The 137,231-nt window shown below is 46.3% G+C and overlaps 11 protein-coding genes, 1 long non-coding RNA gene and 1 pseudogene across 15 annotated transcripts; 2 read left to right on the forward strand and 11 right to left on the reverse strand.

The window, feature by feature from the left end:
• Positions 1-10,274: 10,274 nt before the first annotated feature.
• LOC9635500 (glutathione S-transferase U19) lies at positions 10,275-11,117 on the reverse strand. The gene is made up of 2 exons (XM_002979743.2): positions 10,782-11,117; positions 10,275-10,718 (listed from the first exon to the last, which is right to left on the reverse strand). The coding sequence occupies exons 1-2, from the start codon at positions 11,091-11,093 to the stop codon at positions 10,365-10,367; spliced, it is 666 nt and encodes a 221-aa protein (XP_002979789.2). The 5' UTR covers positions 11,094-11,117; the 3' UTR covers positions 10,275-10,364.
• A 43-nt stretch (positions 11,118-11,160) lies between these two features.
• LOC9635877 (glutathione S-transferase U19) lies at positions 11,161-11,941 on the reverse strand. The gene is made up of 2 exons (XM_002979744.2): positions 11,645-11,941; positions 11,161-11,589 (listed from the first exon to the last, which is right to left on the reverse strand). The coding sequence occupies exons 1-2, from the start codon at positions 11,909-11,911 to the stop codon at positions 11,233-11,235; spliced, it is 624 nt and encodes a 207-aa protein (XP_002979790.2). The 5' UTR covers positions 11,912-11,941; the 3' UTR covers positions 11,161-11,232.
• A 1,107-nt stretch (positions 11,942-13,048) lies between these two features.
• On the reverse strand, positions 13,049-14,734 carry LOC9635879 (linamarin synthase 2). The gene is made up of 3 exons (XM_002979746.2): positions 14,635-14,734; positions 14,094-14,573; positions 13,049-14,040 (listed from the first exon to the last, which is right to left on the reverse strand). Exons 1-3 carry the CDS (start codon positions 14,723-14,725, stop codon positions 13,127-13,129), a joined length of 1,485 nt encoding a protein of 494 aa, XP_002979792.2. The 5' UTR covers positions 14,726-14,734; the 3' UTR covers positions 13,049-13,126.
• A 37,624-nt stretch (positions 14,735-52,358) lies between these two features.
• Positions 52,359-52,642, forward strand: LOC9635880. Its single transcript, XR_002993513.1, has 3 exons — positions 52,359-52,378; positions 52,436-52,505; positions 52,601-52,642. It is a non-coding gene; the product is annotated as an uncharacterized LOC9635880 (long non-coding RNA).
• Positions 52,643-58,335: 5,693 nt separating this feature from the next.
• LOC9635881 (glutathione S-transferase U19) lies at positions 58,336-66,334 on the reverse strand. Its single transcript, XM_024684681.1, has 3 exons — positions 66,296-66,334; positions 64,378-64,614; positions 58,336-58,617 (listed from the first exon to the last, which is right to left on the reverse strand). The coding sequence occupies exons 1-3, from the start codon at positions 66,332-66,334 to the stop codon at positions 58,336-58,338; spliced, it is 558 nt and encodes a 185-aa protein (XP_024540449.1).
• A 22,036-nt stretch (positions 66,335-88,370) lies between these two features.
• Positions 88,371-90,206, reverse strand: LOC9635502 (probable glutathione S-transferase). Of its 2 annotated transcripts, none has more exons than XM_002979749.2 (2): positions 89,716-90,206; positions 88,371-88,849 (listed from the first exon to the last, which is right to left on the reverse strand). In XM_002979749.2, the coding sequence occupies exons 1-2, from the start codon at positions 90,037-90,039 to the stop codon at positions 88,493-88,495; spliced, it is 681 nt and encodes a 226-aa protein (XP_002979795.1). In that variant the 5' UTR covers positions 90,040-90,206; the 3' UTR covers positions 88,371-88,492. The 2 variants fall into 2 exon arrangements, with proteins under 2 accessions (XP_002979795.1, XP_024540416.1); XM_024684648.1 differs by lacking the exon at positions 88,371-88,849 and adding an exon at positions 89,239-89,660 and having other exon boundaries at positions 89,716-90,185.
• On the reverse strand, positions 89,222-109,824 carry LOC9635886 (probable glutathione S-transferase). 2 transcript variants are annotated; one of them, XM_024684647.1, is made up of 3 exons: positions 108,870-109,824; positions 108,447-108,814; positions 89,222-89,324 (listed from the first exon to the last, which is right to left on the reverse strand). In XM_024684647.1, exons 1-2 carry the CDS (start codon positions 109,191-109,193, stop codon positions 108,482-108,484), a joined length of 657 nt encoding a protein of 218 aa, XP_024540415.1. In that variant the 5' UTR covers positions 109,194-109,824; the 3' UTR covers positions 89,222-89,324; positions 108,447-108,481. The 2 variants fall into 2 exon arrangements, with proteins under 2 accessions (XP_024540415.1, XP_002979799.1); XM_002979753.2 differs by lacking the exon at positions 89,222-89,324 and having other exon boundaries at positions 108,372-108,814.
• Positions 90,320-94,291, reverse strand: LOC9635883 (7-deoxyloganetin glucosyltransferase). The gene is made up of 5 exons (XM_002979750.2): positions 93,838-94,291; positions 92,573-93,775; positions 91,893-92,515; positions 91,352-91,831; positions 90,320-91,298 (listed from the first exon to the last, which is right to left on the reverse strand). The coding sequence occupies exons 3-5, from the start codon at positions 91,981-91,983 to the stop codon at positions 90,373-90,375; spliced, it is 1,497 nt and encodes a 498-aa protein (XP_002979796.2). The 5' UTR covers positions 91,984-92,515; positions 92,573-93,775; positions 93,838-94,291; the 3' UTR covers positions 90,320-90,372.
• On the reverse strand, positions 94,401-95,315 carry LOC9635885 (glutathione S-transferase U19). The gene is made up of 2 exons (XM_002979752.1): positions 94,901-95,315; positions 94,401-94,846 (listed from the first exon to the last, which is right to left on the reverse strand). Exons 1-2 carry the CDS (start codon positions 95,222-95,224, stop codon positions 94,496-94,498), a joined length of 675 nt encoding a protein of 224 aa, XP_002979798.1. The 5' UTR covers positions 95,225-95,315; the 3' UTR covers positions 94,401-94,495.
• On the reverse strand, positions 94,401-116,324 carry LOC9635888 (glutathione transferase GST 23). 2 transcript variants are annotated; one of them, XM_024684646.1, is made up of 3 exons: positions 115,969-116,324; positions 115,531-115,914; positions 94,401-94,472 (listed from the first exon to the last, which is right to left on the reverse strand). In XM_024684646.1, the coding sequence occupies exons 1-2, from the start codon at positions 116,290-116,292 to the stop codon at positions 115,564-115,566; spliced, it is 675 nt and encodes a 224-aa protein (XP_024540414.1). In that variant the 5' UTR covers positions 116,293-116,324; the 3' UTR covers positions 94,401-94,472; positions 115,531-115,563. The 2 variants fall into 2 exon arrangements, with proteins under 2 accessions (XP_024540414.1, XP_002979801.1); XM_002979755.2 differs by lacking the exon at positions 94,401-94,472 and having other exon boundaries at positions 115,458-115,914.
• On the forward strand, positions 95,431-97,082 carry LOC112349730 (annotated as a pseudogene).
• LOC9635887 (linamarin synthase 2) lies at positions 109,476-111,257 on the reverse strand. Its single transcript, XM_002979754.2, has 3 exons — positions 111,086-111,257; positions 110,545-111,024; positions 109,476-110,491 (listed from the first exon to the last, which is right to left on the reverse strand). The coding sequence occupies exons 1-3, from the start codon at positions 111,174-111,176 to the stop codon at positions 109,566-109,568; spliced, it is 1,497 nt and encodes a 498-aa protein (XP_002979800.2). The 5' UTR covers positions 111,177-111,257; the 3' UTR covers positions 109,476-109,565.
• LOC112349731 lies at positions 111,622-113,464 on the reverse strand. The gene is made up of 5 exons (XM_024684682.1): positions 113,423-113,464; positions 113,205-113,302; positions 112,526-112,949; positions 111,891-112,439; positions 111,622-111,844 (listed from the first exon to the last, which is right to left on the reverse strand). The coding sequence occupies exons 1-5, from the start codon at positions 113,462-113,464 to the stop codon at positions 111,725-111,727; spliced, it is 1,233 nt and encodes a 410-aa protein (XP_024540450.1). The 3' UTR covers positions 111,622-111,724.
• Positions 116,325-137,231: the final 20,907 nt, after the last annotated feature.

Below are 137,231 nucleotides of genomic sequence, written 5' to 3' on the forward strand. Positions count from 1 at the left end.
TTTTGGTGGTCATGGACTCTCAGTGTGGAGATTGGTTTGGGCACACCGCTGAGCGAGGGATGCCTCGGAGTCATGATGCACGGTTAGATTGCTTAGAGTGAAAGCTCAGCATATCTAACTTGAACACTTTGGTGCAAAAGGCACCAAGGACGTGGTGAATGAGATGGGGACACCCAGTCTCAGTTGCTATGGATCCTTGGCCAGAAGGGCTAGCTTGGGTGCACCGCCAAGTGTGGGGGATGCCCCCGGGGTCATAGTCAACAACTTAGTAAAGTCTGGAAGACTTAATTCCTATTGGTAGACCTATTAAAGGCTCAAGATGAGATCACTAGGTGATCTTATAGCTAAACAAGGACAAGGTCTTTGTTTGGGTTAAGGAATATGATTCCTAATTCAAAATGTTGATTTGAACTATTGATAAAGGTGTGGCTTGGTCAAGGTGACTAAGTGGGAAGGACACCTAAGGGAAATGAACTACTACAATACAATGGTATTATGAGTTCAAGAAAATAGTCTCCAGAGACAGGCCCATGGGTGGGTCACAAGGTTGGGCTAGGAAGAGAGCCTAGAACAGTTGGGGAGACTTACTAGGGGTGAACACCCTAGTCTGGGCAAAGCAGATCCTTTGCTATGGAACCAAAAGAATACCTCAAGGAGAGAGGTAATGATCCTATGTTGCTTGGTGCAACAATCCAAGGATAGGAGCAAAAGACGAGTGCCCATGATAGGGCCGTGAAATCCATTGGAAAGAATCCAAGTGGCAAAGTTAGCCAAGGGACACTCATGTGTTTGATGCTAACGGATTGCGGAAAAAGAAGTAGATTTCCAAGGATGGATTCCCAAGTGCTCCAATTTGGCAAAGGAAAGGCTCCAAGTGAGGGAGCAATTAAGTAGCCAAAAGATAGGGCTATGGACAGCCCTAGCACTAATAATGATAAATGGAACGTAATGCCAATGGTGGCACAAAAATAGAAAACAGGATGAGGGTGCCCTCGAGTAGAGAACTTCCTAGGAGGGGAAGTGGAGTTGCACAAAATGTGCAAGGCAAGGTGTTGGAGACACCTAGGAAATTGACTTCAAGAAGTCAAAAGTAAACGTCCCAAAATGCAAAAGTAGATCGATGGAATCTGTGACTACTCAAGAATGAGTAGTGGAATTAAGTTAGAGAGGGTGTCTCTAACGGGTTTAGCGAGAACTGAACCAATAAAAAGGAGCAAACCACCCCAGGTGGTCAAGTGAGTCTCTAAGTTGGAGAGACTATCCTCCTTAGAGGATGGGCAAGGCATGGTGAGCCTTTGGTGTCAAACCATTGACGAACATGGAGAAGGCATGGTGAGCCTTCAATGTCAAACCATTGACAAATATTGGCTAGGTGCCAAGGATGGAAATGGTAACACATGCTGGTGTTACTTTATAAAATGGTTTACCGTTCGATGAGGACATCGAACTTCGTCTATGGGTGGTGGAGTTGTGAGACACAAAATCCCTAGGCCCCAAAGTGGAGCCGGAAAGGGTGCCACATGGTAGTGGCCGAAACGAAAGCCCAAACGAGTGTAACACGTTTGGACTAAAAGCTCTGACTTGGAAGGTCGAGAGCGGGAGTGGAACTCCCAACAAAGTGCTCAAGGAGCGAGCACGAAGCGAGCAATAAGCAACGCTCCAAAAAGGGACCCAAAAAGGACCAACACATGACACGTGGAAGTGTCTGAGATGGAGTCTGAGATGGAGTCCGAGGTGGACCGAGATGGAGTCCGAGATGGACCGAGATGGAGTCCGAGATGGAGTCCGAGATGGACCGAGACGGAGCCCGAGATGGAGTCCGAGATGGAGTCCGAGAAGGACCCAAGATGGAGTCCAAGGTCGAGACAGAGACCGGGACCAAGACCGAGACCGAGACCGAGACCGGGACCGGGACCGAGACCGAGACCGGGACCGAGACCGAGACCGAGACCGGGACCGAGGCCAAGGCTGAGACCGAGCCCGAGCCCGAGTCCGAGTCCGAGTCCGAGTCCGAGTCCTAGTTCGAGTCCGAGTTTGAGTCTGAGAGGGTGAAAGCCCAAAGCGTTCGTCTCCCAGACCCTGGGGGGTTTGGTGAGCTCCAAAAGTATAGTGAGGGGGAGGACTGTAGTGGAGCCAGTTTGGCCAGAAAAGGCCAGTTTGGCCCAGGAAGGCCAGACCCAGTGTTGGGTGATGAGCTGACCACTGGGAAGTCCAAGACTAGAGTGAACATAGACTGACAAGCGGGGTAGCTTGGTGAAGTGTTCAAGAGCCGGCTCTAGTTCCCCCGGGAGATCGACTGGCCGATGCTCCCAGTCCAAGTGTGGGTGGCACTACCTACTTGGATACCAGGTGTGGCTCAACGGAACCTCGCTCTAAGCCCATGGCTAGAGCACATAAAGGCGAAAGGCGGGGAGAGTACCCAGGTGGCTCGCATAAGGCCACGGTGTTCCGAAATGTTGTCCCAAAGGCCCAGACTGTGAAAAGGAAGAGGAGCAGTCCTCTGGGGTAGTGACCAAGGACACAGTCGTGTGGTGAGGAAGTCCCAGAGGACCGTGAGACCTAATGGTCGGGCCGGTGGGCAACTCGATTCAGTGGTAGTGTTGGTGAACACAGCCGTGGGCAGAAAGGGACTTGGTGGGGATCAGAAAAGGGATATTGGGGAAGGCTATTCCCCTTGTCGGTGGGCATCCTAAGGATGCTAAGGAGTGGATCTGGGACGACCACTCATGGATGGTTGGCCCAGTCTTGGAGAGACAAGACTATGTTGCAAGTGGTATTGGACTACCAATGCAGCAAAGGTGATTGGGCATGGCCTTAGCGTAACAGGCTGCTATGTCAGTGGTACCTTTGAGTGTCGGTCATGGGATTGGACACGTGGAGCACTTGGACCAGGTGCAAGGGTTGAGTGGCATGGATGCCATTCTTGGGGCTAGCAAGTCCCAAGTCCTGAATTGGACTTATGGAGGTTGTGAATGAGACTCCTCCAAGTGGTCGGAGGTGTGGTTAAGTGACTAAAATAGAATAGAAAAATTAGTCGCTTACACTTGGGTGATGCCGAAGGGGCCACCCCAAGAAGTGCTCAAGAGCAACTCCTGCTCCCAGAAGGGAAATCGACTACGGTGCTCCTAGCTCTTGTGGAGTGGTGCCCCACTTGAGTACCTTATGGCTCATTAGTCCTTGCCCTTCCTAGGGGCTTGGGCCTTCCCTTTGGGATGGAAGTGGGGGAGTAGGAGTACCTACACCAGGCCGTTAGGCCATGGTGTTTGCCCCTGGTATCCCGAAGCACGTGCTTCACCCAAGGCTTGGGATTTAGAGGGTCCCATGAACAAGTCTTGTTGTACCAAGGGATGCAAGGAACTTAGAGGCTTGGTGTGCTTGGTTGCTTATGTCTGTGAAGAGTGTAGCCGAACCTTAAGTCCAATCTAACTCAGGGAGGGGGATTGGGAGAGATTGGGAATTTGTGGATGGATGGCTAACGCTCCGTTGCTTGTGCAGTGAATAGCTAAAGCCAAGTAGGACCAAGTAGGAATTGGTACAATAGGCGGCAACCTTGGCGAGGGAACTTAGCTAAGCCCAAAGCAGTGTCGGTTGGTTAGACGAGGTAAGTTGGCAAATTGGAAAAGAAAAATTTATGGCTTACATTATACCATATTGCAAGCTTGTAAGCTATGGTTTCTATGTACATACCATTATTTGCGGGGCAACTCATTATATTGTAGCTTGCGAGCTAGCTACCTCCAAAGAATCCCATGCAATATTCAACACATATGCACAGGCTATTCATCAATTTGGAAGGCCTAAGCGCATCCAGAGCAACAATGCTCCAGAGCATAATGAGGTTGAGAGGGATATGATCTGCTGTTGGGGTCCTGCAGCTAGGAGCTTCATACGTGGGACATCAATACATAACCAGGTACTCACAACGTTAGAGTTTTTCCAAATAAGGACTCATAGGACTAAATCAAATTTGTTTTGCAGTGCATAGAGCATTTGTGGAGAGAGCTCTTTGAGTGCGTGGTGTGGTTTTATAAGCACCTTTTTGAGTCCATGGAAGATATAGGAATTCTCGATGCATCTAATCCATGGCACAACCAAAGTCTATGTTGTGTCTTTGCTCCATACCTCAAGAAGGATATTTCAGACTGGTTGCAACCTGAAACCTCCATGAGGTCCATCAGTATCGATGTGGTGATTACTTCAAACCATCTCATGTTCCTACAAACTTATTTCAACTAATGGAACAAGAGCTTGGGTAAGAATTTTGGTAATGTTACAGAATTCTTGATAAATTGTGCTTTTGTAGGATTATACCAGCTGTTGGTGGAAAAGATATTGAAGACTTTCCTGGACCATTTCTCTCCAATGTCGAAGGTGCAACTTTATCAGAGGTAATCTTTAGAGCAAGAATAGAATAATTTCTTTAAATCTATTTTGTTATGCTTGGCTACCTTACAGACTCTTAGCACTATTCGAAACTAGGCATTTTTTATGCATCGGGAGGGACTCAACTTAGATGAGCAATATCTACTTCATTTGGATCTAATAATGGAATGTGCAATGGTTGATGTTGTGGTTGTAGATCTACCACTTTACATCGAGAGTGCCTTGCCTACAGCAACACCAATGAAGCGACGAGCTTTGAAAAAATTATACTTGGCCATACTCAAAGAAAATTGAGTGTTCTTTAGTGTACATTTCAAATTTAAATTCAATTCTTGATTTGTTCAATTTTAGGGTTCCTATGTTCGGGATTAGGGTTTACACCAAGTCCCACCAATATTAATTGTGCCTTGGATACAGGGCAATTTCATTTTATGACATGATTTTGTCGATGGTTCGTTTGTTCTTTCAATCAATTCGCGTCATCTAACTGGAGGCAAGGCTTTTAGTGCACACTCCCCCGATCGCAGGACCACCGCCAAGCAAGAGCACCACAGCTGTGATGGTGGGTAGCTTCTCCTCAATCAGGTTTGCATAACCAATCCCTTGTGGTTTCTAGGCTTGAAGAAAGAATGCTGCACACCTCAACAGCAGTAAACACTATGTAGGAAACACCTCGCGAGCATGCAGCCAAGCACTTGATGTTCCACAATCGGTACAGCCAACAATCCCGTGAGACACACGCCAGCCACTTGATTTTCCAAGCTCCGCAGCAGGGACATCAACTCCAACAACATCCCATCCACAGCTCCCAACTGCATTTGAGCAAGCAGAGCACCGCCTAATATTGCATACATTGCAACATATGCAGAACCTCCAACATGTTTCGTTCTCCTCGCCTTCCTTGGAAAGTAGCAGCCCGAGCGTTTGAAATGAGCAAGTCCAGACACCTTATGCCCATGGTGTTGTCCTATCTGAAATGCTGCCACCAACACCAACTACAGGATGTGCTCACAGAACCCCATATAGTGCCACTGCTACCAGCCCTGCAACTCCACCAGCTGTTACAACTCTCGCAACTCCATCTATCGGTACAAGTGCTAGTACTTGGCCATCTACCTCCCGAAGTAACAAGCAGTCTAGCTCAGTAAGTTTTTCATTTGTACCCATTTTTTTTTTCCATGTGTTTTTTTGCGTAGGGTGAGTTGACAATGCTGCCACACCAACGAGCTTATAGTTCCCTATCAGTATTCCACAACTACTCCCAAGGATTGATATTATCATCTAGTGGAGCTTCGACATCCATATATGTTCAAGCTAACCCTCAAGGCAGACTGCCATGTGAGCCACAGGTATAACATAACCCCATGCACTCTTCATTTTTTTCTTCTTTGGATTTGTTTAACTCATTTTTGTTTCATTGTGCTAGATTCTCTCACCTCTTGTGGCTGCAGTGCACACCTATGCCAATAACAATCGGCAATCTTATCTTGTTGTCGTGGCAGTCGATCCAATGTCATTGGTGGGATGTCATCTACAACACCCTTGGAGCACTTGAGGAAAAAGATGTTCGTGAATGTAAGTCAATTTTTTTTTTAAGTTCCCTCCTCACAAATATATTTTGTGGTCTTTGCAGTTGTAGTTGTTACAAATACCTTAATTGCAAATGATGATCCCTTGGTGATAGAGCCATTTCTCCCAAAGCTAGCCACGCAGGAACCAAACCAAAACAAGAATAATGAAGATGAAGACTCTACGGATGAAGAGGACATTCTTCCATTACTGGAAGAAACTCTCCCCACACAAGACAACATGGACATTACCAAAGTCGAAGAATAAAGTGATGGTGGGGATGAATTGCACCAAGGATCTCCAAAGACATCTTTATTACCAAAGATAGTGGCTCCAGGCCATGCGGCCGGTAAGAAGCATTAATATAAATAAATATTTTCTTTATTTTCTAATTTCTGAGTGTAGATAGGCCAATGGTAGTGTATGATAGTGATGGCGGAGGCCTTGAGACCATGGTGTGCCTCCACCCCCCTTTCTAGAGGGAAGTAGCTCTACTCCTCTTACTCTTATGGAGTTGCTTGACAACTTTTCTACAGTAGAGTAAGATAATTGAAAATTGTGCCATTCAAAATTGAACTAACGTTTGCATGTAGATTGTTGGAGCGTCAATAAAGATGGATTGATACCACCAATGCATTTAATGAAGTTGTTCAGTTAACCACTCAGGATAGTGCCAACTTTATCATGCTGCAACATGAGGAGGTTTCTACCTTATAGGATGCCACCACAGCCCTTGAGGTGAGGGCACAGGGGGATGCTGAAGTTCTCTCACAGATGCAGTGGCTGAAACACAAGCTTCTTAGTTGCTTTGGCGTGGAAGCACAAGTGACGAGGAGATACTAGACATTGTTGTTAGACACCCTGAGTTCCATTGGGCTGGCGGTGAAATATTTCTTCGGCACGTGTTTTTCAGCCAAGCCATGCCTCATTGGCAAGATTGGGAGAGTATTTTCCTTAAGCTTGGCCTTTCAAAAGCACAGTGACAACACAATCTAACAACTCCTTACTGAAGTAAGTATCAATGTGCCTCCTTCAATTGTTGAGTCCACAATAGCATGGTTCATTGAGAAGAGGTACATATATCTATTTCTTAGCACTTAGTACCATCTTATGGTTTTGTGCAGGGACCTACGTAGGAATTGGGCCTGCACAAATTCATGCTGAAGAATAAAAATGGGCCTTATTTTTGCATCGAGAAGGCCATGCTTTGGCCATACAGACTTGCTCGTACACGTTTGAGGCCGTCTTGCATTCTGGTAAGCAATGGATTGCTTATGAATTGGAGTTCCCTTACTTGTCCTTCTAGATTGCACCAAACAATGAATTCAGTTGTTTCCAATTCCTTCAACACTAATCTCCGCACAGGAATTACAAATTGGTTTATGCGTCTGAGATTGGAGGAGCTTTGGTGTGGGAGGAATCCACAATAGATGCAGGTGGGCCACATGCAAAAGCCATTAGGGAGGCTGTTCGCCAGATTCCAAGATCGGTAAGTCTAATTTTCATTTGGCTCACTAGAGTAACTTTGTGTTACAGATGCGTGGACTGTTTGTGCTTAGGGAAGGAGCTACATATTGGCATCCCAGGATGCCAATGCATTCTAGGACGTTGCAACAAGAAGAGCGGGATGTGGTAAGTTAAGTTTAAATCACAAGTTTTATATGCTCCTCATTTCTATATGCACAGGCTATCTTTGTGGGATGGTTGCTATTCCAAGCATTCAAATGTAATGCATAGGTATCTTGTGGGTGTACAATTGCAACATTGGCAATTGCAACTAGAGAGGTTCCAAATGAGAATGACCGACGACTTGCCCGAGGAGGACTATATGAGATGGGCCTCAAGGCATATGCGCTGCATATTTGGAATGCACTCAACCAATTGCGAGGTGCATCAAGCCTAAAAGAGGAGGGCGATCAGCACAAGTCTGTGGATTCCATCCTAAAGAACTTGCAATTACCAACTACAACGCAGTGCTTGAGTCTAGACTCACCGAATTTGGTGAAGGTTATGAGCAGGCTGTGGAGGTATGCGTGGCTGCAGTGGTTTGGCATTAACTATTCATCGAGCCAAATGTAGTGGGAGACTTACTCCGAGATGGCTTCCAACACTCAATACGCATGGAAGCTCACCAGAGGCCTTACAAGAGTCTACATTGCTAAGTGGGCTTTCACTCATTGGAACAGATGCTTTGTTACAGGTCTTCCAGGTAAGGATGATCATTCCTCCCGCGGAGTTCATCAACTGCCTGATCTTTGATCAGGACTTTGGAGAGAACTTTCGCAGCTGGATTGTGGACATCATTCGAGGTAACTATTTACTTTCACAAACGACTAAAATTCTTGTATGTTTGAACATTTTATAGATATGAGCTCGAAAGAGTTATCCAAGTTCCATCACTTTGCAGTTGATTCTCCAGAGTTCCGACCAAGAGAGCCTATTTGGATCCAAGTTGAGAGATAGAGTACATCATCTACTCGATTTCCCAGGTTCTCCACATACACACAAGAAGTTTTCTTCCCTTTAATATACCCGTCAATGGAGTGGACTAAACACAAGATCCATTGGGCACTCCAAAATCCAGAGAGCTTGTATGGATTGGGCTGATGTTGTGGAAGTAATCTAGAGACTTTCACAATAAAAATAGATAATTGTCTTGAAATATGTTTCAACTTTGAAAGAGACTCTTTCCAGTTAATTGGCAAAGTTAAAAGTAAGAATATTCAAAATATTCCACAAATGCCCATTATAGGCACTTGCGGCCCTTGTACTCTTTTGGCTTATGCTTGGCTCACCAAGGGTAATCACTATAACTTCCAAAGAAGCTCCCAATTTAGATTCTTGGTCAAAACTATCAAGCTTGGGTGCTACATGATGCCCATCCTCGCTTGAGGAACTCTCAACCTGTTTCATGGTAGAACCAAAATCACCCTCTAGGTCTGTGAACTCGTCCTTGCTTGCATCTCAAGCAGTAACATATCCCTCGCTATCACTTTCTTCAGCAAGACCTTTCCCCTCGGTGATTGGCACAACATTAGAAGTAGTCTTAGGCTACTTTGTCAGAGGGATTGTTGAGCCTTGAGAGGAGGAGGCATCATATAGAATCCTCGGTCCTGTCCCCTGTTGGATCTATTGTTGTGCCTCAAAGAAGTCATAGAATCCTCTCTAGTTTGCCATGCCAGGAGGAAACCCAGAAACTTCAAACATTGCAAAAGGGTTAGACTATATAAGAAACTATCACAAATCTACTCTTATTAAAGTGAGCATGAGCTTCCAATCCTTGAAAACTCCAGTTCTTCGGCCGCAGCGCACAGCATACATTGGATAGTTTTGCCCCATGCTTGGAAACCCTTTTTACAAATTTCAAAATTTGAAACTATTGTGATTGGAAAATATTGTAAGTGTCCATTGTCATTGCTCTTCTCACCTAAATGTTATTACATGCAATTACAACTTCTATATTCTCAAATCTCCTTCAGCATGCTCTTCTTGAGAGAACTCCAGGTCCAATTTGAAATAATTATAATTGGAAAATGTTGAAAGTGTCTATTGTTACCTTGAATGTTACTACATGCAATTGCAACTTCAACATTCTCAAATCTCCTTCAATATGCTCATGTTGAGAGAACTCCAAGTCCAAACATCAACACTATGCACCTTTGTGTAGTACACAATTGAAGTATGAGCCCCACCAATTAATCAAATTGGTTAGACTTCAACCTACTTTTGAGTCATATGCAAATCTTCTAAGCATCATGGTACAAAACTAAAGTGTTAAGAGAGCTATATTGGAAATCAATGGCAACGAAAGATAAACTCAATGGGATGCATTAGAGACATGACTCTAGACAATATATATCCATGGCTTTGCAATGGAGCTAGAGGGAGTTCACTTATGCTTGCTATGAACACTATGTTAAAAGAGATGTGCCAAAAAAGGATAATTCAGTTCTTTTGCCATGAGCACCAAGAGCAAGATGTGAGAACATACTGCTCTAAATAAGCAATTTAGTCGATTGTCTATTTGATTTGCAACATTAACAACTTGGTAGAATGCATGGGATGAATGGGTCTATGGGCCATGAATGGCTCCATTCCATACATAGCATGGGTCATTTCTATGGGCATGATGCCCCATCTGGGGCATAAGGATTGGATATTCGTAAAATATTCTATGCTTGTGTTTTTTCACACTCATAATACACGTGGCCCAATAGCAAGCATACACATGGTGTGAGTGAAATCCACCTTTATAAAATCCACCCTTTTACGAATTGCACGCCATACCATGCACGGAGGAATGCAAGAGTGGGCTTATTTCGTATGTGAATTTCCGAGAAGGCAGACGGACTTAGAGATACCACGTAAAAGAATATTCTAATAAAATTAAGCGTATGCTTTTTTCCTCTCAATCACTTTCCTCTGTACACCGCGGAGCGAGCCACGAGAAACTCTTTGAGCGCCTCGACTGTGGGCAGCGCGAGCTTGGCAGCGGGATGCGCGAGCACGGCCTGGAAGAAGTTGTGAAGACGCGGGCACTGCTCCTGGCTCGCGGGCTTCAAGCCCATCACGCCCGCAATCCCTGGGATCCACACCGCGTAGGGGGCGAGCATCACATCCAAGAACGCCATTCTCGCGCCGCCAAAGAATGGGCCTTCTTCCTCATTGCCCAGCTTCGTGAATGCCTCCTCGAGAAGCTCGTAGTTCTCGATAAACTCCTCGTTCGTGGCGTCTCCACGCATGAATCGCATCAAGCAATCCAGAAGCTGTGCCATGGATCACATCAGGGATGTGTGGCTCTAGAGACATCTAGCTCGAGTAAAGCATACCTTCTTGTCAATGAAATCCGTCCAGAAGCGATGCTCTGCGCGGAGGAACGCGTCCGTAGGCAGCAGTGGAGATTCTCCGGACCAGACCTCGTCGATGTACTGAACGATAATGACTGATTCCACAATGGGCTTCCCATTGTGGATGAGAACCGGGACCTTCTTGTGGATTGGATTGGATTCGAGCAGGAGCTGGCCCTTGTTCCTCAGGTCCTGGGGGAGATCATCGTGCTCGATGCCTTTGAGTAGCAATGCAATCTTTACTCGCAGAGAAAAGTGGCTCACCCGGGAGCTGAGCAGCGTCACGCCATCCATGGATCCGGAATGGATTGGAAAATGAGATCTCGAGAGAACAGTAGAATTCTAGAATGCGATCAATCCAAACACTAGTGAAATTGTCATTATATTACATTAGATACCTCCAACTTTTTCTTGTTATTAATGCAAAGGCTCTTTACTTATTTCCCGCAAAGCGAACCTGGATAAATTCCTTGAGCTTCTCGACCGGGGGCAGTGCGCCCTTGGCAGCCGGATGCTCGGACACGGCCTCGAAGAACTTGTGAAGACGCGGGCACTGCTCCTCGCTGGCTTGCTTCAAGCCCATCACTCCCACAATCCCGGGGATCCACACGGCGAAGGGAGCGAGCATCACATCTAAGAAGGAGAAGCTCGCGCCGCCGAAGAAGGGACCCTCTTGTTCACTCCCCAGCTTCGTCAAGGCCCCCTCGAGAAGCACGCAGTTGGCGATGAATTCCTCGTTTGCGGCATCTTTGTCGTTCCCGCGCACGAAACGCATCAAGCAGTCCAGCAGCTGTACAAGCAAAGGCGTGAGATCGAGTAGATTTCTCAAGACTTATAGAACATACCTTCTTGTCGATGAAATCGCTCCAGAAGCGGTGCTCTGCGCGGAGGAATGCGTCTTTCGGCAAGAGTGGCGATGTTCCAGGCCAAACCTCGTCGATGTAGTGGACGATGATGGCCGACTCTGCGATGGGCTTGCCCTTGTGGATGAGAACCGGGACCTTCTTGTGAACTGGATTGGACTCGAGTAGGATCTTACTCTTGTTGCCCAAATCCTCGGGGAGATCTTCGTGCTCGGTGCCCTTGAGCAACAGTGCAAGCTTGGCTCGCATCGAGAAGGGGCTGGGCCAAAAGGTGAGCAGTGTTACTGTTGAGAGTAGATGCTAAGGTAGATGCTTAGCTAGGCAGTTAGGATGATGTGGCATTAGGCAGTTGCCACAGCCCGTGTATACATAGCTTCATATATACAATATGAGCAGTCGTTGCCAACAGTCGCTGCCTTTTTTATCATGGTATCAGAGCACAGATCTTGAGGACCTGTGAAGGATGAAGAAGAAGAAGAAGCTTCCAAATGCCAACGGCAGAAGCAGAGTAGCCTAGAGCGCAGCAACAAAGCAATGGCAGAGCCATACCAGCAGCGAGGAGTGGCAGATAGTGACTCAGAAGCCCTGGAGCGGCAGAAGATGTTGATATGCTCCAAGAGAGGAGCAGCAGAGCAGCCAAGAAGCCCAGGAGCAGCAGAGCAGTGACTCAGCAGGCCGAGAAGCAGAACGGCCAAGATGCTTGAAGAGACGAGCAGCAGCAGCCAAGTGAGCGGCAGCAGATAGCAGCGGCAGAGTTGGCTGAGAAGCCCAGCAGTGGCAAAAGAGCTCCAAGAGAGGAGCCAAAGGAGCGATGGCAAAAGAGCTCCAAGAGAGGAGCCAAAGGAGCGATGACAAAGCAGCCAAGAGTGGCAGAGGCAGCAAGCCCTAGAGCAACAAGATGTAGTTGCTTTGAGTGGGAGTCAGTGTCAGTTGTATGCATGCTGAGCATCTTATGTTCAGGCTTTGTCTTAGTTTGTAGACACGCCTGAGTGGGAGTGTTGAGAGTAGATGCTAAGGTAGATGCTTAGCTAGGCAGTTAGGATGATGTGGCATTAGGCAGTTGCCACAGCCCGTGTATACATAGCTTCATATATACAATATGAGCAGTCGTTGCCAACAGTCGCTGCCTTTTTTATCAGTTACATCTTGATCACTAGAAGCCATTGGAATTGGGAAATCGAGAAGAAAGATCTGGAAATGCGAGAGGCTGGAGAAAGGTTTGTTGAAGTCGCGCTTTATATAGTCCGTGTGATCCACGGGGAGCGGAATTTCTGAGAAACAGGAGACGAAGGCTTCAAGGGAGTTCCAGAACATAATTCGTACCTTCGTTAGGCCACGATTGACTGAGAAGAGATATTCGAGAAGAGATCTTCGTGAATGTCGGTAGAACACTTAAGTTTTTAACCCGGTTATTCCCAAGCCCACCACCCGAGCGACCACAGTTTGTTAGACCGAAGCCAAAGATCACGATCGAGTGTCGGTAGAACACAAGTCTGTGAACAGCATCAAGTTATTCCGAGAGCCACCACCCGATGCCGCTGCCTTTCTCGCCGCGTCCCTGAATTCCCTCGCTCTCGCCTTTCGAGCTTTCTCGTTGAAGATCCTCGCAATGGCCTCAGCAATCTCCTCCCGCTTCACAAACGCGTCGGAGCTCCTCCCGTCCGAAACTTCCACCCCGATGCGGCACCTCTCCGCCATGATCTTGCGGTTGAGCCCCTGCTCGTATATCCGAGGCCAGCAGATGATCGGCACGCCGCTGGAGACGCTCTCCAGGACCGAGTTCCATCCGCAGTGGCTCACGAATCCAGCCACTGCCCTGTGCGCCAGAACTTCTCTCTGCGGCGCCCATGAAACCACCAGGCCTCGTCCCTTGGTCCGCTCGACGAAGTTCTTGTAGAAGTCACTGTTCTTCACCAGGACTGTCGTGTCTGCTTCGTCCACGAACTGGAGCGGCCTGACTGTGAGCAAGAACGGCACCTTGCTCGCCTCCAAACCGAGCGCGAGCTCCTCGAATTCCTCCTGCGACAGCTTCGCTATGCTGCCGAATGCGACATAGAGGACTGAGTCTGGTTCCTGCGTGTCGAGCCAGTCGAGGCATTCCCTGTCCTCCTTGAGAAAGCTCAGCACGGACTTCAAGTCGCCGTGATCATCCAGCACCGGGAACAAGGGACCGATTGGCAGAAACTTGTCGTTGAAAAGCTTCTTCATCGCGTCCACCACCTCGGGCTCCAGCTCGTGGAATGTGTTACACAGGATCCAGGAGGACGCCTTGAGCCGCTCGGCTCCAGCACGAAAGTACTCAAGCACGGCTTCCGTGTAGTGCCATGGAAGATCAGAGTCTATCCCCGGAATGTAAGTGATTTCTCGGTCCTCGCCATCTGATTTTAAACAAGACAAAGATTTAGAGCTATAAGAGTTGACAAAGACAAACCTTTTATCGGAAGATCGCCTTCGGAAATAAGCAGTGGGACGTGGTACTCAACAGCAAACCAAGCCGCACTTCCAGGCCAGTAAACAGCGTATGGAATTCCAAATTCGCTGGTGACTGGAGCACACCATGATCCAGCATAGTGATCAGAGATTATGACGGTAACGCGAGGTCCACTGTCATTCAGAGCTTGGATCAAATTCTTGAACTCGCCGCCGAGATCGTAAACTGCTCTTGAAAAGCGCATTAGATCAGCTTCTGCAGCAGCGAGAACTCCTTTCGACAAATCCACCGCGGGATGAAGAGCCTCCAGCCTGATATCCAACTCCGAAGGAAAATCCCATACCTTGATCTGCTCATGAATGGAAACCACGTTGGCGATGGTAACTGCGCATCCGAGTTCTGCCAGCTTCTTGCCGAGGAACACAACTGGCGAAAAGTGCCCCTGAGCAGGATACGGGACGAGTACCACATGTGGTTTGCCTGCAAACATCATATTGTCAATGCAATTTCTCTCGAGTTCTACGAAGAAGAAAGAACGAACCTGAAGCGCTATATTTTGGTGGAGTAGGCCAGCTGACACACCGAAGCCCGTTCCTCGCCCTTCCACGTTGGCTTTTTCCGGAAAGAATCATTCTTCCGTCCCGGGGAAAACGAGAGGACACTTGTCGCAGGTTCCTGCCTTCAGTAACTCTCTGGCAACCTCATCCAGTAGAAACTTGAAAATCTCCTTCGCAATTTGCACTGCTATTCTCTGTAGCTCCTCCTCTGTGCCTGCCCAGTTTGCCTCTTTACTAACATCTCCCTGGTGAAGGCCTTCGACTGACTGCTGCTGGAGGCCTGTGTTATGGCATATCTCACTCCAAACGTCTCGCAGAAGTCCCCGGCTCGAAGGCTTACAAGACTTCCGAGCCAAAATCTCGTTGACGACGTCGAAGAGAAACCGGCGATGAGATAAATTGTCAGGACTTCCTTGATAGTCTGCTTCCAGCGTCTGAAAAGCTTGAGAAATAGCCACAGGCCTTCGACTGTCACACTCATAAAGGGGCGGATTCTTGGACGCCAAAAGTACCTTAGAAACGTAGACAAGATCTGCTAGACGAGTGTCAGCCACAGGTTTCCCTGTGTTTACTCCCCGATTCGGTGCTTTTAAAACTCGACGAGTTTCTGCAAGGACGCCACGTTAATTCAGATAAAAGAAACCTTGTTCATAGGTAGCATTACCTCCCGAGTGTCTTTTGCGAAGTTCCAAAATAGATACTGGACTTGTCTGCTGCAACGTCTCGCTCGCATTTGCAAAAATTCGTCATCGAGAGAAAGACCACCTTGGAAACCATACCTCTACGATTTCAACTTGAGGCGCCAGTCGTGTATCATAAACTTCAGAAAAGGTTCTCTGTTCTAGCGTGTCTCCAGGCCGGTCTTCGTCAACGAGAGCCTGCTTTCTCGAAAGTTTTATTGGCGTCGTTTGGTATGCTGGCGAAGAAGTCGTAAGATTCGCACTTTCCAAACTTTGGTGGCAACTGATGTTAGAGGTAGAGATGATGTGGCAGTAGTTATGCCCACGTGGCAGTAGCTTTATGTATATGTACACAATCATATACAGTTATATATATACAGTTCTTCCTCCTCGTGTGCGCGTCTCTCCGCTGCTAACATGGTATCGGAGCCTTGGGCTCCTTGATCCTGAGAATGGCGCTTGCTGGCCAGGAGGCCAGTGATGAGGAGGAGGATGAGCCTCCCAATTGCAATCCCTCTTGCAATGTTTGGGACGCTTGAGGCGTTGCACCAAGGCACCAGGCTGTGTAGAGGTGCTGAGCAACAAGCAGCAGCAAGTAGAGAACAAAGCCAGTGGGAGATTGAGAGATTTCACCAACCCACATCAAGAATTGGGTCAAGATTCAAGAACATTGCATAGCAATTCTTTGCAGGAATTTCCAGCAATTGGGAAGGATGCTCATGGAGATTCAAGTGCCTAGTCGCAGAGAAGTGGGAGCCTGGCAGTTCACGGCCAAGACCTCATGCTAGAGGCAAGATTGAAGCCATAGCAAGAAGCAAAGAGTGTGCAAGCAAGTCCAAGACCAAGAACCAAGTTTTGGGTAGTTGATTGATGAGTTTTCATATGCTTTTCTCATCAGCTTTCCATGCTCATCATCTCAGACTAGCTAGGCACGATTCAGGCTTAGATTCAGACTGGAATCAGCCGCCTGATCGTGAGTGGGAGTGTTAGAGGTAGAGATGATGTGGCAGTAGTTATGCCCACGTGGCAGTAGCTTTATGTATATGTACACAATCATATACAGTTATATATATACAGTTCTTCCTCCTCGTGTGCGCGTCTCTCCGCTGCTAACATGGGCATGAAGAGCTGAAAGGTGGCAAGAGATTTATGTGGACGCTGAAATGAGCGGACACAAGACTTGTATATATTTTACATGGAGAAAATGAAAAGGCAGTAGGTTAGGGGAAACAGAGTGTGTCGTTTAACTAGAAAACTATCATGGTATCGGAGCCTAAACTGATATATCGTCTCAGCGTCGGAGTGGAAGCGTCTTGGATGTCCAGTGGCGTTCGTTCCGGCAAAGGCAAATGCGAGCTGACGTCTCTGAAAGCACTCTCCCGAGCCTTCCTGGTGATCTCTTGAGCGATTTCTTTCGCATCCTTGGAGCCATCTCTGAGGCGATGTATAACGAACTCCCTGGCAGATTGCTGCTGCGTTTTGGTTTCGGTGACAGCGTGCAGTACTTTCTCCCTGGCCGGAGAGTCGGGCTCAAACTCCTCCCTGTGAAATCGCGGTTGCGTTTCAAAGACTTTGTTGCTGGTTGTTTCCCGAAAATCTGGAGAGTGCGGCTTGTTGATCATCACCTTCTCGTGAAATTGTCTAGTTTCTCTTGTGCTAGCATATACTGGTGGAGAACAGGACCCTTGTCTTCCCTTTGCCGGACCAGGCTTCAAAACTACAATCCTCGTCGAACCATTGTCAATAGAGACTTTCTTTCGAGTTTCAGCACGTTGCCCTTCATGTCCGTTCAACAAGAGATGGAGAAGAGTTGGCGTCTTCAAAGGCTCCTCATTCACAGGCTCCACTGGACTTTCAAACTGGAGAAAGCTGTCCTTACTCGGCTCGAGAGACCGCATCGCTTCCAAAAGCTGCCGGGATCGGTGCGTAACCCTCGGAGAGTAATTCGGTGTTGTTCCCTCCCGGAAAGTCTCGCCCAGCACTGACTTTGTGGCTCTTGAAAACTGGCCAGCTTCTTGCGACTGTGTCTCAAGAGTTTGCGCGAGACAGCTTCTATCATCTTCGCCCTTTCCAACGAAGAGCCGTTCCTCTTAAGCATGTCACCCATTGTCTCCACCGGCATTGTCTCGAGACCCATAAGTCTTGCCACTACACCCGGTGGTTTTGCTTTTGCACACGTTGAAAGAACGCTATGCTTCTCAAAGCCAAACTGGAAGATCATATGGTGAGACACACGAATAGAAAGAAAAAATAAAAGCAAAGAACACTTACGGGGATCCATCGAGAACTCGGGACTGGAGTCTGGACAATCCAGGCTATTACTCGGAGCTTCGACTCCTGGAAGAATCTAAGGGGCTCGATCGACACGCAAGAAAAATCAATGCCGGTTTGGTATACCTTCTCGATTCCTCCTGCAAGATCGATTGGTCCTCCCGCTGGAGAAGATCCCGAATATCGGAGTGCTCATGCCTTGTACCAAACGATAATCTACCTTAAGACCCATCAATCCCTGACATTCTCGCGGGCGCGCTTACTTTGGAATGGAGAATCCCTCGCGATCGCGAAGAAAGGAATGATATAACGACGAAGACCTAGAAAGAAGAAAACGTGCCTTTGGAAGAGCGCAAATTGAAAGCTTCTTACCCGCCGCCAAATTTTACACAACGACATTGACCGCTGGTAAATTCTGGCGACTTTTACCAGATGATCTCGTGAACAGTGTGACGGATATTCTATTAGGGTAGGAAAAAAAGATAACTTGATTGTAACCAATTTGTAAGAATTTAACTTGGATAATCAACTTAATTTACCACGCTCCTGTTCATTAACGACTTGATCTGGATAAATTTGTGACAACAAATTAAATTTCAGAGGGCTATATTTTTTCCACAAAATACTTCTTCAGTAAACCTGTCCTGACCACTTTTCTAATGGCGGGATTACGAGTTTTGGCTCGGCAGCCACTCCAAGATGTTGAAGGAAGCTCGGGTTGGGGCGTCACGCTTTCTCAATGCTGATGCCGAAATACTCCAATTCTAATCAGATCTTTTATGTGCTCGAAGGTAAGAGATTGATTTTCTAGTATGTGAATTTTTTTCTCATCATGCTAAAATTCCGGGATTTTCTCTCTTCGTCCAGGAAATGGTAAAGTAGGACTGACTTTTGCGGAGAGTCCCGGCGATTGTAAAGAAAGGCGATGCTATCGCTGTTCCTCACGGCACTGTCAACTGGTGGTTTAACTCATTTCATCCTTAAGTTAATCTACAATTGTAACTCTGCGAACTCTTGGCAGTGGTTGAGAGATGAGGAAGAACTCAAAAAAAATCAAAGCACAAGCCATCCCACCCTTGCCCAGCATTCCAACTCTCAAAATTCCCAATACTTCCCAATCACTAATCTGGCTCACAAACTAATGAGCCAACACTTGCTCATCCAATGTGTTGTGGGTAGTTGGATTATACTGTTGAAAAATGGGCGAAATGAGCTTGATTCTCAACCGGCGACACTTTAGTGACCTCTTACGCACTGTAGTGAGCTCCATCCCAACATGTTTATATCCCTCAGAGTAACAGTGATGTTGGTAACTCTCAAGATCTAGAGGCCTTTGATCTTCTTAGCAGCAGTCTTGAACTCCTTGTTGCCAACATAAGGAGAAGCTAAAGGGAAACAAATGATAGGGATGATTTTCTTCGTGGAAAGATTTACATTCAATTTCTTGTTGGTGATATCATATGCCCAAAAAGTTGTCAGTGATGTAGTGCTCTGGCATGCTAATGGCTTGGACTACATGGTAAAATAAACTTGCATAATGAGAAAGTTCACAACTTTTCATTTTCCTCTTAGTTTGTGTGTTATAACTCCTCCACACCAACATTCACTTTATCCACTAAAACTCTGGAAAAGATGAAGACATTGTTTGCTCTCATTGGCTCTAGCTCTGTGTCCACTCTTGAAGAATTAGATGCTCACTTAAAAAGGGAAATTAAAATTAAAATTGACATATTTAGAAAAGGAAATATTTATTATATTTTAAAGAAAGTTAATACCTTGGATGATAGAATAGTTTAGAACATCCAAGCATATTTTAAGTACTAGTATTTGCCCAGCCAATGCTGGGTAGTTGGCAAAGCCTCTCAATCTTACTAACATATTTTTGTGAGAATTTGCTCACATCTCATAATTTCCTTGTGAGATGATTCTTTTATTTTTAGCACCAGTCTATTGTTATCCATTGGGCCATAGGGAAAATTAAAAAGTAAACAAAGTTTATTGTAGTTTTTTTTTATGTTTTAAGGTGTAGTAGGACAGAAGTTAGTTAATATAAAGCTTCTTTATATATAGTATTGATGGTGAATGTTGATGAATTGAATGGAATTAAGCAGCCTTGTTGTCGTGAATGTGACTTCGGGTATCGAAAGTTACCTGTCGGCTAGTCCTTACAGACACTCTTACCTTATTGCCACGATGGCAAGAGGTCGGTATTGCTGGACCCGTTATCAGTCTTCGCCTAAGCTAGTTGAGAAACTGGTCCTCACGTGTGCACTTGACCAGATGAGCATAAGGAAGGAATTCCTAAGTGTCTATTTAGTCAAGCATACTTGACCTGGTTAGAGAAACTCATTCGTTGACTTGCACTTGCTAGTGTTGGGAACCCCCGCGATATTGAGCTTTGTCCCTCAATATCGCTAGATGATAGCTTACCATGTCTGCCAAACACCCTCGCTATCATGCCCTTTGTGTTAGTCTCATTTCGGTCCTAAATGCTATTTCTGGAAAGTGTCTAGATTTGCTCATTTGGCATATCTACGGAATGTAGAGATCGGCTCGAACACAATGGTGTTCGTCCCGTGTCTAAATTCACAATCTAAGGACATTCCATATTTAGTAAGTTTTGAGCTTGTCCCAGAGACTAACTCCTGGTACTAAGGGAGGCTTGGGGTGAAAGCCCAAAGCATGTGTTCCTCAAGGGGGGGGGGGGGGGGGGGGGGGGGCTATGGGGGGTTCCAAATGTATAGTAGGGATAGTGGGTAGGTCGGGCATGGCCGACCAACCTGAGGCATAGTCTAGCTCCCGCTTGCGTGCCTGTCCTTGTTCTGCGTCCGGCTTGGGTCTAAGCCCAAGTTCCATTCCATGCTAGCTGGTGGAGTACCCATATCCCCACGTTAGGCCACCGGTATGCTGAAATAGCGCCAGACTCCGTTTGGCTCCGTTTTGCGTGTTGGTCCTGGCATTGGGATGCTGGTTGCTCCAGGACTGTTCCAAGTTGCTCCGGGCTCCTGTCCCTTCGCTCCTTGGGCTATATGCTCGGGAGTTGCTCCATGGTCCGGTTCCATCACTCCTTGGCATCACGCTTGGGAGTTTGGCACCGTTCCTTCGTTCAGTGGCCCAAGGCCCTGAACCTCGGGTTCCTATGGATATGTGGCACGGACACGTGGTATGTGACACGTGGCATCTGTCACGTGGCACAAAGAGGGTTTAGGTTCCGCTTCGTGGTGTTATCCTATGGTAAATCACTATAGGATAAAGGGTCAAAACCACATGTGCTACACTTGTGTATGAGTTGTGTCAAGTCAAATTGCAAGTTGTTGTGGTGATGTGCATCTTGAGAGTGCAACATAGAGATGCCCGTGGGTAAAGACTGGCTGGGGTAAGTAGATGCCTACACGATCAAATGTTTGACCTTGGCATTTTGAAATTGTTAAGCAGTATCCAAGACGAAGAGAAAATTATTTTCGAGACATATGGAATGGAACATTTGAATCAGAGGGTGTTAAGTTAATGCGTGGGATAAAAGTTCTAGTACCTTTAAATTCACCTGTAATTATTTCACAGTCCAAAACTTTAGGTGAAGTTTTCTTGACCATTAGTCGAGTTCCATTGCATAATCCAATTGTTGGAGACATATTTCTCAGAAGAATAACTATACAACCTTCTTTTAGTATCAATTTGTGTGGTGGTAGTCCAGAGGGAGTGATAGAGTTTAGAAATTCAATTGGGAAATCTTCAGGGTGTTCAACATCAACAGAGTCAATGCTAGTATAAGTTTGAGGTGGACCTAGTAATTGAGAGATGATATTGTTGTTAATTGAAAATTTATCATCATTGAGAGGTGTTAAAATGGCTCTATTTGCTGCAATTTAAACATTTGAAATATCTTCGATACATGGGAATACAAAATCAATAATAGAGGTACTTCTAATTAGTTCTGAAGGAAGAAGGATAGAATCAAGTGGTAAAATAGGGTTTTGTGTGTAATTATTTCCATCACCGACTTTCAATAGCCATTCTACCCAGTCTGGGAACTTGGGGCCAAGCCGCATATTTATTTGCAATTGAAACTTTCTAAATAGATTCCATAGACTATTCATTCTTACAGATGTGGAAACAATTTGTGCTCGATGACTGTGTGGGACAACTGGTAATGTTTGACGGAAGTCACCACTTGTAACAATAACAATGCCACCGAATGGAGAATTATTCTGTTTTAAGTCTTGTAGGCAGCGGTCAATAGCTGAAAAGGCAAGTGTATGAACCATACTAATTTCATCCCAAATAAACACTTGTATTGCTTTCATAGATCTACCGGCATTGTTATTAGGTGTTAAACCAGAAACAGATATATCATTAATTGGAACTGGTAACTTAAAGGTTGTATGGGATGTTTGTCCATTGTGTAGTAGTGTGCTTGCAATGCCTGTCCATGCCATACAAACCACTTTTTTATTGTAGAACTCAAAATATTTTACCATTGTATTTAATAAATATGTTTTATCAGTACCACCAGGGCCATCAATAAAAATAAAACGGTTGGTATCGGTCGGGCACTCGACAATATTAACAATTTCATTGAATATAGTTAATTGTTCAACATTCAAGTTTCTAATATAATGGTAAATTTTTGTATATGAATAGTTGCAATTTAGTATTGGTTGAATAGAGGTATTTAGGATTGGGATAGGTAAATTGTATGATTAATTTGTTTTACCATGTATTTTCATTCTTGAGTTAATGTCTATTAGAGCAAGTTTATATCTGCATACAATATTTGTTCTACCAAAATCTTCAAAGAGCTGATCCTTAAAAATATCCCAAAGATATGGTGGGTCTTGTGGATTGCAAAAAATACATATGAAAGTAAAGAGCTGACGCAATTGTGTAGGCATTTGAAAATTGCATGCTTCTTGTAAACAATTATACCACTCATTATCATCATCAAGAAGACCCATAGCAACAACAGTTTGTTGAAAGCTTTGGTAAGTTACATCATTAACTATTTTAATATTGTCAAAGGATGTTGCTCCACTTTTATGAAGAAGAATAATACGTAAGTGGTACAACTCGGTATTTAGAGGAGATACTGAGTATAGTTGAGGAATAACCTTTTTGTTTTCAACGTTGCCATACATTAGCAGATTTATTGAAAACATAATGTAAAGGTATTTCAACGTAGGTATATTGTCTTGCATTCAGATCATGAATATTGAGTTCGAACCATTTTATTAGCATTGTTCCATTACGTGCTGCTCTTTGCAAGGCATTGTGCTCCGAGCCTTCTGTAAAATACACATTTTGGAAGTTAGGAAGATGTACAGGCAGACGTATTATAGGGTGTGAGTGTCCATGCATTTTAAATTTAAATATCCTCCAAATAGCTTCCGGTGCTGAAATGTATCGAGTATTTATAAAATTCGTGATTTCATCCTAGTTTAATACGTTTGCAGATTGAGTAGCTCTTTGGACTTGAATGGTTGCACAGTCATATCCTTTATAAACATATTGAAAGAGATACTTAATACTTTTAATTGATGCACATATTTCTATATTTATATGGCTTTGTATTTTTTACATAAATATTTATTATATGGGACTGAAGTTTTTGGGATAGTTTTTGAAGCATTTTTTGTTTTCCATACATGGACTTTGAGGATTTAGTAATCCACATGGACCATGTATCATATGTGATGTGATTATTTCAAATAGTTTAGGCTCTGATAAAGAGTCAAGTAATTGAGTAGATACATATTGGTCAATAGTGTCATGGTCTTTAGTTTTACTTTTATTATCTAATATGCCTAGGAAATGACAATGTGGCAAACCTCTTTTTTGGAACTCAATGACATATATAAATGCAATACATCTTCCAAAGATAATATTTTATGTAATATCATAGAGAAAATATTTTAGCTTCATGTTAAAAACCCTAGCAACTAAATCAGGTCGGTCTTCAGGTCCTTCATTAGGGTGTAGATTTTGTAATATCTCAAGCCATTTAGGGTTGCAAGTGAAAGTTATGAAAATATCAGGTTTTGAGTGTTTTATTACAATTGCCATAGCATCTTGGTAATTTTGTTGTATAGCTCTTGGGCTTCCTGTAAAAGTAGAAGGTAAAATAACAATTTTTCCTGGTCGAGCATTTGCATCAGCAGCTTTGCCAGCAACATAATCCATCAAACCTGTATAAAAATCAACTCTCATATTTTTTTGATTAGATCTATAGTATTGTAAATTGTTGCTTTCAATTTTAACATAGGCATCTACAATATATTGTTGGGTGAGTTTTCCAGCATGTAAAATTTGGTCATATGTAATTGTAGAGGTTGATAATGTTGAATCTCTTTTAGACAAACGATAGGCATAATATTGAAGGAGTGTTACATGCTTGTTAGAAGAAAGATTATCATGCCAAGCTCTATCTCCATGTGAAAAAAGTAATAGATAAACCATAGTGTAAGCAACCAAAGGGAACGACTTGAGAGACGATCCATAAGGTTCAAATATAGAGGGAAAGGGCCCATGAACAAAAGTGCACCCCCTTTTCTAATCGGTTAAGGGTCTTGGGATAGTTGGAGTTAAGCGTCCTTGGGTTTGAATAGTACTGGGATGGGTGACCTCCCGGGAAGTCCAAACTCAGGAGCTTACACATAGGATCACAATTAGCATTTAAAATAGATATATATTGTGGTTTTGATGATTTTGGATGAATACATATTTCACGGTCAAAAGGTGGCACACCATCTTCACTTTGAAAAACTATTGCAACATCATTAGTTTGTGGAGTATTATATCGATGATGGTCTGTGCCTTCATTTTTAATAAGCATATAAACTCCACGTAAATTGCTACCAGAAATAATAGTTCTTGAAATATTTTCCAGTTCCAATTCATACATCATTCTAAAAGCTTGTGCATATGGATTAATATGTCAAAGTATCGTATCTAGTTGAAGCAGTAAATTATAATCATAGTTAATGTTAAAAGGGTTTTGTTTTCTAATATCAGTAGCCTCATTGGAGTCTAGCGTGTACAATTGACTATAGCTTGGATTTTGATGTATTGAAGGATGTTGTGCCATAATTTTGTGATAGATTTGTCCATGAATTCTATAGTAGTATGGACCATGACCTGTAAAAGTATCAATGCTAGCTCCCATAGACGCGAAAGCAAGTGCACTATTATATTGTCTTATATTACTCTTGAAATTAGAGTGTTTGTGTGAGTTATATACAGAATACAGAAAAGGTGGTGATGGAATTATTGGAGGCAGGTAGACCTGTCCACTCTGGCAACAAATAGACTTGTTCTCATCGGCAAAGTGTGAGGCATGACAATATTTACAAATATATGATAAGGGGCCTATATTCAATGTCAAAATAGATGTATCATTATATAGGTAATTGCTAGCAAGTCTGCTGCGAATCTGAGGTGAAGGGGGCAAATAGGAATTGGAAATTGACTGCTGTTTAGTGTGATTATTAATATTTGTTTGATGTCAATACTCTGTATCCTCTTGAATATTAGTGTTATAAAAGCTATATGTATGCTGGTGCTGGTTAGTGGCTTCAACATTATCATTGTACGTGGAATGTGTATGTCTGTGTCAAATAGCATTCAGTACATGTCGAAGGCGTGACATTATTTTCAACAGTTTCTTTTGGAAATGGAGATCAGATATTAGGGCAGATAGAAAGGAAAAGATATTTACTGAGGGTTATGGACAGGCATAAAAACTAACCTTTTCGATGCAATCGGGTGATGCCAAAAAAGATCAGATTGATGTGTGTTACCTGATACAGTGTCTTCTCGCAAGACTTACATTTTTTCTACCTCACTGTGAGCGCCATGTTTCGTCCACCAAATTGGGATCTGCGAGGCACGCACTCCAATTGATCAGCCCGGGAATTCATGGCAGCGCCTCAGATCTACAAGCTCGAATGGAGGATCATCCCGTCGCGTGGCAGCGATTGCAGATGTAGATGTTGTCAGGCTTCACATCCAGGTGACGGGGATGGTCCAAAGTTGAGTTGAGCTCAATTCAGCTCAAGTCAATGCTAGTCAACATAGTCAACGATAAGTTTTATAAGGAAATATTAAGTCAGAAAAATGTTATTCTTTGGTGAACTTGAAATTTATGAATTTAAGTATCAATGGTTCAGAGAGATTTTTATTTTTTGAATCTTTCTAATGTAGTTTATACAATTTCTAGAATTAGAAGTTCGTCTGAACCCATAGAAATTTTTGGGCTTTATTGGTCCTAAATAAAATGGGAACATTGAAGTTCGAATGAACCAGAAAATTTCTATTGTACATTTCAACATTTTAACATTTCAACAATTGACTAGAAATATATAAATAATTCGAAACACTGATTCACTCGTTCATTCTTTAGGGTTTACAGAGATGGGAAGCAAGGAAGACAAAAAATCTGTAAGTAGTTCTAGCATACAGAAATGTGAGAATGTGAATTTTGTTTCACTACCACAATCTCCATATTACACGCCTGGTCCTTATTACCCATCCGGGAATGTGGAGACCACTGTCACTATTGATAAAAATGCTCCTGTTACTTCCGAAACAATAATCCAGAGCAAGAGAAAAGAAGAAATGGACAGCACAGCGGAAAGCACTAATAAATCCACTCTATAAACCTTTCAATGGCTTTTGTAATCCACTAAAATATTAAAAAAAAAATATAAGTTTTTTATATATATCTTATTCCTTTTGATATGTTTTGTCTTTGTAAAGATATATGATATAGACAAATCAAAGAATTAAATCTATATATAATTTTGGGATTGAAAGGTAATCTTGCAAAAAGGCATACTCACGTGCCTGTGTATATTCGCTATTATTATATATGGCAGGCCAACTATATAAAATGAGGCTACATATTAATTATATGCTAGTTTTTAGCTTCTGAAACCCTATAGCCACTTGTTTATCATAGTAGGTTGTAATTACTAAAACTGACAATTATCATTCACTATAGTGTCATGTCATAGTAAAACATCATTCCCGAGATTAAAATATAGTATATTAATGAGAGAATTCTTATTGCTAGGAAGTTTAATTCTTCTTGTGTGTTGCAATGGTTAGGAAGAAGTTTATTTTTGGTCCCGAAGGCCTTTCATATGAGTCTCCACCTCCATCTCCAATCTCAACTAATAATCCACCTTCACCTCTACGCAACAATCCTCCTTTTCATTTTGAGGGTTGTTGTGAGGCTCTTCCATTTGCGACCTCGAGTGCAATTGAACAAAAACTCCTTCCTTATAATGTTGTTAAAAAAGTTGGATTGCCTCTAATATTTCAAGAGTGATGTCAATATTTTCTTCAAGATCTTGCTCCAGATATGGCAGGGGAGCTTAATGTAGATACATATTATCTTCAGTGTCCTATATGCAACTTTTATTTAAACAAGACAGATGGTTGCATGGGTTTGGTAAATTTTATTGAGCATTGTCGCAAATGCCCAAGAGCGGGTTTGGAAGGTGTGCATGCGTGGATGTATAAGAAAATCAAGAAAGAATTAAAAACACACAGCTATTATGATTTCATAGTGGAGAACAATATTCCATTGGTGAACACTACATCAGTAAGTGCTGAATATGGGATATTTAGGCCACCCTTTAATGTAATGTGAAAGTCATGCATAGTTTTTTCAAAAGGTTAATTCTTTATGAGTAAAGTGGAGAATCTTATATTTTCGAGAATGATATTATTCTATCATGTATAAAGATATTATTATATATACAAGTGGTTCTGACACTGTTATAATTTTGAAGTCCCATTTTTGAGACTGACAATTTAAACTTTCAAGAACCCCTAGATCTTTTTTTAGTATAAATACCAACAAGGGATGCTTTCAACATTGAAATTTCAGTTTGTTTAGAGTGTAGGAATGGCTAGAAGCTCTATTTCGTTAAAGTGGGATTTATTCAGTAAAATGGGACTAGGTGCAAATTTTCAAGTATTTGAAAATGACGTGAAATTATATGTTTTTTGTCTAGGGGCTAGACATATCTGGGGCATGGTGACTAGCGCAGTGACTTTGTGTCCAGACTGAGTCCATCTGGTTGTATAATAAATCTCATTGTCAAGGTGAACAAGCCGAATCTGAAGCTAAAGAAGAGCGATGGCATGCGTGCACACACTATTTGTTTGTTCATTGAGCATGTGGTGAGCTTTCCAAGATGAATGTCATTCCTATTAGCCAGACATATAACTTAATGGTGAGAACATTTAGATATTATTCAATGTTATCTTTTTCTAATGAATCTAATTGTGAAGGTGTAGCAAGAGGCATTGCTAGTCTGGAGAAGTCATTTAACTCATTTGACCCTTAGTGTATTTTCATGAAACTAAATAACATTCATATTATTAAGGAATTTCTCTAGTACCTTTTTTTTATGACATAGAGGCTTGCATTTCTTTCAAAGGTGATTTAGTAAAAGGCCTGAGGGCACATGCCATTCTATTTCTCAGATATACTAGTGCAAAGGGAAAAAGGTATTTGGTGATCAAGTAAATGGCATGAGGGCACACGCCATTATAAGCCTAAGCGCTAGTGGACACCTCCTTTTTGGTGTCACGCCTCACGCCATCACGCCATGCCATCACGCCTCCTCTGATTCAGATTCGGATTGTTCACCTTGAAATAAAATACATTAGAAACTTAGTAAAGGAATATTAATGAATCTCACCTTGAACCCGGGTTATGAATGCTCTTGCTGCATCTCTTGCATGGTCTGGCAAGGTGATGGTGGCACTCTGCTTCCGCATCCAACCATGCACAACATTATCCACCGATATGCTCATGCTGGGATCCCTTGGATTCAGCACCCATCTCTTTTCTAGGCAATCCTTTGTATATCCGGAACTTGGCTTGAACCACTCCACAGTTACATTGAAGGAGTTAGTTTCCGCGTCCTCCTCTGCATCAGTGATGCAGCGCCCCACCCATATCATTTGTTTTTTATTACTGGGTCTGACAAGCACGACCATTCCTTTGCAGACCTATACTGGATTGAATGCTGAATCCGGCTTCTTGTTCCTTGGCCCACAATAGTGATCCTCAACATCGTTATCTGTCACTGCATTTCCAGAGGACATTGTTCCGCTACTATCTGGTGCTCTAGGTTCTGGCCAAAAGGACTCTTCCAATTCTTCATATACAACCGGCCCATTTTGGATAGCAGATATAATCTTCTCCCAGTATTCGAGCAAAGGCTTGCACCTCTGAAAATAGGATTCTCCACCAAACACCAACCCCCACTTCCAGAAGGCAATATGCTGTCTAATCCCGGCCACTATACTTTCCTGGTCTTTGAGTCCATCCGGGTGCATCGGCCGTGGGGAACCCTGAGGAATCATAGGTTCCCCAGTTATGGGATCTCTCTTGAAGAGTTCAATGCCGTCCACTGGCAGCCACAGTGTGTCCCATTCTCTCATCTTGTACCTCATCACTGGAGCACCGTCACGCATGCTGAAATGAAACTGAAGAGGCTTGGAGTGGCCAATCAGTGTTTCGGATCCGTCCCTGATGTAGCCTCTTACAAACCCCTTAAAGTCTGGAACCTCTGTCACAAGTGCAGCTTCAACAGTGCCTTTGATGCAATTTTGGAATTCATCGTAGAGTTGTGGGAGGGTGAGGACATTGGATCGCCGGAGGGACTCTGTCAGGTGACTGAACATGGCATCGACGTCTTCATAAGTGTGCCCAACCATGAGAAAGCCAAGTGTAACCGTTTCAAATATGCCTTTGGCAACAAGCATCGCCAAGTACGCGAAGATGTACATGTTTTTGTTCTCACTGCCAGCATTGTCTGTTTGGAGCAGAAGATGGGGTGGAAGGCCACATCGGCCGCAAGAACTTCCTTGAGATTCTGCTTTGTTTGGATGAGGCTGTGTGTTCATCGGGCGACCAGCCTCGTTGGAATGGCATGAGGCCTCACGTGATAACCCTACAATCTAACGGCCAACATATTCACTAGGATGGCATGGGGCCCCACGCAATACTGCAAGCCTTTGCTCCTCCTCTAGCTGAACCCTGTATGGGGTTCGATCGACAAGGGCCTTATGCAATGGTTGGCCGTTCAGCTCAGTCTGCGCACTTTGTAGAGACCTTAAGTGTTTTGTTAGGGACGCAATCATCATGTTTGCACCCCCGCCACCCCATAGAGGTACAAAGAAGTTCCCATAGTTCTGGGCACCATGCCCATGAGCGATTATGCCAAACAGAGACACAGGCAGCTGCATGGATGAAGAGATTGCCTTGGGGGTAGGATTGAGTCGAGGTAAGCACGTCTTTTTCTGGTCCATTTTGTCGTGGATGATGCAGAGGTAAGAGTCAGGTCTCTCCATGGAGAGAATCTTGTTATGATAATATGCAGTCCTGCAGCTTCTCTGCTCGATGTTGTGGTCAAGCCGCCTTCTAACCAACGTCTCTCGCTCTTGAGCGCTGCAAGAATTCTTCGACAAAGCCATTTTGATAGCAGTGCACTCGTCACACTTTGAAAAGCTGGAGTACTTTCCTATACTCACATCCCTGAACCTGTTGCTCCACAATCTACTAAATCTAGATTGGCTCAGCTTCCTATAGCCATTACTCTGGAGTTCCCGATTCACATCTTCCAATATGGCCCCCTTGGTATACATGGAAGGGAGAACTCGTTGGGTGTCTCGTGTTCCATCTTCCAAGAGGCGGGTTTTATGTGGTTGCTGCTCGCTACATATCTCGACAAACCTCTTGAAGATTGCCTCTCCATATACAACATGACCCTTGGTTTTGTGCGTACCATCATTCCCATGGACTGCCTGTTGAACCCTTTGTTCCTCGAACTCAGTTTTGATTCTGTAGAATGTGGTTCGAGGGACTCCATAAATGATTCTCCATGCCTTCATGCAGACCAAACCCCTCTGGAAGACCATGCCCCCCACCTGATGTTCTGAAGCATCAACAGATGACCGTAATGCCTCATACACAAAATTGCGAGCTGCCTTCCAGGACAATGTCTTGTATCTTGCTCTCTCCTCTTCAATAGCATCCCAATCAGCATGTTGACAGCACCTCCTCTTGCAACAAGCAACTGTCGAGACCATTCGAACCTCCATCGCCATTTTCTGCCTTTTCGGTTCGTTGCTCAGATCCCTTTGGCTGCGCTTTAGGAAGGTGTACTTTCTTTTCCCATGAAGAGATGTTCTGTCATCAGTTGTAGTGGTGTTTGATTGTGAATCCTTCACATTCTCAAACACTAAATGCCTCAATTTCCACGGCACAATGCTTCCAATAGTCAGACTGTTTTCTTCTGTGTCAACAACCTCTAAAATCGCAATTCCAATATCATCCCAGCCCAATTCCTGATTAGCAACCACATCTATTGGATTGACAACTGTGGCTAAGCCCTCAGCTACCACCTCCCCCTCGGGGTTGTTTAGAAACACCTTTGCCTGAATCCATGTAGCACGGTTCTTAAGATCCACGGAGGGAACATGCGTCGCACTTGTGCTATCCCCAACATTTGCTTTCTTCTGCAGATTTTTCAAGGCAACAACAACATTTACCCCGACGACCATCTCTCCTCGTTCAATAGCGACCACATTCCCATCGAAGACAGTCTCTACTGATACAGCAGCATTGCCTTCCCCAAGCCTTTGACAGTGTATAACAAAGTTCCGATCCATAGACACAAGGGTCCCTTTTGCAACTCTCTTCCCACCATTCAAAATGTAAACCTTTTCCCCAACCCTGAAGGCCATTCTGAAAGTGCAAAAAAGAAGTTAAGACCATACAAAAAATGATTGGAGAATGGCTTAAATCATAACATACCAAATAGCATGAGGCCACATGCCATTATTCAAACATGCTATTGACACCCACGTGAAATTTCGCATTCACAAAATTGGCATGAGGCCTCATGCCATCTTGATATACACACAGCTGCAGGCAAGTAAAAACATACATGACAATACGCTAGCCATGAAATTGCAAGGGCCCAAGATGGCATGTGGCCTCATGCCATTTCTAAATGTGGTCCTAAGCCATTCCATGGTGAACATACCAGGAAGCACAAGTGCCGAATATCAAGAGGAAGCGGTAGCCACACCAAAGACAGTGCCGCTCGCAACACCGCAACTACTCGTAGCGCCGCTCGCAACACCGCAACTGCTCGTAGCGCCGCTCGCACAAACTGCCACTCGCATAAACTGCCGCTCGCAATGGCGCTCGCAATGCCGCAACCGCTTGTAGACGCATAAACCACAGCTCACAACGCCGCTTACACAAGCAGCGCTCACTGCACTCAGCGGAACCAAGAACACGGCGCACAAAAATGATAGACCTAGGAATGAGTTCGAGAATTCAAAAATAACACACGCTTGAACGTCACATCAAATCCTCTGACAAACCAGATCTTATGATTCTCTGACAAATTTCAAACTGAGTAGCTTCTAGACTTTGCTGTCGGAGGTTGAACTTTGTCACATCATGTCCTTGCCTCGATTCAGCTGTGCCATGTCAGTGATTCGAACTTTGCCATGCCGTGTCAGCGATCCGCGCCAAGATTATTCGCCGTGTAAAGGAATAATTATGCTGTGTGTGTACGTCCATTTATGGCAATATAAGGCCACATGCCATTCAAAGAATAATGCTAGTTGAGCATTTTTTGGTGCATTTTTTGGTTCAAAATTGCATGAGCCCACACGCTATAAAGTTTACCAGTACCAAAAATAGAAACAGCTTTATTTACTTGGGAATTTAAGTGGTTGAGGCATTTTTAAACTTACAAACACATGCCCCATTTACATTCCTTTGGTTTCTTAAAATTCAAAAATATTATAAACCTTTATTTTGCATTTTCAATGTTTTCAATTATGGTTTTTGATTTTCGCAGGACCAGCCTAGTAATCTATTTGCATCCTGTCATGTTTATAGCTAGCTTTCGTTTGTCCCCTTCGCTAGCCTGAGATACATCTGCTCGGCATCTGCCTCTTACAGCATTTGCCCAGAAAGGGCATCTTTCTTCACGCAGCATTTGCCACATGTTTAGGGTTTAGGGTTTAGGGTTTAGCAATTCAGTAGCTTGATAAACATGCAAATACAGAACTTGATGCAGAATCCTTTGATATGCCACAATGCCCTTAGGACCATAAACACATTTCAATAGAGAGGGTCCTTTCATTTCATAACTCCTTACGTAGATCTTGGTGAAACCAGAGTTAGTGAAGTTAGTTTCTTGTGATCCCGCATCTGATTGTGATGTCCCTTTGCAGTGTCGATGGAAAGGTCAATGCACACCAAATTGTAAAATCTTGGAGCAAAATAACGGTCGGATCTATGGCAAATGCCCTTGAAACATTGTAAGGCTTGTGTGGTCTCATGTGGTGTCCGATCGAGATGCTTTTTTGCAGGGTCATCAAGAAGGACATTGTATACCATTCTGTAAAATCTAGTTGCAATCTAACGGTTGGATCTCCAGAAAACTCAAAACAATCTCGCGCGTGTCAGAATATTCTAGGAATATACTCCTATGTGCCCCTGAAAATGGCATGCGGCCCCATGCCATTCAAGAGATAACGCCAGATGACGCTGAGCATTTTTTGGTGCATTTTTTGGGATCAAAATTGCATGAGCCCACACGCTTGAACGTCACATCAAATCCTCTGACAATTTATTTAGCTGAACATCTGGCATTTTTGGAAATACAAGATGCTTTGGAATATCCAATCATGCATGGTTATAAATATAGCGAGGGTATTAAATGATATCCCAATCATGATCTTTCTTTTGGATTTCACGTGCATGCAGTCCGAGGAATGATGACGTTACGGATTTCTTTTGGATTTCACGCATGCGCACGGCGATCCAGAAATTAATGGTGGCACCCAAGTCTGAGGAATGATGATGTGGCGGGATTACCAACCGTCGTGACATTTCGTGCGTGTGAGGTTAGGTTTTGCATTTTGCTTTGTACTCGCACTCGCACACTTGCGCTCGCATCGCGCTCCCACTCGCGATCATGCTCACATTCGCGCTCATCTACCTTCTCTACAAGTTTCTCGTGTGCATCGGTGTCCACTCGCGCTTGCATCACACTCACGCTCGCATCGCGCTCGTGTGCATCGGCGTCCACTTCAAGACACACCTAGTTTGTAACTTCGCCGCCAACTCCGCCGCCCACTCTGCCACCCACACGCAGCCCACTTGGCGTCCCGGGAGATTTCAGCGCCACTCTCCAACTGTAAGTGGCAGAGTAGCCTTGCGGCTACGATCCGTTGCACACACAGTGCACATTCGCTAGCGAGTCCGGTTGTCACGCCTCCATTCGGCTTCAAATGGTAAGTCTTTTAGGCCAAGTAGAAAATGGCATGAGGCCACATGCCATTCAGTAGCAACATTGGCATGCACCGATTGGGCTCTCGAGTGCAGTCCAGTTACAGATGGCGTGTAGCCTCACGCCATCTTAGGATGCAGCCTCAAGACATCTGATGCAGTGGTGAATGGCGTGTGGCCTCACGTTATTTCCAGCTGCTAGCTTTTCATTTGTCAGCTCTAATTGTTGTGCATTTCTGAACAGGTGAGGAATTGCGTTCTTCTTCCAGCCACTGTCAATGTGGATGCAGAGAAGGGGGAGGAGCTCACCAATTGGACTTTCGGGATGGAAGGCGAGGATCTGAGGCTGTACAACACAGATGGTGGGAGAAAAGAATGCATGGGGATCCTCATCCAAGTGACAGACACTCCATGCAGTTCCATGCAAGAATATGGACTGGCACTTGTGGTAGAGACAGCGTCCGCCTTCAAGATCCACCTTGCACATCCTAGCGGCTTCCCGGAGGGGGGCAGCGGCTATGAGGAATTCCTAGAGGGAGCTAGGGAGAGGTTGTCCAGGAGGCCCACAATTTCAAAGACGCTGTGGGTTTATGAAGATCTCATGGAATCCACGGACCTCACCTACGGCGATGCTCAAAAACTATATTCCAACATTGAGCCGTTGAGAGTGCCTCCAGTTTGTGAAGCGAAGGGGAAGGGGGTCGATCTGGAAACTACCCCGAAGCAGAAAAGGGTGGTCAAGCTCAAGCCGACGTCCGACTCTCCTCCAAAAAAGAAGCTACTCGGTGATGCCATTGCCTTGGGTTTGAACACTACACCCACCAAAAAGAAGAGCCGCAAAGAGCAGAAAGAGCAAGAAGAGGCAGCAAAAATCGTCGCAGATAATAGTACTTGTTACTATTCCAACAAAGTATATACAATCGACGTGAGCCGTATCGACATCCAAAGCAAATACAACCACAGGCTAGTATCTGATGAGTGGGTAGAGAAACTGAAGCAGAAGATGCTGGCAAGTCCAGTAACACCTGACATCGCAAACGTGATCCCCTACTACCGAACAATGAAGGGCGAGACGAGGTTTCCAGACTTGATCAATAGGAAGGTGTTGGACGATCAGAACATCCGGTTTTATGCCGTCTCCGGGCAGCATTCTAGCTTGGTGATGCAAGAGATAGTTGTGGATATTATGGTGGGCGAGGAGGTGAAGAAAGTCTTCAAGACAAGAGTTGTCCGCCTGATAAAAGGCAACTCGCCCCTCCGATCTATCATATACATCTCCCACGCGCAGAATGTCAAGCAAGAAACGTGCTACAAATCGGGTCTGCACGAGACATTGGCACGAACACGGAAGCTCTGGGTTCAACTGAAGAAGCCACAAAAACCAGGACAAGGACGTGCACTAGCAACTAGCGCCTGGCAGGTAAGCCTCGTTGCATGTGGCATAGCATGTGGCCTCACGCCATTTCCATTGCAGGAATTCTCGAGTCTTCTCTCGAAAACACTGGGGGTCAATGACACACTCAGCATCCATAACATTCTACTCGCGACAAAAGTTGTTTTTGACAAATGGGTAGATGTGCTGAGGAGGTACCATGACGGGAGTTACTAAACTCAATGGGTGTGGAGGACGGCCGGAAGCCCAATGATTTGAAGCCTAACGCCTTGCATTTCTTGCGGTCTCTAGACGACGACGACCTTCTGACAGTGGCTAATGCTCTTCTACATGGTGAGGTAGTCTTCAACAAGACCAAAATGACTCCCGGCCATATTGTGACATACGAGGACTTGTGCACGACTCTGAGAGCTCGTGCGCTATTGAAGGATTGGATCTTCGAGCAAGTGGCCGTGGAGAGGGTGAGCATCGACACCATGCAAGAGATGATGGAAGCGCTGGATTTGTCAAATGAAAACATCGACGAGTACGTGAAGGGGGCCCCCAAGTTCATCGATCTGCTGCGGGATGCCACGAAAAGTAAAGCTGAGAAGTTGGATTAGTATCCAAATTTCATTAAGAGGGATGTCGACCGCCGGCTTCAGAAACAGCTCGACCCCGCAGCAGAGGCCTATCGAGAACCTTACCGGGTATACTTAAATTCGGATGAGGATCAAAGGTGGAGGAGCATCGTTTCCCGCGGAGATGAGCAGATCAAGAACATCTTTTGTGTGATGGACTTCACAAACGAGGAGATCACTCATGCAGACGAAGTCAGCTCCATCATTGACTTAATGGTGGGACTTGCGGAGGTGGAATCTTCAGTCCACTATATGATCTACGACTCCGAATCCTATCACAAGTTCTGGAAGGCCTTGAACGAGGTGAAGGCTCGGTTGAAAGGCAAGGAGATGCGGGAGATCCATGGGATAATGGCTAAGAAGAAGATACTGGCGAATGTCCGCATCTTCACACTCGCCTTTGTTATTGGTCCTGCAGCAGAGTGGGACTGGAGTGACTTCCCAGCTTCGTTCGACAAGGCCGATCGAATTGATTTGAGGGAGGTCAATTTACCCGTGCCTGAGGAACTGAAGACGGCTATGGAGCTTTCGAATCCAAAGAAAGCTCCAGGTGCAGCATGGGAAATGCTCAGCTGGGTCTTCAACGCAATAGCGGGTGGGTCACCTGCTTCCGACTCCAAGGGCAAATGCGTTGTCGAGTACAACTGCGGCGGACTATTCTTTCGAGCCGCACTACTCAAGGGTGTCCCGTGTGTTGCGGTGACAAACTCCATTGAAGAGGTGACTTCAATGGAGCATATAATTACAGTTGCCAAAGAAAAACAGTATCTTCTCTGCGAACCTGGTGAATACACACTTTAAGTTTAAATGTTATCTCACAAGCTCTGTATGCAGGAGCGTGGCCACCCCCAGATGCTGAAACAGCGTTAACAGCTACTGTTGAAGATACCCATGTTGGGCCGAGCTCACAACCTGCACAAGGTAAGGTCACGTGAGGCCTCACGCCATTTTGATTATAGATCGTTGTGAATATTCAGACACGAGGACTGAAAAGCGCACTGGTGGCGCGTTGAAGAAGAAAAAAGACAAGCAATAGGAAAAAAGGAGGTACAAATTATATTTGCAATGGCGTGTGGTCTCATGCCATTCCTTGCAGGAGACACTTCTTCAAAGGCAAAACAGGCAAGCACCAGCCAAGCTCAAACTGTCAGTGGTCATAAAAAGCGAAAGCACGTTGGACATTTGTCGGGATCAGAGGCGTTTGATTCGAAAAGGAAGAAGGGCAACGAAAAGATGATAGGTAATGCCTCACAGTTATGGCGTGTGTGCTCATGCCATTCATTGCAGGTCAAGGGCTGAGTGAAAGCAGGCAGTCACCACCTCTTGACTCAGATTCCTATGGCGGACTCCCCTTCCCCAATCTCAATGGAGAGGTACAATGGATGAGGGATGCTTTTCAAGTCAGGGCCACATTTTTCTCATCTCGTCGTCTTCGAAGGATGCAAGAACGTGCAGAAACCATGTTAAGACAGTCGGGTGAGGATACGGTCCTAGGTCACTGTAGCGCACGTGGTTTTGACCCTTTATCCTATGGTGATTTACCATAGGATAACACCACGAAGCGGAACCTAAACCCTCTTTGTGCCACGTGACAGATGCCATGTGTCACATGCCACGTGTCCATGCCACGTGTCCATAGGAACCCGAGGTTCAGGGCCTTGGGCCACTGAACGAAGGAACGGTGCCAAACTCCCAAGCGTGACGCCAAGGAGTGATGGAACCGAACCACGGAGCAACTCCCGAGCATACAGCCCAAGGAGCGAAGGGACAGGGGCCTGGAGCGACTTGGAACAGTCCTAGAGCAACCAGCATCCCAATGCCAGGACCAGCACGCAAAACGGAGCCAAACGGAGTCTGGCGCTATTTCGGCATACCGGTGGCCTAACGCGAGGACATGGGTACTCCACCAGCTAGCATGGAATGGAACTTGGGCTTAGACCCAAGCCGGACGCAGAACAAGGACAGGCACGCAAGCGGGAGCTAGACTATGCCTCAGGTTGGTCGGCCATGCCCGACCTACCCACTATCCCTACTATACATTTGGAACCCCCCATAGCCCCCCCCCTTGAGGAACACACGCTTTGGGCTTTCACCCCAAGCCTCCCTTAGTATCAGGAGTTAGTCTCTGGAACAAACTTAAAACTTACTAAATATGGAATGTCCTTAGAATGCGAATTTGGACATAGGACGAACACCATTGTGTTCAGGCCGACCTCTACATTCCGTAGATATGCCAAATGAGCGAATCTAGACACTTTCCATAAATAGCATTTGGGACCGAAATGAGACTAACACAAAGGGCATGATAGCGAGGGTGTTTGGCAAACACGGTAAGCTATCATGTAGCGATATTGAGGGACCAATCTCAATACGCGAGGGTTCTTGTCAAGCCAGTGCAAGACAGAGCAAAAGAGAACTAAAAAGCCAGGCCAAGTATGCTTGGCTGAATAGACACTTAGGAATTCCGTCCTTATGCTCATCCGGCCAAGTACAGATGCAAAGTCCAGTTTACTAACACTTGAACAAGAGGGGCTGATAAAGGGTCCAGCAATACCGACCTCCTGCCATCGTGGCAGTAAGGAAAGAGTGTCCGTAAGGACTAGCCGACAGGTAACTTTCGATACCCAAAGTCACATGCGCGACACTCTCCCCCCCTTGGGAAGATCGACGTCCTCGTCGATGCATACTCGAGTCTAGAATACCGCCAAGGAAACAACTCCATAAAAAGTTCACGGTACTCACACTATGTGAGAAATGCACCAACTTAAATGAGTTAGGGGGTAACCTCTTTGTCTAACGCGGATGCACTACCAGCTCAGACACCTTCCGGCCGTCGCCGACAAGGAAATGACCAACGGAGTCAGCCACCCCTGCTGCTCTGGGAGTCACCCAGCTTACAAAAGTGTGATATGCCCTGCCCGCAGAGACATAGAGAGAGAAGCCAGAGGCCCCAACCCTCCTGAGCAAAGAAACCAAACCCGTCAGTAAGGTTTAGATAGACTACTGTCAACAGGCAGTTTAGAGTTGTTTACACGGTCACGCCCTTTCACGGAACAAGGAACATCGACAAAGAGGCGGGTTATGTGACCAGTCGACAATAGCTACCCCATGACTAGAGATTTCACCATGTACACGAAGTGCCGAAGCCAGTCTACCTATACTGGCCCAAACTCAAAGATCAATAGATGGACAATATCAAAGTCAGAGACAATGATATCTGAGAAGCTTAATTACTAGTGATTATATCGTAGAGTAGAACACAAAAGTATTCTAAGCAAGTTATCATCTGATAAACCAGTAGTATTGTAGATAGGAACCACCAAGATCATCATAATTTGGCAAACATAGGAATGACCATCCAACAAAATTCAATAGCTAGTATATCATCAAGGAAACTCAATGATGAAACTTAACTACCGAAGAAAGTACACAGTAAGCCAACAACTTACTAGAGAGAACTCAAAGAACACAAAGTATCATTGACTAACAAGCACAATGCTCGCGAATGTATTACCCAAAGGAAATAACATCCAAATCTATCAAAACTAACTCGAGCAACAATCAACAGAAGAGAATGAATGTGGTAAGACCAACAAACACTCATGCCTGCCAACTATCACAAAAGCCAATCTGAATAGATCCCAGCCAACAATACCAAGGAACTCAAGTTGCCTAAGCAAGTGTCAGCAACATCCTACTGACGTCTCAAACCCAAGAGACCAATCCAGAGCAAACCACAAAGAACATGTGGTATTGCCAAAAGCCAAAAGCCATCAAAGAGAACAACTAACTATCATGAAAGATCGTCAATCAGCCCATCAATGTAGTGATGTATAATCATCATTGAAGAAAGAATCTACCATCCCGAAGAATAGCAAATAATTCCAAACCAACAATAATCAAGCAAAACTTGTGATAAGGACAATCAACTACCCTAGATGATAGTCAATCATCACCAATGATTGCCAGATGCAAAAACCAACTTCAACATCGAAGCTAATGAGCCAAAATGCCTTCCCCAACAACTTCTAACAAATGGAACAATGAGCACAAAACTCAAAGAACCAAAAGCTCGAAGAAGCCTATAACTAAGTCTTGCCTAATAATGATCACGAGTCTCATAGAAGCTAACTTCAATGCTAAAGAAGAAATCATGGTGCAACCCACAATATCTTCCTCAACACATCCATAAGCCAAACTTCATAATGCCAAAGCTAATGAAGAGCATTTCTGCATCAATCCAAAAGCTAAGCATAACGAAGCTATGCTTAACAAGTGATCACCAAACGATCCTCCATGAATCCATCTATAGCAAGACGTAACTCACTTCATAGCAAGCATAAGAAGAATCATTAATGATTGATATATCTCAATTGAAATCCAAGAAGGATTCAATCACTTCAATGCCAATCACTAACTCTTCCTCTTATAGAGGTAGCATTGTTCACGACTAAATCACTTTTCAAGGAAAAGCTAAAGCTCAACCTCAACTAAGCAATCTCGTCTAGAACACAACTAACCCAAACTTGCCACTCAGTTCATTTGAACGTCAATACAGTTGCTAACTAGCAATTGCACGAATGCCAACAACACAAAGCAACAGCCAAATCATCAACACTATCTTCATCAAGACTAACGAAACTCGACATCAATCTTGCGGAGAGACATCTCATTTCACTGAAATCTCAATATCAACAATATCAATGACAAGGCATCACTTCAATGCCATCAACAACAGAACAAAGCTAGCAGAAAGCAAGAGTGAATCACCACTCGAAGCTTTCCAGCAACCAAGCTAACCAAAGTCGAAGATACTATACTTAGTATCCGAGATCAATCCTTCAGCAAAACTCAGTTACAGATACACATCATCAAGGAGTGATTCACCACGTCCAAGACTCAATGAAATCCAACACTACGGACTAGACGTAACCAAATGATATCGACAGAGGTAGAGTCGACAAGCCAACATGAAAAACTCATGTAAGTCTAACGACATGATCCTCCGCAACACCACCCGGTAAAGCAAGCCCATCACTGCTAAATCTTCATCGAGCAAAGCAAGTGTCAACAGTCCTCGACAAAGTCTATAAGCAATCACTAGTCGCAAAGCAACTAACAATCACTCCTCAACTTGCCTTCACAAGACCCAAACACCAACTCATATCATCGAGTCACATACTTGTCCAACATGAACATAATACCCCAGGTATGAGATAAAAGTTCATAGACAAGCACAAACTAAATGACCACTCGAATCCAACTCAACCGCCATAAGCTCACTAATGCATTTAGTCAATAGCTCTGAGCATGCCTTGAAGAGGCTAGCTATGTGATCAACACTCAGTCGTAACTAAAGTGAAGACCATGAGATGGACTCACATCGGTACACAACCTCCTCATAGACAAAGCTATAGTATGGGTACCAACATCTCAACCTCAAACAACTAAGTTGGACATCACCATCCTCAGCCAAGGCGCAGGGCCACCAAGACCAAGTCAAGATCAGTGAGAGCTCACTACTCTCATAGAGTCTAACGTAATGCAAGGTGCAAATTGCCACCAAGCACAATGCTACAAAAGAAAGGCACAAGGGTCACCTTTCTTAGAAAAGTGCAACAACCACTTTTCTACACCAACTCTAGACTCTATCCAACTCAATTGCCTTAGCCCCAAAAGTCAGCATCCCTTTCGGGTTGCATCATACAAACTACCTACCAAGGTCTAAGCTAACCGAAGTCAACTCCAACCCCTTCACTAGTTTGTACTGGCCTTCGAAAACGGAATGGTTTTCGGACAAAATGATCAATAGATCAGCCATTGGAAAAGTCTAAGAAAATTTGTGGAAAATTTCCCATCCTAGAGAAAGAATGACTCTCAGTCCAGGATTGCAAACTTTCAAGACTCAACCAACTTCCTCCTACTAACAACTTCACATAGGTTCACCTCAACACAAGTTCTCATGACCAACAATATGCTTAAGCATCGAACATCTTTTTGCCCATATTTCCGATATCCAACTCCGACATCCGCAAAATGCAAAATGAATATCCAAGGCTTGATCAAGAAGACCACATCTTTGGATATCCACATTGCACTAACACTCTTCTTCAACCACCTTCAAGATCCAATATGAAGTCAAAACACTAACAAGAAAAATGACATGGAAAATCAAGCTCTAAGGAAAATTCCTCATCACTTGAAATAACAATGCCACCTCCACTAACACAAGTGCTAGTGATGTCAATGCCCCAACTACACATCTTCTCCATCCAACAATCTACTCCAAGTGCTAACGGATCAACCAACAAGCCATAGCAAATGAATGCTATAACCCTTTCCATCACCTAACAGGCAAACTCAAGGAAACAAGGTACCAACTTAAGCTTAGCATAATGGACTACCATCGAGAATCCAGTCAAAGCTACTACAATGCTACTTCGTGCAAGTAGACTAGCTTCTCCATTAACCACTTTGGGGTTGATCATCATTTACCCAAGCAACTTCGTAAACGCATTACTCTTTATCACATGGATATGATATAAGCATCACAATGACTTTGATCATCAATTGAGTAACGCAATGAGCAATGCCTATGTCATTACTTCAAACGTTTATGTGAGTATCAAATGCCAACTCGATTCGACAAAATGCAACATAAATGCCACATTCCACGAATAGAGGTTTACGACACCCAACACCACTAACTTTTGTTCATAACACAGACAAGCTTATGCCACTCTCTTTCCGACCAATCTCAAAACTATTCCAACACCAAGCTACTCAAGGAGCAATAACAAGGTTCCCTGAAAAAGAATTGAGCATTGCAACCCCAGTCTTCCATAGCAAGCTTAGACAAAATGGTATCACATTTCACCGCTATCCATCCCACAACTCACCATTTGTAAGACCATCATTTCCAACATGCATCAAGGTAGGGACTCTTGATTGCATAATGTAAACACAAGCAATGAGTTAACACTTCGTTGCAAATCATCTCTCCAAGAAGAGAAAATGATTTACGTATTTGATCCTTCGTCCCTGACGACTCTCTTTCCGGCCTCATCTTGACTAAACCTCAAGCTTGCTTTCGCACTGCCTTCAGTTCCATCCAAGAAAAGTTTATGAGAGAGCACGGCAATGATTACTTGAACCAATAGACTATTCCCTATAGTCTTGATTGATCCACTTATAATCATGCCTAGGAAGGATCCACTAGTGCCGTGCTAAACAGCTACGGACCAGCCTATTTGCCACTCATAGCAAACTCAGGGAAAGTTTACTTTCACCCACGGTATATGGAACAACTCATGGAACCACCGATAGGCTAACATTAATCCTGCCAACTCTAAGTGTAACCTTGAGTTGCTAATGTGCCTCACTCACGAGCCCAAGCGCAAACTCGTGCTACTGAAACAACTCAAGCCTTCTTATGAGCCCAAGAGCAAGCTTATATAATACGGTACAAAACGGTAACCAAATCCATACTCAAGGAACAATTGCGAAGTCTTTGCACCAAAACGTGTACCCACTCAGATCATCGTTTTCATCTCTGCGTATGCAACAAGACTAGTTGCCCAATCTCATTGAATAGTACTCGCTGAGACTCATCCTCTGATACCAAATGTAGCGCATGTGGTTTTGACCCTTTATCCTATGGTGATTTACCATAGGATAACACCACGAAGCGGAACCTAAACCCTCTTTGTGCCACGTGACAGATGCCATGTGTCACATGCCACGTGTCCATGCCACGTGTCCATAGGAACTCGAGGTTCAGGGCCTTGGGCTACTGAACGAAGGAACGGTGCCAAACTCCCAAGCGTGACGCCAAGGAGTGATGGAACCGAACCACGGAGCAACTCCCGAGCATACAGCCCAAGGAGCAAAGGGACAGGGGCCTGGAGCGACTTGGAACAGTCCTAGAGCAACCAGCATCCCAATGCCAGGACCAGCACGCAAAACGGAGCCAAACGGAGTCTGGCGCTATTTCGGCATACCGGTGGCCTAACGCGAGGACATGGGTACTCCACCAGCTAGCATGGAATGGAACTTGGGCTTAGACCCAAGCCGGACGCAGAACAAGGACAGGCACGCAAGCGGGAGCTAGACTATGCCTCAGGTTGGTCGGCCATGCCCGACCTACCCACTATCCCTACTATACATTTGGAACCCCCCATAGCCCCCCCCCCCTTGAGGAACACACGCTTTGGGCTTTCACCCCAAGCCTCCCTTAGTATCAGGAGTTAGTCTCTGGAACAAGCTTAAAACTTACTAAATATGGAATGTCCTTAGAATGCGAATTTGGACACAGGACGAACACCATTGTGTTCAGGCCGATCTCTACATTCCGTAGATATGCCAAATGAGCGAATCTAGACACTTTCCATAAATAGCATTTGGGACCGAAATGAGACTAACACAAAGGGCATGATAGCGAGGGTGTTTGGCAAACACGGTAAGCTATCATGTAGCGATATTGAGGGACCAATCTCAATACGCGAGGGTTCTTGTCAAGCCAGTGCAAGACAGAGCAAAAGAGAACTAAAAAGCCAAGCCAAGTATGCTTGGCTGAATAGACACTTAGGAATTCCGTCCTTATGCTCATCCGGCCAAGTACAGATGCAAAGTCCAGTTTACTAACACTTGAACAAGAGGGGCTGATAAAGGGTCCAGCAATACCGACCTCCTGCCATCGTGGCAGTAAGGAAAGAGTGTCCGTAAGGACTAGCTGACAGGTAACTTTCGATACCCGAAGTCACATGCGCGACAGTCACGCACTAAAACAGGCTATGGATGTCTTGTATTTTGAGATGGAGACTCGGCCAGATGATTTTCCCAAGATGGTCCTGGAAGAATAAGCCATCCAGCCTGAGCAGCCTATGGAAGAAATGCAGGAGGGGGATGAGGAGCCAGAGAAAGATAATGAGCAGGAAGAGCAGAAGGATGAAGAGGAGGACGAAGAAGAGGAGGACGAAGAGGACTTGGATGGTCCTCAAAATGGTGACGATCATAATAATGACGACGACGATGATAACGATGATGATGACGACAATGGCCAGTCTGAGGTGGCCAAAGAGCAGCAGAGGAAGGTCATACAAGACAAACCATCAGGTAAATAATAGTACATCCATTCCTAACCTTTTACCATTTCTAACATTGTCCATGTAGGTCGCAGAGCAAATGGTAAGTAGAGATTATTCAGTTGAATTTACAAACTCTAGCCTTTAGTGTTGAGGAAGGATAGTGCCAAGCAAGGGTCGAAACGTATGTCCAATCCTTCAGAATCAGCAGTGCACCCAAGTGATATCGGTCCTAGTTCCTCAATAGTAGTTGATGGTAAATACAGTATAGTCAATTCAATGTGCTAATGAGTTTGTTTTTAGTAGCACGGGAGGATACCATCTCAATCGAAGGGAGATATTTGGACATGCATATGGATCCGCCAATGGACTCTACTTGCCTGCAAGAGTCATCAGAGCTGGTGGAGGCTACTATCCATATCAACCGCAAGCAAGCTGACCACGCTCCATTTGATGCTGCCCATACCACTGAGTCAATCTTGTCCACGTATCCAACTGACGGTGACCAGGCGCCATTGGACCCGCATGAGGCCGCCCCAGCCACCGAGCTGGTCGTATCCTCATTTCCAACGGACTCAATGTGTGCCCAATCGTCTGACTACGCGCCGTTGGAACCTCCCTACACCACCCCTTCTGCCTGTTCGGTCATGTCCACTTTGCCAATGGAGGCACCAGCTGAAATGGCGTGTGATCACACGCCATCGGAACCACCCCATGCCACTGTTGAGCCAGTTGTACTAGAGTCTACAGCTGAAATGGCATGTGCCCACATGCCATCGGATGCGATTGACCCCACATTGCAGAGGAGAGTATTTCCGCCCTTCATGTTTCCTCGACCAAAACCCTCTCAACAACCATCGGGAGCACCATTCGCTAATATTGTAGATGGTAAAATTGACTTGTACCATTTTTTATATTGACGCATTTCATTTCAGAGTCACGGCGAAGGTACTGTATCGTTTTTGATTTGAACGGTGTCCTTTTCTCCCATGAGCGTGGCTCGTCCTCGAATGTCACTGCACCCTCCAAAGCCTGCGGTCGCAAGTTGGTCAAAAGAGACAGATTCACATTAATCACATGGGAGAAACTACGGGATCTAATAATGACCATGCGACACTTAAAACAGAGGACCGGGTTCAATTTGCAATTGGGAGTTTGGACATCCATGATGCGCCACAATGCATTAACGTTGCTACAGATGATGCACGATCAGACGCGAGTAATATTACCATTTGACTTTCTCTTAACGCAGAGGATTGCTTGACTATGGTCTATGTGAGGGGTAGCAAGCCCATCTTCGTCAAGCCAGAGGCTGTAGTGATGAACCGGACTACTAGGTCAAGTGAAATCCTCATCATCAATGACTCGTCAATTAAAACTACAATGAACACGCACACATATGCAGTGCACCCCATCTCTTGCAGTATGGAAACTAGGGAGAAGAAACCGTATGTTCTAGGGGACCTTGCAAAACGGCTTGGAGCGATGGTGATAGAGAACCAGCCAGTCCAGGAGGCGGCTGCAGAAATCAACCAAATGGCAGATGGAACGGTATATCAGAAGCCATTTGATCGGACAGACACCAGTCATCATTTATGGCATGTATATTGTCTAGCCAAGCACTATCCGCATCTCCATAATCTGCTCAACCAGATGGGTTCTTCGACCACTGAACATGAGCGTGGACGTATTAGAGAAGAGATGGCATTACTATTGGGTTTAAATCCTGATAGTGTGGAGAGTGATGAAATTCCAAGATTATTGTATAGGCGTTGGAGGCAAAAAATAACAGTCTGAGATGGCATGTATTTATTTAAAAATGTAACTTATTATGGCATGGGGTTCCATGCCATTGTATTAATATTAAAAGACAATTCTTTGAGAGGATTTGCATTATACTAGAAGTGTTATAGCATGTTATTGGAAGTCTACGAAGTTGTTTTATTAATAAGGGGAAAGTAAAGATTGAATAGGGACTTGGGCTCCACCTAGACTCGGAGCAACTAAGCCAATATTAAAAGGATGGAAAGAAATTGGACGACAATGACAAGGAGAAGAGAGAGGTGAAGCAATGGCAAGGGGAGGAGAAGTGATTGAGTAGCCATTTCCTTGTTTAAAATAAAATGGCATGTGCCTCAATGTAGTTGAATTTTGTTATATTTATATACTATATAAAGGTTTGGAAACCTTATTTTACAAGTGGGATAATGACAATTCCCACTTTAACGAAATAGAACTTCTAGGGAAAATGCTATTGCTACTCGCACTTGGCCCCCATGCATTTCATATGAGTCTCCACCTCCATCTCCAACTTCTACCAACATTCCACCATTCCCTCCATACATCAATCGTTGTGAGGCTTTTTCTTTTGTAGCCCCAAGTGTGACTGAACAAGAGATCCCTCTTCCAAATAATGTTCTAGATGTTTCTACTAAAGATGGATTGCCTCATGTGCTTCAAGAGCGATGCCAGATGTTTCTTCAAGATCTTGCTCCCGATATGGTTGAAACTTTTGAAAGAATGAACACATATTATCTCCAGTGTCCCATCTGCTACTTTTATTTAGATAAAACGGAGGGCTGTATGGGTCTAGAAACTTTTCGAGAACATTGTCACAACTGCCCAAGAACTGATGTGGAAGGTGTGCATAAATGGATGTATAAGAAAATCAAGAAAGAGTTAAGAACACACAATCATTATCATTTCATGGTGAGGAACAATATTCCGTTAGTAAATCCTACATCCACAAGTTATGGTATTTTTAGGCCATCCTACTGAAAATTCCAGCCACTAATAATTCTTACACTATGATATTATTCATCCGCCCCCCCCCCCCCCCTCACCTTTTTTTTATTAACAAAATTGTATTACCTATAGATAATAAACTGATAATACTAGTAATTATGAAATTTGACAGACTGACACTGTAACTTTGTCATCTCTGACACTGACACTGTCTCTGTCACTGACACTATCACTGTCGCTATCTGCTACACTGACATTGTCAGTGTCACAATCATTATCACATTGACATGTGACACATCTTTCTCATTGCATTCAATTGTCTTTTAATGTATCATTAATAAATAGATTTTTCATACCACTCCTCAATTTACACATTGCATATGATATGCCATGCATACCTAGGAAGAACTTCTAGACTCCATATTTTTTGAAGGATCGGCAACCAATCCTCCCCTCTGTGACACCATTGGTGTTGGATTCAAGTGTCGGTTTTGCAAGAATGCTCTATTGTGTCGTGCCATCTGCGGGGCCAAGATGTACTATTTTCTTCCACGGGATGGAAAGGTTGGTAGAGCTGCAGTACATATTGGCACGCACACACATCCAATGCAGGAAGGGATACAAAGGAGTTCAGTCAACCATTTCAAAGATGCAGTGCAGATAGAGACTATGAGAAACTCATCTGCAACTCTGAAGCATGTTCAGAAGACAGTGCTCAAGGATTTTATCGCAAATACTTTACTTGATCCGGACTACAAGAATACTCAACTGGATGAGGCTAGCTTGCGGGAGTTACTATGACATGTGCAACCTGCAACTAGCCTCAGGAGGTATGAAAATATTATTACATACTTTTCAATAATATCTCTCTTACATTTTGTTTCATCCAGGATAACGTCTCGGATGTGTGAATCTCGAGAGGGGAAACTCCAATCAGAAATTGACTCAATCCTTGAACTAAAACGGACTTGTCCCTATGAGTTTATCCATGGGAGTTTATTTCCAGATCAAGTCGTTAGTGAGCAAGAGCGCCCCTTCGTTTTCAAAATGTCTACCATGGGCCCTGCCTCTGGTGTGGATCTTGTTTCCCGAATGGATATGTCTGGGTCGAGTGACCTTGCTAATGCATGGGTACATTTTGACCATATGGAGCGGGTGGCAGGTTGGACAACCATGGGAGCTCATGTGTATGATCCAAGGTAGTTTTTTTTCTCATTATCTTAAAATGGTTTTAAACATTGCACTTTTCACAGGCTACGTTGTAACTTGACAATTGCAACGGCAGAGTTTAAAGTACAAGACCAGATGGCTCAAGAAATATTTTGGAAGTCCCTCTCCGACATTGTATTGAAGCGGACTGGTAAGCCTGCCAACTTTCGCGGTTTTATGGCAGATGGGGCTGGGGCTAATTGGAATGGTGTCCGGGCAGTCTTTGGGAATGGTCAACCATTGGAAGGTCGTGAAAGGACTTGTGAGTTCCATTGGGCTCAGAGCCTAAACCAACACTGCCATCTTATCAAGCCAGATTTCCAATTAGCATTTAAGGAGTTGTGCAAACAATGGCAGGCTGCACCTTCTGAAGAAGAGCATGAGGCAAAAGCAAACGAGATCCGAATGTGGTGGCGTGAAGATGGCCATACTGACGTAAGTTGTCTACCACAACTTGAGTCGTGGTTGGGGTGGTGGGAAGTTAGAATGTTCCAATGGGGACATCACTCTTTTCAGGTTGGTTTTGCTTTTTTTCCTCTCTTTTTATTGCTTTTTAATATCATCTTTTTATAAGGATCAACCACTTGAGGATCTTGCATACACCCCAACTGTGAATCTCTCAGAGAGTAAATATTGGAACTGGCGTTCCTCTGAGGCAGGGAAAGGGAAGATGAGTCTATATGAAGCATGTCTATCAGATTTGATACGCGCTGTAGAGCAGTCTTCAAAAGCCTTGGCATTTGAGGAAGGAAGATACATGGGAACAGGACCTTCGGTTGAGATGTTACAAGATCGGATGAAGAAGAAAGTGACTCCACTAGCACGAACAATGGCAACTGCAGTGGAGGAAGTGGTCCGTGGCACATCTATGGAGTACACTCCTCGGGCTTCTATTGGTGATATGAAGACCGTCCGTTCAAAGCGTCGATTTTCCTTTGCTGGTGAAGATGTTGGCACGGATCTTGGAGCAAAAAGCTCTCACACACCTGATGTTGAGTATCATTCTGCTCCAAGACATCACCCCAGAACCGAACCACCTCAAGTGGCTGATGAAGAAAGTGCATCACAGCAGGTTGAAATTGCTTATCGTAGTGTGGAGCCGAAGCAATGGGCAATCCGTTGAGTGCCAGCGAAATCAAATGTAAGGTGTGTGGGGATGCTTCCAAGGGGCAAGTGTTGGGCTTGGATCCGTGGTGATAAGTCTGCTTCTGTTCCAGCCCCATGTTTCCATGGGGAACGAAAGCAAGCAGGATTTTCAAGATGGTGTTGGTTATATTGCTGCAACTCTGATGTCAACCATACAAAGCGGCTTGAAGACACTATAGTGACTAAACCTGATGCAGTACCTAAAGAATGGCCAGTTGCTAATGGGGTTGCGCTCACCTCGGATGAGATTGAAAACCTTGAGAAATCTGGTTTCAATCTTGAAAGGAGAGTTGGAGATATGAGTGACAGAACCAAGAATATTCCTACAGAGATGCACAGGAGGCCAGCACGAAAAGGTAAGGCAGTTAAATTTATTGGTACCGTCTCCAAGCAGAAGCAAGGTAAAATAAACTTGGCTCAAACACTTGAGTGTGAGATTCTCTCCACGAAGTACATCACTGCGCTCACAAAGGAGTACACAGTCAAAACAGAAGGTGGAGAGTACACAATTGCCATTCAAGACTTTCCTTCTTGCACATGTCCAGACTTTACGAAGCGCGAGGAACATGGGAAGGCATATGCTCCTTGCAAGCATATGTACTACATCTTCATCAACATCTTGCACCAGGATCCTAAAGTGGATATTTATATATACCAAGCAAGCCTTACTATTGCCGAGTTGCAGAAAACTTTTGGAGCTAATTAGATTTTCCAGCACTATCGATGTTTATTCTCTATCAATAATATAAACTAATTATACTTTATATAATTAATAAAAATATTTTATTATTTCACTTTTCATTTCATATACTTGTGAGGTTCTTTTTGTAATATTACCCATAGTATTTGTGAGTCTCCATTTTTATCTTTACCTTCTCAAAAAATATTTCGAGATAGTCTTTCGGGTGTATGATGTTACAATGTATTGTGAGAGCATATGTACCATCACAGTTGTTTTTTTTTCCTTTCAAATGGTTATATGGCCTTATATAGAATCTTAAGTCAAATTTAATAATTTTAAAATTCTGATGAACCTGACATTTACTAGCTAGAAAGCACAGTGTACAAATTTAAAGAAGTGACAAGAATACTCTTTTTGCAAACATTTTATTTTATATTCTAACAAATGTCTCTATTATTGCATGTAGTAAATATTTAAATTATTAGAACAAGAAGTGTCCTTTAGAACATTTTTATCTATATAATATATAGAGAGTTATGAAATTATTAAGTTCGCCATAACTTTAAAATTTTAAAGTTTATAATGTTTGTACTAAATTACAATTGAAAATTGAGCTCAACTCGTGAGCTCAACTCTTCAGCTCGTGAGCTCAAGTATGGTCCACGCTTCAGGTGACTAAGGCTGTGCCGACTGAATGTGCTTCAAAGCATTTAAGAGCTTAAATCGCCTCGTCCCATTTCCTGGCAGTGGAGTAAGAATGAAGATCATACAAATTCTACGCACCACAAATACCTTGCTTTGATGGAACTCCTCACAAATAACAACTTGCAATGGGGTTCTCAAGAGCAAAGACACCAGCATTGACACAGCGCCTCCGATTTGGATTGCGAATCGGCAGCAGCGGCAGGGGCTCTCTCGTCGTCTCAAAAACCCTAGAAAAACATACAAAACAAAACCAAGCTGGATCACGACACAATCAAGCTCAAATCCCAGCCAGCAGCAACGATTTGGGAGTGGATTTGCTTACCCACTGGAAGAAATTGCGGTCCACAGCATGCTCCAAGGGCCGCGACGGACTTGATCCTGCCCGGAGTGATGCGTGGAGCAGCAATCTCCGGTCAACACTTTGCATGTGCCACGTGTTGGTGGGCCTTTTTCTCCCACCACACACAGCTTGGCTGCCTCCCATTGGCCGGGAGCAAACATTAGCGCTATTATTCACTAACACGTGGTTAAAGAAATAACCCCTTTACAGTTACCCCCCATAGGTTATCGTGAGATTTAGCAAAAAAAGTGTGACGGATTGGATATGGCACTTTTGGGCGAGCGGGATTTCTAGGGCATTGCGAGGTGTTGTCGCCCTAGCTACAGCGGTGTCAGGCTTGTCGCCATAGCTCAAGAATCTGGAGTTTGAGGCCGCCGCTCGAATCGCTGTGCACATCAAGGAGAGTGGATGCGCTGCTGCTGGAAAAGACCGATGGCTTCTAGCGTGGTAAGAAAAAGTTTCATGTAACTGATTCGGGTCAGGCTTGATACTAAACTGCACCTTCAGCGCAGCAAGAGGTATCTCTTGTTTTGTTTTCTCTTCTTTATAACCGCAGCCCTTGTTCTAGCTTGCAGGAATGAAAGTGGTGGTTGTTTTCGATGCAAAGGAATCAGGTCTGCCATCACACAGAGAATCCAGAGCAAGGTAGACTCCACTCGACTTCTTTCTATTCCTTTTGGTTTCTTTTTTTGTCCTCTGGGATTTGTCCTCTGGGATTTGATTACGCTTTGTTTCTGCAGTGTTGACATCGTGTTTGCGGCCGACGCTTGCACCGATTCATGGATCAAGCGTGAGGTATTTTAGATGATTCTTGCATCATGGCTACATAAATTTCCGCTTTGACTGATATCTTTCGGCAGGTCTACTTGTTGAGAGATGACGGCTGCCCCAAGATCAGAGTCATAACATCCGATTCCCTTCATCAGCAGGTTGCAAACGGCACGGTAAATTCATGAAAGTCAGAGAACAAAACAATGGCTTATTTTCTGCAAAGATTCTTATTGGTTTTTTTCTCTAGTCTTTGACAGGGTGTGTATGTATGGAGCTGCAAAGGTTTGATTGGAGAGGTGAGACGCTCAGCTCAGCTTTAAAGCCAATGGCTTTTTAAGTTCCTGAGCATTTCAATTTGCTTGTTTAGATCAAGGACGTGAGGAAAGAATTGGAGCAGCTGTTACATTCCGACAGGTGATGTTACATTACGGCTGACCTTCACTGCCAATCATGGCATCCATAGCAAGTGTAGCTCTTGGTCCGCCCATGTCATCTTCTTCAAGACCAAGTGCCAGGTACTGCGAGAAAACAGGTAAATCGCTTGGGACAACTGGGAGTCCCAAGCGAGGAGATCACAGGTCTTGTGTATTTACAGCAATGAATTTAATTGATTGTTTTCTCATCTCCAGGGATATAGAGATTTTTTTGGAGAGGATTGTCTATCCACTCAGCTCCTGATCAAGATTATGATTTTTATGACCAGGCTTTTCAGTTCGCCCAAACTTTTGATTTATGTCCAGGCTATGGTTGACATTTGTGAGATTGGAAATATAGTACTGGGAGAATTGAAGAGCCCTGAGGAAGAAATTTGAGACTCTAGGCTGAATTACACAGAGGACGAAGAGCTTGAGAAGCTAATACATGGAAATGTCTACATGGTCGATTATCCTGGTGAAGGTACTTCGAAATTTGCTCAGTGGTTAGTTTTTTCATAAGTTGTGATACAGGTAGCAAAGACTGTAGAATTGGCAGAAGGGTCGTTCTTTCCGGTGATTTTAATCCATTGCATGAAGGTCATCTTACACTGATGAGCATGGCATGCACGTAAGTTTCCTGAAAAAAAAATGTTTTTGTTGGTCTAATGTAAGTTACAGCCTTGTGCAAGGCAGCAATCCAGGAAGCTCTGGACGTGGCAGACGATGCCTTTCAAGCCTAGCTTTGTGACATGATGACGTTGCTGGCCTGCTGCAAGCAGTGGGGCAATGCAGCGATTGGGAAGCTCGCATTCTATAGAGTCTTGCAAGAGACTTTGAGGTTGTAATAATACAATGGATCCCATAAACAACTATGCAGCAAGCTTATAGACAATACATTGTATAAACAAAAAATGAAAGCACATGGGGAATAGGAAATGAAAGCACACTGGAATAGGAAATAAAGTGCACAGTACTCTAATCAGCCTTGAATGCAATAACTTTTGGTGAGCTTTGATAGGCACCAGTTGAAAATAAGAAATGGCCTGTTGGTGGCTTCTTTGTCTCCAAAAGTTTGATTGCTTCAAGCATTCGAGTAGAAGTGAACATTCTTAGAAACTGGCTAGGAGTGAGACCATATGCTTGGTCTATATAAGTGTCCTCCATGCAAACATCTTGGGGGTGGCTAGTATCTGGATAGAATTTGCCATGGACTCGCAAAGTTTGAAAAAACATTCGTTCGTTTTTGCAATGGTGGCACCAACTAATATTTCGTGTTTGTTTCTCGACCCTAAACTTTTTGCAAACATGGCAGCCGCAACAAACAGAGATTGCTTGAGGGTTTTCAGGGATGAAATGGCCATACACCTATTGACAAAACATGTGTTTTGAACGGTTGGTATACATCAAGAGAGACGTACCCCAAAGAAGTTCTTTTCGTATATGAATGAGACAGAGTGCAACTGCTTCTGTATATGATCCCAAGGTGTATCGTTAGGAATTTTTAAGACAATAGTCGAGGGTGCAATCCTGAACACATTTTTATCTTTAGTTCCTCAGAGATTGTAGAAAATACAGCTTGGCATGTCCCCAGCAAACCATGATGATTTGAGCTCATGATAGACATGGTCCATATCACCCAGCACATGCACCTATGTTTGAAGTTCACCAAAAAATCTAGTCAGAATATTATAAATACCTTATAGGTTTTTTCAGCTTCAGGATCATCAGCAATGAATATGATGTTTGTAGTGTTAGGTGTTTGATCTACACTAGTGATTGCCCCAGCAACCATTGAAGAAGTATAAGCAGAAGCATCCACTGCAAACTGACTCAGTGGAACAATGTCTGATGGTCTAACAAAATCAAGCACTGGAGGAGCCTTCTCTGGCCATGCTCGAACATGTGTGGCCATAGAAATATCTACTAAGAGACAATGGAGCCCCAAATGATACTTCGGATTTTTAGCTCTGACTTTGTAGTGTTGAATACACAGCTAGTTAGATGGCTTGAAAAGGTGGCTGTATTTATCAGCAGCATTGGCTGCCATTGAAGCTGTTGCAAGGTGCATGCCATAGTTGTCAGTGAAATCGATATTAAGGAACCTTGATGTTGATGCCATGCTTGTTGAGTGGATCTCATGTTGGAAATCATAGCTACCGTACCAAGATAATACATATATAAGAAGCGGCTCACCACCTGAATGGAGCTATAGATCCACAATATGAACACATGCATATTGTGTTTCCTTAGAAGAAGCAATCAGATTCCATACGCCAGGGTCTTGAATGCTATATAATTTGCACTTAGCTAAAAAAGCCCATTAGAAACCCATAACTAAAAATTGAGTAGTACCTCCTAAAATCCCACGGGGCACTTGGCTGGAAGTCTGTGTCTGAGCATCTGGATCTGGCCATAGAGAAGGTTTATGAAGCAAAAAAGCTAAGTGCCAGTACCTGCTAAAATACCAAAGGGACTTTGGAAATGTAACGGCTGTAACGGCTGTTTGAAGTCTGCTTGTACACCTATTTGTTAAGCTGTAAAGCACTGTATTGGAATAGACTAAGTACCTGAAGCACTAAGCTGTGTAAGGTGCTCAGATCCTGGAAAGAAAAGTGATTAAATTCTGATTTATCAAGATAAACACAAACCTGGTTCATTGCTCTCTCCACCCATCTCTACATCACCTAGAACTTGTTGCTGCTGTGAAGAAACATCATCTGGCGATGGCTAATAATTGTAATCTACATGATCTTGAGACCCCACATCAGAATCGCTAGCTGCCGCTGCCATCGGAGAGGGCAATCCTGAATGAAGCAATTGATGAACTTTGAGTTAATCACAACCGTTGGCCCAAAGGCCTGCTTAATTATTGCCACGTCATTAGGCACATGCAAAACTAATATAACTATTTCACTCGATGAAGGCGTCCAAAATGTATTCCACTTCTTGTCTTCAGTGGGAGCATCAGCAGATGATAATGATGAGAGGCAGATGATCGTCGTGGATGGCTGGCTGGAGTTTGAGGCCACAGCTCGAATCACTGTGCACATCAAGGAGAGTGGACGCACTGCTGTTGGAAAAGACCTATGGCTTCTAGAAAAAGTTCCATGTAACTGATTCGGGTCAGGCTTGATACTAAACTGCACTCCCAGGAATTCTTTGATGGTCGGGAACAGCAACCCCTATATGGCAAACAGGAAAGTTTGTGAGATCGACTTCTTTCCTTTCCAGCTTCATAGATAGATACTTGGTGAGTTGAATCTACAACTCCTCCCAACTTTATCTCCTGTAGCAAGGTCATGGCTGCTTGCGTCCCCAGGTCCTCTGGAAGCTGGAGCTCGGATGCTCCAGAATGCATAGCCACGCACTCGGAGCTTAAAATGCAGCCGGTGGTCGTTTCTGCCACCAGTGAGATCCCATAGCCTGGAGATCTGTGCCATGACAAAGGAAGCAAGATGAAAAAAGTTTACCTTGCAGCACAAAATCATGGAACTTACTTCCCGGACTCCAAACCAATGTAGTGATCAGTAAAGATGTACACGTTGAGGAGCAAGTGCTTTAGCACGCCACATTCGATTGGCCATATGAGGTGAGACGGGTGTGGAGTAACTCACTCCTCGGATACGTTTCACCATGCCCTCGTCCACCCATGTAGCAGCCTGGTGAAGGATTCTTAGCGAGGAGAGAAAGAAAAGAAGAGGAGTTTGGAGAAACTGGCCGTGAGGCTCTTGGGGACAATGGGAACTTTGAGGACGACTTCACTGCCACCCAAGGGAGGAGCTTCGCGGGCAACAACCTTGAGTTCTAGGCCTTCGATTGGAACACCAAAGTGCTTAAGCATTGGCAGTGTTGCTGTGCAAAAGGTGTCGGTGCAGGGATCCCTACTGTCATTCGTAATGCCTGTCACAGGCCACAAACAATTCTTCCAGGAGCAAAATCCTGCTACTACTGTCTTCATCCCTTGGAACACACAAATCGCGCCTTGCAAGCTGCCACACACGGCATACATGTCAATCAGTGCAGTAGACACAATCAAGCTCAAATCCCAGCCAGCAGCAATGATTTGGGAGTGGATTTGCTTACCCACCGGAAGAAATTGCGGTCCACAGCACGCTCCAAGGGCTGCGACCTACTTGATCCTGCCTGACCAGCAATCTCCAGTCAACACTTTGCATGTGCCACGCGTCGCCGGGCCTTCCTCTCCCGCCCCACGTGGCTTGGCTGCCTCCCATTGGCCGGGAGCAAACATCAGCGCGATTATTCTCAAACATGTGGTTAAAGAAATAACCCCTTTACAGTTACCCCCCATCGGACGGCCCCGATTGGCTGGATCCGGCAGCCCACAAAGTTCGGCGTTTGCTCCTTATAGTTCATTATTGTTTGCTTAACAAAAAATCTTAATCATATACTCTACAAGGTTGAGATTATTGATGAAATAGATAGGATACTTTACTATTAGTTGAATATCTTGAGGCTCTACAATGAGTTACACAATACTAATACATATTTGTCTTTTAAGACTAATAGATCACACTAGATGATGATGAAAAGCTGAGGTGAATGGCATTTAAAATTATTGCCATGGTGCAAGATAAGGCTCTAATACAACATTATGGGGAAGAATTGCAATATGGTCAATTGCTAGTCCACCTTAGCAAAAGTCTCCAGGAAAAACCAATATCCTTGAGATGCAATGCGAATACTTCCACCCTTTCCGATTCTTGAAATCTGGGATGGGGATTCCATTCCTGGGCTGCAAGGAAAAGGAGTGGGGATCGCCACACGCTTCAAGTTGCGACCCAAGTGTGACAAGTCTTTGATCATCGTTTCCCCTCCTTTGCAAGACACACCGGTACAGGCGGTGAGTGATCAATTCCTCTGGGTCAAGCTTGTCCAGAATCTTGTCTGCATAGTATTGCATAGCGCAGTAAACACAACTATCTTGTAGAGCTTTGCCATGTCTCACAGGAACTCGTCCATGCCGGGCCACTTAGCCAAGCGCTCCAGTGGCACAACTTTCCCGCTAAAGAGCCTGAGCGTTGCCCTTGTCGGGCATGGATGAGGGTGTTGTCCATGTCCAAAACCAACATTGGCTTGTTTGGATCCAGAGGTGGCGGTAGAATACATGTAGTAAACTCACCCTTTGTTTTGACCTTCTTGGGCTGTGGCCTTCTTGGATCTGAAAATCCCAATCTCCATGCTCGCACTTCATTTTCGACAGAACCAGAGGTAAACATCAGCCTTTTTGTATTAAGGGCTGGCTTGAGCTATCCAAACATGATGATCGGTCACTTGCTCACTAAGCGAGCCTGGGTAAACTCTTTGAGCTTCTCGATCTGTGGCAGTGCCACTTTGGCCGAGGGATGCTCGGTCACAGCCCCGAAGAGTTTGTGGAGACGCGGGCATTGCTCCTGGCTCGCGGGCTTCAAGCCCACCACTTGCTCAAGCGCTGGGATCCACACCGTAGAGGGTTCCAAGAACGACATGCTCGCGCCACCAAAGAAGGGGCCCTCTTCCTCATCGCCCAGCTCCGCCAGAGCTCCCTCGAGAAGCAAACAGTCTTGGATGAACTCCTCGTTCACTAGGCAAGCTCATTGGATGGTCAAAATCATGGAGTTTGGGGAGTTTCCTATTGAGCATTGTCCGGGAAAAACAAATGTGGTGGCAGATGCTTTATCTCGTGTTCGTCATGTGATGACGTTACGAACACGATTTTGTCATCATTTGAGTAAGGTGGTTAGCGAGTTTGGGCAATTGGTTGAGCATGCTCAGGCTCAGGATGCTGAGGTGGCCTCTTTGCGAGACCAGATGGAAGCTCCTTTCTCATTGGTGGATGGGATTCTCTACTACAATGGCCGTGTCTATTTGCCACAGGTGGATGCGTTAATTACTCAAGTTTTATTCCACTATCATGATCGTTCAGAGGCCGGTCATTTTGGGGGGAAGAAGACGTATGAGTTGATTAAGCACAACTTTTATTGGAGGAATATGAAGGCTGATATCCTCAAGTATTGTAAATCATGCGAGCTTTGTCAGCGGGTTAAGGTGCCACGGGAGAAGCCAGGGGGACTTTTGCAACCTTTACCTATTCCTCAGAGCCGTTGGGTAGTATCTCTATGGACTTCATCACTTGTTTGCCACGAACACAGAGGCAAAAGGAGCAAGTATGGGTCATAGTGGATTGGTTGACGAAGTATGTGCGGTTGTTGGCTCTTCGGAAGACTGTCACTGCCTTAGACTTGGCTACGGTTTACTTGGAGAAGGTTTTTCCTGATTTTGGTTTACCGGAGGAAATCATTAGTGATCGAGATTCAAAGTTCACCAGTGGATTTTGGAAAAGCTTTGCAAAGGCTATGCAAGTGACATTGAAACTCTCAAATGGAGATCATCCTCAGACGGATGGGCAAACTGAGCGTGTGAATCAGGTGGTGGAGGATATGCTACGTTGTAGCATTGGTCAAAGGCAAGGACAGTGGGATCTATATCTTCCGTTGGTGCAATTTGCTTACAACAATAGCCAACACAATGGAACCAAGCTAAGTCCTTACTTTGCCATGTTTGGAAGGCATCCTCGAACAGCGGTGGAGTTGGGATTGCATTTGAGTAAGGACGTTCAAGATAAGCTTGATTCCGAGGCAACTGATCTGGCCACAGAACTTGATGAGATTCTGGTGGTGTGTAAACGGAATTTGCAAGCAGCTCAGGATAGAGCGGAGAAGTTTGCCAATGAGCATCGCCAATTCCGGGAATATAAGGTGGGTGATCTCGTCTTTGTGCGAGTGATCTTTCCGTCAAGTGAGCGGTGGAACACCTTGGTGCCTTTACGGACAGGGAAGAGTGATAAACTTTCCCATCGATATGTTGGTCCATATGAAGTGCTAGAGCGCATTGGTAAAGCGGCTTATCGAGTGCGGCTGCCAGTTGGGGTGAAAATTCATCCAGTATTTTATGTCAGCCAGTTGAAAGGTGTACTATCTCGGAGTGACGGGCCCAATGCCTCCTTGATGTATACGGTTGTGGAAGATGGACCAGGAGCTTGAGCAGGATTCCACAGAAAGGGTGATCACCGGTACAACTCGTCCTTGGGACAAGGACTTTGTTGGGGGGAAAGAATTGTTAAGCGCCAGCTTTGACTACATGGTCAATGACGGTCAAAGGGAGGCTCAAGGGTATATTAAGGCATGTTAGGGTAAGGGACTTAACCTACCCTAGGGCTCACAGTGGAGCGGCGGCGCAGTGGAGCTTTTGAGGTAGCTCGGGGGTGGTTGGGTGGTGAGGAACCTCAAGAGGTGGCGTAGCATAGTCTAGGGCAACTAGATCTTTGTCTTTTTGCGCCGGATCATAACATTGAACTTTGAATCTCAATCACTAATGATTTCCTCCGGCAAACCAAAATTAGGAAAAACCTTCTCCAAGTAAACCGCAGCCAAGTCTGAGGCAGTGACAGTCTTCCAAAGAGCCAACAACTGCACATACTTCGTCAACCGATCCACTATGACCCATACTTGCTCCTTTTGCCTCTGTGTTCGTGGCAAACAAGTGATGAAGTCCATAGAGATACTACACCAATGGCTCTGAGGAATAGGTAAAGGTTGCAAAAGTCCCCTTGGCTTCTCCCGTGGCACCTTAACCCGCTGACAAAGCTCGCATGATTTACAATACTTGAGGATATCAGCCTTCATATTCCTCCAATAAAAGTTGCGCTTAATCAACTCATACGTCTTCTTCCCCCCAAAATGACCGGCCTCTGGACGATCATGATAGTGGAATAAAACTTGAGTAATTAACGCATCCACCCGTGGCAAATAGACACAGCCATTGTAGTAGAGAATCCCATCCACCAATGAGAAAGGAGCTTCCATCTGGTCTCGCAAAGAGGCCACCTCAGCATCCTGAGCCTGAGCATGCTCAACCAATTGCCCAAACTCGCTGACCACCTTACTCAAATGATGACAAAATCGTGTTCGTAACGTCGTCACATGACGAACACGAGATAAAGCATCTGCCACCACATTTGTTTTTCCCGGACGATGCTCAATAGGAAACTCCCCAAACTCCATGAGTTTGACCATTCAACGAGCTTGCCTAGTGTTCAACTCCTTCTGTGTGAAAAGATACACAAGTGGTTTGTGATCTGTCAACACCACGAACACTGCACCATAAAGATAGTGCCGCCACGTCCGCAAAGCATGAACAATAGAGAGTAACTCTTGCTCATATGTGGAATAACGTTGCTCTGCGGAATTCAAAGTTCGACTCTCATATGCAATAGGCTGTCCCTCTTGCATGAGAACTCCTCCCAGTGCATAACCACTAGCATCGCATGTCACCTCGTAAGGTTTCGATGGATCAGCAATGCGAAGCACTGGAGCCTTGCTCAACAATCGTTTTAGCGCCACAAAACTCTCCTCTTGTGGCGTCTTCCACTCGAATGGCACATTCTTGCGTAGCATCCGCGTCAAAGGAATAGCCACCTTTGCAAACTTATGCTGGAAACATCGGTAGTAACTAGCCATACCAAGAAAACTGCGCAACTCGGCCACTGTAGTCGGTGTAGGCCAGTTTTCCACCACAACCACCTTCCTTGGATCCATCTTGACACCCTTAGATGTCACAATATGGCCTAGATATTCCACCTCCAACTTTGCAAATTCACATTTGCTCTTCTTCGCATAAAGTTTGCTGTCTCGAAGTAACAAAAGAACCTTGCACAAATGCACCCTATGCTCCTCCATATTCTTGCTAAAAACAAGAATATCGTCCAAGCAAACTCATGAAGATAACGCCCAAATACCTCCGTCATCAACCGAGTAAATGTGGCCGGTGCATTCGTCAAACCAAACGGCATAACTGTAAACTCAAAATGTCCGAAGCTTGTGTTGAATGCCGTCTTGGAGATAGATGCATCATCCATTGCAATCTGATGATATCCACTCCTCAGATCAATCTTGGTAAACACTCGTGCTTCACCAAGCTTGTCTAGGATATCATCCACACGTGGCATCGGCATCTTATCCTTCACTGTCTTCTTGTTCAAAGCGCGGTAGTCAATACACATTCACATTGAACTGTCCTTCTTCTTCACAAGCAAGACCGGAACACCAAATGGAGACTTACTTGGCTGAATGAATCCAAACTCAAGTAACTCCTTGACTTGTCGTTGAACTTCTTGCTCCTCCGCATAACTTAACCGAAATGGACGCTGGTAAATTGGCCGCGTCCCCGGCTCCAATGTAATCCCATGCTCCACACCTGGTAATGGAGGAAATCCATAAGGAAGTTCAGATGGAAAAACATCAGAAAACTCATCAAGTACATCCCGTACTACTGCTTCTCCCCCACACGTGCCTTGGTCCCCCAAGTCACGAACAAACAGCAAGTAACTTGAAAGTGCTTTTCCATTATGACAAGCCCGTGTCAAAGATGTAGCAGAGAGCATAGCAACTGGTGGTTGAACACCCTCGCCAAACCACACATCTTTAACGCTACCATACTCCAGCGAGATACGCTTAATGCTCCACTTTATCTCTGGATCCACCTTCACCAACCATGGCATCCCAAGAATGAGATCCATACGATGGATATCCGTGAGATAAAAAGTCTCCACATGTGTGGTTTTGCCAACCAACACTTCCAGCCCCTCGACATAAGCATCAAAATGCTGAGTAGAGGTAACTGCACCTTCCACTGTGTATGGAAGAACTCCACGTGTGTTCAGGCAATGCTCTGCAACAAACTTTGTCGAAACAAAGTTGTCATCGCTCCCACTATCCAGTAAAATCTGCACTGGATCGCCACGGAACACGCCCTCCAGCATTAAAGCTGATTCACGTGTATCCTCGAGCTCCATCTTGTTCCACACACAGTTGAGTTGACGAGCAACGATCGAAAGTCTCTTCCTCCGACCGGAATAGTCGTTCTCGTCATCCTCATGCTGTAAAGCTTGCAACTTTTTAGTATCTGACTTACCGTGAGAAGATGATTGGCCATTCTTCTTGTCCTGCTGCTTGTTCTTCAACTGCGGACAATTAGCCTTGTAGTGTCCAAGTTCGCCGCAATGATGACAACCTTGTCTATAATTCTTCACAAAGAACTTCTGCTTCTTGGACCCCTTTGCATCTAAAGTAGTCACCACTGACTTCAACTTGTGATGCTTGTTCCCATCCTTGTGTCCACGGTGATCATCACGACGATTCTCGACAGAAGGACTCCGCGAACGCTTGCGAGACTTGTGCTTGTCATTGTCAAGTCGACGAGCCGCATCAAAGGGCTCCTCCATACTCTTTGTAGGCTAAGAATGACGCAAGTGTTGCCGCATGCTCTCACTATGTAGGCCATCAATGAAGTAGGACTTGTTTTGATCTGGATCCTTTGTTGGAACACGACTAATCAAGCGAGTAAGCTTCTCAATATAATCCCCGAGCGTCATTTTCCCTTGCTGGAAATGGCGAAGTTCTGTACGAGCATTCTCCACATCGTAATGAGGGGCAAAACATAAACGGAAAGCAGCCTCAAACTCATCCATGGTAGACACTGGTGGTTTCTTATCCGCAACACGGGACTCCTCAAGCCAATTCCACCATCGAAGACCCACATCACGCAAAACCATCGGAATAGCCACTAAAGCCTCTGCATCTGGAGTTCCTCTAGCAGCCAAGAACTTCTTCACATTGGCTAGCCAAGCGAGACACTCGTCCACACCACCATCACCAGAAAAAGTTGGAATCTTGAGTCGATCTACCAAAGAAGGCTTACTTGGAGCTCTACCCCGTCCAGCCTCGAGTGCCTCAACACGCCCATGCATGGTATCCATCATGCCATGCATCTCGTCTTGCATCTCTTGCTGATTTTTATTAAGGGCTCGCAGCTCATGAACCACATCTTGAATGGTCCAAATCTCCGCAGCTTCGTCGGCACCATCGTCGGCACCACCATCGACGATAGGATTCCAGCGTTCAGCTTGGTCAGCCATCGCAACCAACTCCTCTGATACCAATGTTATGATCCGGCGCAAAAAGACAAAGATCTAGTTGCCCTAGACTATGCTATGCCACCTCTTGAGGTTCCTCACCACCCAACCACCCCCGAGCTACCTCAAAAGCTCCACTGCGCCGCCGCTCCACTGTGAGCCCTAGGGTAGGTTAAGTCCCTTACCCTAACATGCCTTAATATACCCTTGAGCCTCCCTTTGACCATTGTTGACCACGTAGTCAAAGCTGGCGCCTAACAACGGCAGCGCCGTTGCTGCGGATGAATCGGTCCAAGGAGTCGGAAATCTGCGTGATCGATAAGCAAGAAGAGTTATAGCAGCAAATTTCTCGAAGAAATACCTTCTTGTCGAAGAAATCAGTCCAGAAGCGGTGCTGTGCGCGGAGGAATGCATCCTGCGGCAAGAGTGGCGATGTTCCAGGCCAAACCTCGTCGATGTAGTGGACGATGATGGCCGACTCTGCGATGGGCTTGCCCTTGTGGATGAGAACCGGGACCTTCTTGTGAACTGGATTGGACTCGAGCAGGAGCTTACTCTTGTTACCCAAATCCTGGGGGAGATCTTCGTGCTCGATGCCCTTGAGCAACAGTGCAAGCTTGACTCACATGGAAAAGGGGCTGGGCCAAAAGCTGAGCAGTGTTACATCTTGATCGTGACAAGCCATGGCTAGATGAAAAATTGAGAAGAAAAGTTAGAAATGCAAATGGACTGAGGTTTAATTGGATGAAGGGTCACCTTTTATAACATGTCCCACACGGCTCTTCGACCAATTGCCAAGAAGGCAGACGAGAAGGCTGAAGGTAGTGTCTAAATAGAATTAAACTTCCAGCTAATAAGGAGGGAGTGCTAAACTTTCTGGACCATTGGATTTAGCCAATTGCAACCATCCGATGAGGGGGTTATTTTTTTAACCATGTCTTAGTGAATAATCACGCTAATGTTTGCTCCCGGCCAATGGGAGGCAGCCAAGCTACGTGGGGTGGGAGAGGAAGGCAACACATGTCGCATGCAAGGTGTTGATTGTCGAGCGAAGAAAGCACTGTGAAGAATAGGTTGCCATTGCTATTCCTGCTGGGTGATTGCTCGCCAGTTATCCAATGATGGAATAGTGTGAAGAGCAAGTTGACCATGATTACACCTATTGCATGTTGAGTGAATTGTTTTTGTTTTGTAATGTTTTTCTAGGGTTTATGACCTTGCTGCTGCTGCCGATTTGCAATCCAAATCTGAGGCGCTGTGTCAATGCCACTGGAATGAACCATGTCTTGGTACTATTTGTGTCCACACTTTCTTTTAATGTCTTCCAATTTACTTTCTTTTCTTCTTCTCAAATGCCAAGAGTTCATTTTTTTCCTGATTTGGTTTTTCCAATACTTTGTGGTGTCTTTGCTCTCGAGAACCCCATGGCAAGTTCTCACTTTTTTTCCCCCATCACTTGGCTTTTTTTTGTTCTGTTCTTCTTTTCCTAGATGAATATTTGAACCAAGAAGCAGAGAATGCAAAGACATTGTCTCTGCAACAGCACATCATATCCCCACCATGCTTCCAGAACCCTTTTTTTTAACACTGATATGTTTTTTGAGAGAGCTAGGTAGGGTATGTTGTTACTTTTCATTTTTCTTTCATAAATTTGGTATTCTCATATAGGATGTGTCTCCACTTTTGGCTCTTCATTGCGTTACCATGAGGAGTTCCATCAAATCAAGGTATTTGTGGTGCATAGAATTTGTATGATCTTCATTCTTACTCCACTGTCAGGAAATAGGATGAGGCAATTTTAGCTATGTTTATAAAGTTCTCAAAAGACTTGATGGCTGCCTTTATTCTGTAAAGCATTCCAATTGGCATCTGCTAAATGAGGGAGATCAGTTTGTCACTATATTTGAGAGATGATGGTATTGATTTGGCAAATTTTTCTCCTTGCAGAAGGAAAGCACTGAGAGAAGTTCAAGCACTTTTGTGTCTTAGTAAGTTGGCTTTTTTCTTTCAGTATTACCACTAGCTTCCTCAAAACTTATCCAGCTTCCAGGTTGCCATGAAAACGTAGTGCACTACTTCTCTTTATGGTTCAAGAATGACTTTTTATATATCCAAATAGAGCTGTGTGAGATGAATCTATGAGATGAGAGCCTTGCATGGACATTCACGGAGAAGAAGCTGATTGAGGTGATGTTTCAAGTAAGCAGCTCAATTCTATTCTTTTCTTATGAAAGCTCTTAAACACTTTCAAGCACTTACACTCGCATGGCCTCACTCACCTGGACGTGAAGCTTGACAAGATCTACATCTGCAATCATGTCTACAAGATTGGCAACTTAGGCCTTGCCAGTTGAATCAATGGAACCATTTCCATTGAGGATGGTGACTTGAGATATCTCCCAATGGAGTTCATCAACAATGATCATAGCCACCTCGACAAAGTTGACATGTTTTCCATGGGGGCGACATTCTACGAGCTCACAAGATGCTCGCCACCACCAGCATCTGGAAGGTAGTATCAAGCCATCCAATAGGGAAAGCTCACTCTTCTTCCTGGATTCTCTCTTGCATTCCAGAGCTTCATCAAGTCTCTGATGCATCCAGCAGCAAAAAATTGCCTCTCGGCTACTCAAGCGCTCAAGAATGCACTCTTCAAGAAGTCTATCAGGAGTTGCTGAACTTTCTGGGTTGCCGGATCCAGCCAATCGCAGCCGTCTGATTGGGGGAGGGGGGGGGGGTAACATCAGGGCGTTGCAATGGGGCATCAGACCAAAGAGGAGCTGCGCCTCATCAAGATTGCTGCTCCTCATGTAGCCAGAGATGATTGCATTCCATGCCGCCACTATTACATGACACACCTTGCTATGTAGACATTAGGGTTTTCCTGTTCTGTCCGCTAGCACGGTGCGCTTTGATCCCGATTTGTCTCATGGTATTGGAGCTAGGATAGCACTATGGAAGGAAAACCATCCATCCACGAGTTTGATGGAGAAGGGTTTGAGGGATTCAAGATCCATCTTGAATCCTATCTCTTGTTTCATGGTTTGTTGGGGATTGTAGATGGGATAGAGTCATCACCGGCTCTAGGCTCTAGTGCTGTCGAGGTGCGTGATTGGAACCTTCGGGATTCCAAGGCTAGAGGGAGTATTGTGATGTGCTTGTCCTTGAATGTTCTCTTTGTTGCCCCATCGATTCCAAAGTCCACTGCGGCAGAGCTCTGGAAATGGCTGAGTAACACCTATGGCAAGAGTGAAATGGATGTCTTCAACATCCATTCACAAATGGATTCCTTGACGCTAGAGGAAAATGGCAATATCCAGACTCACATTGCCAAGTTCCAAGGCTTCTTCACACAACTTGCGGCTGCTGGGGCAAAGCACTGTCTCACGGATGAGCAGCAGAGGCTGCAACTCTACAGGTCCTTACCAACTAGCTGGAAGAATGCAGTTAAGAGCCTGCTTCTCCAATCAGGGATGACTTGGGCAGATGCCGTGAGGAGTCTTCACAACATTGAGGCCATGCGAAGTGAGAGAGCTGAAATGCCATAGGCTATGTATGCTTCGCAGGCTTCTGGTGATGCTAAGGTGGCAAAACTGCATACAGCTGCAAATGCCTAGAAAGGGCAAAATTCCGTGACATCTGGGCGTGCCAAGCCCAAACTTGCTAAGAATCAATGTGCTCGCTGCTTGGAGATGGGTGCTTGAGATTGCCCTACTCCCAAGCCTGTCAAGTGACTAGCTACGCCGGCAAATGCCAATCTGCTCGAGTGTGATGGAATTGCTACAGCAAATTAAAGAGCTCTACAATGCAGAGGCAATTGCAGCACCAAGCCAGTGGCTTTTAGACTCTGGTTGTACTAATCTTATGAGCAATAAGAAGAACCTTTTTGAGTGTTATCAGCTGAGTATTGGAAAACATGGTGTTCATTTAGGTGACAATACCACTACCCCCATGGAAGGCATCAGGCAATTTTGACTCTCACTTGATCATGGGAGGACCATGGCCTTTGATGGTGCCATGCACGTTTCCACCTTGCGACGAAACTTAATATCTGTCGCCAAGATATGTGATCAAAATGTAGTCGTAGTCTTTGATGCAAAGGGAGTCTCTTTGGTTGACTCTAGCGATTTTCATATGCTTGGTACACAGTTGCTTCGTGGGTCACGCATTGAGGACTTGTATGAGATTACTGCTGCTGACCCGGTTCAGGCCTTTCAAATTGTGGAGGTAGATTCTCGTGTGGAGCTTTGGCATAAAAGACTTGGTCATGTTCATTACCAATCTCTTCAATGGATGAAATCCCAAGATATTGTTACTGAATTGGATTTCAAACATATCCCATCTACATTTTGTGAAGCTTGAGTTTCAGGCAAACATCACCACTAGAATTTTTCGCCAAGTAAGTATCGAGCACTTGGACTTCTGGACTTGGTCCATTCTGATCTTTGCAGCCCCATGGATGTGCCAAGTCATGATGGCGCAAGATATTTCGTCACATTCATTGATGACTATAGCCATCGAACATGCATCCACTTCTTTGTGAGACACAAAATCCCTAGGCCCCAAAGTGGAGCCAGAAAGGGTGCCACATGATAGCGGCCGAAGCGAAAGCCAAACGAGTGTAACACATTTAGACTAAAAGCTCTGACTTGGAAGGTCAAGAGCGGAAGTGGAACTCCCAACAAAGTGCTCAAGGAACGAGCACGAAGCAAGCAATAAGCAAGGCTCCAAAAAGGGACCCAAAAAGGACCAAAACATAACACGTGGAAGTGTCCAAGATGGAGTCCGAGGCGGACCTGAGTTGGAGTCCGAGATGGACCCGAAGTGGAGTCCGATATGGAGTCCGAGATGGAGTCTGAGATGGACCCAAAGTGGAGTCCGAGATGGAGTCCGATATGGAGTATGAGATGGAGTCCGAGATGGACCGGAAGTGGAGTCCGAGATGGAGTCCGATATGGAGTCCGATATGGAGTCCGAGATGGACCCGAAGTGGAGTTCGAGATGGAGTCCAAGATGGACCGAGATGGAGTCCGAGATGGACCGAGATAGAGTCCGAGATGGACCTGAGATGGAGTCCGAGATGGACCCGAGATGGAGTCCGAGATGGACCCGAGATGGAGTCCGAGATGGAGTCCGAGATGGAACCGAGACCGGGACCGAGACCGAGACTGAGATCGAGACCGAGACCAAGTCCGAGTCCGAATCCGGAACCAAGACCGAGTCCTAGTCCGAGTCTGAGTCCGAGTCCGAGTCCGAATACTAATACAGGCAGTTGGGTGAAAGCCCAAAGCGATCGTCCCCCAGGGGGGCTGCGGGGGTTTCCAAAAGTATAGTAGGGAGAGTGTGGGGGTTGGAGCCCAGTGGAGCCAGTTTGGCCAGGAAAGGCCAGTTTGGCCCAGGAAGGCCAGACCCAGTGTTGGGTGATGAGTTGACCACTGGGAAGTCCAAGACTAGATTGAACATGGACCGACAAGCGGGGTAACTTGGTGAAGTGTTCAAGAGCAGGCTCTAGTTCCCCCGGGAGATCGACTGGCCAATGCTCCCAGTCCAAGTGTGGGTGGCACTACCTACTTGGATACTAGGTGTGGCTCAACGGAACCTCGCTCTAAGCCCATGGCTAGAGCACCCAAGGGTGGAAGGCGGGGAGAGTACCCAGGTGGCTCGCGTAAGGCCATGGTGTTCCAAAATGTTGTCCCCAAAGGCCCAGACTGTGGAAAGGAAGAGGAGCAGTCCTCTGGGGTAGTGACCAAGGACACAGTCGTATGGTGAGGAAGTCCCAAAAGACCGTGGGACTTAGTGGTCGGGCCTGTGGGCCTCTATCCAGTGGCAGTATTGGCAAACACGGCCAGGGGTAGAAAGGGACTTAGTGGGGACTGACAGAGGGATATTGGGGAAGGCTATTCCCCTTGTCGGTGGGCATCCTAAGGATGCTAAGGAGTGGATCTGAGATGACCACTCACGGATGGTTTGCCTAGTCTTGGAGAGCCAAGATTGGGATGCATGTGGTATTGGACTACCAGTGTGGCAAAGGTGATTGGGCATGGCCTTAGTGTGACAAGCTGCCATGTCGGTGGTACCTTTGAGTGTCGGTCATGGGATTGGACACGTGGAGCACTTGGACCAAGTGCAAATGTTGAGTGGCATGGATGCCATTCTCGGGGCTAGCAAGTCCCAAGTCCTAAATTGGACTTATGGAGGTTGTGAATGAGACTCCTCCAAGTGGTCGGAGGTGTGGTTAAGTGACTAAAGTAGAATGTAAAATTTAGTTGCTTACAATTTGGTATCGGAGCTGTTCCTTAGTCTGACTTTTATTGGTGCTTAAGTATATCACCATTGATGTTGGCATCGGAAAGTCCTAGGAGTGCGCTTATCCTTGAGGAGTAGCATGTCGAGAGGACATGGCTCTCCACTCAAGTTCATGCGTGAACTTGGGCACAATGTGGTGGATAGAAAAGGGCCAATAATGGAACGACTTCGGGATCTTGGGAACAGTATAAGGTTTCCTCAGAGAGCTGAGGATGTGATCCAAATGAGTGTTTGACGTAACAAACGGGCTAACATAGTCGTGATAAACAACTATAGTTGGGATCACGGGAAAGATAAAGACTCCAAAGCAATAAAGGAGTCACAAAATTATCCTCATAAAGTTGAGGTTGGTGCTCATGAATGTGAGACCAGAAGTAATGACTGTGGGAGATCAAATACGGAAGAGGACTCAAGTCCTTGAAATGGTAGCCAGGGCTACCTTTAATAAATGCTGGAACAACCCAAGGAGTTGGGGGGTGTACTTAGAGATGAGTTGGTATTCTCATCACATGGACAAGTAGTCCTAAGGGGCAAAGGTTGCCCCAGAGAACAAAATCAAGTGTCAGAGTAACACTTGTGAAAATAGTCCTTGTGAGTGAGGACATGAATGCAAGAAGTGTATTTCAGTGAGCTAGTGCCCGACAAGTAGGACCTTACAGGTCTGTGGATTAACCAAGTCTAAAACTGCTGGATGACTCAAGTAAAGTCAAGGAATGATCCTAAAGGACTGATGGAAGCATTTGGACTGAAGTGTGTGGTATCCCACGAAGGATGGGGGGGATCATAGGATCCAAGGATGAGAACAGAGGGTATCTCATCGATGGCAAAATGTGCCATGCTAAAGTCGTGGGAAGGGTGTTCCCAAAAGAAAAAAACTTTGAAACAAATTTGTGTGTGACCTCTATGGTGCAGTACTAACGGATGGTTGTCATGAGAAAGAGTGGTATTGGTCTTGGCAAAGACTTAGACACAAAGAAGAAGTGTCATAGAGGTAGGCTCGTGGAGCTAATGGTGTGGAGACACCAAATGTGCCAAGGTGTGATACCTTGAGGCTATATTGGTGGGTTCATGAGAACCCCTTGCCAAAGGAATCCCAATGGAAATGGGAATGGCATAACCTAAGCTGCAAAGCATGCAGTTGGAGTGTGGTGACCCAGATAATGATGGAGGTGTGGAAGCACCAGCAATGAGTTGTAGGACTTGACAACTATGAGGCAACTAAGCAAGAGGTGCAAAATAATTGGTTAAACGGGTAACAGGTAGCTACTCAAGCCTTCTTAATGGCATAAGGAAGTTGGATATACCCTTACGGGGGATAAGTTGCTTATGTTGTGATATAGTAAGTCAATATCATGAAAGGAAATACTCATTGTCAAGGAAGCCGTCATTGGGACACCCGAACACTCTAGAACACCAGAAGGTGGTGTTTGATGTTGCGAGGGCAATAGATAAGGCCCAAAGGACTAAGTCTTTAGCGAATGATGGATAGAAGGTGCTATCCAAACGTCCAAGGTGGCGGAGATAGGAGAAGACTGTCTACTTGAATTAGACAAAGCCAAAAATGGAATTTTGGCAAGGCTAGTGATGGGCATGTAAGGGCCCATAAGCAACAACGTAATCCCGGTGTGTGGGACTATAGGGTGAGCATACCTGGATTGAGGAACCATTCCCTAGGCTATTGGGTAGGTTCATCCCTAAGAATACTTACTAAGGCATGATAGAAAGTGCAAAGCTATCCTCCTAATCGGGAGGAAAATGACCAAAGGAAAGGTGTGAAGCCAAAAGTAAGTAGTAAGGGGATAGAACCTAACCATAGGAATCAAAGGGCATAACCAAGGGTAGTTATGCCAGTTGGGAGTGGAGAATCAAGTGGGGGCTCGAGGGTGTTGTTGCTAGCAACCGTGATGCCATGGAGAGTCTAAAATATGGAATAGTCCATATTAGACTATATGGCAACTAGATAGCTTGCGTAAAAGGAGGCCTTAACAAGCTAAGGGACAGAGTTCCTTCAAAAATTCCTAAAGACGATTTTAGGTAGCTTAGTACCTAGAAAGGCCAAGTGTAAATGGTTCATGGAACGCGCGAAATCAAAGTAGCGCAATAGAAGCGTGGTCTTGAAGCTTGCCATGAGGCAAGGCTATCAAGGTTAGGGAAGTAGTTCCCGAGTGTTCAAAGAGAGGGCTTTGAATGAAAGTCGATGGTTAAGGACTTCCACGCTTATGCAGGAACCATGTTACAGTGGTCGGAGGACTTGCCAAGTGAGATTGGCAAGTCGGGAGAACAAATATCTTAGTTGAAGGTGATAACTTCAAAAAGGGTGGGCCATGGAGCCAAGCATGGAGGAGTCCATGCATGATCACAGACTTGTCAAGTGAAAGGACTTGGCAGTGTGGAGGAACTAGATTCCTAAGCTGTGATTTGTAGCGCGCTTTAAGTATAAGTTGGTGCACCGGCGTGATGAGTCACGCCAGGCATCCTGGGTGATGCCGTCCGTAGACGCATATATGGAGGTTGGGTTCGAGTCCCGACCCTCTAGTGCTTGGGTTCGAGTCCCAACTCACTAGGGCATGGTGATGGTTTGGAATATGAGGACACTCATTTTTTGGTGGTCATGAACTCTCAATGTGGAGACTGGTTTGGGCACACCGCCAAGCGAAGGATGCCTCGGAGTCGTGATGCACGGTTAGATTGCTTAGTGTGGCTCAGCATATCTAACTTGAACACTTTGGTGCCAGTGGCACCAAGGACGTGGTGAATGAGATGGGGACACCTAGTCTCAGTTGCTATGGACCCTTGGCCGGAAGGGCTGGCTTGGGTGCACCGTCAAGTGTGGGGGATGCCCCTGGGGTCGTAGTTAACAAGTTAAAGGTCTAGAAGACCTAGTACCTATTGGAAAACCTATTAAGGTGCCGAGGTGAGATCACTAGGTGATCTTGTGGCTAAATAAGGACAAGGTCCTTATTTGGGCTAAGGAATAATGTTTCTAGTTCAAAGTGTTGATTTGAACTATTAATAATGGTGTGGCTTGGTCAAGGTGACCAAGTGGGAAAAGCACCTTAGGAAAATGAGCTATGTCATTGCGATGGCATAGTGTGTCCAAGGAAAGTAATCTCTAAAGAGACCCATGGGAGGGTCACAGAGTTGGGCCGTGGATGGAGCCCACAGCAGAAGATGCTAAAAAGACTTACTAGGGGTGAACACCCTAGTCTTGGCAAAGCAGAGCATTTGCTATGGAATCAAAAGAATACCTCAAGGAGAGAGGTAGAGATTCGGTGTTGCTTGGTGCAACAATCAACGGATAGGAGCAAAAGATGAGTGGCCAAGAGAGGGCCATGGAACCCCTTGGAAGGAATCCAAGTGACAAAGTTAGGCGAGGAACACTAATGTGTTGGACGCTAACAAATTGTTGGGAAAGGAAGTGTGTTTCCAAGGATGGATTCCGAATTGCTCCGATTTGGCGAAAGTGAAAGCTCCAAGGGAGGGAGCGGTAAGGTAGCCAAATGATAGGGCCATAGACAGCCCTAGCACAAAGTATGATAAATGGAACTTAGTGCCCAAGGTGGCACAAAATAGAAGAAAGGATGATGGTGCCCTTAAGTAAAGAACTTCCTAGGATGGGAAGTGGAGTTGCACAATAGGTGCAATGCAAGGTGTTGGAGACACCTAGGAAATTGACTTCCAGAAGTCAAAGAGTAAAAGTTCCAAGGTGCAAACGTTCAATAGATGGAAATTGAGACTACTCGAGGAGTAGTGGGATTGACTTAGAGAAGGGTCTCTAAGAGGTTTAGCGAGAACTAAACCAATAAAAGGAGAGAACCACTACATGTGGTCCAACCAGTCTCTAAGTTGGAGAGACTACCCTCCTTAGAGGATGGGCAAGGCATGGTGAGCTTTTGGTGTCAAACCATTGACGAATATGTAGAAGGCATGGTGAGCCTTCAATGTCAAACCATTGACAAATATGAAGAAGGCATGGTGAGCCTTCAATGTCAAACCATTGACAAATATTGGCTAGGTGCCAAGGATGGAAATGGTAACACATGCGGGTGTTACTTTATAAAATGGTTTACCGTTTGATGAGGACATCGAACTTCGTTTATGGGTGTTGGAGTTGTGAGACACAAAATCCCTAGGCCCCAAAGTGGAGCCGGAAAGGGTGCCACGTGATAGTGGCCAAAGCGAAAGCCAAACGAGTGTAACACGTTTGGACTAAAAGCTCTGACTTGGAAGGTCGAGAGCGGGAGTGGAACTCCCAACAAAGTGCTCAAGGAGCGAGCACGAAGCGAGCAATAAGCAAGGCTCCAAAAAGGGACCCAAAAAGGACCAAAACATGACACGTGGAAGTGTCCGAGATGGAGTCCGAGGCAGACCTGAGTTGGAGTCCGAGTTGGAGTCCGAGATGGACCCGAAGTGGAGTTCGATATGGAGTCCGAGATGGAGTCCGAGATAGACCCGAAGTGGAGTCCGAGATGGAGTCTGATATGGAGTCCGAGATGGAGTCCGAGATGGATCTGAGATGGACCGGAAGTGGAGTCCGAGATGGAGTCCGATATGGAGTCCGAGATGGATCCGAGATGGACCCAAAGTGGAGTCTGAGATGGATAGGAATTAGGTCTTCCAGACCTTACTAAGTTGTTGACTATGACCCCGGGGGCATCCCCCACACTTGGCGGTGCGCCCAAGCTAGCCCTTCTGGCCAAGGATCCATAGCAACTGAGACTGGGTGTCCCCATCTCATTCACCACGTCCTTGGTGCCTTTTGCACCAAAGTGTTCAAGTTAGATATGCCGAGCTTTCACTCTAAACAATCTAACCGTGCATCACGACTCCGAGGCATCCCTCGCTTGGCAGTGTGCCCAAGCCAATCTCTTCATTGAGAGTCCATGACCACCGAAATATGAGTGTCCTCATATTCCAAACCATCACCATGCCCTAGCGATTTGGGACTCGAACCCAAGCACTAGAGGGTCGAGACTCGAACCAAACCTCCGTATATCCATCTACGGACGGCATCACCCAGGATGCCTGGCGTGACTCCCCACGCTGGTGCACCAACTTATACTTAAAGCACGCTATAGATCACGGCTTAGGAACCTAGTTCCTCCACACTGCCAAGTCCTCTCACTTGACAAGTCTGTAATCATGCATGGACTCCTCCATGCTTGGCCCCATGGCCTACCCCTTTTGAAGTTATCACTTTCAACTAGGGTATTGGTTCCCCTGACTTGCCAATCTCACTTGGCAAGTCTTCCGACCACTGTAACATGGTTCCTGCACAAGCGTGAAAGCCCTTGATCATCGACTTTCGTTCAAAGCCCTCTCTTTGAACACTCGGGAACTATTTCCCTAACCTTGATAGCCTTGCCTCATGGTAAGCTTCAAAACCACGCTTTTGCTGTGCCACTCTGATTTCATGCTTTCCTTGAACCATTTACGCTTGGCCTTTCTAGGTACTAAGCTATCTAGAATTGTCTTTGGGAACCTTGAAGGAATTCTGTCCCTTAGCTTGCTAAAGCTTCCTTTTTCGTAAGCTTTCTAGTTGCCATATAGTCTAATATGGACTATTCCATATTTTAGACTCTCCATGGCATCACGGTTGCTAGCAACAACACCCTCGAGCCCCCACTTGATTCTCCACTCCCAACTGGCATAACTACCCTTGGTTATGCCCTTTGATTCCTATGGTTAGGTTCTATCCCCTTACTACTTACTTTTGGCTTCACACCTTTCCTTTGGTCATTTTCCTCCCGATTAGGAGGATAGCTTTGCACTTTCTATCATGCCTTAGTAAGTATTCTTAGGGATGAACCTACCCAATAGCCTAGGGAATGGTTCCTCAATCCAGGTATGCTCACCCTATAGTCCCACACACCGGGATTACGTTGTTGCTTATGGGCCCTTACATGCCCATCACTAGCCTTGCCAAAATTCCATTTTTGGCTTTGTCCAATTCAAGTAGACAGTCTTCTCCTATCTCCGCCATCTTGGACATTTGGATAGCACCTTCTATCCATCATTCGCTAAAGACTTAGTCCCTTGGGCCTTATCTATTGCCCTCGCGACATCAAACACCACCTTCTGGTGTTCTAGAGTGTTCGGGTGTCCCAATGACGGCTTCCTTGACAATGAGTATTTCCTTTTATGACATTGACTTACTATATCGCAACATAAGCAACTTCTCCCCTGTAAGGGTATATTCAACTTCCCTATGCCATTAAGAAGGCTTGGGTAGCTACCTGCTACCCGTTTAACCAATTATTTTGCACCTCTCACTTAGTTGCCTCATAGTTGTCAAGTCCTACAACTCATTGCTGGTGCTTCCACACCTCCATCATTATCTGGGTCACCACACTCCAACTGCATGCTTTGCAGCTTAGGTTATGCCATTCCCATTTCCATTGGGATTCCTTTGGCACGGAGTTCTCATGAACCCACCAACATAACCTCAAGGTATCACACCTTGGCACATTTGGTGTCTCCACACCATCGGCTCAATGAGCCTACCTCTATAACACTTCTTTTGTGTCTAAGTTTTTGCCAAGACCAATACCGCTCTTTCTCATGCCAACCATCCGTTAGCACTGCACCATAGAGGTCACACACAACTTTGTGTCAAAGTTGTTTTCTTTTGGGAACACCTTTCCTGCGACTTTAGCATGGCACATTTTGCCATCGATGAGATACCCTCTGTTCTCATCCTTGGATCCTATGATCCCCCCCATCCTTTGTGGGGTACCACACACTTCAGTCCAAATGCTTCCATTAGTCCTTTAGGACCATTCCTTGACTCTACTTGAGTCATCCAGCTTTTTGGACTTTGTCATCCGACGACCCATGAGGTCCTACCTTTGAGATGCCAGCTCACTGGAATACAACTTCTTGTATTCAGGTCCTACTCATAAGGACCATCTTTGCAAGTGTTACTCCGACACTTGATTTGTTCTCTTGGGGCAACCTTTTGCCTCTTAGGACCACTTGTCCATGTGATGAGAATACCAACTCATCCTCTAAGTACATCCCCAACTCCTTGGGTTGTTCCAGCATTTATCAAGGGTAACCTCAGCTACCATTTCGAGGACTTGTGTCCTCTCCTATATTTGACCTCCCATAGCCATCAATTCCAGTCTCAAAGTTATCAGCACCGGCCTTAACTATATGAGGGTAATATTGTGACTCCTTTATTATTTTGGAGTCTACATCTTTCCCGTGATCCCAATTATAGTTGTTTACCACAACTATGTTAGCCCGTTTGCTGCGTCAAACGCTCATCTGGATCACATCCTCAGCTCTCTGAGGAAACCTTATACTGTTCCCAAGATCCCAAAGTCGTTCCCTTACTGGCCCCTTTTCTATCCACCACATCGCGCCCAAGTTCATGCATGAACTCGAGTGGAGAGCCATGTCCTCTTGACATGCTACTCCTCCAGGATAGGACCACTCCTAGGACCTTCCGATGCCAATATCAATGGTGATATGCTTGAGCACCAATAAAAGTGAGACTAAAGAACAGCTCTGATACCAAGTTGTAAGCGACTAATTTTTCCATTCTACTTTAGTCACTTAACCACACCTTTGACCACTTGGAGAAGTCTCACTCACAACCTCCTTAAGTCCAATTCAGGGCTTGGGACTTACTATCCCCAAGAATGGCATCCATGCCACTCAACACTTGCACCTGGTCCAAGTGCTCCACGTGTCCGGTCCCAAGACCGACACCCAAAGGCACCACTAACATATCGGCCCGTTACGCTAAAGCCATGCCCATTCACCTTTGCCGCACTAGTGGTCTAATACCACTTGCATCACAATCCCGTCTCTCCAAGACTGGGCCATCCGTCCACGAGTGGTTAACCCAGATCCACTCTTTAGCATCCTTAGGATGCCCACAGACATGGGGAATAGCCTTCCCCAATATCCCTTTGTCAATTCCTACCAAGTCCCTTTTCTGTCCATGGCCATGTTCGCCAACACTGCCACTCGGTCAAGGCCCACAGGCCCGACCACTAAGTCCCATGGTCCTCCGGGACTTCCTCACCATGTGACTGTATCCTTAGTCACCACACTAGAGGACTGCTCTTCCTCCTTTCTCCATTTGGGACTCCGGGACAACATTTCGAAACACCGTGGGCCTACGCGAGCCCCGTGGGTACTCTCCCCGCCTTCTGCCTTTAGGTGCTTTAGCCATGGGCTTAGAGCGAGGTTCCGTTGAGCCATGCCTGGTATCCAAGTAGGTAGTGCCACCCACACTTGGACTGGGAGCATTGGCCAGTCGATCTCTCGAGGGAACTAGAGCCTGCTCTTGAACACTTCACCAAGCTACCCCGCTTGTCGGTCCGTATTCACTCTAGTCTTGGACTTCCCAGTGGTCAGTTCATCACCCAACACTGGGTCTGGTCTTCCTGGGCCAAACTGGCCTTTCCTGGCCAAACTGGCTCCACTGCAGTCCTCCCCCTTACTATACTTTTGGAGCTCACCAAACCCCCCAAGGTCTGGGAGACGAACGCTTTGGGCTTTCACCCTCTCAGACTTGAACTCGGACTCGGCCTCCGCCTCGGTCTCGGTCTCGGTCCCGGTCTCGGTCTCGACCTCGGACTCCATCTCCGGTCCTTCTCGGACTCCATCTCAGATTCCATCTCGGGTCCATCTCGGACTCCATCTCGGACTCTGTCTCGGTCCATCTCGGACTCCGTCTCAGTCCATCTCGGACTCCATCTCGGACTCCATCTCGGGTCCATCTTGGACTTCGTCTCGGTCCACCTCGGACTCCACTTCGGGTCCATCTCGGACTCCATATCGGACTCCATCTCAGACTCCACTTCGGACTCCATATCAGACTCCACTTCGGGTCCATCTCGGACTCCAACTCGGACTCAGACTCAGACTCGGACTCGGACTCGGGCTCGGGCTTGGTCTCAGCCTTGGCCTCGGTCTCTTTCTCGGTCCCGGTCTCGGTCCTAGTCTCGGTCTCGGTTTCGGTCCCGGGCCCGGTCTCAGTCTCGACCTCGGACTCCATCTCGGGTCCTTCTCGGACTCCATCTCGGACTCTGTCTCAGTCCATCTCGGACTCCATCTCGGGTCCATCTCGGGTCCATCTCGGACTCCATCTCGGACTCCATCTCGGGTCCATCTCGGACTCCATCTCGGGTCCATCTCGGACTCCGTCTCAGTCCACCTCGGACTCCACTTCGGGTCCATCTCGGACTCCATATCGGACTCCATCTTGGACTCCACTTCGGACTCCATATCAGACTCCACTTCGGGTCCATCTCGGACTCCAACTAGGGTCCGCCTCGGACTCCATTTCGGACACTTCCACGTGTCATGTGTTGGTCCTTTTTGGGTCCCTTTTTGGAGCCTTGCTTATTGCTCACTTTGTGCTCGCTCCTTGAGCACTTTGTTGGGAGTTCCACTCCCGCTCTCGACCTTCCAAGTCAGAGCTTTTAGTCCAAACGTGTTACACTCGTTTGGGCTTTTGCTTCGGCCACTACCACATGGCACCCTTTCCGGCTCCACTTTGGGGCCTAGGGATTTTGTGTCTCACAGTAACCCTTGAGCCCAGACCACATCCCTGCTACCAATAGTGAGTGCAATGTACTCTGCTTCTACACTAGAAAGGGCCACCACAGATTGTCGCTTGGAGGCCCACATGATGGCACTGCCTGAGAAGGAAAGGCAAATGCCAGAAGTCGAGCAATGACCTTTGTTGTTGGCAAAACTAGCATCCGTGTAGTATGCCAATGATGCATCACCCCCTGAATAAGCAATGCCGTAGTCCATAGTGCCCCGGAGGTATCTCACGATATGCTTGGCAGCTTGCCAATGTATGGTGGTTGGTGATGTGTTGTACTGACTCAAGGCAATAGTCACATATGTGATGTCGGGGCGAGTCATCAGGGCTAAGTATGTGAGGTAACCAATGAGATGCCGATAAGGAGTCCCAATGGGTAGAGGCTCACCAGACTGCTCAACTGTGAGGTCGATAGCACCAACGACCATCGGGGTCTTGACGGGGTGGCAATCACGCATACCAAACTGTTCTAGCAAGACTTCGACTTTACATCATTGGCTAAGGATGTAGCCACCAGACTCAGGATCACATGTGACTTCAAAGCCAAGAAAGTAGTAGATTTGGCCAAGGTCCTTCATCTGGAATTGCTGGCTGAGGATAGCTTTCAGAGCAGCAATGGCATCAGTGTCATCACCCATGATGAGCAAATCATCAACGTAGAGGGCCACAATAAGCATGTGCCTAGCATGACCATTCACATACACATTGTGATCAGCATGACAATGACGAAAGCCTTGAGCATGTAGGGTGGCATCAAATTTGATACCAAATACGGGAGCTCTGTTTTATGCCATACAAAGCTTTCCGCAATTACCATATAGGGCCACCAGGGGCAACATCATCCTCAAAGCCAGGGGGTATGTGCATATAGATGTCCTTTTGTAAATCCCCATTAAAAAATGCAGTTTTGACATCCATATGGTGAACTTGCCATTTGCAAGCAGCCGCAAGTGCAAAAAGACTACGGAGGCTAGCCATTTTTACAACTGGTGAGAATGTTTCATCGTAGTCAAAGCCATGGACTTGGCGAAAACCGCAAACAACCAACCGTGCCTTATAACATACAACCTGACCATCTTTCCCATACTTTTTGGAAAAAATCCATTTTGGATCCAAAACATGTCGTCTCAGCAGTACTGAATCAACTGGAACATAAATTCTGTTAACCCGAATGGAAGAAACTTCTTCCGCAATAGCTTCCATCCAAGATGAAGCCTTAGGTCCTGAGATGGCCTCATCATAGGTCATGGGGATGCCGACATCAACAAGGCCACAAAAATCATCAAGCTCTGCAACATCTGCTTCAGCATTTTCCCGAACTTTCAATGAGGGCCAACGTTCCCGGCGGTGATCAAGAACTGGCATCAGATCAGGCATGCCATGACATCAACAAGGTGGTGGAGGTGTCAGAGGTCTATCCTCGACTGGAGGAGCATCAGCCGGTTCAAGCATGTCCAGAAGTGGAGGATTCCCCAGTGGAATCTCTGGTGGCAACTCATGAATAGGATCTTGAGGCGGAGGCAAGAGTGGACCATCTCCCATAAGTGGGATCAAAGGAACAAGTCAAGTCTCAGCAATGAAAGAAGGATCTTGAAGAGCCTCTATATGCATGGGAAAGTTGTCTTTGTTGAATATGATGTTTGTGCTTACAAGAGCCTTGTGAGATGCAAGATCCCGCAACTTGTAAGCTTTTCTCCTGATGGTGTTGTACTATGCATATCCCACGAAGATGAATTTTTTACTTTTGAGATCTATCTTTTTCCGAAGTTGATCAGGGGTATGTGCATATGCTGCACAACCGAAGACCCAAAAGTGGGACACATCAGGAGTAAAACCTGTCCAAACTACCTTGGGGGTTTTTCCATCCAAGCAACTGTGGCAAAGCAATTTTGTACATGCATTGCTGTGGCTATGGCCTCTTGCCAAAACATTTTGTCAAGATGTGCATCAGCTAACAAAGCGCAAGCAACATTGACAAGAGTGTGTTTCTTCTTTTCTGCAACACCATTTTGCTGAGGGGTGTAGCTGTGGCTTGCAGTTGTATGCCTACATCACGATAGATGCCCCGAAGCTCATTGTTGAGGTATTCACCACCACCATCAACTCAAAGAGTTTTTATCTTTCGACCAAGGAGGTTTTCAATGTAGGCCTTGTACATTTGAAAGACAGCAACTGCATCACTCTTACGCATCAAGAATGTAAGCGACTAAATTTTCCATTCTACTTTAGTCATTTAATCACACCTCCGACCACTTGGAGGAGTCTCATTCACAACCTCCATAAGTCCAATTCAGGACTTAGGACTTGCTAGCCCCGAGAATGGCATCCATGCCACTCAACATTTGCACTTGGTCCAAGTGCTCCACGTGTCCAATCCCATGACCGACACTCAAAGGTACCACCGACATGGCAGCTTGTCACACTAAGGCCATGCCCAATCACCTTTGCCACACTGGTAGTCTAATACCACATGCATCCCAGTCTTGGCTCTCCAAGACTAGGCAAACCATCCGTGAGTGGTCATCTCAGATCCACTCCTTAGCATCCTTAGGATGCCCACCGACAAGGGGAATAGCCTTCCCCAATATCCCTCTGTCAGTCCCCACTAAGTCCCTTTCTGCCCCTGGCCGTGTTTGCCAATACTGCCACTGGATCGAGGCCCACAGGCCCAACCACTAAGTCCCACGGTCCTTTGGGACTTCCTCACCATACGACTGTGTCCTTGGTCACTACCCCAGAGGACTGCTCCTCTTCCTTTCCACAGTCTGGGCCTTTGGGGACAACATTTTGGAACACCGTGGCCTTACGCGAGCCACCTGAGTACTCTCCCTGCCTTCCGCCCTTGGGTGCTCTAGCCATAGGCTTAGAGCGAGGTTCCGTTGAGCCACACCTAGTATCCAAGTAGGTAGTGCCACCCACACTTGGACTGGGAGCATCGGCTAATCGATCTCCCGGGGGAACTAGAGCCTACTCTTGAACACTTCACCAAGCTACCCCGCTTGTCGGTCCGTGTTCACTCTAGTCTTGGACTTCCCAGTGGTCAGCTCATCACCCAACACTGGGTCTGGCCTTCCTGGGCCAAACTGGCCTTTCCTGGCCAAACTGGCTCCACTGGGCTCCAACCCCCACACTCTCCCTACTATACTTTTGGAACCCCCCGCAGCCCCCCCTGGGGGACGATCGCTTTGGGCTTTCACCCAACTGCCTGTATTAGTATTCGGACTCGGACTCGGACTCAGACTCGGACTCGGACTCGGTCTCGGCTCCAGAGTCAGACTCGGTCTCAGTCTCGGTCTTGGTCTCGATCTCGGTCCCGGTCTCGGTTCCATCTCGGACTCCATCTCGGGTCCATCTCAGACTCCATCTCGGGTCCATCTCGGACTCCATCTCGGTTGGTAGACCTATTAAGGGGTTAAGATGAGATCACTAGGTGATCTTATGGCTAAACAAGGACAAGGTCTTTGTTTGGGTTAAGGAATATGATTCCTAGTTCGAAGTGTTGATTTGAACTATTTATAAAGGTGTGGCTTGGTCAAGGTGACTAAGTGGGAAGGATACCTAAGGGAAATGAACTACTACAATACACTGGTATTATGAGTTCAAGAAAATAATCTCCAGAGACAGGCCCATGGGTGGGTCACAAGGTTGGGCTAGGAAGAGAGCCTAGAATAGTTGGGGAGACTTACTAGGGGTGAACACCCTAGTCTGGGTAAAGCAGATCCTTTGCTATGGAACCAAAAGAATACCTCAAGGAGGGAGGTAATGATCCTATGTTGCTTGGTGCAACAATCCAAAGATAGGAGTAAAAGACGAGTGCCCAAGATAGGGCTGTGGAATCCATTGGAAAGAATCCAAGTGGCAAAGTTAGCTAAGGAACACTAATGTGTTTGATGCTAATGGATTGCGGAAAAAGAAGTGGACTTCCAAGGATGGATTCCCAAGTGCTCCAATTTGGCAAAGGAAAGGCTCCAAGTGAAGGAGCAACTAAGTAGCCAAAAGATAGGGCCGTGGACAGCCCTAGCACAAATAATGATAAATGGAACGTAATGCCAATGGTGGCACAAAATAGAAAAGAGGATGAGGGTGCCCTCGAGTAGAGAACTTCCTAGGAGGGGAAGTGGAGTTGCACAAAATGTGCAAGGCAAGGTGTCGGAGACACCTAGGAAATTGATTCTAAAAAGTCAAGAGTAAACGTTCCAAAGTGCAAAGGTAGATCAATGGAATCTGTGACTACTCAACAATGAGTAGTGGAATTAAGTTAGAGAGGGTATCTCTAACAGGTTTAGCGAGAACTGAACCAATAAAAAAGAGCAAACCACCCCAGGTGGTCAAGTGAGTCTCTAAGTTGGAGAGACTATCCTCCTTAGAGGATGGGCAAGGCATGGTGAGCCTTTGGTGTCGAACCATTGACGAATATGGAGAAGGCATGGTGAGCCTTCAATGTCAAACCATTGATAAATATTGGCTAGGGGCCAAGGATGGAAATGGTAACACATGCGGGTGTTACTCTATAAAATGGTTTACCGTTCGATGAGGACATCGAACTTTGTCTATGGGTGGTGGAGTTGTGAGACACAAAATCCCTAGGCCCCAAAGTGGAGCCGGAAAGGGTGCCATGTGGTAGTGGCCGAAGCAAAAGCCCAAACGAGTGTAACACGTTTGGACTAAAAGCTCTGACTTGGAAGGTCGAGAGCGGGAGTGGAACTCCCAACAAAGTGCTCAAGGAGCAAGCACGAAGCGAGCAATAAGCAAGGCTCCAAAAAGGGACCCAAAAAGGACTAACACATGACACGTGGAAGTGTCCGAGATGGAGTCCGAGGCAGACCCTAGTTGGAGTCCGAGATGGACCCGAAGTGGAGTCTGATATGGAGTCCAAAGTGGAGTCCGAGATGGAGTCCGATATGGAGTCCGAGATGGACCCGAAGTGGAGTCCGAGGTGGACCGAGACGGAGTCCGAGATGGACCCGAGATGGAGTCCGAGATGGACCGAGACGGAGTCCGAGATGGAGTCTGAGATGGAGTCCAAGATGGACCGAGACGGAGTCTGAGATGGAGTCCGAGATGGAGTCCGAGAAGGACCCGAGATGGAGTCCGAGGTCGAGACCAAGACCGGGACTGAGACCGAGACCGAGACCGAGACCGGGACCGAGACCGAGACCGGGACTGGGACCGAGACTGAGACTGAGGCCAAGGCTGAGACCGAGCCCGAGCCCGAGTCCGAGTCCGAGTCCGAGTCCGAGTCCGAGTTCGAGTCTGAGAGGGTGAAAGCCCAAAGCACTCGTCTCCCAGACCCTGGGGGGTTTGGTGAGCTCCAAAAGTAAAGGGGGAGGACTACAATGGAGCCAGTTTAGCCAGGAAAGGCCAGTTTGGCCCAAGAAGGCCAGACCCAGTGTTGGGTGATGAGTTGACCACTGGGAAGTCCAAGACTAGAGTGAATACGGACCGACAAGCGGGGTAGCTTGGTGAAGTGTTCAAGAGCAGGCTCTAGTTCCCCCGGGAGATCGACTGGCCAATGCTCCCAGTCCAAGTGTGGGTGGCACTACCTACTTGGATACCAGGCATGGCTCAACGGAACCTCGCTCTAAGCCCATGGCTAAAGCACCTAAAGGCAGAAGGCGGGGAGAGTACCCACGGGGCTCGCGTAGGCCCACGGTGTTTCGAAATGTTGTCCCAGAGTCCCAAATGGAGAAAGGAGGAAGAGCAGTCCTCTAGTGTGGTGACTAAGGATACAGTCACATGGTGAGGAAGTCCTAGAGGACCATGGGACTTAGTGGTCGGGCCTGTGGGCCTTGACCGAGTGGTAGTGTTGGCGAACATGGCCATGGACAGAAAAGGGACTTGGTAGGAACTGACAAAGGGATATTGGGGAAGGCTATTCCCCATGTCTGTGGGCATCCTAAGGATGCTAAAGAGTGAATCTGGGTTAACCACTCGTGGACGGATGGCCCAGTCTTGAAGAGACGGGATTGTGATGCAAGTGGTATTGGACCACTAGTGCGGCAAAGGTGAATGGGCATGGCCTTAGCGTAACGGGCCGATATGTCAGTGGTGCCTTTGGGTGTCGGTCTTGGGACCGGACACGTGGAGCACTTGGACTAGGTGCAAGTGTTGAGTGGCATGGATGCCATTCTTGGGGATAGTAAGTCCCAAGCCCTGAATTGGACTTAAGGAGGTTGTGAGTGAGACTTCTCCAAGTGGTCGAAGGTGTGGTTAAGTGACTAAAGTAGAATGGAAAAATAAGTCGCTTACAGTTACTTGCTGAGTTGGGATGTGCACAAGCTGGCCCCACTACTTCTTGGTATGACAACCGATGCAACATTGCCATGTCCAAGAACCTCGTCCACCATGCCCACTCAAAGCACATTGAAGTCCAATTTCACTACGTGCGTGAGTTGGTTGATGGTGGCACCTTGGCCGTCCAACATCTCGGGACATAGGACATGCCAGCCGATCTTCTCACCAAGCCGTTGGGGCCACACCAGTTTCAGCTCCTATGCAACAGATTTGGTTTGGTGAGTGGCTTCAGTTTGGGGGGGAGTGTTACACAACACACCTCACCACGTAGACATTAGGGTTTTCCTGTTCAGTCCGCTAGCACGGTGCGCTTTGATCCTGATTTGTCTCAGCCACAACACACTGCAGCATGGAATTGAAGAGTGCACATCTGGCCCCATGTGGCGTGGGCGGAGATCATCAATGTCTACAATTCCGTGTCTCAATCAGGCATGGAATCAAACACTTTTCTAGCATTGCCCACTCAATCACTTGCGAGATAGGCAGCCAGGGAGTGAGTTCCACACGACCGTGTTATGTGACTCTATGGAATCAAAAAAAATCTTTGTGTCCATGGCCAGTCCCTACTGTCCATAAGCTCTGATCATTGTGCTCCAGGAGACAGGGTTTCTTTGTGGCATCATGGCAAAGAGAGCTTGAGCCTCATGGATATGGCCACAAGACCCCATTACTGTGATCATCAGGTTGTGTCTCTGAAAGGGATTCTCTGAAATATCATGATTGCATCGTTGATCCTCCCAGACTCTGCAATCTCACCCAGGAGGCTGTTCCACGAGCAACAGTCCCACTCGGGCATCTCAAAGAAAACAATGGCCATTTGCCCATTCGTGGCATTTGCCATATTCATATAGTTCCAAGAGGCTATAGTTCGTAATGGCATAGAATCAAACAGATCCTTCACATTTTCTAAATCATTTCTTGATTTCAAAACTGATATCATTGTTGTATATGACAAAACATCTCGCTCTGGCATCTCATTGAAGAGGGCACTGACTTCCTCCAGATGCCAGTTTTGGGCATAGCACAAAAGCATCATGTTCCAGCAGATGATGTCTCTATGTGCCAGTGCAAGAAAAAAAGTCTTCATTTTATCAACCATTCCGCAATTTGCATAGGCAGTGATCATTGTTATCCATGACACGAGACTGTAGAAAGGCATCCCATCAAACAATCACCATGCCTCCTCCAGATCCCTAGCCATGGCAATTGCTGCAATAGCAACATTTCAGCTGACAAGATTCTTCACTGGATTTTTCTGAAACACCTGCCTGGCCTCAAATAATCATGAATAATGATGTTAATGTTTGCTCTTAGCCAATAGAAAGTGGCCAATTGATCAGCATTAACATTCAACCTTTTGTAGTGGAGATTTGCTGTGTTATTTAGATCTTATAATTCTCTCTAAGGAAATTGATAATTTTCTATGAAAAAACATATGCATATAATTATTTTTTCAATTCTTCTTTCAAAGTGGAATATAATATATGTTATTTTAATACTATTTTAATTTAATTTTTAATGTAATAAAAACTATGATAATCAAAATAATGTTTGCTAACTGGGCAGCATATGTTGGGCAATAACTAGTGGGAAATAATATTGTTTTTTTTCTTTTTCGGGAAACAAAATTTGGTAGCATGACATTATATTTATGAAACCACTTATGGGGTATGTGCCACAACGTTTGACCTTTCTGCTGGAGCATTCTTCCGTTTGTGAGTTTTATCTGATGATCTGACCCAAAAGATTGATATCTCAATCAACTGTCGCCAATGTCTCGCTTCACTTGAGTGCTTACAACAATGTTTCTACTATTGGTCTCTTTTTTTCTGGCAAACCAGAGTATGTTCCACAAACCATGAACATTGGAAGCGATTGCAATACTTGTCCTATTGCTCTCATTTGTGTGTGCATTTGGAGGTCTGCCATTTTGTGCTCTTCAGAAAATCTCTAGAGAGATCACAGATTGGGCGATGACCATTTGCCAAGTTTCAAATCAAAGAAAAACACTAAATAAAAAGTGCACCAAATCTAAGATGTTTGCCTTCAAGAGATGGCTAACCTTGGTTGTCTCCACACAAGCTGTGGGATAGATCATACCAAGGATTTGGCACTCTGGAGAGAAAGCGTCCCTTCTTGTTGATGAAATCGGTCCAAAATGGTGCCATGCATGGAGGAATGCGTCCTGCGGCAAGAGTGGGCTTGTTTCGTATGTGAATTTCCGAGAAGGCAGACGGACTTAGATACGTAATGTACTCTACCACGTAAAAGAATATTCTAATAAAATTAAGCATATTCTTTTTTCTCTCTATCGCTTTCCTCTGTACACCGCGGAGCGAGCCACGAGAAACTCTTTGAGCGCCTCGACTGTGGGCAGCGCGAGCTTGGCAGCGGGATGCGCGAGCACGGCCTGGAAGAAGTTGTGAAGACGCGGGCACTGCTCCTGGTTCGCGGGCTTCAAGCCCATCACGCCCACAATCCCTGGGATCCACACCGCGTAGGGGGCGAGCATCACATCCAAGAACGACATTCTCGCTCCGCCAAAGAATGGGCCTTCTTCCTCATTGCCCAGCTTCGTGAATGCTCCCTCCAGAAGCTCGCAGTTCTCGATAAACTCCTCGTTCTTGGCGTCTCCACGCATGAATCGCATCAAGCAATCCAGAAGCTGTGCCATGGATCACATCAGGGATGTGTGGCTCTAGAGACGCATACCTTCTTGTAGATGAAATCCGTCCAGAAGCGATACTCTGCGCGGAGGAGAGCGTCCGGAGGCAGCAGTGGAGATTCTCCGCGCTAGACCTACTGAACTGAACAATAATGACCGATTCCACAATGGGCTTCCCATTGTGGATGAGAACCGGGACCTTCTTGTGGATTGGATTGGATTCGAGCAGGAGCTGGCCCTCCTGGGGGAGATCATCGTGCTCGATGCCTTTGAGTAGCAATGCAATCTTTACTCGCAGAGAAAAGTGGCTCACCCGGGAGCTGAGCAGCGTCACGCCTTCCATGGATCCGGAATGGATTGGAAAATGAGGTCTCGAGAGAACAGTAGAATTCTAGAATGCGATCAATCCAAACAGTAGTGACATTGTCATTATGTTATCTGATCAATGTTTTAGCTATCAATATGCTCAATCAAGATATGGCAAAGGTTTCTACTTATTTCGGATTAATTCCTCCGGGGGCAGTGCGCCCTTGGCAGCGGGATGCTCGGACACGGCCTCGAAGAACTTGTGGAGACGCGGGCACTGCTCCTCGCTGGCATGCTTCAAGCCCATCACTCCCACAACCCCGGGGGCGTAGGGAGCGAGCATCACATCTAAGAAGGAGAAGCTCGCGCCGCCGAAGAAGGGACCCTCTTGTTCACTCCCCAGCTTCGTCAAGGCCCCCTCGAGAAGCACGCAGTTGGCGATGAATTCCTCGTTTGCGGCATCTTTGTCGTTCCCGCGCACGAAACGCATCAAGCAGTCCAGCAGCTGTACAAGCAAAGGCATGAGATCGAGTAGATTTCTCGAGATTTATAGAACATACCTTCTTGTCGATGAAATCGGTCCAGAAGCGGTGCTCTGCGCGGAGGAATGCGTCTTTCGGCAAGAGTGGCGATGTTCCAGGCCAAACCTCGTCGATGTAGTGGACGATGATGGCCGACTCTGCGATGGGCTTGCCCTTGTGGATGAGAACCGGGACCTTCTTGTGAACTGGATTGGACTCGAGTAGGATCTTGCTCTTGTTGCCCAAATCCTGGGGGAGATCTTCGTGCTCGATGCCCTTGAGCAACAGTGCAAGCTTGGCTCGCATCGAGAAGGGGCTGGCCCAAAAGCTGAGCAGTGTTACATCTTGATCACTAGAAGCCATTGGAAATGGAAATCTAGAAGAAAGATCTGGAAATGCGAGAGGCTGGAGAAAGGTTTGTTGGAGTCGCGCTTTATATAGTCCGTGTGATCCACGGGGAGCGAGGAGAGTTCCAGAACATAATTTGGACCTACGATTGACTGGGAAGAGATATTCGAGAAGAGATCTTCGTGAATGTCGGTAGAACACTTAAGGTTTTAACCAGGTTATTCCCAAGCCCACCACCCGGGGCTGTCCCGAGCTTGTTCACTGTTTGATTTAGAAAGATCCTTGGAATCCCGGCTTCAAGATAGCAGAAGAATTTGATTCTGTCAACTGAGATCTTGCACTGGTAGATCACCACGATCGAGTGTCGGTAGAACACAAGTCTGTGAACAGCATCAGGTTATTCCGAGAGCCACCACCCGGTGCCGCTGCCTTTCTCGCCGCGTCCCTGAATTCCCTCGCTCTCGCCTTTCGAGCTTTGTCGCTGAAGATCCTCGCAATGGCCTCAGCAATCTCCTCCCGCTTCACAAACGCGTCGGAGCTCCTCCCGTCCGAAACTTCCACCCCGATGCGGCACCTCTCCGCCATGATCTTGCAGTTGAGCCCCTGCTCGTATATCCGAGGCCAGCAGATGATCGGCACGCCGCTGGAGACGCTCTCCAGGACCGAGTTCCATCCGCAGTGGCTCACGAATCCAGCCACTGCCCTGTGCGCCAGAACTTCTCTCTGCGGCGCCCATGAAACCGCCAGGCCTCGTCCCTTGGTCCGCTCGACGAAGTTCTTGTAGAAGTCACTGTTCTTCACCAGGACTGTCGTGTCTGCTTCGTCCACGAACTGGGGCGGCCTGACTGTGAGCAAGAACGGCACCTTGCTCGCCTCCAAACCGAGCGCGAGCTCCTCGAATTCCTCCTGCGACAGCTTCGCTATGCTGCCGAATGCGACATAGAGGACTGAGTCTGGCTGCGTGTCGAGCCAGTCGAGGCATTCCCTGTCCTCCTTGAGAAAGCTCAGCACGGACTTCAAGTCGCCGTGATCATCCAGCACCGGGAACAAGGGACCGATTGGCAGAAACTTGTCGTTGAAAAGCTTCTTCATCGCGTCCACCACCTTGGGCTCCAGCTCGTGGAATGTGTTACACAGGATCCAGGAGGACGCCTTGAGTCGCTCGGCTCCAGCACGAAAGTACTCAAGGACGGCTTCCGTGTAGTGCCATGGAAGATCAGACTGCTTGATCGAGTCTATCCCCGGAATGTAAGTGATTTCTCGGTCCTCGCCATCTGATTTTAAACAAGACAAAGATTTAGAGCTATAAGAGTTGACAAAGACAAACCTTTTATCGGAAGATCGCCTTCCGAAATAAGCAGTGGGGCGTGGTACTCAACAGCAAACCAAGCCGCACTTCCAGGCCAGTAAACAGCGTATGGAATTCCAAATTCGCTGGCAACTGGAGCACACCATGATCCAGCATAGTGATCAGAGATTATGACGGTAACGCGAGGTCCACTGTCATTCAGAGCTTGGATCAAATTCTTGAACTCGCCGCCGAGATCGTAAACTGCTCTTGAAAAGCGTATTAGATCAGCTTCTGCAGCAGCGAGAACTCCTTTCGACAAATCCACCGCGGGATGAAGAGGCTCCAGCCTGATATCCAACTCCGAAGGAAAATCCCATACCTTGATCTGCTCATGAATGGAAACCACGTTGGCAATGGTAACTGCGCATCCGAGTTCTGCCAGCTTCTTGCCGAGGAACACAACTGGCGAAAAGTGCCCCTGAGCAGGATACGGGACGAGTACCACATGTGGTTTGCCTGCAAACATCATATTGTCAATGCAATTTCTCTCGAGTTCTACGAAGAAGAAAGAACGAACCTGAAGCGCTATATTTTGGTGGAGTAGGCCAGCTGACACATCGAAGCCCGTTCCTCGCCCTTCCACGTTGGCTTTTTCCGGAAAGAATCATTCTTCCGTCTCGGGGAAAACGAGTGGACACTTGTCGCAGGTTCCTGCCTTCAGTAACTCTCTGGCAGCGTCATCCAGTAGAAAGCTGAAAATCTCCTTCGCAATTAGCACTGCTATTCTCTGTAGCTCCTCCTCTGTGCCTGCCCAGTTTGCCTCTTTACTAACATCTCCCTGGTGAAGGCCTTCGACTGACTGCTGCTGGAGGCCTGTGTTATGGCATATCTCACTCCAAACGTCTCGCAGAAGTCCCCGGCTCGAAGGCTTACAAGACTTCCGAGCCAAAATCTCGTTGACGACGTCGAAGAGAAACCGGCGATGAGATAAATTGTCAGGACTTCCTTGATAGTCTGCTTCCAGCGTCTGAAAAGCTTGAGAAATAGCCACAGGCCTTCGACTGTCACACTCATAAAGGGGCGGATTCTTGGACGCCAAAAGTACCTTAGAAACGTAGACAAGATCTGCTAGACGAGTGTCAGCCACAGGTTTCCCTGTGTTTACTCCCCGATTCGGTGCTTTTAAAACTCGACGAGTTTCTGCAAGGACGCCACGTTAATTCAGATAAAAGAAACCTTGTTCATAGGTAGCATTACCTCCCGAGTGTCTTTTGCGAAGTTCCAAAATAGATACTGGACTTGTCTGCTGCAACGTCTCGCTCGCATTTGCAAAAATTCGTCATCGAGAGAAAGACCACCTTGGAAACCATACCTCTACGATTTCAACTTGAGGCGCCAGTCGTGTATCATAATCTTCAGAAAAGGTTCTCTGTTCTAGCGTGTCTCCAGGCCGGTCTTCGTCAACGAGAGCCTGCTTTCTCGAAAGTTTTATTGGCGTCGTTTGGTATGCTGGCGAAGAAGTCGTAAGATTCGCACTTTCCAAACTTTGGTGGCAACTGATATATCGTCTCAGCGTCGGAGTGGAAGCGTCTTGGATGTCCAGTGGCGTCCGTTCCGGCGAAGGCAAATGCGAGCTGACGTCTCTGAAAGCACTCTCCCGAGCCTTCCTGGCGATCTCTTGAGCGATTTCTTTCGCATCCTTGGAGCCATCTCTGAGGCGATGTATAACGAACTCCCTGGCAGACTGCTGCTGCGTTTTGGTTTCGGTGACAGCCTCAAACTCCTCCCTGTGAAATCGCGGTTGCGTTTCAAAGACTTTGTTGCTGGTTGTTTCCCGAAAATCTGGAGAGTGCGGCTTGTTGATCATCACCTTCTCGTGAAATTGTCTAGTTTCTCTTGTGCTAGCATGTACTGGTGGAGAGCAGGACCCTGTTTCTTGTCTTCCCTTTGCCGGACCAGGCTTCAAAACTACAATCCTCGTCGAACCATTGTCAATAGAGACTTTCTTTCGAGTTTCAGCACGTTGCCCTTCATGTCCGTTCAACAAGAGATGGAGAAGAGTTGGCGTCTTCTAAGGCTCCTCATTCACAGGCTCCACTGGACTTTCAAACTGGAGAAAGCTGTCCTTACTCGGCTCGAGAGACCGCATCGCTTCCAAAAGCTGCCGGGATCGGTGCGTAACCCTCGGAGAGTAATTCGGTGTTGTTCCCTCCCGGAAAGTCTCGCCCAGCACTGACTTTGTGACTCTTGAAAACTGGCCAGCTTCTTGCGACTGTGTCTCAAGAGTTTGCGCGAGACAGCTTCTATCATCTTCGCCCTTTCCAACGAAGAGCCGTTCCTCTTAAGCATGTCACCCATTGTCTCCACCGGCATTGTCTCGAGACCCATAAGTCTTGCCACTACACCCGGTGGTTTTGCTTTTGCACACGTTGAAAGAACGCTATGCTTCTCAAAGCCAAACTGGAAGATCATATGGTGAGACACACGAATAGAAAGAAAAAATAAAAGCAAAGAACACTTACGGGGATCCATCGAGAACTCGGGACTGGAGTCTGGACAATCCAGGCTATTACTCGGAGCTTCGACTCCTGGAAGAATATAAGGGGCTCGATCGACACGCAAGAAAAATCAAAGCTGGGATGGGGATTCCATTCCTGGGCTGCAAGGAAAAGGAGTGGGGATCACCACACGCTTCAAGTTGCGACCCAAGTGTGACAAGTCTTTGATCATCGTTTCCCCTCCTTTGCAAGACACACCGGTACAGGCGGTGAGTGATCAATTCCTCTGGGTCAAGCTTGTCCAGAATCTTGTCTGCATAGTACTGCATAGCCACAGTAAACACAACTATCTTGTAGAGCTTTGCCATGTCTCACAGGAACTCGTCCACGCCGGGCCGCTTAGCCAAGCGCTCCAGTCGCACAACTTTCCCGCTGAAGAGCCTGAGCGTTGCCCCTGTCGGGCATGGATGAGGGTGTTGTCCATGTCCAAAACCAACGTTGGCTTGTTTGGATCCAGAGGTGGCGGTAGAATACATGTAGTAAACTTTCGTTTTGACCTTCTTGGGCTGTGGCCTTCTTGGATCTGAAAATCCCAATCTCCATGCTCGCGCTTCATTTTCGACAGAACTAGAGGTAAACATCAGCCTTTTTGTACTAAGGGCTGTCCAAACATGATGATCGCTCACTTGCTCACTAAGCGAGCCTGGGTAAACTCTTTGAGCTTCTCGATCTGTGGCAGTGCCACTTTGGCCGAGGGATGCTCGGTCACAGCCCCGAAGAGTTTGTGGAGACGCGGGCATTGCTCCTGGCTCGCGGGCTTCAAGCCCATCACTTGCTCAAGCGCTGGGATCCACACCGCAGAGGGTGCCAGCATCACATCCAAGAACGACATGCTCGCGCCACCAAAGAAGGGGCCCTCTTCCTCATCGCCCAGCTCCGCCAGAGCTCCCTCGAGAAGCAAACAGTCTTGGATGAACTCCTCGTTCACGGCAGCGCCGTTGCTGCGGATGAATCGGTCCAAGGAGTCGGAAATCTGCGTGATCGATAAGCAAGAAGAGTTATAGCAGCAAATTTCTCGAAGAAATACCTTCTTCTCGAAGAAATCAGTCCAGAAGCGGTGCTGTGCGCGGAGGAATGCGTCCTGCGGCAAGAGTGGCGATGTTCCAGGCCAAACCTCGTCGATGTAGTGGACGATGATGGCCGACTCTGCGATGGGCTTGCCCTTGTGGATGAGAACCGGGACCTTCTTGTGAACTGGATTGGACTCGAGTAGGAGCTTACTCTTGTTACCCAAATCCTGGGGGAGATCTTCGTGCTCGATGCCCTTGAGCAACAGTGCAAGCTTGACTCGCATGGAAAAGGGGCTGGGCCAAAAGCTGAGCAGTGTTACATCTTGATCGTGACAAGCCATGGCTAGATGGAAAATTGAGAAGAAAAGTTAGAAATGCAAATGGACTGAGGTTTAATTGGATGAAGGGTCGCCTTTTTATAACATGGCTCTTCGACCAATTGCCAAGAAGGCAGACGAGAAGGATGTAAGGTAGTGTTTAAACTTCTAGCAAATGAGGAAGTGCTGAACTTTCTGGACCATTGGATTTAGTTAATTGCAGCCATCCGATGGGGGGTAATTGTAAAGGGGTTATTTCTTTAAGCATCTCTTAGTGAATAATTGTGCTGATGTTTGCTCCTGGCCAATGAGAGGCAGCCAAGCTGTGTGGGGCAATTGCACCATATGTCACATGCAAGGTGTTGATTGTCGAGTGAAGAAAGCACTGTGAATAATAGGTTGCCATTGCTATTCCTGCTAGGTGATTGCTTGCCAGCTATCCAATGTGGAGAGCAGGCTGACTGTGACTGTGCCTGTTGCATGTTGAGTGAATTGTTTTTGTTTTGTAATGTTTTTCTAGGGTTTATGACCTTGTTGCTGCTGCCGATTTGTGATCCAAATCTGAGGTGCTGTGTCAATGCCATTGGAACAAACCATGTCCTGGTACTGTTTGTGTCCACACTTTCTTTTAATGTCTTCCATTTTACTTTCTTTTTTTCTTCTCAAATGCCAAGAGTTCATTCTTATCCTGATTTGGTTTTTCCAATACTTTGTGGTGTCTTTGCTCTTGAGAACCCCATCACAAGTTCTCACTTTTTTTCCCCATCACTTGGCTTTTTTTTGTTTTGTTCTTCTTTTCCTAGATGAATATTTGAACCAAGAAGCAGAGAATGCAAAGACATTGTCTCTGCAACAGCACGTCATGTCCCCACCATGCTTCTAGAACCTTTTTTTAACACTGATGTGTTTCCTGAGAGAGCTAAGCAGGGTATGTTGTTATTTTTCATTTTTCTTTCATCATACAGGATGTGTCTCCACTTTTGGCTCTTCATTGCATTACCGTGAGGAGTTCCATCAAATCAAGGTATTTATGGTGTGTAGAATTTGTATGATCTTCATTCTTACTCTATTGTCAGGAAATAGGATGAGGCAATTTTAGCTATGTTTATAAAGTTCTCAAAAGACTTGATGGCTGCCTTTATGCTGTAAAGCATTCCAATTGACATCTGCTAAATGAGGGAGATTGGTTTGTCACTATATTCGAGAGACAATGGTATTGATTTGGCAAATTTTTCTCTTTGCAAGAGGAAAGCACTGAGAGAAGTTTAGGCACTTTTGTGTCATGGTGAGTTGGCTTTTTTCTTTCAGTATTACCACTAGCTTCCTCAAAACTTATCCAGCTTCCAGGTTGCCATGAAAACTTTCATGGCAACATAATGTGCTACTTCTCTTCATGGTTTGGGAATGACTTTTATATATCCAAATGGTGAGATGAGAGCCTTGCATGGACATTCACGGAGAAGAAGTTGACTAAGGCAATGTTTCAAGTAAGCAGCTCAATTTTGTTCTTTTCTTATGACAGCTCTTAAACACTTTCAAGCACTTACACTTGCATGGCCTCACTCACCTGGATGTGAAGCTTGACAAGATCTACATCTGCAATCGTGTCTACAAGATTGGCAACTTAGGCCTTGCCAGTTGAATCAATGGAACCATTTCCATCGAGGATGGCAACTTGAGATCAGTCGCATGGGGGCTTAGTGTGGGAGCTGATCACAGCCACCTCGAGAAAGTTGACATGTTTTCCCTAGGGCGACATTCTACAAGCTCACGAGATGCTCGCCACCACCAACATCTAGGCAGTATCAAGCTATCCACCAGGGAAAGCTCGCTCTTCTTCCTGGATTCTCTTTTGCATTCTAGAGCTTCATCAAGTCTCTAATGCATCCAGCAGCAAAAAATTGCCCCTCAGCTGCTCAAGCTCTCAAGAATGCACTCTTCAAGAAGTCTATCAGGAGTTGCTAAACTTTCTGGGCTGCCAGATCCAGCCAATCGCAGCCATCTGCAGCCATCTGATGGGGGAGGGGGGGGACTGTAAAGGGGTTATTTTTTTAACCACGTGTTTGTGAATAATCACACTGATGTTTGCTCCTGGCTAATGGGAGGTGGCCAAGCTGCGTGGGGTGGGAGAGGAAGGTGCAGCAACATGTGTTCTGTAGCAGATCTTGCTGGAGTTCCAGCCCTCCTACTGGACCTCACGGAAAAGATCCAGCACCCATCAATGCAATCTGGGATTGTGGGCGATGCTAGTGATCACTGCTGTCCAAGAGACTAGATTTGGATCCGGCATGGCGTGGAAGATCGCAATTGCAATCACGGGGCCAAGATGGCTGAATTGGATGTAACTCGTGAGGATGGTGTTCCATAACACTGTGCTGCTCTCTCACACTAGAGAGGAGTCTTGCGCAAAGGCCTATTCAAGGCCAATGCTGCAATCATGGCATTGTAGCTTGATTTGAGAGAAGATCTGCCGCACCTTTGTGACATCCACAATCCAGGCATACGCATTGATGATTGCTCTGATCGCACTACAGTCCCAACTCTCCAGGCTCAAGTGATCAAACAGCACCCTGGCTTCCTTGATCCTCCCAGACTGAGCATATGTCTCGCCTAGTCCTTGAGCATGGAGATTGCAGAGTTGGGCGATGCAAATCGATCACAAAGGAGCTTGGCTTGCTCAATCCTGCCACCAAAGTGCTGTGACCATGGCATTGATCGTCAGGACATTGTGATGGGGCATCAGGCCAAAGAGGAGCTGCGCTTCATCGAGATTGCTGCTCCTCATGTAGCCAGAGATGATTGCATTGCATGCCGCAACAACACACCATGGCATGGAATTGAAGAGTGCACATCTGGCCACATCATGTGGCATGGGCGGAGATCATCAATGTCTACAATACCATGTCTCGATCAGGCATGGAATCAAACACTTTCTAGCATTGCCCACTCAATCACTTGCGAGGTAGGCAGCTAGGGAGTGAGTTCCACACGACCGTGTTGTGCGACTCTATGGAATCAAACAAAATCTTTGTGTCCATAGCCAGTCCCTACTGTGCATACGCTCTAATCATTGTGCTCCAGGAGACAGGGTTTCTCTGTGGCATCATGGCAAAGAGAGCTTGAGCCTCACGGATATCGCCACGAGAACCCATTGCTGTGATCGTCAGGTTCTGTCTATGAAATATCATGATTGCATCGTTGATCCTCCCAGACTTTGCAATTGCATCCAAGAGGCGCCATTTGCCCATTTGTGGCATTTGCCATATTCATAGAGTTCCAAGAGGCTATAGTTCATAATGGCATAGAATCAAATAGATCCTTCACATTTTCTAAATCATTCTTTGATGCCAAAACTGATATCATTGTTGTATATGATGAAACATCTCGCTCTGGCATCTCATTGAAGAGGGCACTGGCTTCCTCCAGATGCCAGTTTTGGGCATAGCACAAAAGCATCGTGTTCCAGCAGATGATGTCTCTATGTGCCAATGCAAGAAAAAAGTTTTCATTTTATCAACCATTCCACAATCTGCATAGGCAGTGATCATTGTTATCCATGACATGAGACTGTAGAAAGGCATCCCATCAAACAATCACCATGCCTCCTCCAGATCCCCAGCCATGGCAATTGCTGCAATAGCAACATTCCAGCTGACAAGATTCTTCATTGGGTTTTTTTGAAACACCCGCCTGGTCTCAAATAATCATGAATAATGATGTTAATGTTTGCTCTTAGCCAATAGGAGGTGGCCAATTGATCAGCATTAACATTCAACCTTTTGTAGTGGAGATTTGCTGTGTTATTTAGATCTTATAATTCTTTTTAAGAAATTTGATAATTTTCTATGAAAAAACATATGTATATAGTTATTTTTTCAATTCTTCTTTCAAAGTGGAATATAATATTGTGAGTGAGGGGCACCTTTGATTATCCCTGAGGAGTGCTTGGATTTGGGATTTTGGTTTAGATCTAGCTTTTGCATCGTCTAAATCTAACTTTTTCCATTTCCTTTCTTTTATTCTTTCCTTTCAGGATTTTGGTTTAGATCTAGCTTTTTGCATTGTCTAGATCTACAATTTCTTTTTAGCTTTTTGTCATTTCTCTTCTTTTGCTCTTTCTTTTTCATTCAATTTCATGGCAGATCAGCAATCTCCTCCTTTGACTCTAGAGCAGCAGTTGGTACAATTGCTTGATGCTATGCGCTTGTAATTGAACAACCAAACTCAATTGATGGTAGCATTCACAGCATGTGGTACAACTACTCTTGCTCTTGGTGCCAATCCTTGTGTTTGGCCAAAGTTCTTTCGCGCGAATCCTGGGGATGATGTGTACCATTGGTTCGATCACTTCACGATGATTGCCACATATCATTCTTGGGATGATGCTCGACGTTTGCGTGAGTTTCCCACATGTCTCCAAGGGACGGTGTTGTAGTGTTACAATGGTTTGAGCGCAGCCACTTGTGGGGATTGGAGTGTTCTCCTAGACGTCTTCAAACACACCTTCGGACATGCCGACGACTGTGATGATGCCTTCCAACAATTGCATCATCTTCGCCAAGGGCCATCTGAGTTGGTGATGCAATTTGGCATTCATTTCCGAAGTCTTTTTTTTCGTGCGGAGCCCAATATGTCAGAGTGGATTAAGCTAGGAATATTGTGGCCAACACTTCGTCAAGATCTTGTCAAACTTGTGCATGCACTTGCTCTTGCCACCCTTGATGATGCTCTTCGCTTGGCACAACATTATAAAATGTTGCCTCTTCCACTTCTCACTACACGTCCTTCAACTTCACTTCCTATGAGTGATGGTCTTGTTCCAATGGAGGTTGATGCTGCTACTGCTTGAGTCCAAAGAAAAGGGTGAGGACGTGGTCGTGGCCATGATGTTTGCTACTGGGCTTGTGATGAAGTTGGTCATACTTATCGGCGTTGTCAGCGTTTTCCAGATTTGCGACCTCCATTTCCTGGGTGGAGACCTTGGCGTCAGCAATATCCCGTTGGTGCTGCTGTAGTGAAAGGTTTGGACACCGAGATGCATTCGAGAAATGAAGAGTCGCACGAGTAATGGAGGGACCTTGCGCGAATAAGTCAGTGACCCCTCCATCTTTCTTTCGGGAGTATCATCAAGGGGTTCACTCGGCATTAGTTCATCTAGTGTTTACTTTCCAAGCTCGTTTTTATAACAAGAGGTCTCCTATTTGTGAGACACAAAATCCCTAGGCCCCAAAGTGGAGCCGAAAGGGCGCCACGTGGTAGTGGCCGAAGCGAAAGCCAAACGAGCGTAACAAGTTTGGACTAAAAGCTCCAACTTGAAAATGTTAAGAGTGGGAGTGGAACTCCCAACGAAGAGCTCGAGGAACAAGCACGAGGCAAGCCATGAGTGAGTCTCTAGAAAAGGGGACACAAGAGGACCAAAACATGACACGTGGAAGTGTTCGAGATGGAGTCCGAGGTGGAGTCCAAGGTGGGACCTGAGATGGAGTCTGAGATGGAGTCCAAGGTGGAGTCCGAGGTGGACCCAAGATGGACCCAAGATGGACCCAAGATTGAGTCCAAGATGGACCCGAGATGGAGTCCGAGATAGACCCGAGATGGAGTCTGAGATGGACCGAGATGGAGTCCGAGATGGACCCGAGATGGAGTCTAAGATGGACCCGAGATGGAGTCCAAGATGGACCAAGATGGAGTCCGAGATGGAGTTCAAGATGGACCCGAAATGGAATCCGAGATGGAGTTTGAAGTCGAGACCGAGACCGGGACCAAGACCGAGACCGGGATCGAGACCGAGACCAAAGCCAAGACCGAGACCGAGCCCAAGCCCGAGCTCGAGTCCGAGTCCAAGTCCAAGTCCAAGTCTGAGTCCGAGTCCGAGTCCGAGTTCAAGTCTGAGTTCGAGTCTGAGAGGGTGAAAGCCCAAAGCATTCATCTCCCAGACCCTGGGGGGTTTGGTGAGCTCCAAAAGTATAGTAAGGGGGAGGACTGCAATGGAGCCAGTTTGGCCAGGAAAGGCTAATTTAGCCCAGGAAGGCTGTACCCAATGTTGGGTGATGAGCTGCCCACTGGGAAGTCCAAGACCAGAGTGAATACGGACTGACAAGCAGGGTAACTTAGTGAAGTGTTCAAGAGCCGGCTCTATTTCCCCTGGGAGATCGACTGCCGATGCTCCCAATCCAAGTGTGGGTGGCCCTACCTACTTGGATACCTAGCATGGCTTAATGGAATCTCGCTCTAAGCCCATGGCTAGAGCACCAAAAGGCGGAAGGTGGGGAGAGTACCCATGAGGCTCACGTAATGCCACAGTATTCTGAAATGTTGTCCAAAAGTCCCATACTGTGGAAAGGAAGAGGAGTAGTCCTCTGGAGTAGAGACCAAGGATACAGTTGTGTGGCGAGGAAGTCCCAGAGGACCATGGGACTTAGTGGTCGGGGCTGTGGGCTTCGATCTAATGGCAGTGTTGGCGAACACGGCCATGGGCAGAAAAGGACTTGGTGAGGACCAGAAAAGGGATATTAGGGAAGGCTATTCCCTATGTCTGTGGGCATCCTAAGGATGCTAAGGAGTGGATCTGGGATGATCACTCATGGACGGATGGCCTAGTCTTGGAGAGACAGGATTGCAATGCAGGTGGTGTTAGACCACCGATGTGACCAAGGTGAAAGAGCGTCGCCTAGCGTAACAGACTCATATGTTGGTGGTACCTTGGGGTGTCGGTCATGGGATCGGACACATGGAGCACTTGGACCAAGTGCAAAGGTTGAGTGGCATGGATGCCATTCTTGGGGCTAGCAACCCCCAATTCCTGAATGGGACTTATGGAGGTTGTGAATGAGACTCTTCCAAGTGGTCGAAGGTGTGGTTAAGTGACAAAGTAGAATGGAAAAATTAGTCACTTACAATTTGGTATCGGAGCTGTTCCTTAGTCCGACTTTTATTGGTGCTCAAGTATATCACCACTGGTGTTGGCATCGAAAAGTCCGAGGAGTGGGCCTATCCTCAAGGAGTAGCAGGTCAGGAAGACATGGCTCTCCATTACAGTTCATGTGGGAACTTGTAGACGAGGTGGTGGATAAAAAAAGGCCAATAATGGAACGACTTTGGGATCTTGGGAATAGTGCAAGGTTTTCCTCATTGAGTTGAGGATGTGATCCAGATGAGTGTTTGACTCAGCAAACTGGCTAAAGTAGTTGTGGTAAACAACTATAGTTGAGATCACGGGGAAGATAGAGACTCCAAAACGATAAAGGAGTCACAAGATTACCCTCATGAAGTTGAGGCTAATGCTCATGAATTTAAGACCAGAATTAATGACCGTTGGAGGTCAAATGTGGATGAGGACATAAGTCCTTGGAATGGTAGCCGGGCTACCTTGAATAAATGTTGGAACAACCCAAGGAGTTGGGGGTGTATTTCATACACTATTTGGTTTATACAAGTTTTGGTGATGCTGTTTGTTTTAAACAATGCTCCAGCAACTTTCTAGTGGATGATAGACGAGGTTCTTTACGACATGTCGGAGGTGACTACTGACTTCATTGATGATGTCTTGATCCACTCGGAGGGGACGTGAGAGGATCACATTTGTAATGTTTGTAAAGTGTTGGATCGGTTACGTGATGTTGGTTTAAAGTTGAAGCAGTCAAAGTGCGTGTTTGGGTCCAAAGACACAACTTATCTTGGGTACCATATTTCTCGTGAGGGTTTGCAAGTTGATCTTGATAAACTTGTGGCTGTTCTAAAGTTCCCTACTCTGAAGTGTGTGAATGATGTGCAACGCTCCTTGGGCAAGGTGCAGTATCTCGGTCATTTTGTGGATCATCTTTCTGATCACACTGCACCGTTGCGAGTGTTGCTAAAGTCATCAACGTCATCTTTCATTTGGTCTCCGGATTGTGAGCGAGTGTTTAAGGATCTCAAAGAGCTATTGACAACTCCTCTGGTTTTGGCATATCCTAACTACAGTTAACCTTTTATTTTGCGCGTGGATGCTTCTAACATTGGTCTTAGAAGTGTGTTGATGCAAGAGAGCTCAAGTGTGCCTAGTCAGTGCCATCCCATTGCGTATATAAGCCGTACATTACAACCAGCAGAGAGGAACTACTCCACAACAGAGTTAGCAGCAATTTAGGGTTTTGAGAAACTTCATACTGCTCAATGGGCTTTGAAGCTTTAGATATATGATTTTGATGTTGTTCATCGCCCAAGGAGTTCTATGGCTAATGCTGATGCCCTTTCTCGAGCTCCTCTTCCTTCTCCACTCTCTTCTCATGTTTCTGACGAGCCTGTTGTTCCAGCATCTGTGGATTTTCTAAATGAGGATTTTGTGCCATCGACAGTAGCTATACTTGATGTTCAGTGTCCATAAGGTGCAGAGCAAGATCTACTTTCTCTTGATGAAGTTTGCGAAGCTCAAAAGATTGAGCCGTGGATTCGAAGGCTTCAAGATGGGTTTGAGAATCCTGCATCATTTGCTGATAACATGCCTTTCCGGCATTTACATTCTCAATATCGCCTTGAAGACGACTTTCTTTATTTTGTGGGGATGGATCCTAATGATCATTTACGACTGGTGAGAAAAACTGCACAAGTCTTTCTATTGGCCGGAGATGCGACGTGATATTATCCGGTATGTGCATAGCTAATACTCCCCCTCATGCTGCGGAAGGTGGTTGGAGTCAATTGCAATTTCCCATCCATTGAGTTGGTGGTGTTTGATCTTATGGGACCATTTCCACAGTCGACTGTTGGTAATGAGTATGTTATTATTGCTTTTGACTACTTGACTCGTTAGGTGGAAGTTGGTGCTTTTGCTAGTGCCTTGTGAGACACAAAATCCCTAGGCCCCAAAGTGGAGCCGGAAGGGTGCCATGTGGTAGTGGCTGAAGCGAAAGCCAAACGAGCGTAACACATTTGGACTAAAAGCTTCAACTTGAAAGGTCGAGAGCGGGAGTGGAACTCCCAACAAAGTGCTCGAAGAACAAGCACGAAGCGAGCCATAAGCGAGGCTCCAAAAAGGGACCCAAAACGACCAACACATGACACGTGGAAGTGTCCGAGATGGAGTTTGAGGTGGAGTCCGAGGTGGAGTCTGAGATGGAGTCCGAGATGGACCGAGACAGAGTTCGAGATGGAGTCCGAGATGGAGTCCGAGATGGAGTCCGAGATGGACCGAGACAGAGTCCGAGATGGAGAAGAGATGGAGTTCGAGGTGGAGTCCGAGGTGGAGTCCGAGATGGAGTCCGAGATGGAGTTCGAGGTGGAGTCCGAGGTGGAGTCCGAGATGGAGTCCGAGATGGAGTTCGAGGTGGAGTCCGAGGTGGAGTCCGAGATGGAGTCCGAGATGGACCAAGACAGAGTCCGAGATGGAGAAGAGATGGAGTTCGAGGTGGAGTCCGAGGTGGAGTCTGAGATGGAGTTCGAGGTGGAGTCCGAGGTGGACCCGAGATGAAATCTGAGGTCGAGACCGAGACCGGGACCAAGACCGGGACCAAGACCGAGACCGAGACCAGGATCGGGACCGAGACCGAGAGCGAGACCAGGACCAAGACCAAGACCAAGGCCAAGGCCGAGACTGAGCCCGAGTCCGAGTCCGAGTCCGAGTCCAAGTTTGAGAGGGTGAAAGCCCAAAGCACTCGTCTCCCAGACCCTGGGGGGTTTGGTGAGCTCCAAAAGTATAGTAAGGGGGAGGGCTGCAATGGAGCCAGTTTGGCCAGGAAAGACCAGTTTAGCCTAGGAAGGCCAAGCCCAGTGTTGGGTGATGAACTGACCACTGGGAAGTCCAAGACTAGAGTGAATATAGACTAACAAGCGAGGTAGCTTGGTGAAGTGTTCAAGAGCCGGCTCTAGTTCCCCCGGGAGATTGACTGGCCGATGCTCCCAGTCCAAGTGTGGGTGGCACTACCTACTTGGATACCAGGTGTGGCTCAACAGAACCTCGCTCTAAGCCCATGGCTAGAGCACCTAAAGGCGGAAGGTGGGAAGAGTACCCAGTGGGCTCACGTAGGGCCACGATGTTCCGAAATGTTGTCCCAGAGTCCCAAATGGGGGAAAGGAGGTGGAGCAGTCCTCTAGTGTAGTGACCAAGGATACAGTCACATGGTGAGGAAGTCCCAGAGGACCATGGGACTTAGTGGTCGGGCCTGCGGGCCTTGATCTAGTGGCAGTGTCGGCAAACATGGCCATGAGCAGAAAAGGGACTTGGTAGGAATTGACAAAGGGATATTGGGGAAGGCTATTCCCCATGTTTGTAGGCATCCTAAGGATGCTAAGGAGTGGATTTGGGTTGACCACTCGTGGACGGATGGCCTAGTCTTGGAGAGACGGGAAGTGGTATTGGACCACTAGTGCGGCAAAGGTGAATGGGCATGGCCTTAGCGTAACAGGCTGATATGTCAGTGGTACCTTTGGGTGTCAGTCTTGGGACCAGACACGTGGAGCACTTAGACCAAGTGCAATGGTCGAGTGGCACGGAGGCCATTCTTGGGGTTAGCAAGTCCCTAAGTCTGGAATAGGACTTATAGAGGTGGTGAATGAGACTCCTCCAAGCAGTCGGAGGTGTGGTTAAATGACTAAAGTAGAATAGAAAAGTTTAGTCGCTTACATGCCTTTGCAACTACTGTTGGATACTTCCTCCTCAATTGAGTGGTGTTTCAGCATTCTTGTCTAGAGTGGATTCTTTCAGATAATGGTCCCACATTTATGGCTGAGGCATTTTATGTTTTGATGTCTCGGTTGGGGATACGCCACACTTTCACAAGTGTTTATCATCCATAATCAAATGGTCTGGTGGAATGGCTCGTTCGGACATTTAAAGGGATGATTGCGAAGTATGTGAACTTCAGCATTCGGATTGAGATGGTTATTTGCCGTCTCTTTAGTATGCATATATTATAAGGGTGTAGAATTCTATTGGTGCTTCACTATATAAACTCCTATATGGTCATGATCCAATATTACTAATGGAGCTGGGTTTACCTTCGTGATTGCCACGAGCTGCCGATGCTAGATCATGGGATCAGTATTTGACAAGCATTCTTCCACTTATCTGAGTAAAGTCTGCCAAACACTTAAGCCGCGTACAAGTGGGACAACAACAGCGTTACATCATCTACCTATGGAGTACAAAGTGGATGATTTGGTGTTAGTCCGTTTTCCCCATTTTACGGTACGTGGTTTATCTAAGGGGCTCCTTGCATAGTGGAAAGGACCATTTCAGGTGTTGCGGCAAGTTGGACCACAAGTTTATGAGGTACGGCATGGCGTCCAACAGGCTGATCCTCTAGAGATTATGCATGTGCAGCAGTTGAAATGTTTCATACAAAGGGATCAGGAGCAGTTAATACCACCTACAAATCCGCTAATGCCTCCTCCTGACATTCCTCCCGATCCTGGCCCATACAAGTGTACGGTTATGATGCCATATACTAATATTAGCATAGTGGGATTTTGCTAGTTGTCGGACTAGTTTCAATCCGGACCACTCGTTTCTATATATAAGCTAAGGTTTTTAGGCTAATTGATATACACATTTTTTATATTCCCTTTCCATATTCCAAACATTCACATTGGTGGAGATGAGGGGCATCCATCCCCTTACCTATCACAATATATATTATTTTAATACTATTTTAATTTAATTTTTAATGTAATAGAACTATGATAATCAAAATAATGTTTGCTAACTAGGCAGCATATGCTCAATGACTAGTGGGAAATAATACTGTTTTTTTTTCTTTTTTGGGAAACAAAACTTGGTAGCATGACGTTATATTTATGAAACCACTTATGGGGTACGTGCCACAACATTTGACCTTTCTGCTGGAGCATTCTTACGTCTGTGAGTTTTATCTTATGATCTGACCCAAAAGATTGATATCCCAATCAACTATCACCCAATGTCTCGCTTCACCTTAGTGCTTACAACAATGTTTCTACTATTGGTCTCTTTTTTTCTGGCAAACCAGACTATGTTCCACAAACCATGAACATTGGAAGCGATTGCAATACTTGTCCTATTGCTCTCATTTATGTGTGCATTTGGAGGTCTGCCATTTTGTGCTCTTCAGAACATCTCTAGAGAGATCACAGGTTGGGCGATGACCATTTGCCAAGTTTCAAATCAAAGAAAAACACTAAATAAAAAGTGCACCAAATCTAAAATATTTGCCTTCAAGAGATGGCTTTGTCTCCACAAAAGCTGTGGGATAGATCATATCAAGGATTTGGCATTCTGGAGAGAAAGCGTCCCTTCTTGTTGATGAAATCGGTCCAAAATGGTGCCATGCATGGAGGAATGCGTCCTGCGGCAAGAGTGGGCTTGTTTCGTATGTGAATTTCCGAGAAGGCAGACGGACTTAGATACGTAATGTACTCTACCACGTAAAAGAATATTCTAATAAAATTAAGCATATTCTTTTTTCTCTCAATCACTTTCCTCTGTACACCGCGGAGCGAGCCACGAGAAACTCTTTGAGCGCCTCGACCGTGGGCAGCGCGAGCTTGGCAGCGGGATGCGCGAGCACGGCCTGGAAGAAGTTGTGAAGACGCGGGCACTGCTCCTGGCTCGCGGGCCATCACGCCCACAATCCCTGGGAAGGGGGCGAGCATCACATCCAAGAACGCCATTCTCGCTCCGCCAAAGAATGGGCCTTCTTCCTCATTGCCCAGCTTCGTGAATGCTCCCTCGAGAAGCTCGTAGTTCTCGATACACTCCTCGTTCTTGGCGTCTCCACGCATGAATCGCATCAAGCAATCCAGAAGCTGTGCGATGGATCACATCAGGGATGTGTGGCTCTAGAGACGCATACCTTCTTGTCGATGAAATCCGTCCAGAAGCGGTACTCTGCGCGGGGGAGAGCGTCCGGAGGCAGCAGTGGAGATTCTCCGCGCCAGACCTCGTCGATGTACTGAACAATAATGACCGATTCCACAATGGGCTTCCCATTGTGGATGAGAACCGGGACTTCTTGTGGATTGGATTAGATTCGAGCAGGAGCTGGCCCTTGTTCTTCAGGTCCTGGAGGAGATCATCGTGCTCGATGCCTTTGAGTAGCAATGCAATCTTTACTCGCAGAGAAAAGTGGCTCACCCGGGAGCTGAGCAGCATCACGCCTTCCAAGGATCCGGAATGGATTGGAAGATGAGGTCTCGAGAGAACAGTACAATTCTAGAATGCGATCAATCCAAACAGTAGTGACATTGTCATTATGTTATCTGATCATAAAAAATGACCATATGCTCAATCAAGATATGGCTGGAAAAGTGTTATTCATGCAAAGGTTTCTACTTATTTCGGATTAATTCCTTGAGCTTCTCGACCGGGGGCAGTGCGCCCTTGGCAGCGGGATGCTCGGACACGGCCTCGAAGAACTTGTGGAGACGCGGGCACTGCTCCTCGCTGGCATGCTTCAAGCCCATCACTCCCACAACCCCGGGGGCGTAGGGAGCGAGCATCACATCTAAGAAGGAGAAGCTCGCGCCGCCGAAGAAGGGACCCTCTTGTTCACTCCCCAGCTTCGTCAAGGCCCCCTCGAGAAGCACGCAGTTGGCGATGAATTCCTCGTTTGCGGCATCTTTGTCGTTCCCGTGCACGAAACGCATCAAGCAGTCCAGCAGCTGTACAAGCAAAGGCATGAGATCGAGTAGATTTCTCGAGATTTATAGAACATACCTTCTTGTCGATGAAATCGGTCCAGAAGCGGTGCTCTGCGCGGAGGAATGCGTCTTTCGGCAAGAGTGGCGATGTTCCAGGCCAAACCTCGTCGATGTAGTGGACGATGATGGCCGACTCTGCGATGGGCTTGCCCTTGTGGATGAGAACCGGGACCTTCTTGTGCACTGGATTGGACTCGAGTAGGATCTTGCTCTTGTTGCCCAAATCCTGGGGGAGATCTTCGTGCTCGATGCCCTTGAGCAACAGTGCAAGCTTGGCTCGCATCGAGAAGGGGCTGGCCCAAAAGCTGAGCAGTGTTACATCTTGATCACTAGAAGCCATTGGAAATGGAAATCTAGAAGAAAGATCTGGAAATGCGAGAGGCTGGAGAAAGGTTTGTTGGAGTCGCGCTTTATATAGTCCGTGTGATCCACGGGGAGCGAGGGGAGTTCCAGAACATAATTTGTACCTTCGTTAGGCCACGATTGACTGGGAAGAGATATTCGAGAAGATATCTTCGTGAATATCGGTAGAACACTTAAGATTTTAACCCGGTTATTCCCAAGCCCGGGCTGTCCCGAGCTTCTTCACTGTTTGATTTAGAAAGATCCTTAGAATCCCGGCTTCAAGACAGCAGAAGAATTTGATTTTGTCAACTGAGATCTTGCACTGGTAGATCAAAGCGACCACAGTTTGTTAGACCGAAGCCAAAGATCACGATCGAGTGTCGGTAGAACACAAGTCTGTGAATAGCATCAGGTTATTCCGAGAGCCACCACCCGGCGCCGCTGCCTTTCTCGCCGCGTCCCTGAATTCCCTCGCTCTCGCCTTTCGAGCTTTGTCGCTGAAGATCCTCGCAATGGCCTCAGCAATCTCCTCCCGCTTCACAAACGCGTCGGAGCTCCTCACGTCCGAAACTTCCACCCCAATGCGGCAGCTCTCCGCCATGATCTTGCGGTTGAGCCCCTGCTCGTATATCCGAGGCCAGCAGATGATCGGCACGCCGCTGGAGACGCTCTCCAGGACCGAGTTCCATCCGCAGTGGCTCACGAATCCAGCCACTGCCCTGTGCGCCAGAACTTCTCTCTGCGGCGCCCATGAAACCGCCAGGCCTCGTCCCTTGGTCCGCTCGACGAAGTTCTTGTAGAAGTCACTGTTCTTCACCAGGACTGTCGTGTCTGCTTCGTCCACGAACTGGGGCGGCCTGACTGTGAGCAAGAACGGCACCTTGCTCGCCTCCAAACCGAGCGCGAGCTCCTCGAATTCCTCCTGCGACAGCTTCGCTATGCTGCCGAATGCGACATAGAGGACTGAGTCTGGCTCCTGCGTGTCGAGCCAGTCGAGGCATTCCCTGTCCTCCTTGAGAAAGCTCAGCACGGACTTCAAGTCGCCGTGATCATCCAGCACCGGGAACAAGGGACCGATTGGCAGAAACTTGTCGTTGAAAAGCTTCTTCATCGCGTCCACCACCTTGGGCTCCAGCTCGTGGAATGTGTTACACAGGATCCAGGAGGACGCCTTGAGTCGCTCGGCTCCAGCACGAAAGTACTCAAGGACGGCTTCCGTGTAGTGCCATGGAAGATCAGACTGCTTGATCGAGTCTATCCCCGGAATGTAAGTGATTTCTCGGTCCTCGCCATCTGATTTTAAACAAGACAAAGATTTAGAGCTATAAGAGTTGACAAAGACAAACCTTTTATCGGAAGATCGCCTTCCGAAATAAGCAGTGGGGCGTGGTACTCAACAGCAAACCAAGCCGCACTTCCAGGCCAGTAAACAGCGTATGGAATTCCAAATTCGCTGGCAACTGGAGCACACCATGATCCAGCATAGTGATCAGAGATTATGACGGTAACGCGAGGTCCACTGTCATTCAGAGCTTGGATCAAATTCTTGAACTCGCCGCCGAGATCGTAAACTGCTCTTGAAAAGCGTATTAGATCAGCTTCTGCAGCAGCGAGAACTCCTTTCGACAAATCCACCGCGGGATGAAGAGGCTCCAGCCTGATATCCAACTCCGAAGGAAAATCCCATACCTTGATCTGCTCATGAATGGAAACCACGTTGGCGATGGTAACTGCGCATCCGAGTTCTGCCAGCTTCTTGCCGAGGAACACAACTGGCGAAAAGTGCCCCTGAGCAGGATACGGGACGAGTACCACATGTGGTTTGCCTGCAAACATCATATTGTCAATGCAATTTCTCTCGAGTTCTACGAAGAAGAAAGAACGAACCTGAAGCGCTATATTTTGGTGGAGTAGGCCAGCTGACACACCGAAGCCCGTTCCTCGCCCTTCCACGTTGGCTTTTTCCGGAAAGAATCATTCTTCCGTCTCGGGGAAAACGAGAGGACACTTGTCGCAGGTTCTTGTCTTCAGTAACTCTTTGGCAGCCTCATCCAGTAGAAAGCTGAAGATCTCCTTCGCAATTAGCACTGCTATTCTCTGTAGCTCCTCCTCTGTGCCTGCCCAGTTTGCCTCTTTACTAACATCTCCCTGGTGAAGGCCTTCGACTGACTGCTGCTGGAGGCCTGTGTTATGGCATATCTCACTCCAAACGTCTCGCAGAAGTCCCCGGCTCGAAGGCTTACAAGACTTCCGAGCCAAAATCTCGTTGACGACGTCGAAGAGAAACCGGCGATGAGATAAATTGTCAGGATTTCCTTGATAGTCTGCTTCCAGCGTCTGAAAAACTTGAGAAATAGCCACAGACCTTCGACTGCCACACTCATAAAGGGGCGGATTCTTGGACGCCAAAAGTACCTTAGAAACGTAGACAAGATCTGCTAGACGAGTATCAGCCACAGGTTTCTCTGTGTTTACTCCCCGATTCGGTGCTTTTAACAATCGACGAGTTTCTGCAAGGACGCCACGTTAATTCAGATAAAAGAAACCTTGTTCATAGGTAGCATTACCTCCCGAGTGTCTTTTGCGAAGTTCCAAAATAGATACTGGACTTGTCTGCTGCAACGTCTCGCTCGCATTTCCAGTGGCCTGAAAAAATTCGTCATCGAGAGAAAGACGACCTTGGAAACCATACCTCTACGATTTCAACTTGAGGCGCCAGTCGTGTATCATAATCTTCAGAAAAGGTTCTCTGTTCTAGCGTGTCTCCAGGCCGGTCTTCGTCCACCAGAGCCTGCTTTCTCGAAAGTTTTATTGGCGTCGTTTGGTATGCTGGTGAAGAAGTCGTAAGATTCGCACTTTCCAAACTTTGGTGGCAACTGATATATCGTCTCAGCGTCGGAGTGGAAGCGTCTTGGATGTCCAGTGGCGTCCGTTCCGGCGAAGGCAAATGCGAGCTGACGTCTCTGAAAGCACTCTCCCGAGCCTTCCTGGCGATCTCTTGAGCGATTTCTTTCGCATCCTTGGAGCCATCTCTGAGGCGATGTATAACGAACTCCCTGGCAGATTGCTGCTGCGTTTTGGTTTCGGTGACAGCGTGCAGTACTTTCTCCCTGGCTGGAGAGTCGGGCTCAAACTCCTCCCTGTGAAATCGCGGTTGCGTTTCAAAGACTTTGTTGCTGGTTGTTTCCCCCGAAAATCTGGAGAGTGCGGCTTGTTGATCATCACCTTCTCGTGAAATTGTCTAGTTTCTCTTGTGCTAGCATGTACTGGTGGAGAACAGGACCCTGTTTCTTGTCTTCCCTTTGCCGGACCAGGCTTCAAAACTACAATCCTCGTCGAACCATTGTCAATAGAGACTTTCTTTCGAGTTTCAGCACGTTGCCCTTCATGTCCGTTCAACAAGAGATGGAGAAGAGTTGGCGTCTTCAAAGGCTCCTCATTCACAGGCTCCACTGGACTTTCAAACTGGAGAAAGCTGTCCTTACTCGGCTCGAGAGACCGCATCGCTTCCAAAAGCTGCCGGGATCGGTGCGTAACCCTCGGAGAGTAATTCGGTGTTACCCTCCCGGAAAGTCTCGCCCAGCACTGACTTTGTGGCTCTTGAAAACTGGCCAGTTTCTTGCGACTGTGTCTCGAGAGTTTGCGCGAGACAGCTTCTATCATCTTTACCCTTTCCAACGAACAGCCGTTCCTCTTAAGCATGTCACCCATGTCTCCACCGGCATTGTCTCGAGACCCATAAGTCTTGCCACTACACCGGGTGGTTTTACTTTTGCGCACGTTGAAAGAACGCTATGCTTCGCAGCTGGAATCTCAAAGCCAAACTGGAAGATCATATGGAGACACACGACTAGGAAGAAAAAATAAAAGCAAAAAACACTTACGGGGATCCATCGAGAACTCGGGACTGGACAATCCACGCTATTCCTCGGAGCTTCGACTCCTGGAAGAAAAATCTAAGGGGCTCCATCGACACGCAAGACAAATCAATGCCGGTTTGGTATACCTTCTCGATTCCTCCTGCAAGATCGATTGGTGCTCCCCGAATATCGGAGTGCTCATGCCTTGTACCAAACGATAATCTACCTCAAGATCCATCAATCCCTGACATTCTCGCGTGCGCGCTTACTTTGGAATGGAGAATCCCTCGCCCGGCGCCCGCGAAAGAGCTCCTCGATCGCGAAGAAAATATAACGAGGAAGACCTAGAAAGAAGAAAACGTACCTTTGGAAGAGCGCAAATTGAAAGCTTCTTACCCGCCGCCATTGTACACAACGACATTGACCGCTGGTTAATTCTGGAGACTTTTACCAGATGATCTCGTGAACAGTGTGACGGATATTCTATTAGGGTAGGAAAAAAAGATAACTTGATTGTAACCAATTTTTAAGAATTTAACTTGGATAATCAACTAAAGGTTAAATTAGATTTAATTTACCACGCTCCTGTTCATTAACGGTTTCATCTGGAAATAAACTCACGTGGATAAATTTGTAACAACAAATCCATTTTAATTCAAAGATAAATTGATTTTTTACTGCAATGTCCCCTCTCGCAACATCAGGTAATAAATTTCAGAGGGCTATATTTTTTTCACAAAATACTTCTTCAGTAAACCTGTCCTGACCACTTTTCTAATGGCAGGATTATGAGTTTTGGCAGCCACTCCAAGATGTTGAAGGAAGCTCGGGTTGGGGCGTCACGCTTCAGTCTCAATGCTGATGCTGAAATACTCCAATTCTAATCAGATCTTTTATGTGCTCGAAGGTAGATGAGCAAGTGTTGGCTCATTAGTTTGTGAGCCAGATTAGTGATTGGGAAGTATTGGGAATTTTGAGGTTGTGGATAGTTGGATTATACTGTTGAAAAATGGGCGAAATGAGCTTGATTCTCAACCGGTGACAGTTTAGTGACCTCTTATGCACTGTAGTGAGCTCCATCCCAACATGTTTATATCCCTCAGAGTAACAGTGATGTTGGTAACTCTCAAGATCTAGAGGCCTTTGATCTTCTCAGCAGCAGTCTTGAACTCCTTGTTGCCAACATAAGGAGAAGCTAAAGGGAAACAAATGATAGGGATGATTTTCTTCTTGGAAAGATTTACATTCAATTTCTTGTTAGGTGATAGCATATGCCCAAAAAGTTGTCAGTGATGCAGTGCTCTGGCATGCTAATGGCTTGGCCTACATGGTAAAATAAACTTGCATAATGATAAAGTTCACAGCTTTTCATTTTCCTCTTAGTTTGTGTGTTATAACTCCTTCACGCCAACATTCACTTTATCCACTAAAACTCTGGAAAAGACGAAGACATTGTTTGCTCTCATTGGCTCTAGCTCTGTGTCCACTCTTGAAGAATTACGCTTAAAAGGGAAATTAAAATTAAAATCAACATATTTAGAAAAGGAAATATTTATTATATTTTAAAGAAAGTTAATAGAACATCCAAGCATATTTTAGGTATATCCATTATTGTTTGCTTAACAAATTATCTTAATCATATACTCTACAAGGTTGAGATTAGTGTAGTATTGAGGAAATAGATAGGATACTTTACTATTAGCTGAATATCTTGAGGCTCTACAATGAGTTACACAATACTAATACATATTTGTCTTTTAAGACTAATAGATCACACTAGATGATGATGAAAAGCTGAGCATTTAAAATTATTGCCATGGTGCAAGATAAGGCTCTAATACAAAACAACTTATGCAATATGGTCAATTGCTAGTCCACCTTAGCAAAAGTCTCCAGGAAAAACCCAATATCCTTGAGATGCGATGCAAATACTTCCACCCTTTCCGATTCTTGAAAGCTGGGATGGGGATTCCATTCCTGGGCTGCAAGGAAAAGGAGTAGGGATCACCACACGCTTCAAGTTCCAACCCAAGTGTGACAAGTCTTTGATCATCGTTTCCCCTCCTTTGCAAGACACACCGGTACAGGTGGTGAGTGGTCAATTCCTCTGGGTCAAGCTTGTCCAGAATCTTGTCTGCATAGTACTGCATAGCTGCAGTAACACAACTATCTTGTAGAGCTTTGCCATGTCTCGCATGAACTCGTCCACGCCGGGCCGCTTAGCCAAGCGCTCCAGTGGCACAACTTTCCCGCTGAAGAGCCTGAGCGTTGCCCCTGTCGGGCATGGATGAGGGTGTTGTCCATGTCCAAAACCAACGTTGGCTTGTTTGGATCCAGAGGTAGCGGTAGAATACATGTAGTAAACTCACCCTTCGTTTTGACCTTGGGCTGTGGCCTTCTTGGATCTGAAAATCCCAACCTCCATGCTCGCGCTTCATTTTCGACAGAACTAGAGGTAAACATCATACTAAGGGCTGGCTTTAGCTATCCAAACATGATGATCGCTCACTTGCTCACTAAGCGAGCCTGGATAAGCTCTTTGAGCTTCTCGATCTGTGGCAGTGCCACTTTGGCCGAGGGAGGCTCGGTCACAGCCCCGAAGAGTTTGTGGAGACGCGGGCATTGCTCCTGGCTCGCGGGCTTCAAGCCCATCACTTGCTCAAGCGCTGGGATCCACACCGCAGAGGGTGCCAGCATCACATCCAAGAACGACATGCTCGCGCCACCAAAGAAGGGGCCCTCTTCCTCATCGCCCAGCTCCGCCAGAGCTCCCTCGAGAAGCAAACAGTCTTGGATGAACTCCTCGTTCACGGCAGCGCCGTTGCTGCGGAAGAATCGGTCCAAGGAGTTGGAAATCTGCGTGATCGATAAGCAAGAAGAGTTATAGCAGCAAATTTCTCGAAGAAATACCTTCTTCTCGAAGAAATCAGTCCAGAAGCGGTGCTGTGCGCGGAGGAATGCGTCCTGCGGCAAGAGTGGCGATGTTCCAGGCCAAACCTCGTCGATGTAGTGGACGATGATGGCCGACTCTGCGATGGGCTTGCCCTTGTGGATGAGAACCGGAACCTTCTTGTGAACTGGATTGGACTCGAGTAGGAGCTTACTCTTGTTACCCAAATCCTGGGGGAGATCTTCGTGCTCGATGCCCTTGAGCAACAGTGCAAGCTTGACTCGCATGGAAAAGGGGCTGGGCCAAAAGCTGAGCAGTGTTACATCTTGATCGTGACAAGCCATAGCTAGATGGAAAATTGAGAAGAAAAGTTAGAAATGCAAATGGACTGAGGTTTAATATAATTGGATGAAGGGTCGCCTTTTATAACATGTCCCACGCGGCTCTAATTGCCAAGAAGGCAGACGAGAAGGCTGAAGGTAGTGTCCAAATAAGAATTAAACTTCCAGCAATCTATCATAATAAGGAGGGAGTGCTGAACTTTCTAGACCATTGGATTTAGCCAATTGCAACCATCAGATGGGGGGTAACTGTAAAAAGGTTATTTCTTTAACCATGTCTTAGTGAATAATCGTGCTGATGTTTGCTCTTGCCAATGGGAGGCAGCCAAGCTGCATGGGGCGGGAGAGGAAGGCTTTGCAACACATGTTGCATGCAAGGTGTTGATTGACGAGCAAAGAAAGCACTGTGAAGAATGGGTCACCATTGCTGTTCTTGCTAGGTGATTGCTCGCCAGCTATCCAATGATGGAATAGTGTGGAGAGCAAGCTGACCGTGATTGCGCTTGTTGCATGTTGAGCGAATTGTTTTTGTTTTGTAATGTTTTTCTAGGGTTTATGACCTTGTTGCTGCTGCCAATTCACAATCCAAATCTGAGGTACTGTGTCAATGCCACTGGAACAAACCATGTCCTGGTACTGTTTGTGTCCACACTTTCTTTTAATGTCTTCCATTTTACTTTCTTTTCTTCTTCTCAAATGCCAAGAGTTCATTCTTTTCCTGATTTGGTTTTTCCAATACTTTGTGGTGTCTTTGCTCCCAAGAACCCCATCGCAAGTTCTCACTGTTTTTCCCTATCACTTGGCTTTTTTTCATTTTGTTCTTCTTTTCCTAGATGAATATTTGAACCAAGAAGCAGAGAATGCAAAGACATTGTCTCTGCAACAGCACATCATGTCCCCACCATGCTTCCAGAACCCTTTTTTTAACACTGATGTGTTTCCTGAGAGAGCTAGGCAAGGTATGTTGTTATTTTTCATTTTTCTTTCATAACTTTGGTATTTTCATACAGGATGTGTCTCCACTTTTGGCTCTTCATTGCATTACCGTGAGGAGTTCCATCAAATCAAGGTATTTGTGGTGTGTAGAATTTGTATGATCTTCATTCTTACTCCACTGTCAGGAAATAGGATGAGGCAATTTTAGCTATGTTTATAAAGTTCTCAAAAGACTTGACAGCTGCCTTTAAGCTGTAAAACATTCCAATTGGCATCTGCTAAATGAGGGAGATTGGTTTGTCACTATATTCCAAAGACAATGGTATTGATTTGGCAAATTTTTCTCTTTGCAGGAGGAAAGCATTGAGAGAAGTTTAGGCACTTTTGTGTCTTGGTGAGTTGGCTTTTTTCTTTCAGTATTACCACTAGCTTCCTCAAAACTTATCCAACTTCCAGGTTGCCATGAAAATGTAGTGTACTACTTCTCTTCATGGTTCGAGAATGACTTTTTATATATCCAAATGGAGCTGTGTGAGATGAATCTATGAGATGAGAGCCTTGCATGGACATTCACAGAGAAGAAGCTGATTGAGGCAATGTTTCAAGTAAGCAGCTCAATTCTGTTCTTTTCTTATGACAGCTCTTAAACACTTTCAAGCATTTACACTTGCATGGCCTCACTCACCTGGACGTGAAGCTTGACAAGATCTACATCTGCAATCGTGTCTACAAGATTGGCAACTTAGGCCTTGCCAGTTGAATCAATGGAACCATTTCCATCGAGGATGGCGACTTGAGATATCTCCCGATGGAGTTCATCAACAATGATCACAGCCACCTTGACAAAGTTGACATGTTTTCCCTGGGGGCGACATTCTACGAGCTCACAAGATGCTTGCCACCACCAGCATCTGGAAGGCAATATCAAGCCATCCACCAAGGAAAGCTTGCTCTTCTTCCTGGATTCTCTCTTGCATTCCAGAGCTTCATCAAGTCTCTGATGCATCCAGCAGCAAAAAATCGCCCCTCAACGGCTCAAGCTCTCAAAAATGCACTCTTCAAGAAGTCTATCAAGAGTTGCTGAACTTTCTGGGCTGCTGGATCCAGCCAATTGCAGCCATCTGATGGGGGCATAACTGTAAAGGGGTTATTTTTTTAACCACGTGTTTGCAAATAATCACACTAATGTTTGCTCCTGGGCAATGGGAGGTGGCCAAGCTGCGTGGGGCGGGAGAGGAAGGTGCAGCGACGCATGTTGCATGCATGTGTTCTGTAGCAGATCTTGCTGGAGTTCCAGCCCTCCTGCTGGAGCTCACGGAAAAGATCCAGCACCAATCAATGCAATTTGGGATTGTGGGCAATGCTAGTGATCACTGCTGTCCACGAGATTAGATTTGGATCTGGCATGGCGTGGAAGATCATGATTGCAATTGCAGGGCCAAGATGGCTGAATTGGATGTAGCTCGTGAGGATGGTGTTCCAGAACACTGTGCTACTCTCTCGTGCTAGAGAGGAGTCTTGTGCAAATGCCTATTCAAGGCCAATGCTGCGATCATGGCATTGTAGCTCAATTTGAGAGAAGATCTGCCACACCTCCACGACATCCACAATCCGGGCATACGCATCGATGATCACTCTGATCGCACTATGGTCCTAACTCTCCGGCTCAAGCGATCAAACAGCACCCTGGCTTCCTTGATCCTCCCGGACTGAGCGTAAGCCTTACCTAGTCCTCGAGCATGGAGATTTTGGAGTTGGGTGATGCAAATCGATCAAAGAGGAGCTTGGCCTGCTCAATCCTGCCACCAAATGCAAGACCTGTGACCATGGCATTGATTGTCAGGGCGTTGCGATGGGGCATCAGACCAAAGAGGAGCTGTGCCTCATCAAGATTGCTGCTCCTCATGTAGCCAGAGATGATTGCATTCCATGCCACCACAACACACCGCAGCATGGAATTGAAGAGTGCACATCTGGCCCCATGTGGCGTGGGTGGAGATCATCAATGTCTACAATACTGTGTCTCGATCAGGCATGGAATCAAACACTTTTCTAGCATTGCCCACTCAATCACTTGTGAGGTAGGCAGCTAGGGAGTGAGTTCCACACGACCGTGTTGTGCAACTCTATGGAATCAAACAAAATCTTTGTGTCCATGGCCAGTCCCTACTGTGCATAAGCTCTGATCATTGTGCTCCAGGAGACAGGGTTTCTCTGTGGCATCACGGTGAAGAGAGCTTGAGCCTCACAGATATGGCCGTGAGAACCCATTGCTGTGATCATCAGGTTGTGTCTCTGAAAGGGATTCTCTAAAATATCATGATTGCATTGTTGATCCTCCCAGACTCTGCAATCGCACCCAGGAGGCTGTTCCACGAGCAGCAGTCCCACTCGGGCATCTCAAAGAAAACAATGGCCATTTGCCCATTCGTGGCATTTGCCATATTCATAGAGTTCCAAGAGGCTATAGTTCGTAATGGCATAGAATCAAATAGATCCTTCACATTTTCTAAATCATTTCTTGATGCCAAAACTGATATCATTGTTGTATATGACAAAACATCTCACTCTGGCATCTCATTGAAGAGGGCACTAGCTTCCTCCAGATGCCAGTTTTGGGCATAGCACAAAAGCATCATGTTCCAGCAGATGACGTCTCTATGTGCCAGTGCAAGAAAAACAGTTTTCATTTTATCAACCATTCTGCAATCTGCATAGGCAGTGATCATTGTTATCCATGACACGAGACTATAGAAAAGCATCCCATCAAACAATCACCATGCCTCCAACAGATCCCCAGCCACGGCAATTGCTGCAATAGCAACATTCCAGCTGATAAGATTCTTCACTAGGTTTTTTTGAAACACCTGCCTAGCCTCAAATAATCATGAATAATGATGTTAATGTTTGCTCTTAGCCAATAGGAGGTGGCCAATTGATCAGCATTAACATTCAACTTTTTGTAGTGGAAATTTGCTGTGTTATTTAAATTTATAATTCTTTCTATTGAATTTGATAATTTTCTATAAAAAAACATATGCATATAGTTATTTTTCCAATTCTTCTTTCAAAATGGAATATAATATATGTTATTTTAATACTAATTTAATTTAATTTTTAATGTAATAGAACTATGATAATCAAAATAATGTTTGCTAACTGGGCAACATATTTATATTTATGAAACCTACGTGACACAACATTTGACCTTTCTGCTGGAGCATTCTTACGTCTGTGAGTTTTAAGCAATGACTAGTGGGAAATAATACTGTTTTTTTTTTCTTTTTTGGGAAACAAAATTTGGTAGCATGACATTTATCTGATGATCTCACCCAAAAGATTGATATCCCAATCAACTGTCACCCAATGTCTCGCTTCACCTAAGTGCTTACAACAATGTTTCTACTATTGGTCTCTCTTTTTTTGGCAAACCAAAGTATGTTCCACAAACCATGAACATTGGAAGCGATTGCAATACTTGTCCTATTGCTCTCATTTGTGTGTGCATTTGAAGGTCTGCCATTTTGTGCTCTTCAGAACATCTCTAGAGAGATCACAGATTGGGCGATGACCATTTGCCAAGTTTCAAATCAAAGAAAAACACTAAATAAAAAGTGCACCAAATCTAAGATGTTTGCCTTCAAGAGATGGCTAACCTTGGTTGTCTCCACACAAGCTGTGGGATAGATCATATCAAGGATTTGGCACTCTGGAGAGAAAGCGTCCCTTCTTGTTGATGAAATTGGTCCAAAATGGTGCCATGCACGGAGGAATGCATCCTGTGGCAAGAGTGGGCTTGTTTCGTATGTGAATTACCGAGAAGGCAGACGGACTTAGAGATACGTAATGTACTCTACCACATAAAAGAATATTCTAATAAAATTAAGCATATTCTTTTTTCTCTCAATCACTTTCCTCTGTACACCATGGAGCGAGCCACGAGAAACTCTTTGAGCGCCTCGACTGTGGGCAGCACGAGCTTGGCAGCGGGATGCGCAAGCACGGCCTGGAAGAAGTTGTGGAGACACGGGCACTGCTCCTGGCTCGCGGGCTTCAAGCCCATCACTCCCACAACCCCGGGGGCATAGGGAGCGAGCATCACATCTAAGAAGGAGAAGCTCGCGCCGCCCAAGAAGGGACCCTCTTGTGCACTTCCCAGCTTCGTCAAGGCCCCCTCGAGAAGCACGCAGTTGGCGATGAATTCCTCGTTTGCGGCATCTTTGTCGTTCCCGCGCACGAAACGCATCAAGCAGTCCAGCAGCTGTACAAGCAAAGGCGTGAGATTGAGTAGATTTCTCGAGATTTATAGAACATACCTTCTTGTCGATGAAATCGGTCCAGAAGTGGTGCTCTGCGCGGAGGAATGCGTCTTTTGGCAAGAGTGGCGATGTTCCAGGCCAAACCTCATCGATGTAGTGGATGATGATGGCCGACTCTGTGATGGGCTTGCCCTTGTGGATGAGAACCGGGACCTTCTTGTGAACTGGATTGGACTCAAGTAGGATCTTGCTCTTGTTGCCCAAATCCTGGGGGAGATCTTCGTGCTCGATGCCCTTGAGCACCAGTGCAAGCTTGGCTCACATCGAGAAGGGGCTGGGCCAAAAGGTGAGCAGTGTTACATCTTGATCACTAGAAGCCATTGGAATTGGAAATCTAGAAGAAAGATCTGGAAATGCGAGAGGCTGGAGAAAGGTTTGTTGGAGTCGCGCTTTATATAGTCCGTGTGATCCACGGGGAGCGAGGGGAGTTCCAGAACATAATTTGTACCTTCGTTAGGCCACGATTGACTGGGAAGAGATATTTGAGAAGAGATCTTCATGAATGTCGGTAGAACACTTAAGTTTTTAACCCGGTTATTCCCAAGCCCACCACCCGGTGCTGCCCCGAGCGACCACAGTTTGTTAGACCGAAGCCAAAGATCACGATCGAGTGTCGGTAGAACACAAGTCTGTGAACAGCATCAGGTTATTCCGAGAGCCACCACCCGGTGCCACTGCCTTTCTCGCCGCGTCCCTGAATTCCCTCGCTCTCGCCTTTCGAGCTTTTTCGCTGAAGATCCTCGCAATGGCCTCAGCAATCTCCTCCCGCTTCACAAACGCGTCGGAGCTCCTCCCGTCCGAAACTTCCACCCCGATGCGGCACCTCTCCGCCATGATCTTGCGGTTGAGCCCCTGCTCGTATATCCGAGGCCAGCAGATGATCGGCATGCCACTGGAGATGCTCTCCAGGACCGAGTGCCATCCGCAGTGGCTCACGAATCCAGCCACTGCCCTGTGCGCCAGAACTTCTCTCTGAGGCGCCCATGAAACCACCAGGCCTCGTCCCTTGGTCCGCTCGACGAAGTTCTTGTAGAAGTCACTGTTCTTCACCAGGACTGTCGTGTCGCCCTCGTCCACGAACTGGGGCGGCCTGACTGTGAGCAAGAACGGCACCTTGCTCGCCTCCAAACCAAGTGCGAGCTCCTCGAATTCCTCCTGCGACAGCTTCGCTATGCTGCCGAATGCGACATAGAGGACTGAGTCTGGCTCCTGCGTGTCGAGCCAGTCGAGGCATTCCCTATCCTCCTTGAGAAAGCTCAGCACGGACTTCAAGTCGCCGTGATCATCCAGCACCGGGAACAAGGGACCGATTGGCAGAAACTTGTCGTTGAAAAGCTTCTTCATCGCGTCCACCACCTCGGGCTCCAGCTCGTGGAATGTGTTACACAGGATCCAGGAGGACGCCTTGAGCCGCTCGGCTCCAGCACGAAAGTACTCAAGCACGGCTTCCGTGTAGTGCCATGGAAGATCAGACTGCTTGATCGAGTCTATCCCCGGAATGTAAGTGATTTCTCGGTCCTCGCCATCTGATTTTAAACAAGACAAAGATTTAGAGCTATAAGAGTTGACAAAGACAAACCTTTTATCAGAAGATCGCCTTCGAAAATAAGCAGTGGGACGTGGTACTCAACAGCAAACCAAGCCGCACTTCCAGGCCAGTAAACAGCGTATGGAATTCCAAATTCGCTGGCGACTGGAGCACACCATGATCCAGCATAGTGATCGGAGATTATGACGGTAACGCGAGGTCCACTGTCATTCAGAGCTTGGATCAAATTCTTGAACTCGCCGCTGAGATCGTAAACTGCTCTTGAAAAGCACATTAGATCAGCTTCTGCAGCAGCGAGAACTCCTTTTGACAAATCCACCGCGGGATGAAGAGGCTCTAACCTGATATCCAACTCCGAAGGAAAATCCCAGTACAGCCTATCACCCACAAACAGGTATTGGTTATTAAGTCAAGTTGGATGGCACTAACACTTCTTGACAAATGGACAAACGGAAAGGGTGAATAGGCAACTGAAGGATTATTTGCGATGGTATGTCTCCGGAGACCAGACCGATTGGGTAAGTCATTTGGGACTTGCGGAAATGTGTTATAACAACTCACCACATTCGAGTATCGGGGTGAGTCTATAGGAAGTCATCAATGGACGAGCTATTGAAGGTCCTGTGGAACTCGGCGTGGCCGAGTATCATGGAGAGTTACCCGTAGTGGAGGCATTCAGGGCGGAAAGACTCAACATTTGGAATCTAGTGAGGGATTCCTTGGAACGAACTCAACAAAGGCAAACCAAGTACGCGAACCAGAAGCGCTGGGATATAGAGTTCCAAGCTGGGGAGAAGGTGTGGCTGAACACCAAGAACCTCAGGTTGCCAAGTGGGATCAGCTGGAAGTTGACCCAAAAGTAAGATGCATGTATTCCTGGAAATGAACTGATCTTGAGTTCTTTAAGTAGATTCGTAGGGCCTTATGAAATTGAGGCACGAATCGGTAAAATGGCTTACCGCCTCTGACTTCCTTGAGAGATGGGGAAGATGCACCCAGTGTTCTATGTGAACCTACTCAAGCCGTATTTTGAGGATCCACTTTGCAAGGACCAAGTGAGACCTTTACCTGAGGTTATCCAAGGGGAAGAGGAATACGAAGTGGAGGCCATTCTCAATGCACGCAAGAGCAAGCGACAAGGACATGAGGTGAGAGAGTTCCATGTGAAGTGGAAAGGATTTCCACACTACGAAGCAACATGGGAACCGAAGGAAAACCTAGCAAACGTGCGAGATCTAGTGGAGGAATTTCTGCAAGGCAGAACTCTATGTACTTATGCAAAGTTTAATTAAAGTATCAATTTGTGAAGTTGAGCAATGGCATATGTTGGGACCCGAAGGTGTGCCGAAGGTAAGCTAATTAGCATGGGTTAGCTAGGTCAACCAGGCGTAGGGAACTACGCCTGACTCTCTGCGGGGATATTGAATCCGTAGATGTATTTTACAGGTTGGGTTCGAGTCCCAACCCCCTAGTAAAGCAAGGCTGGGTTCAAGTCCCGACCCCATACTAGGGCGTGGTGAGGTGAGGGGTATAGGGACACCTATACTCTATTGTCATGGGCTTTTGGCTGGGGAGGCTAACTTAGGCACACTGCTAAGTGGGGGGATGCCCCCGGAGACATGGTCAACAAGTCATAGGATAAAATGAGACATTTGATGTGGGCATTGAACTTCTTCTATGGGTGGTGGAGTTGTAAGGAACCAACTTCCTGAGGTGTCATAGGCTAAAGGATCCCCAAAAGCATGACCAAAATGACAAAGAGTTCATTGGATGGGACTGAGTCTGAGATCGAGTCCAAGACCGACTCTGAGACCGAGTTCGAGATAAAGTCTGGGATCGAGCCCGAGGCCGAATTGGAGACCGAGTTCAAAACCGAGTTCGAGACCAAGCTTGAGACAGAGTCCGAGATCCAAATCGGGCCCAAGACCGAGTCCGAGGTCAAGTCCAAAGTCGAGTCCAAGATCGGGTCCGAGATCGAGTCTGAGACCGAGTCCAAAGTCAGGTCCGAGATCGAGTCCGAGACCGAGTCCGAGTACTAATACAGGTCAAGGGGTGAAAGACCAACATGTGCGTCTCCCTGGGGGGGGGGGGGCTGCAGGGGGTTCCAAAAGTATAGTAGTGAGGTCTAGGGAACCAGTCTTGAAGGAACTCTCCAATGGTGCTTCTAAACTGACTTGAGGTTGAAACTGGGGCTGAAGGGCCTTGGGTGGGAGTGAGCATGGACTTGGGTGGGAGTGAGCATGGACTCGGGTGGTGCCGGAGGGGCCACCCAAGGAAGTGTTCAAAAGCAGCTCTCACTCCCGAAAGGGAAACCGATTGCAGTGCTCCCGGCTCATGTGGAGTGGTGCCCCACTTGAGTACTTGGTGGCTCATTGGTCCTCGCCCTTCCTAGGGGCTTGGACCTTCCCTTCGGGATGGAAGTGGGGGGGTAGAGGTACCCATACTGGGCCGTTAGGCCATGGTGTTTTGCCCCGGTGGGGGATTGGGAGAGATTTGGTAATCTCGGGGTGGATGGCTAACGCTCCGTGGCTCGTGCAGTGAGTAGCTGAAACCAAGTAGGACCAAGTAGGAGCTGGTACAATAGGCAGGAACCTTGGCGAGGGAAATTAGCAAAAGCCAAGGTAGTGTTGGTTGGATAGACGAAGTAAGTTGGCAAATTGGAAAGGAAAAATTTGTGGCTTACATATGGCCATGGAGAAAAGATGTGCAAATGGAAACACCAACGTTGCGACAAACGGTCACGAAAGAAAGAAAGCAATACGGCTTTCTCACATGACAATAGGGTCATGGAAACAAGAGAACGAGAATAGAACAAACGGCTCAAATCATATAGCAATATAGCTATAGAACTCAATTCTCCCCTTCCTCAAGAATGTCATCCAAGTTATAACCAAAACTCAGAAACACTCTCTTCACGTCATCCTTAGTTTCCCATGTAGCTTCGTCCATGGAATAACCATTCCATTGAACTAACAACTCCCTAGTTGTCTTCCAGCGTGTTTTCACCAATCTTTGAGCAAGAATATTGGCCGGACCAGCCTTCTCTGCATCAATCTCTGGAACCTGGATGATGGACTGATCCACAATATCACGAAAGTGCAAACACGCTTTAATCTTGCTCACATGGAACGTTGGATGAATCTTCGAACCAATTGGCAAGTCCAAAGTGTATGCAAGATCCCCCACACGCTGTAAAATTGTCCAAGGCCCACAATAACGTGGAGACAATTTAGCACAGCCACCTCCTTTCAGAGACCATTGTGCATCCAACAGCTTAAGGAAAACCTTGTCATCAACTTTGTACTCTTGATGACGATGATGCTTATCAGCCAATTTTTTGTCTCATTCTTGAGCTTGCCTTATGTTCAATTTTGCCAACTCAAGCTTGTCTTGCATATCCTCCAAGAAATCACAAGCATGAGGAACCCGAACCAAAACCACATTCAAACTCACAGGAGACCTAGACTCATAGCTATACATTGCCATAAAGGGAGACATGCTAATAGCCGATTGATGAGTGCAATTGTGAGCAAACTGAAGCAAAGGCAAGTACTTCTCCCATACTCCCTGTCGAGTCAAGTTTCCCACAAAAGACAATAGCATATCTTCTAATAGCTGATTCATGCGCTCTGTTTGCCCATCAGATTGTGGATGCTCACCACTACTCATGCTCAGCTTAGTCTCTAGTTTCTCAAAGACTGTTTGCCAAAACTTGGATGTGAACTTAGGATCCCGATCACTCACAATGTCACCCAGCAAACCATAAAGACTGAATAACCGGTCTACAAACAACTGAGCAAGTTCAGAAGCTTTTATCGTTGTCTTCATAGGGAAGAAGTGAGCCATCTTCATCAAACGATCCACAACAACCCAAATAGCATCATTTCCTCGAAAGGTTTTGGGCAAACCAGTGATAAAGTCTATCGAGATGCTATCCCACTTATTCTCGGGTACACGTAAAGGATGATAGAGACCAGCAAGCTTCTGATGATCAATTTTGACTACGTGGCAAGTTAAACAACCATGTACGTACTTCTCAACATCTGACTTCATCCCAGGCCAAAAGAAATGCCTCTTCACCAACATATACGTTCGCAATACCCCCGGATGCCCAGCACTTGGCACATCATGACACTCAACCAAAATCCGTTTGATGAATTTGTCAACACGAGGAACCACTACACATCCCTTCTTCACCAGGATTCCATCTCGTATCTCGAATGACGCAAACTTGTCACCCTTTAAATCTGTAGAGGCATCCCTCAACAAAACCTTCGCGCGAATATCAGTGATAAAGGAGTCAAAGTCAGCAAACTCCTTAAGCTCATCCAAGAGATTGCCAGATAGCTTCACAAACAAGATAGAATTTACCATCCTAGATAATGCATCGGCCACCTTATTGTCACCTCCATGCTTGTACTGGATCTCAACAGACATTTCCTGCAAGAACTCTTGCCAACGAGCAAGGTGGCCTCAAAGATCCTTTTGTCGACTGAAATATTGGAGAGACTGATGGTCTGAATCCACATGGAAGTCCAATCCATATAGATAATGTTGCCATGCCTTCACAACAGCAATCACAGCATACAACTCTTTGTCTCGAGTAGGCCAATTCCGCTGTGTGGCATCAAACTTATAGCTCATGTATGCAAGAGGATGCCCAACTTGAAGCAATACTTCTCCAATAGCAATGTCACTTGCATCTGTCTCGACCACAAGAGGCTTTTCAAAATCAAAAATCTTCAACACTGGAGTAGAGATACAACACTACTTCAAATGTTGAAATGCCACTTCACACTTCTCATCCCAACCATGAATAGTAGCATGTTTCGACGTATTCTGGAGAAGATTAGTTAAAGGGGCTGACATCCCGGAAAAGTCCTTCACAAATCGTCGAAAAACTCCAACCATACCAAAGAAACTATGGAGATCATGCACTATCGAAGGTATAGGCCAATCAACCACGGCCTGAATCTTTGCAGGATCAGCTCTCACTCCATGTACCGAAATCAAATGCCTGAGATATCCAATCTCATCTAAAAATAACTCGCACTTGGATAACTTCGAGTAGAGCTTGTTGTCCTTCAAAAGTTGTAAAACACTTCGCACATGCATCTCATGTTCCTCCACGGAAGAGCTGAATACTAGGATATCATCAAAATAATCAATTGCAAACTTTCCCAAATAAGGTTGTAGAACTTGATTTATCAATCTTTGAAAAGTTGTAGGAGCATTTGTCAAACCAAACGGCATCACTAAAAACTCGTAGTAACCTGTCCTTGTCCGAAATGTAGTTTTTGGAACATCCTCTGGCTTGACACAAATCTGATGATATCCTTGCCTCAAATCAATCTTCAAAAAATATTGAGCAAATCACCACGAAGACAATCAAGCAAATCATCGATACGAGGGATCAGGAACATATTCTTCACTGTCCTATCATTTAATCCTTTGTAATTCACGCAAAGACGCTATGTACCATCTTTCTTTTTGACCATCACCACTGGAGCAGCCCAAGGAGACTTGCTGATCCATAACCACCCTTTCCAAAGGTATTCAGCAAGTTGCCTATTAATCTCCTCATCTTTAGCGGGACTAGTACGAGTTGGTTGTCGCTGAAAAGGAGTAGCTCCAGGAACCAAGTCAATCTCATGCTGAATTCCACGTTTGGGAGGCAAATCATCAGGTAACTCATCTGGAAATATGTCATGGAACTCCTCCTAAATGGAATCCACTCGAGCCTCATGCCCACGAACATACTCCAAATCAGACATGATCATATTAGAAAGAAACGGGTACACCACAAAAGACCTAGCTATTGTGAGACACAAAATCCCTAGGCCCCAAAGTGGAGCCGCAAGGGTGCCATGTGGTGGTGGCCGAAGCGAAAACCAAACGAGCGTAACACGTTTGGACTAAAAGCTCTAATTTGAAAGGTTGAGAGCGGGAGTGGAAATCCCAACAAAGTGCTCGAGGAACGAGCACGAAGCGAGCAATAAGCGAGGCTCCAAAAAGGGACCCAAAAGGACCAACACATGACACGTGGAAGAGTCTGAGATGGACCTGAGTTGGAGTCCGAAGTGGAGTCCGCGAAGGACCCCGAGATGGAGTCCGAAGTGGAGTCCGAGAAGGACCCCAAGATGGAGTCTGAGGTGGACCCTAGATGGAGTCCGAGATGGATCCAAGATTGAGTCCGAGACGGACTCGAGATGGAGTCCGAGATGGACCCGAGATAGAGTCCGAGATGGAGTCCAAGGTGGAGTTTGAGGTGGACCCAAGATGGACCTGAAATGGAGTCCGAGATGGAGTCCGAGATGGACACGAGATGGAGTCTGAGATAGACCCGAGATGGAGTCCGAGATGGACCCGAGATGGAGTCCGAGATGGACCCGAGATGGAGTCCGAGATGGACCCAAGATGGACACGAGATGGAGTCCAAGATGGAGTCCGAGATGGACCCGAGATGGAGTCCAAGATGGAGTCCGAGATGGACCCGAGATGGAGTCCGAAGTTGAGACCGAGATTGAGACCTAGACCGGGACCGAGACCGGGACCGAGATCGGGACCGAGACTGAGACCGAGGCCGAGGCCGAGACCGAGCCCGAGGCCGAGGCCGAGACCGAGCCCGAGTCCGAGTCCGAGTCCGAGTCCGAGTCCGAGTCCGAGTCCGAGTCTGAGTCCGAGTCCGAGTCCGAGTTCGAGTCCAAGTCCAAGTTCGAATGTGAGAGGGTGAAAGCCCAAAGCATTTGTCCCCCAGACCCTAGGGGGTTTGGTGAGCTCCAAAAGTATAGTGAGGGGGAGGACTGCAATGGAGCCAGTTTGGCCAGGAAAGGCTAGTTTGGCCCAGGAAGGCCAGACCCAGTGTTGGGTGATGAGCTGCCCACTGGGAAGTCCAAGACTAGAGTGAACACAAGCCGACAAGCGGGGTAGCTTGGTAAAGTGTTCAAGAGCCGGCTCTAGTTCCCCCAGGAGATCGACTGGCCGATGCTCCCAATCCAAGTGTGGGTGGCACTACCTACTTGGATACCTAGTGTGGCTCAACAAAACCTCACTCTAAGCCCATGGCTAGAGCACCCAAAGGCAGAAGGCGAGGAGAGTACCCATGAGGCCCGCGTAGGGCCACGGTGTTCCGAAATGTTGTCCCAAAGTCCCAGACTGTGGAAAGGAAAAGGAGTAGCCCTCTGGTGTGGTGACAAAGGACACGGTCACCTAATGAGGAAGTCCCAGAGGACAGTTGGACTTAGAGGTCGAGTCTGTGGGCCTTGATCTAGTGGCAGTGTTGGTGAACACGGCCATTGATAGAGAGGGACTTGGTGGGGACCGAAAAAGAGAAATTGGGGAAGGTTATTCCCCAAGTCTGCGAGCATCCTAAGGATGCTAAAGAGTGGATCTGGGATGATCACTCATGAATGGATGGCCTAGTCTATGAGAGACAGGATTGCAATGTAGGTGGTGTTGGACCACTGATGTGACCAAGGTGAATAGGTATGGCCTTAACGTAACGGGCTGATATGTCGGTGGTACCTTAGGGTGTCGATCATGGGATCGAACACGGGGAGCACTTGGACCAAGTGCTAAGTTGAGTGGCATGGATGCCATTCTCGGGGCTAGCAAGCCCCAAGTCCTGAGTTGGACTTATGGAGGTTGTGAATGAGACTCCTCCAAGTGGTCAGAGGTGTGGTTAAGTGACTAAAGTAGAATGGAAAAATTAGTCACTTACAGTTATCTCATGCAAGCATGTCACCAACTCCAAAGCGTTAATCAATGGAGTATCACTGTTGTTTGTCCCAACAATCTCTTTTATAGTGCCACCAACTTCAATATGCAGAACATTACGCTCCCAATCGATCCCTGGCTTCCTGTCATAAAACCATTCCTTCCCAAGAATAACGTCTGTGCGACCAAGATCCATAACCTGGAATGAAGGATGGTCAAGAATCCCCTGAAACGTCAAAGGAACACTCGGAGCCTATTCACCATAAACACGAGTGTTATGTCCATCTGCCATAACCACCTCATAGATTACTGAACTTTTTTCCACAAGCAAACCAAGTTTCTTCACCACCTTGGAGCTTAAAAAGTTGTGTGTAGCACTTGGATCGAAAAGAATACTAACAGCATTACCCTGAATGTCCCCTTTGGCCTTCACAAGTTGATTGCGCATAGAACTATTAATCTCTATAGAAGCTCTATTTCGTTAAAGTGGGATTTATTCAGTAAAATGGGACTAGGTACAAATTTTCAAGTATTTGAAAATGACGTGAAATTATATGTTTTTTGTCCAGGGGCTAGACATATCTGGGGCATGGTGACTAGCGCGGTGACTTTGTGTCCAGACTGAGTCCATCTGGTTGTATAAAAAATCTCATTGTCAAGGTGAACAAGCCGAATCTGAAGCTAAAGAAGAGCGATGGCATGCGCGCACACACTATTTGTTTGTTCATTGAGCGTGTGGTGAGCTTTCCAAGATGAACGTCATTCCTATTAGCCAGACATATAACTTAATGGTGAGAACATTTAGATATTATTCAATGTTATCTTTTTCTAACGAATCTAATTGTGAAGGTGTAGCAAGAGGCATTGCTAGTCTGGAGAAGTCATTTAACTCATTTGACCCTTAGTGTATTTTCATGAAACTAAATAACATTCATATTATTAAGGAATTTCTCTAGTACCTTTTTTTTACGACATAGAGGCTTGCATTTCTTTCAAAGGTGATTTAGTAAAAGGCCTGAGGGCACATGCCATTCTATTTCTCAGACCGGTATTAAGATATACTAGTGCAAAGGGCCACATGCCATCACGCCTCCTCTGATTCAGATTCGGATTGTTCACCTTGAAATAAAATACATTAGAAACTTAGTAAAGGAATATTAATGAATCTCACCTTGAACCCGGGTTATGAATGCTCTTGCTGCATCTCTTGCATGGTCTGGCAAGGTGATGGTGGCACTCTGCTTCCGCATCCAACCATGCACAACATTATCCACCGATATGCTCATGCTGGGATCCCTTGGATTCAGCACCCATCTCTTTTCTAGGCAATCCTTCGTATATCCGGAACTTGGCTTGAACCACTCCACAGTTACATTGAAGGAGTTAGTTTCCGCGTCCTCCTCTGCATCAGTGATGCAGCGCCCCACCCATATCATTTGTTTTTTATTACTGGGTCTGACAAGCACGACCATTCCTTTGCAGACCTGTACTGGATTGAATGCTGAATCCGGCTTCTTGTTCCTCGGCCCACAATAGTGATCCTCAACATCGTTATCTGTCATTGCATTTCCAGAGGACATTGTTCCGCTACTATCTGGTGCTCTGGGTTCTGGCCAAAAGGACTCTTCCAATTCTTCATATACAACCGGCCCATTTTGGATAGCAGATATAATCTTCTCCCAGTATTCGAGCAAAGGCTTGCACCTCTTAAAATAGGATTCTCCACCAAACACCAACCCCCTCTTCCAGAAGGCAATATGCTATCTAATCCCGGCCACTATACTTTCCTGGTCTTTGAGTCCATCCGGGTGCATCGGCCGTGGGGAACCCTGAGGAATCATAGGTTCCCCAATTATGGGATCTCTCTTGAAGAGTTCAATGCCATCCACTGGCAGCCACACTGTGTCCCATTCTCTCATCTTGTACCTCATCACTGGAGCACCGTCACGCATGCTGAAATGAAACTGAAGAGGCTTGGAGTGGCCAATCAGCGTTTCGGATCCGTCCCTGATGTAGCCTCTTACAAACCCCTTAAAGTCTGGAACCTCTGTCACAAGTGCAGCTTCAACAGTGCCTTTGATGCAATTTTGGAATTCATCGTAGAGTTGTGGGAGGGTGAGGACATTGGATCGCCGGAGGGACTCTGCCAGGTGACTGAACATGGCATCGACGTCTTCATGAGTGTGCCCAACCATGAGAAAGCCAAGTGTAACCGTTTCAAATATGCCTTTGGCAACAAGCATCGCCAAGTACGCGAAGACGTACATGTTTTTGTTCTCACTGCCAGCATTGTCTGTTTGGAGCAGAAGATGGGGTGGAAGGCCACATCGGCCGCAAGAACTTCCTTGAGATTCTGCTTCGTTTGGATGAGGCTGTGCATTCACCGGGTGACCAGCCTCGTCGTAATGGCATGAGGCCTCACGTGATAACCCTACAATCTGACGGCCAACATATTCACTAGGATGGCATGGGGCCCCACGCGATACTGCAAGCCTTTGCTCCTCCTCCAGCTGAACCCTGTATGGGGTTCGATCGACAAGGGCCTTATACAAGGGTTGGCCGTTCAGCTCAGTCTGCGCACTTTGCAGAGACCTTAAGTGTTTTGCTAAGGACGCAATCATCATGTTTGCACCCCCGCCACCCCATAGAGGTACAAAGAAGTTCCCATAGTTCTGGGCACCATGCCCATGAGCGATTATGCCAAACAGAGACACAGGCAGCTGCATGGATGAAGAGATTGCCTTGGGGGCAGGATTGAGTCGAGGTAAGCACGTCTTTTTCTGATCCATTTTGTCGTGGATGATGCAGAGGTAAGAGTCAGGTCTCTCCATGGAGAGAATCCTGTTATGATAATATGCAGTCCTGCAGCTTCTCTGCTCGATGTTGTGGTCGAGCCGCCTTCTAACCAACGTCTCTCGCTCTTGAGCGCTGCAAGAATTCTTCGACAAAGCCATTTTGATAGCAGTGCACTCGTCACACTTTGAAAAGCTGGAGTACTTTCCTATACTCACATCCCTGAACCTGTTGCTCCACAATCTACTAAATCTAGACTGGCTCAGCTTCCTGTAGCCATTACTCTGGAGTTCCCGATTCACATCTTCCAATATGGCCCCCTTGGTATACATGGAAGGGAGAACTCGTTGGGTGTCTCGTGTTCCATCTTCCAAGAGGCGGGTTTTATGTGGTTGCTGCTCGCTACATGTCTCGACAAACCTCTTGAAGATTGCCTCTCCATATACAACATGACCCCTGGTTTTGTGCGTACCGTCGTTCCCATGGACTGCCTGTTGAACCCTTTGTTCCTCGAACTCAGTTTTGATTCTGTAGAATGTGGTTCGAGGGACTCCATAAATGATTCTCCATGCCTTCATGCAGACCAAACCCCTCTGGAAGACCATGCCCCCCACCTGATGTTCTGAAGCATCAACAGATGACCGTAATGCCTCATACACAAAATTGCAAGCTGCCTTCCAGGACAATGTCTTGTATCTTGCTCTCTCCTCTTCAATAGCATCCCAATCAGCATGTTGACAGCACCTCCTCTTGCAACAAGCAACTGTCGAGACCATTCGAACCTCCATCGCCATTTTCTGCCTTTTCAGTTCGTTGCTCAGATCCCTTTGGCTGCGCTGTAGGAAGGTGTACTTTCTTTTCCCATGAAGAGATGTTCTGTCATCAGTTGTAGTGGTGTTTGATTGTGAATCCTTCACATTCTCAAACACTAAATGCCTCAATTTCCACCGCACAATGCTTCCAATAGTCAGACTGTTTTCTTCTGTGTCAACAACCTCTAAAATTGCAACTCCAATATCATCCCAGCCCAATTCTTGATTAGCAACCGCATCTCTTGGATCGACAACTGTGGCTAAGCCCTCAGCTACCACCTCCCCCTCGGGGTTGTTTAGAAACACCTTTGCCTGAATCCATGTAGCACGGTTCTTAAGATCCACGGAGGGAACATGCGTCGCACTTGTGCTGTCCCCAACATCTGCTTTCTTTTGAAGATTTTTCAAGGCAACAACAACATTTACCCCGACGACCATCTCTCCTCGTTCAATAGCGACCACATTCCCATCGAAGACAGTCTCTACTGATACAGCAGCATTGCCTTCCCCAAGCCTTTGACAGTGTATAACAAAGTTCCGATCCATAGACACAAGGGTCCCTTTTGCAACTCTCTTCCCACCATTCAAAATGTAAACCTTTTCCCCAACCCTGAAGGCCATTCTGAAAGTGCAGAAAAGAAGTTAAGACCATACAAAAAATGATTGGAGAATGGCCTAAATCATAACATACCAAACAACCTCAATAGCATGAGGCCACATGCCATTATTCAAACATGCTATTGACACCCACATGAAATTTCGCATTCACAAAATTGGCATGAGGCCTCATGCCATCTTGATATACACACAGCTGCAGGCAAGTAAAAACATACATGACAATACGCTAGCCATGAAATTGCAAGGGCCCAAGATGGCATGTGGCCTCATGCCATTTCTAAATGTGGTCCTAAACCATTCCATGGTGAACATACCAGGAAGCACAAGTGCCGAATATCAAGAGGAAGCGGTAGCCACACCAAAGACAGTGCCGCTCGCAACACCGCAACTACTCGTAGCGCCGCTCGCAACACCGCAACTGCTCGTAGCGCCGCTCGCACAAACTGCCACTCGCATAAACTGCCGCTCGCAATGGCGCTCGCAATGCCGCAACCGCTTGTAGACGCATAAACCACAGCTCACAACGCCGCTTACACAAGCAGCGCTCACTGCGCTCAGCGGAACCAAGAACACGGCGCACAAAAATGATAGACCTAGGAATGAGTTCGAGAATTCAAAAATAACACACGCTTGAACGTCACATCAAATCCTCTGACAAACCAGATCTTATGATTCCTCTGACAAATTTCAAACTGAGTAGCTTCTAGACTTTGCTGTCGGAGGTTGAACTTTGTCACATCATGTCCTTGCCTCGATCCAGCTGTGCCATGTCAGTGATTCGAACTTTGCCATGCCATGTCAGCGATCCGCGCCAAGATTATTCGCCGTGTAAAGGAATAATTATGCTGTGTGTGTACGTCCATTTATGGCAATATAATGCCACATGCCATTCAAAGAATAATGCTAGTCGAGCATCTTTTGGTGCATTTTTGGGTTCAAAATTGCATGAGCCCACACGCTATAAAGTTTACCTGTACCAAAAATAGAAACAGCTTTATTTACTTGGGAATTTATATGGCTGAGGCATTTTTAAACTTACAAACACATGCCCTACTTACATTCCTTTGGTTGCTTAAAATTCAAAAATATTATAAACCTTTCTTTTTGCATTTTCAATGTTTTCAATTATGGTTTTTGATTTTTGCAGGACCAGCCTAGTAATCTATTTGCATCCCGTCATGTTTATAGCTAGCTTTCGTTTGTCCCCTTCGCTAGCCTGAGATACATCTGCTCGGCATCTGCCTCTTACAGCATTTGCCCAGAAAGGGCATCTTTCTTCACGCAGCATTTGCCACATGTTTAGGGTTTAGGGTTTAGGGTTTAGGGTTTAGCAATTCAGTAGCTTGATAAACATGCAAATACAGAACTTGATGCAAAATCCTTTGATATGTCACAATGCCCCTAGGACCATAAACACATTTCAATAGAGAGGGTCCTTTCATTTCATAACTCCTTACGTAGATCTTGGTGAAACCAGAGTTAGTGAAGTTGGTTTCTTGTGATCCCGCATCTGATTGTGATGTCCCTTTGCAGTGTCGATGGAAAGGTCAATGCACACCAAACTGTAGAATCTTGGAGCAAAATAACGGTCGGATCTATGGCAAATGCCCCTGAAACATTGTAAGGCTCGTGTGGTCTCATGTGGTGTCCGATCGAGATGCTTCTTTGCAGGGTCATCAAGAAGGACATTGTATACCATTCTGTAAAATCTAGTTGCGATCTAACGGTTGGATCTCCAGGAAACTCAAAACAATCTCGCGCGTGTTAGAATATTCTAGGAATATACTCCTATGTGCTCCAAGATTATTCGCCGTGTAAAGGAATAATTATGCTGTGTCATTTATGGCAATATAAGGCCACACGCCATTCAAAGAATAATGCTAGTCGAGCATTTTTTGGTGCATTTTTTGGTTCAAAATTGCATGAGCCCACACGCTATAAAGTTTACCTGTACCAAAAATAGAAACAGCTTTATTTACTTGGGAATTTAAGTGGTTGAGGCATTTTTAAACTTACAAACACATGCCCTACTTACATTCCTTTGGTTGCTTACATTCCTTTGGTTGCTAGCTTTCGTTTGTCCCCTTCACTAGCCTGAGATACATCTGCTCGGCATCTGCCTCTTACAGCATTTGCCCAGAAAGGGCATCTTTCTTCACGCAGCATTTGCCACATGTTTAGGGTTTAGGGTTTAGGGTT

This window comes from Selaginella moellendorffii, unplaced genomic scaffold (assembly GCF_000143415.4).
Source record: "Selaginella moellendorffii unplaced genomic scaffold, v1.0 SELMOscaffold_42, whole genome shotgun sequence".
In the NCBI taxonomy this organism is placed as follows: domain Eukaryota; kingdom Viridiplantae; phylum Streptophyta; class Lycopodiopsida; order Selaginellales; family Selaginellaceae; genus Selaginella; species Selaginella moellendorffii.

What these genes read in the sequence shown, in the direction of transcription:
- LOC9635885 (XM_002979752.1), bottom strand. Translation starts at nt 95,224, where the DNA reads ATGGCTTGTCACGATCAAGATGTAACACTGCTCAGCTTTTGGCCCAGC. An exon ending in CTGATTTCTTCGAGAAGAAG is followed by an intron (nt 94,847 to 94,900) that starts GTATTTCTTCGA and finishes TCGATCACGCAG; the next exon opens with ATTTCCGACTCCTTGGACCG.
- LOC112349731 (XM_024684682.1), bottom strand. Translation starts at nt 113,464, where the DNA reads ATGGCGGCGGGTAAGAAGCTTTCAATTTGCGCTCTTCCAAAG. An exon ending in CAATTTGCGCTCTTCCAAAG is followed by an intron (nt 113,303 to 113,422) that starts GTACGTTTTCTT and finishes CGAGAATGTCAG; the next exon opens with GGATTGATGGATCTTGAGGT. An exon ending in CTCAAGTTGAAATCGTAGAG is followed by an intron (nt 111,845 to 111,890) that starts GTATGGTTTCCA and finishes GAATTTTTTCAG; the next exon opens with GCCACTGGAAATGCGAGCGA.
- LOC9635888 (XM_024684646.1), bottom strand. Translation starts at nt 116,292, where the DNA reads ATGGCTTGTCACGATCAAGATGTAACACTGCTCAGCTTTTGGCCCAGC. An exon ending in CTGATTTCTTCGAGAAGAAG is followed by an intron (nt 115,915 to 115,968) that starts GTATTTCTTCGA and finishes TCGATCACGCAG; the next exon opens with ATTTCCAACTCCTTGGACCG.
- LOC9635887 (XM_002979754.2), bottom strand. Translation starts at nt 111,176, where the DNA reads ATGATTCTTTCCGGAAAAAGCCAACGTGGAAGGGCGAGGAACGGGCTT. An exon ending in ACCAAAATATAGCGCTTCAG is followed by an intron (nt 111,025 to 111,085) that starts GTTCGTTCTTTC and finishes TGATGTTTGCAG; the next exon opens with GCAAACCACATGTGGTACTC. An exon ending in AGGCGATCTTCCGATAAAAG is followed by an intron (nt 110,492 to 110,544) that starts GTTTGTCTTTGT and finishes GTTTAAAATCAG; the next exon opens with ATGGCGAGGACCGAGAAATC.
- LOC9635883 (XM_002979750.2), bottom strand. Translation starts at nt 91,983, where the DNA reads ATGATTCTTTCCGGAAAAAGCCAACGTGGAAGGGCGAGGAACGGGCTT. An exon ending in ACCAAAATATAGCGCTTCAG is followed by an intron (nt 91,832 to 91,892) that starts GTTCGTTCTTTC and finishes TGATGTTTGCAG; the next exon opens with GCAAACCACATGTGGTACTC. An exon ending in AGGCGATCTTCCGATAAAAG is followed by an intron (nt 91,299 to 91,351) that starts GTTTGTCTTTGT and finishes GTTTAAAATCAG; the next exon opens with ATGGCGAGGACCGAGAAATC.
- LOC9635881 (XM_024684681.1), bottom strand. Translation starts at nt 66,334, where the DNA reads ATGATTGCAGATGTAGATCTTGTCAAGCTTCACGTCCAG. An exon ending in TTGTCAAGCTTCACGTCCAG is followed by an intron (nt 64,615 to 66,295) that starts GTGAGTGAGGCC and finishes CTGTTGCTCAAG; the next exon opens with GGCATCGAGCACGAAGATCT. An exon ending in CTGATTTCTTCGACAAGAAG is followed by an intron (nt 58,618 to 64,377) that starts GTATTTCTTCGA and finishes GTGAACGAGGAG; the next exon opens with TTCATCCAAGACTGTTTGCT.
- LOC9635879 (XM_002979746.2), bottom strand. Translation starts at nt 14,725, where the DNA reads ATGATTCTTTCCGGAAAAAGCCAACGTGGAAGGGCGAGGAACGGGCTT. An exon ending in ACCAAAATATAGCGCTTCAG is followed by an intron (nt 14,574 to 14,634) that starts GTTCGTTCTTTC and finishes TGATGTTTGCAG; the next exon opens with GCAAACCACATGTGGTACTC. An exon ending in AGGCGATCTTCCGATAAAAG is followed by an intron (nt 14,041 to 14,093) that starts GTTTGTCTTTGT and finishes GTTTAAAATCAG; the next exon opens with ATGGCGAGGACCGAGAAATC.
- LOC9635877 (XM_002979744.2), bottom strand. Translation starts at nt 11,911, where the DNA reads ATGCGAGCCAAGCTTGCACTGTTGCTCAAGGGCACCGAGCACGAAGAT. An exon ending in GCGATTTCATCGACAAGAAG is followed by an intron (nt 11,590 to 11,644) that starts GTATGTTCTATA and finishes TTGCTTGTACAG; the next exon opens with CTGCTGGACTGCTTGATGCG.
- LOC9635500 (XM_002979743.2), bottom strand. Translation starts at nt 11,093, where the DNA reads ATGGATGGCGTGACGCTGCTCAGCTCCCGGGTGAGCCACTTTTCTCTG. An exon ending in CGGATTTCATTGACAAGAAG is followed by an intron (nt 10,719 to 10,781) that starts GTATGCTTTACT and finishes TCCATGGCACAG; the next exon opens with CTTCTGGATTGCTTGATGCG.
- LOC9635502 (XM_002979749.2), bottom strand. Translation starts at nt 90,039, where the DNA reads ATGGCTTCTAGTGATCAAGATGTAACACTGCTCAGCTTTTGGGCCAGC. An exon ending in CCGATTTCATCGACAAGAAG is followed by an intron (nt 88,850 to 89,715) that starts GTATGTTCTATA and finishes TCCATGGCACAG; the next exon opens with CTTCTGGATTGCTTGATGCG.
- LOC9635886 (XM_024684647.1), bottom strand. Translation starts at nt 109,193, where the DNA reads ATGGCTTCTAGTGATCAAGATGTAACACTGCTCAGCTTTTGGGCCAGC. An exon ending in CCGATTTCATCGACAAGAAG is followed by an intron (nt 108,815 to 108,869) that starts GTATGTTCTATA and finishes TTGCTTGTACAG; the next exon opens with CTGCTGGACTGCTTGATGCG.